General features: G+C 49.0%; 2 protein-coding genes, 3 long non-coding RNA genes and 1 pseudogene across 6 annotated transcripts; 3 read left to right on the top strand and 3 right to left on the bottom strand.

The window, feature by feature from the left end:
* Nucleotides 1-10,216: 10,216 nt before the first annotated feature.
* On the top strand, nucleotides 10,217-10,420 carry Gm51514 (annotated as a pseudogene).
* A 2,544-nt stretch (nucleotides 10,421-12,964) lies between these two features.
* Gm39024 lies at nucleotides 12,965-15,932 on the bottom strand. Its single transcript, XR_882156.1, has 3 exons — nucleotides 15,890-15,932; nucleotides 14,844-14,940; nucleotides 12,965-13,985 (listed from the first exon to the last, which is right to left on the bottom strand). It is a non-coding gene; the product is annotated as a predicted gene, 39024 (long non-coding RNA).
* Nucleotides 15,933-33,404: 17,472 nt separating this feature from the next.
* Klf13 (Kruppel-like factor 13) lies at nucleotides 33,405-85,969 on the top strand. Its single transcript, NM_021366.3, has 2 exons — nucleotides 33,405-34,353; nucleotides 80,523-85,969. The coding sequence occupies exons 1-2, from the start codon at nucleotides 33,774-33,776 to the stop codon at nucleotides 80,810-80,812; spliced, it is 870 nt and encodes a 289-aa protein (NP_067341.2). The 5' UTR covers nucleotides 33,405-33,773; the 3' UTR covers nucleotides 80,813-85,969.
* On the bottom strand, nucleotides 51,781-55,463 carry E030018B13Rik (RIKEN cDNA E030018B13 gene). The gene is made up of 3 exons (NM_001256311.1): nucleotides 55,225-55,463; nucleotides 52,892-53,080; nucleotides 51,781-52,367 (listed from the first exon to the last, which is right to left on the bottom strand). The coding sequence occupies exons 1-3, from the start codon at nucleotides 55,256-55,258 to the stop codon at nucleotides 52,249-52,251; spliced, it is 342 nt and encodes a 113-aa protein (NP_001243240.1). The 5' UTR covers nucleotides 55,259-55,463; the 3' UTR covers nucleotides 51,781-52,248.
* On the bottom strand, nucleotides 71,783-75,936 carry Gm27252 (predicted gene 27252). The gene is made up of 4 exons (NR_166574.1): nucleotides 75,761-75,936; nucleotides 74,156-74,246; nucleotides 73,715-73,887; nucleotides 71,783-73,019 (listed from the first exon to the last, which is right to left on the bottom strand). It is a non-coding gene; the product is annotated as a predicted gene 27252 (long non-coding RNA).
* Nucleotides 85,970-95,352: 9,383 nt separating the features above from the next.
* On the top strand, nucleotides 95,353-99,262 carry Gm32345. 2 transcript variants are annotated; one of them, XR_003946781.1, is made up of 2 exons: nucleotides 95,353-95,968; nucleotides 97,213-99,262. It is a non-coding gene; the product is annotated as a predicted gene, 32345 (long non-coding RNA). The 2 variants fall into 2 exon arrangements; XR_003946780.1 differs by having other exon boundaries at nucleotides 95,353-96,915.
* Nucleotides 99,263-118,379: the final 19,117 nt, after the last annotated feature.

The raw sequence follows: 118,379 nt of genomic DNA, 5'->3' as shown, positions 1-118,379 counted from the left end.
CTACACAGAGAAACCCTGTCTCGAAAAACAAAACAAAACAAAAAAGTGAAATTCAGCTTATTTCAATTGGCAATGGAAGTATTTGCCAGTTTAGTGTTATGTAGGCAAAACTCCAAGTTGCTTCTTTAAAATGTTACCTGATAAAGGAGACAGCCTCAAAATTATGTTAGATTAAGTTTTACATACTTTGATTATGTCTTCAAATTTTAATGCATCAAAGTATTGAAAGTTATACTTATTCATAACTGAATATTACCCTGGTAAATTGCCCCCAAAAAGGAATCAGACACATGGGCCCGGAGGTGGCTCAGTGGTTAAGAGCACTAACTGATCTTCCAGTGGACCTGAGTTTGATTCCCAACACCTACATAGTTATTCACAACTATCTGGAAACTCAGTTGTAACACCCTTTTCTGGCTTTTGTAGGTACCAAGAACACACATAGTCTGCAAACACACATGCACGTGCATAAATGTACACCCATAATTTCAAAAATTTTAAAATACTAATAAAATTAAAATTTTTCTTACTAAAAAAAAAAAAAAAAAAAAAAAAAAAAAGGAAGCTGGGCGGTGGTGGCACACGCCTTCAATCCCAGCACTTGGGAGGCAGAGGCAGGCAGATTTCTGAGTTCGAGGCCAGCGTGGACTACAAAGTGAGTTCCAGGACAGCCAGGGCTATACAGAGAAACCCTGCCTCGAAAAAAAACAAACAAAAACAAAAACAAAACAAAAACGAAACAAAAAACTAAATAACAAAAGAACAACAACAAAAAGGATCAGACCAGCTGTAGTCTCCATTTTTCAACAGTTATCACTCTTTTTGTTATAGCAACCAAGTATGTACTTTATTGTTCATATATCTCTATAAGTTTGAGATAATTAACCCATGGAGTGCAAATGTGATTTTGGTATCTCCCTAACAGAGAGGGTCTGCTGAGAAAAATCGAAGAAGCTTGTCAACACACACAGCGGATCGATAAGTAAATTGTTTCTTGGGCTGAGCAGAACTGGCTGTGTCTGCATCTGGATGGCTGCTGGTGAGGAAGGCATGATTTGTCTGAGAAACCACTGAGAGCTGTAGCCTCTGGTGGCTGCCCTCATTTCCCCTGGGCACACAGGGGACAAGCAGAGAATCAACCCTTGGTTACACAGGCCCCTCCCTCCCCCACTCCTATGAGGCAGGTTGGCAGAAGGGACGTTGGGGACCATCTGTCCCAGTTGTCCCTGGAATCCTTCTGGATTCACTCATTTGCAGTAAGTGTGACTCCTTTCATTAAAAAAAAAAGAAAAAGAAAAAAAGAAAAGAAAGAAAAACAAGCAAGCAAGCAAACAAACAAACAGAAAACAAGCAATGCTATAAGACAGGTTCAAATACAAGAGACCAAGTAAAGAAAACTGGGTCAAAGAGAATTCTTAAAGACAAGTTACAAAAAAGCAGGATAACAACTGTAGTAAGAACTTTTGACAAAAGCTATTTGCTGTGAATAAACTCAATTATTTAAATTCCTTCTCCTTAGCAGCCAGAACAAAACAAACAAAGAGTGTGGTTTAAAAAGAATGGTAAACAAAAAACAATACAACAACAAAAAAAACCTCTTGCTGTCCATTCTGTCACTGTAAGTGGAAGCCCCAAGGAGGGTGGGGGTACAGGGGTGTGAAGGGGCCTGTATCTGAATTTCTGAATTCAAACAGTTGAGGTCTAGGCACTCAGGATACGCACATGCTATGGACTGAATAGCTCTTCTGCAGGACTCAAGACAGCATCCTGTCACTAAGAAGATTCACATTTCTGTGGTAAAATAAGCAAATATCTGTTCAGTCTTTACACAATGTCTAACCCAGTCAGGGTTTGCCATCAAATGAATTTGCTACCGACTTAGACAGAATGTCTTGGTTTTCAGGAATACTTAGATTTTAGAATTGTGTGTTAGAGGTTACAGACCTGTAATAGAAGCTGTTAATTAACCTCTGGGGAGGGAGAAATGTTTTCCTAGTTCAGATATCTAATACCATGTGGACTTAAAGATATTGCATAAACAATATAAACAGGCTCACAACAGGGGTTTCACAAAAAGGGCATTGTTTCAACCAATTCTAATGAATGCTGCTAAATGGGCATCTGGCCTGTCTACCAGACATAGGGTCAGACAAGAGAGGGCCATTTAGGAGGGATGACCTCTGCCCTTCGGGACCCTGACTAAAGGCCAGAGCACAGAGGGTCAGAGTAGGCTTTGCAGGGGCTGGGGTAAGTAGGATGTGTAGGGCTACAAAGATGGCGAATCCAGTTTAAGCTAGACACAGCAGTCCAGATGTGCAATCTCATTACGGTGGACAGTGTAGCATCACATCCCAGGCTCTGTTGAAGCTTTCTAGTCCTGGATGTCCTCAGGGGTCAGTCTTACCATAAGCTGGTTAAAAGATGTGACATTCTGAGATGCAAAAATCAAAAGGAACATTCTAGACCATTGCTCCCTGCAGGTCGGCTTTATCAGAAAGGAAATGTCATCGGGAGACTCCCAATGTACAATGCTTATTGGTGGGATTGGGGCTCCCAGACTCCCAGTCGTGGGGATGTGGCAGGAACCAGCTAGAACTGATCCCCACTCACATGCAGGGGACATCTGTGAGAAAAGGGAGGTGTGTGTCCTGGTTAGCTTTCTGTTGCTGTGATAAACACCATGGCTAAAACTTGGGGAGACAAGGGTTTATTTCATCTTATACTTCCAAGTAACATTGAGGGAAATCAGGACAAAAACTTAAATAGAAGCCATGGAGGAATGCTGCTTACTGGCTTGTTTTCTGTCTGGCTCTTGGGTAGCTTGTTTTCTTTCTCTTCTCTCTTTCTTTCTTTCTTTCTTTCTTTCTTTCTTTCTTTCTTTCCTTCTTTCTTTCTTTCTTTCTTTCTTCCTTCTTTTTTTTTTAAACTTTTTATTGTTTGTTTGAATGTGTGTGTGTGTGTGTGTGTGTGTGTGTGTGTGAATTTCACATCATGCACCCCAATTACCCTCCCTTTGTACCCGCCCTCCACCCTTTCAACATCCCCCATAACAGAGAAAACAAAACAAAACCTCCGTGTGGAATTTTTACTGTGTATTCCATACTATACCCTTTTGTCCACACCTTGCTTGCAAATGTCCATTGCAACGAATGAGTCTCTGGTCTGGTGTGGGGCCTCTGGCTTTTGCCACACTATCAATACTGAAACTTCACTGGGTCTCCTCTTGGATATCCCATTGTCACCCTGTGTTATGGAGATCCTGTAGTTTTGGATCTGTAGATCCAGTCCCTTTACACACTCTGGCAGTTCACTGATGGGGTAGATGCTAGGGTGGGCCAACTTAAAGCCCCGGATATGTGCCTAAGCAATGTCTGAGCTGGTCAGTCTGCCAGCTCTCCTGTATCCACACCACTGAGGACAGCACTCCTGTCCTGACCCATCCAGTGCCACAGATAACAAGGGCTAGGGCCATGTCTCCTGTTCTCATGCCCTCAGGGCTGGCTCACCTGTAACCCCCTCAACCAGGGCCAGCTCTACCCTGTTGCCCAGGCACTCCCAAGTGTTGCAGCCAGTGAAGCACAGCATCAGTTCTCCACTCTCATTACCTTGGGGCCCAGCTCTCCTATCTGCCTGTGGTGAAGATTGAGGGAGAGGAAGAGGGCATCTCTCCCTTGTCCAACCACTGCACAGTAGACAATAGGCAGGGCCAGCTCCCCCAGCGCCACCACCATGCCCTCAGGCCTGGCTTTTCTATACAGCCAGGACCACCTGCCCAAGGAATAGTTCTGTCCACTCTGGTCTGATCCTACCTGTACAATCAAGATTATTTCTCACAGGTATGAAAGACTGTAGACCATTTTGACCTGGGCACACCCTAAGTTAAGACTTCCTATTTCCGGGTAACTCTTGGCTGGGTCAAGTTGAGAATAAAAGCTAACCAGGGGTGAGCTGTGGAGGAGCATGCCACCACCTGGGGAGCACGGGGTGGGGCAATGCCCACCTTCAGAAGATACCATGCCTTGGGTATGTGGGACAAGGACCTGCATAGGGGCTGGAGAGTGGGATGCTGGCCACCCAGGCTTATACTGGAACTGTCTCTTTAGCCAGGAGAAGGAGCAGGCCTAGGCACATAAAGAGGGTGAGCAGCTTGGTCTGGCTCCCCAGATCCCAGACTCCTGCAAGGCTGCCAGGCAGAGGAGACGGGAAAGCCCACTACTTAGTTAGTGTCCCTGCTCTATACACACACAGCACTGATCTCTCTCAAGTCCCCAACCCTGTAGATACTGAGCAGGTATCCCACAAACCAAGAGCATTCTGTCCCACAGGCTGAGGACTTAGTCCCATCTCATATATCAGCTATGACACCTTCCTGTCACCTGTGCTTTGGACCCATGGGCTACAAATCAGTGTGCTTCTAAGAATTCTTCCTTGGGTTCAAACATGTATTGGAAAGCTCACAGAGTTCAGAAAACAACAACAACAAAAAACCTCCAAACACACACACACACACACACACACACACACTGCTTGCACTTACTGGTTTCATTTTTTAACTTGTATTTGAATCTTATATCATTTTACTTTATTTTGTTTTATTGAAGCCAAAGCCTTACATGAGCCTGGAAACTGACTCAGGTCCTCAGGCCTGAGTAGTACTGAGGCATGCAGACGAAGGGTTGGGTAGGAGAGATGCAAAGGGCAGAGTAGATGGAAGGGACAATGAGCCTCCGCTTCTCTTCCTCGGGACATCCATCCTCCATGGGTTCAGCAGAAGTTCTCAAAACTGTCTCTGTAGCCCTTTTCAGAGGTCTCCTTGGGTAAGCATGGTGAAAGACATTGCTGACCATTAATGAGAAGTTCTGTCTTTTCATCTGCCCCTGATCCCAGGTGTACTGGATGGTTTTGTGTCAACTTGACACAAGCTGGAGTTATCACAGAGAAAGGAGCTTCAGGTGAGGAAATGCCTTCCATGAGATCCAGCTGTAAGGCATTTTCTCAATTAATGATCAAGGGGGGAAAGGCCCCTTGTGGGTGGGACCATCTCTGGGCTGGTAATCTTGGGTTCTATAAGAAAGCAAGCTGAGCCGGGCAGTGGTAGCGCATGCCTGTAATCCCAGCACTTGGGAGGCAGAGGCAGGTGGATTTCTGAGTGCGAGGCCAGCCTGGTGTACAAAGTGAGTTCCAGGACAGCCAGGGCTACACAGAGAAACCCAGTCAAAAAAAGAAAGAAAGAAAGAAAGAAAGAGAGAGAGAGAGAGAGAGAGAGAGAGAGAGAGAGAGAGAGAGAGAGAGAGAGAGAGAGGAAGGAAGGAAGGAAGGAAGGAAGAAAAGGAAAGAAGGAGAGAGAGAGAGAGAGAGAGAGAAAGAAAGAAAGAAAGAAAGAAAGAAAGAAAGAGAAGAAAGAAAGAAAGAAAGAAAGAAAGAAAGAAAGAAAGAAAGAAAGGAAGGAAGGAAGAAAGAGAAGAAAAGGAAAGGAAAGGAAAGGAAAGGAAAGGAAAGGAAAGGAAAGATGAGCAAGCCAGGGGAAGCAAGCCAGTAAGTAACATCCCTCCATGGCCTCTGCATCAGCTCCTGCTTCTTGACCTGCTTGAGTTCCAGCCCTGATTTCTTTTGGTGATGAAGAGCAGTGTGTAAGTGTAAGCTGAATAAACCCTTTCCTCCCCTTCTGGCTTCTTGGTCATGATGTTTGTGCAGGAATAGAAACCCTGACTAAGACACCAGGTCAAGGTGGGGCTAAGAACTACCAACCGTCTAGTATGGGGATCTCCATCCTGAGGCTGTCTGAGAACCTTGGCCACCAGAGCCCTCATTAGCACACAGAAACGATGCCTCATTTTGTAGCTTCCTTAGGCTTCAGGCACCATGTGGCTAGAAAGGCAAGAAGGCCAACCACAAAACTCTCAGCCAGTTCCCAGCAATTGTGACAGAACCATCTGAGATACCATACTTAAAAGTGGGAAAATCGATTCCAGAGCTCCTGTTTCTTTGAGGTGTCAACCGATGGTTACTTGGCCTTGTTAAGTCTTCAAGCCTGTGGCACAAAGAACACAAGGCAGGAAGTGTATGGGTGGAATGAAGGGGCTGTCGTCTTCATGGTGCCTGGCAAAGCAGGGACAGGAAGGGGCCTGGGCCTCAAGGATACATCTCCAGTGACCCAACTTCCTCCTAGTAGGTCCCCTTTCTTAAAGGTCCCACCACCAAGCAGAAACATCCAGCTGGGAACCAGACCTTTGAGGGAACACTCCACATCTGAGCTATAACACCCCACGTGCAATGCATGCTGTCTGGTGTCTGGAAGGGAAAGGAATGTGTCTGGGAGCTGCACACAGACTCCCCTTAGGGAAAAGCTACCATTTCTTCACTTGGTCTCAGTGGAGGGGGGCTGTCTTTGTATGGATTTGTCTCTGCCTGTGAGACCCACTCATGCCTGAAGTTCAAGGAAAGAGTCAGTGACTTGGGCAGGAGGTTCTTGCTGTTTTACTCAGATGTGAAACTGCGCTTCTGGGTAAGTTGAAACCCTGACTTTAGGGGCTTCTCTCCTCCTCCAGCCATGGTGGCCCAAACTGAGGCAGGAAGTCAGAGCCAACTGGTCAAAAAAAAGGGAGTGGGGGTGGAATGAGGGAGCTGAGGCTCCAGCCAACTCCTCAAAGCCCTGCTCTGTCCCTGTGGTCCTTCTCACAGGAAAAAATGTGACAGTCAAGCTCCTGTGGTATAAGAAGCCTGTGACAGAGACAAAGGGATAAGGTTCTGGGTAAAGCTGGGCCTGGTTGCTGAGAGCACAGAGGGACACAGAGGGAGGGAGGTCTTAGGGGTACTTTCTCATTCTGCATGGCTCCTTAACTAGCTGGGCTTCCACTGTGTGGGTCAGAAGGAAGGATGCAGAATCCAGCCCAGAGGAAGGCAGTGGGGCACACCCATCTGGCTGCCACCCACCCTCTGTGGTCACGTGCTGTGCCTGCCAGCCAAAGGTCCACAATGCAGCTTTGTGTGGCAGCTGGCTTCAAACACACATCAGTGTCTGGGTTAGCCCTGGCTGGCCAGCAGTACCAGTCCTGGAAGCCAGGGATGCCAGGCTAAAGAGGGAGAATGTACCCTGCCAACTCCTCCAGGGCCTGGGTCAGGCGCTCTCCAGGAAGCCCATGGGTGGCATCCAGGATCCTTCAGGGAACACCCAACACCCCTAGGGCCTATATATGGAAAATAGTTTGGCGACAGTGCATCAGCTAACAGGGTCTGTACGCACAAGGTCCATTTCCCTGGCCACTCAGCCACGACAGAACCATCTTGAGGATTTCTCCAGATAACCCCAGCCCAAAAGGAAGAATGAGAAATTTAAAAAGACAGTTTTGATACGTTTTCATGGTGATGCATGCTTTTATTTTTTATGAGTTTTTTTTTAATGTTAAAACACATTTTATAGATGAAATAATAAAGGCTTGATAGAGTATTTGTGAAAGATACTGAGAAAATTACATTGGTGATTCTATTTTCATCTGCTTAAAAATTTTAACTCGGCCAGGCGGTGGTGGCGCACGCCTTTAATCCCAGCACTTGGGAGGCAGAGGCAGGCGGATTTCTGAGTTCGAGGCCAGCCTGGTCTACAAAGTGAGTTCCAGGACAGCCAGGGCTACACAGAGAAACCCTTTCTCAAATTAATTAATTAATTAATTAGTTAATTAATTAATTAATTAAAAAATAAAAATTTTAACTCATGGATATATCTGGACACATGCCTTTAATCTCAGCGCTAGGGAGACAGAGGCAGAGAGATCTCTGAATTCAAGGCCAGCCTAGTCTATGGCCAGCCAGGAGTCACATAGTGAGACTCCAATTTTAAAAAAAACAAAAAACTTTTTTTTCTTCATGAAAATTGGCATTAATAATCCATAGTATGGCTGGGCTGGCTGGGTGCATTGAGAGCAGATGCTGGGTAGTCAGATAGGTAAAGGGGTTTCGTCAGCCCCCAGCAGGGAGCGCAAGGTACCTGGGCTTCCTGAACCCCGTGCACAGTGCTGGGACCATACACTCTCCCCTCTAGCTTATGGGGATGGAGATGCTGGTGACTAGCTAGTCCACCCAGTGCAGAAAGCACCTGCTTAGGTTTTCCTCAGCGGATGGAGGCACCCTGCATTCTCTCTGGCTCCGTTTGTCTGAGTGTTGTCTTCAAAGGGACGATTGGGTATGAAGGAGCAGAATTCTTGCCTGAATAACTCCAGTAAGGCCACCTGGATCTAAGAAACAACAGCCCTCCCCTGGCCTGTCCCCATCCCTACCCCACCACTCAGCCTCCTAGGGGTAGCTGTTCAGTGTACACAGGATAGCCCACCTGCCTGGATGCCCAGTGGGAAGCTTTATCACCAGTTCTGCAACTTCACATCACAGTTTTGGGTGGGTTGTTTGTTTGTTTGTTTTTCGAGATAGGGTTTCTCTGTGCAGTCCTGGCTGTCCTGGAACTCACTCTGTAGACCAGGCTGGTCTCGAACTCAGAAATCTGCCCAAGTGCTGGGATTAAAGGCGTGTGCCACCATGCCGGGCTTCACATTACACAGTTTTAATGGCCTGCACTCCCAGGAGATTTCACCAGGCTAGACAGTGGTCCCCCGAGCACCAGGGCCACCAGGGGTTCTTCCTTGATGGTGTGCTTAAGAAAGGAGTCTAGAGGAGGGGCTGTTTAGCTTCTTCTATTTGAGGGCACAGCAGCACATCACACTCCATTTAGAAATGCTCTCATATTTGTATTTCCTTTGCCTTGGGTTGTATGGAAATTCTTAAAAATGCAAAAGGCCCTTTTTACTCCAGTCTTCTGGTTTTTAACTACCTCAGTTCTATGGATAGTTTATGTCCAGACCAGTGGAGACAGATCCAGCTCTGAGTGGCTCCTTGCTTCTGAAAAGCCAGTACTGACATCCCTACTGTGGAAGCCCTGGACAGGGCACACACTCCACTCCCTGTCTCTCGGGATTGGGAGAATATAGGAACCTTGGTACACACACACTTGGTGTCAAGATCTCTGCACTAGAGCCTCCAAGAACTGCTTGGTCTATAGGAGGCTCTCAGAAGTCTCCCAGGAGTAAACAAAGCAAACAATAGTAGTTAATGGTAGCTGGGAGGTTGGATGGGATGACAATCTCCCAGAACAACAAAAAAAGGATTCCCAAGTGAGTGTGCCTGAGCAGGTATCCACTTAGACAAGGAATAACATCCTACTCATCCCACTGCAAATGTACATTGCCTGGCTACTGGGTCACTTGCTCTCTGCACAGCTTGTGAATCTAAGTCACACAGACACACTCGGCTGAAGCTACAGATCGGGGTCCCCTGGTGTTTATCTCACAGCCTTGGCTGTGGATTTGGGAGGCTGAGAGAGGCAGTGTGGAGCTGGAAGAGCAAGCCTGTTTCCTTAGCTGATGCCAGGCACCCAAGAGACAGGAAGACAAGCAGCAAGACCAGCTCTCTGTGTCAACAGAGATCAGCCACTGTATGTCTAGGCCGTGTGATCTGGGTACCTATAAGCCTCACGTCTCCTCTGAGGGTGTCCCTGCTCAGGGAAGCCCAGAAGCAATGTGTCTATTTCTGGACTTTGTTCTATTACGCTTCTAAGGCTCTGTAGTAGCAGTGACTAGGGGACCCTCCAGCTGCTTCTTCCTCCCTCCACTCTCTAGCCAGTGGCAGAATCCAGCCCAGGGGACAATGACAAGTGTACTCAAGAGAGAGAAAAGTCAAGAAGTGCACTGCGTACTCCTCTGGCTGTGCAGGGCTGTGACTGTCTAATGAGCAAGGCTCAAGCCCAATGCACCAATCTTGGTCAGGGCCACTGAGACCTGGCAAGGTCCATACATCCCGGAAGCCACCATAAGAGTCAGTGTTTAAGCTAAAAGAAACGTAATCTCAAGACTGTTCTCAGGGATTGTCTTGGCTAGCATTTTATTCTTGTGAATAGACATCACGACCAAGTCAAGTCTTGTAATGGACAACATTTAATTGGGGATGACTTACAGGTTCAGAGGTTCAGTCCATTATCATCAGAGCAGCAACATGGCAGCATCCAGGCATGCTTGGTGCAGGAGGAGCTGAGAGTTTTACATCTTCATCCGAAGGCTGCTAGCAGAATACTCCCTTCCAGGCAGCTAGTTCTAGGGTATTAAAGCCCACACCCACAGTGACACACCTACTCTAATGAGGCCACACCTAATAGTGCCACTCCCTGGTCCAAGCTTTATACAAACCATCACAGAGCTCATCTCAATAGTTCATTACTAGAGAAGTTTTTCTGTGCAGGGCACCCAAGGCTGTGAGGTGGAGTTCCCTCTTGTGTGTGAAGCTGGCTGTAGGTGCTGCTTCCTGCCGCTGCCCTGTGCCATTAACAATCCATCTTCTCTTCTTGGAGAGAGTGAGAGGAGGGGAAGGCAGTCTGAGTGGATTTTGGTCTGCCTTTTATGGTTACCAAAGCTAGATCATTTTAAGTTTTACTCAAAATCCCCAGAACATAACTGTAGTCATCTAGTGTCTCGCTTTTTTGTTGTTGTTTTTGTTCTTGGAGGGGAGATTATGGTTGTCTGTTTATCTGTTTTCATTTCTTTAAGGGTTGTTTGCAGGCTTTCTTTTTTGTTTTTTGTTTTTTCGAGACAGGGTTTCTCTGTGTAGCCCTGGCTGTCCTGGAACCCACTCTGTAGACCAGGCTGCCCTCGAACTCAGAAATCTGCCTGCCTCTGCCTCCCAAGTGCTGGGATTAAAGGCGTGCGCCACCACCGCCCGGCGTCTGCAGGCTTTTTTATACTAGAGTCTTATTTGTGAATTTTGGACAAAATTTTGTGATTAGAGTAGATTTGTTCTTCTCTGAATGAAAAAGAATCTTTTTATTACTTGTGATTATGAATTATTATTATTATATTATATATGAGCATTTTGCCTGCACGAGTGTCTGTGTATCATGAGCATACCAGCTGTCTGTGGGGGCCAGAAGAGGGCATCAGATCCCTGAAACTGGATCTACAGAGGGTTGTGAGTAGCCCAGCTATATGGATTGCTGGGAACTGAACCCAGGTATTCTGCAAAAGTAGCAAGTGCTCTTAACTGCTGGGCTTCTCTCCAGCCCCAGAAACATCCTCTTTAAACAGGCTCTATTGACTAGCACTAGATTCTAAATGGCATGTGTGTATTTCTCACAGTATTTCTGCCGTTTTCTTGGGAAGGGGTTTTAGTTTGTTCAAGAATAGTGGTGCCGGGCGTGGTGGCGCACACCTTTAATCCCAGCACTCGGGAGGCAGAGGCAGGCAGATTTCTGAGTTCGAGGCCAGCCTGGTCTACAAAGTGAGTTCCAGGACAGCCAGGGCTATACAGAGAAACCCTGTCTCAAAAAAAAAAAAAAAAAAAAGTGGAGGGAGGTATTAATTGTTGTATAGTGAAAAGGAGTCTACACCCAGGCAAGACTTGGGTAGCCTCCACCTTCTCATATCACAGAGGGAAAGATGATGCCCATAGTCCAGCACCCCAAAGTCACAGGGAGGTGACAGGAAAAGGGGCTGTCTCTGCCTGTGTGGGGAGCCATGATCTCAGGCTCCTTAGAAGCCTTGCAGCTCCCCTGGGCCCAGCCTCTGCATAGAAGACACAGATGGTCCAGAAAAGATCTGATGGCACAGGCAAGTACAAACAAATGCCCATGCTAAAGAGCAGGTGCAACAGAGGGTCCCAAACTCCACCAGCCACCTACCACTGAGTGAGCCGGAAGCTGGAAAGGGCTCTCCGTGGTGCTGTCAGAGGTCTTGTCCCCTGAGAACGCTTGAGGATTCTCTATGTATTGCCCGAGCTTTTGTCCCCGCCAGCAAGAACACACTCAGGACAACCGGAATCTTCTGCGGCAAAGCTTTTATTGCTTACTTATCAGGAGGGAAGACCCCGAACGTGAAAATGGCGCTGCTTATATAGCCCGCAGCGTGACGTTTCAGCACCTGATGTGGCGTGACAGTTCCTGATTCATTGCTCGCCCATCACCCCATTACTACCCCGCGAGATGGGCAGTGACTAGGCGTGAGTTCACTCTTGCACTTGCGCATAAGGCTTATTTACTAGTTAGGCGCAGTGGAAGCCAGCGCCATCTTATAATGGCGATTGCTCGCGGCACGGCTCTCCACATCTATGCATTTCATTCTAGCACCTGAGTATATGCTACTAACACTTTACATTTTTGAACATTTTGGAAGTACTCATGGCTATCCACACAGGGTCGTCTGCCCTTTCGGGTTACCTGGGACATAGCATGATACCTGAGCCCCAGATAAATCAGTAGCCCAGCCCCAAGCCTAGCCTTGCCAAATATTTAGCTAGTTTTAGCTTCCTAATGCTTATATGAGAGTGAGTGGGTAGACTGCACCAGGTGATAGATGACCAGGCTGGGTGTCCATGAGGCACTAAGGACAGGAAAGCTACTGTCTGATCCAGCCTGGTCTGCCTACCATTCTTTATTCTCTTCCCCTGTCTCCTCCTCCAAACTGCACCTGAGAACCTGCAGCAGGAAGAGCATGAGGGAATGTCTGTCTACAGGGGAAGAAGAGAAATACAGGCAGCACCTTCCCAGAGCTCTTGTGTTCCTTGAGGCTTAGACTGCCTTTCTCATTTCCCAAGTCTATGTTGATGTACAAGGCCAATCTCAATGAAGGAGTCTAGATTTCACCCTCAGCCCATTGGGGCAGAGAAGATACCCACTGTGGTGTCTTGTTAAAAGATAAGGAGAAAAGGACTATGTTATGTAAGAGGGAAAGGGGTGCCTCCTCGGGCCCATGCTGAGGTATCCCTTCCCCCTGAGGCACCAGCCACAGGATAGTATAGTATAGTATAGTATAGTATAGAATAGAGTTTATTCAGGGCATGGGGAGGGGAGTTGAGAGGATAGTAGAAACAGAGGGAGATGGAAAGGGAAAGGAGAGAAGTAGAGGCCAGCCATGAGCACATGGAGAGAGAGGGGGAAGGGAATGGGGAGAGAGGGGGAACGGGTGAGAGGACAGAGGGAGAGCAAGAAGGCAAGAGAGCAAAAGAAAGCCGAGGGGGCAAGCAAGCCTTTTATATGAGTCAGGCATAACCTGGCTGTTGCCAGGTAACTGTGGGGTGGGCAGAGCTTAGCTGGGATAGCTACACCCAGAGTGAGATTTCATCTGCCTTCCTTCACAGAGCCAGCCCTTATTGGTGCTGAGCACTATGACCGTTGTAACTGCTACTCATAACTACCCATCATAACTGCTCGATGGCCAACGCGATGCCAGCTCAATGCCATGGGTGAAGACCACTGCTCCCTGTTTGCTTCCAGGAGACCCTTTTTTCCCTTGCACAGATAGGGAGGCTACAGTGACTGCAGAAGCAAGCAGTTTCCAAGTCTGGAAGGTGGGGTGGGAATGGAGGGAGTGGCAGGGGATTTGGCAAGCAGGTGGGCAGCAGCCAGGCCAGCTGGGCCTCACATCTGCACTCACACACCTGTGGGAAACAGCCAAGCTGACGGTACTCCAGCCCTCCTGCCCCACATGGAGTCTACCTGCCTGTCCCCCATCTCCTGTCATTACTCACTTACCCACTAGGTGCTTTGATGGGAGAAATTCAGGGCTATAAGTGGGCAGCTCTGATGAGGGGCATTGGATTCCCATCTCCCTTGAAAAAGTGGGGGCTGAGGCAGCCACTTGGATCTGTCACAGGAGGTTGGCAGCCCTGTTTGTGTTCTTTTGTGTTCCTGGCTTTTCTGTTTCTCGCTCCAGGTAGCACTCTGCAGACCTGCCATGTTCTCATCCTGTAGGTGGGAGACTGAGGCCGAGAAGTCCCTGTGCCTCAGATACGGGGTGTGCCTACAAAGGCAGCTCTCCTAGGGGTGGTCTGCAGCCTCTTCCTGTACTCTGAGTACTCCACTGGCTGAAAATTGCAACTGCCTGTTGTTGTCATGGTGACTGGTCCTGTGATTCCATCCTGCAGTGCTATGTGCCCATGGCACCCAAGGCAACCTATTTCTGCAGGAGAGAAAGTCTACTGAGGGGAGGAGGGCTTGTACCATATCCCACCTCTTCCTAGGCCACTGCCCTCTCTGCTCCTGCAAAATAGCAAGCCTCCAAGACTCTTGAGTGTTGACTCCTGGCTTTTCACAAGATAGCTGACCTGTGCTCACCTCCCAGCTCCGCAGGAGCCCGGCCCAGTGCCAGGCTTTTGTTTGACCACTGTCTATTACATGGGTACGGGTACACAAGCGGCATCCATTTAACCCACCCTGGAAATGTGCAGTTGGGACCTTTCCAATCTCTGGCTGTTCCAAACCAATCTGCAGAGAATAACCTCAGACATATGCCACTTTGCACATGTGAGACTATTTGAAGGAGAAATTCCTAGAAGTAGCATTACTGCGAAATGAGTGTGCGCACCATGTGGCGAGTACGAGCCAAGAGACCGACTCAGTGTTTTGTCTGGATTGTTTTGTTTCATCTCACTCTAGGCCTAAAACAGGGGTCATTTCTATCATCTCTCACGTAAATGCAGGTCCAAAGCAGTTTGGGAACTTACAATTCACTGTCCAGGCCAGTGTGGTGGAACAAGGAGAGAACCTGCAACTCCCCTATGGATGCGTGGGCAGGCTGGCCCAGGCCAACAGGTACTGGCAGAGGGATCCCAGTCCTTCTCACTTCTTACTCAATCCCCTTTCAAGCTTTGCCTGCCCAGGAGCCCTAGACTAGCCCTCTTCAGAACCCCCCAGGCTCTCTGCATCCTGACACTGGCCTTCCCACCTAGTCATAGAGCAACCCCCACCCCCTCGCCACCCCTGCCTATGAGCTACAAGACAGTGCCCTTGATCTAGCCACCTGCACCGTTCACAGTACCATCTTTTGGTCTCGACTTTCTTTCCCAGGTCCTGTCAACGTCTAGTAAGACTGTGGGTTCACAGAGAGTCAGAGCGGAGCAGCATGGCAGCAGGCCCTGGGAAGGACAAAAGGAGAGGCTAAACTAGCTCTGGGACCCAGGAAAGCGGGCTGCCTTCATCTGAATCACAAAAAGGTTAGCATGCAGGCAGAGGGGGCGGCTATGCTCCGCCCTCATTTGCATGACAAAAGTGATTGCCCAACGGCTCTCCCGGGCTTTGTTGTGATCTGGCAGCCCTCATGAGCACAGCCTCGGGAATTGTTCCCTAGCACAGGTCGTTCCCTGGCTCCAAAGCCACCCCAGTGACAAAGCCACATTGTAAGGCCTGTAGCAGCTGCCAGCACCTGCTCCCAACCCGCTGTTGTCCTGGGTTCCCGCCGTGTACCCACTGCCTTCACTAACCATGGTCATGGTGTCACCCCCCCCCTCCCCAATACTGTGACGGTAGAGGAATCTTGGCTTGTCCCCAGGGGTCTGGAGAATAGGCCCTGGCTAAGTAATGTTGAGGTCTCCAAGGTCACCAGTGGGGAACAGTGATTGTAAGCTTAGGAGAGGAAAGAAACACGTACTTTAAGGTGTGCTAGGCTGTGCCAAGGCATCACATTCTCACAGTGAATGCTCCCAGGTTTTTCACACGGGGGAAATGGGCTCAGAGTGGCTCACTAACGGGCATCAGCCAGCAAACCAAGGTTCCAGGGGTTCAGACCTTAGGCAAACTGCCAAGGTCAATTGTCCCTTTCCTTTCCCAAGTATCTCAACCTGCCCTCCCCTCCTCCCCAACCATCTCCCTCAGCAGCCGAGCACATGGCCTCTCTGCCCTTGCCAAGTGCCTTGGATAGTCATTACTTCCTTCTTGGGTGCCGCCCTCCGGCTGAGCGTCCCACACCTGAGAGCACCTTATTAGTCCTAGGCTATCCTGGCCACAGCCTCCAACACACCCGAATTCCCTTAGCCTTTGTCAATACCCAAATTCTTGTTATCTGTGAGCCTCCTGCTCACATCTCACCTTCCTCAGAAGCCATCTCTGAGTGCCACCTCTCCGTGTACACTCCTCTGTCTTGGCAATGTGCACTTTTCGGTACTGATAAGACCTGGAAGCCACGTGGTAGTGCCTACAGTCAGCCAGCGCCCAGGGACCTCAGTTGCTTTAGGCTATATATTCCACAAGATAACCATGTGGCTACTCTGACTTGTAGGAGACGTATTTAACTATGTCCCGCGCTTCAGGGGCACAGGGCTGTGTTAGTCACAGTACACTGTATAATCATGGATCTCTCTTGAGGCCTTGACAAAGACATGAACTGTGCAGAGGGGTCGGATAGGTGTGTGTCCTTGTCAGGGATGGCATGGATTAGGAACAGGGAGCCGTGCTTTCAGCTTGGAAACAGCTGGATGTTATTTCTCCTCAGAGCAGAGTCCTGCTCCTACAGGAAACAGCCAGTCTTCTTAGTCCCAAGGAGAAGCCCCTCTTCTTCTCTCCATAAGATCTCCTCTTGGGAACCCCATACCTAACCCATATAACAATCCCCCTGGGGGAAGAGGCAAAGTGGAACAGAAAGGATCCTGGCAGAGCCCAAGCAAAGCTGCTGAGTGACAGCCTGCACCAAGCCTGGGTGCCACCAAGCAGGACAGGACATTGAAATGAACTGATTGTGCAGATAGGGAGGCAGGCAGAGGCCAGGCCTCCGGAGAATTAGACGTTAACCTCTACCAGGGTGGACCAGAAGAAGAAAAGTAATGTAGGAGAGACCCAAGGAGAAGCTGGAGGTGGGTGGGCTGGAGTACAAGAAAGGGAAGACCAGGTCACTGCAGGCTTCAGTGCCACACCCAGAACAGGCTTGCTGGCCTACATGTGGTCCTGGGGGAAACTCAGTATAACCAGGAAAAGATAAGAGGAGGGAAGGTCAAGGACAGTTCTTTAGGGCATCTTTCTTCCTTTCTTTTTTTTTTTTTCCTTTGGTTTTTCAAGACAGGGTTTCTCTGTATAGCCCTGGCTGTCCTGGAACTCACTTTGCAGACCAGGCTGGCCTTGAACTCAGAAATCTGCCTGCTTCTGTCTCCCGAGTGCTGGGATTAAAGGCATGTGCCGCTATGCCTGGCTCGGGCATCTTTCATCTACTCCTGTGAAGGGGTCTGTGCAGTCCAGCCCCCTCAGTCAGGCTCATAGTGAGAGACAAATAGACTGACAACACTCTCAGGAGAGCCTTGGAATCTCAGAAGCTACCAAAGGAGCCTTTAAGCCTCTGTTCTTCCTCTCCATTGCAACCTGACGGGAAGGTATCTAATCAAATCTTCAAGAGGACTCGGTACTTAAGGGAGTTCTCTAAATAGTGCAATGTCCCACAGCCTGGGTAAGGCAGTAGGGAGTGTACCAGGATGCCCTGTGGTGAGTGTTGTGGGAGATCCTATATGGACTTTCTCCCAGGCTCATGCTCCACTCTCTGATCCTGGCACTGTGGTGTAGCAAGTGCTCACCATAGCCAACAGGAAGCCAAACTCTTTGGGAAATCTGTTGCTTGGGGTTGAGGGCTGGTCATCTGCTTCGACCACATGCCTGGTTTTTGTTTCTCATTGCAGGCCCTGAGCTGGAGCCTTGGCATGTAACTCCTAAGCAGAAAGCTAGACTCTGCATGGTAGAGCAGCCATGAGAAGCATCTAGAAGCTTTCTCATGTACTTTCTAGTCCAAGGAGAGCCACTCCCAAAAATCTGATAATGGGAGATCCTGGTTCCTTAAGAGATGGTTGACCCTGTCTTGTTACTTGTAGTCCAATGGGACATCCTGGTTCTTTGAGAGACAGTAGACAGTGTCCTGTTACCTATAGCCCAAAACTCTGTGTGTGTGTGTGTGTGTGTGAGAGAGAGAGAGAGAGAGAGAGAGAGAGAGAACCCAGAGTCATGAAGCATAAAGCTAAAAGCCCTAGTCCTCAAAATGTTTGTATCTACTAAACTGGGTTTATAAACTTGGTGAGTTAGTTTTGACTATCAATTTGCCATAATTCAGAATAATCTAGGAAGAAAAATATCTCAAGAGGAATTGTCTAGATTAGGTTGGCCTGTTGTCTGCGGTTGGAAGATTTACCCTGAACATGATCAGCAAGCACTATTTCAAGGTCTGGGGCCTTTCTCTGAATGAAAGCAGAGAACAGCTGAGCACACCGGGCAAGCATCCACACAAAACTCTGTTTTGTACAGTGGATGTGGCTAACTGCTTTAAGTTCCTGACACCTTGATGCCCGTGCCTTGGTCAACAGCAACCTGGAATTGAGCCAAATACACTCTTTCCCCCTGAAGTTTGTCTTGTTAGAGTGTTTTATCACACCAACAGAACAAACTAAAACAAACTTTGAATCAGAGTAGAACTTCAGCAGAAGCCCTAGCATAGCCAGCATGTAACCCACTGGGGTCATCAAAATGGGTTTCCTCCTTGGTAGGACTATATTCCTGCTGCATGTGGGCTTAGGTGGCTGTAATAAAATGTGGCAGACCATGTGGTTCTGACAACAGATGTTTCTGTCTCACCATTCTGTAGCCTCAGACGACTGAGAAGTCCAAGGTCGAGGTGCCAGTAGACTGAAATCAGTCAGTTCTACAGAGGCTGCTCTGCTCATTCTTATGTGGAAGAGACTCATTTACGCCCCTGCACCCCTTTTCTTTGTTTCTCTCTCCTTACAAGGACACTGCTCCTATCATGATGATCATGAACATCCACCTTCTCAGTCAAAGGCCCTATTTTCCTAATACCACCACACAAGGTGGTAGGACTTCAACATTTAAGCTTAGGGGAGACTCAGTCTAGTCCATAGCCATTTGGGAGAGCACTGGTCCATTCATGAAGTCATTGTAGGGAGCAGATGGGCCCCAGAAGCCAAGTGCTTAGCATCAATCGGGCAGACACTGGGTTCCATCAGTATCCTCCAGGAACATGCCTAGTACCTGCTCTACCACCCAGTTGCACCCTCACTCGAGATGTTAGTTTCTGCCTTGAAAGAATGGCATGGTACTGGAATAAAATCTGGGGAAGAAGAGAAGCAGGTACCCTGGGAGCTGATGGGAAGGGTCAGCCTTGCTCCTGACTCTATCCCTTCCAGGTTAAATTCTACCCATACAGTGGGCTCATGGGGGAGGGTGTGTGTGTGTGTGTGTGTGTGTGTGTGTGTGTGTGTGTGTCAGTTTCAGCTTTTTCTGCTGGCCCTTCATTCTTCAAGGACAGACCCCTGGGGGGGGGGGCATTGTTCTTGCCAGTAATTCTCTCAGGAAGTCACCCTGAAGACACTACTAGGCAGGTGAGCCAGGTTGGCTGCCCAGAGAGGCTCTCAGATCCTATCTACTGGGGGTAGCCACTAGCAGGGGTCAAGAACACCCTTGGCCTTCCAAAGGAATACCCAAGGGGACCCAACCCATAGTGCAGGGTGCAGCTGGTTCTAGTTGGGTGACCTTGACCATCTGATGTCATCATCCTGAACCAGCACGTTGTCCTCTCATCTTTTGATGTCAGGAGGGACTCCTCTGCCTGTTGCAGGGCCAGCCTTTGTGGAGGGAGGTTTTCCAGTCTAAACAGACATTAGGCTACCATGGTCCCAGCCAATGTCACAACTACAGGCTCCTGAGACACTCCCCAGCTTAGCCATTTCCAAATCCACAGCCAGTAAGGAGCTAGTGATTCTTGCGATCTCAAGGCACTGGCTCCTGGGAGTTTTGTTAGGCAGCGATACAGGCATGTAATTAACAGTAGCAGTCACTGTGTGTAAGATAGCATGGGGTGGAGGAAAGAGCAGCAGATAGACAGTTCCTGTCCGAAGATAGTGGGGATTAATGACACTTCTTAACTCTCTTGAGTTTTACATGTATTTCAAATTAAATAAGGCTATGAAAAGGATGTAATTTGAGAGAGCCCTCTTATTCCCCTGACCCCAGGGAGGGCCAGTGCAGGGCTTAGCTCTTCTTCATCTCCACAGGCCAGTGGCTCTGAGACCTCAGCTTCTCTCTTCAGGTCCTTGGTACAGATAATGACTGGTTGCTTGAAGTCACTTCCTGTTGCTTACCAGTTACCTGAAAGGCAATTAAATCTGATATCTGATGGTCTCTGGCTCTCTTCCCCTTTCCTTGCTGGGGCAGCTTGTACTTTCCCTCTTAGCTTATCAATGGCCAGTGATTATGCGCCCACTGTTTTACATATGAAAGAAGCTTCATACCTCACACGGAAAGCTTGTTACCAGCTGCCAGAGAGTCAACCTCAACTAGTACTGTAGTTTGGAAATATTTTAAAGCAGCTTATTTCGTGATAAAATCAGGCCTGATAGCTGCAAAGTCCCCCAAGGCCCTGCCCCTTGCTGCACGCTTTGTGGAGGACCTGAAGGACAGAGTTGTCTAATCCCCATGCTAGCAGGTAAGATGCCTTGCCCATGCTGCAAGAGTTCAGCAGCTCACAACCATTCCATGTGCTGAGCATTCATGACACCAGATAAGGCCAGCAGCTTCTCACTTCTGCTCTAGCAAGGACAACTGCTCCCTTTGTGTCTGCCCAGCTGAACTGGTCACTAGAACCAGGTGCACAGTCCTAGGAGCCATTGCAAGGATCAAGGGACAGAGCCTGCAGCAATCCAAGGGTCCTCTAAGAATACAGTTGCTCATCAGACAGGATCTTCAAAGAGCCCCAGGCATTCTGTTCGATGATACACATTCCCATCAGGTAACCAGTTTCTTTAAGACTGGAAGCAGAGGTTCCATGATGAGGAAGGGACTCTAGATCCAGTCTAGGCTTTGGTTCTTGTGTGTGGCTTCCCAGAAGTCTCTTCTCTGGCCAGTTTTCTCACCCAGTGAGCTGAGAAGGGAGAACACTCTCCTTGTGTGTCAGAACGGCACATGTGCTGGGCTCACTATTGTTGACCTTGGGCCTGGCAAGAATTGGAGTCAAAAGCATGAAATGCAGCAATCGACCCTGGGCACCCACCCAAGGGAGAGAATTACATGTCATGAATGTCAGATGACCAAGGAGTGGGAGAGGAGGGGACACACACAAGAAGGAAGCATTGTCACTGAGACCAAGCTCCCTTAGATGGTGACTAAAAGGGTGTGTGTGGGGGTGGGTATTGATGTCAGTGCCAGGCTTGGGAGTGGGGGCCATCTGCTCATCAGCAATGGAGCCAAGTCATCTCGAATGCTCCTGTCACACTACAGCAGACACTCTCAGTGTCACCCAGTCTGAGACCGATGGCGGCTCAGTCTCAGAAGCACTTTTGGTTTTAATCTTTGTCCATGTAAACGCACACCAGATGTAAAATCAGCTTTCATCAGGAAAACCCGATGAGTTATTTTGCACTCTGCGAGGCAGAGAGACAGAACATGACGTGAGAACAGCTTTCTACCGACTCCCCAGGGAGTAACAGCTCAGCTTGGTCCCTCTTTACATGTCAACCTGTTAGCCACCATGAGTAGGTTGACTACATGGTCCTCTCCCAACAATTAGTTCTGAAAAGGATAGATTTGGGGGTGGCAACACCTTTGGAGTCCTCAGTGGGTGATTCTTTAGTATCATTGGGGGTAACTTCAATGAGAAGCAGAGGAAGGGAGATGCTCTGGGACACCCCACAGCTAATGAAGGAGCCCCAGGCACAGTGTGGTAGCTGAGGTGCCAGTCACAGGTGTTATGAAATGTCCTGGCTAGCCCAGCCACCTCTGCTCCAGGTTACTAAGTGGAAAGAGAAAAAGAGAGAGAGAGAAAGAGGGAGGGAGAGAGGGAAGGAGAGAGGAAGAGAGAGGGAGAGAGGGAGAGAGGGAGGGAGGGAGGGAGGGAGGGAGGGAAGGAGAGAGAGAGGGAGAGAGAGAGGGAGAGAAAGAGAGAGAGAGGAAGAGAGAGAGAGAAATGGTCAGTGGTGATGCACACTCAGGAGGCAGAGGCATCTTTGTGAGTTCTAGGCCAGCCTGGTCTACAGAGAGTTCTAGGACAGCCAGGATAACAGAGTGAAACCCTGTCTTGAAAACCCAAACTAGGGCATGGTGGCACATGCCTTTAATCCCAGCACTTGGGAGGCAGAGGCAGGTAGATTTCTGAGTTCAAGGCCAGCCTGGTCTGCAAAGTGAGTTCCAGGACAGCCAGGGCTATACAGAGAAACCCTGTCTTAAAAAACCAAAAAAAGAAAGAAAAAAAGAAAAAAGAAAAATCCCAAACTATACCACCACCACTCCAAATAAGAGAAATAAAAATGAATAAAAGGAGATCATGCATAAAATATGGAGAAGGTTTTTATTGTAGATATAAGGGAGAGAGTAGGCAGAGGGAAGTGTATAGGCTGAACACGGCCTGCAGATTAAACCTGACCATGAGAGGAGAGAGTAGGAGGGAGATCAGGAGAGAAGCCACAGATCAAGAGAGGTGTCCCAGGCCAAGAGACCAAAATGGTTGAGTTCCATAGGGATCAGGTTAAGGTTCAAGTAACCTAGGAGGAGCCACAGGTACTGAGGGATGCAGGGAGAGCTGGCCAGTGTTGGCTTTGATATGTTAATAAGCAAGCCAGCCATTTGTCCAGGGTTTCTGAGACCTAACAGTTACATATCATGAGCCAATGAAGATAGTTCCTGGGTACCCTGCAAAGGAGCAAAGATGGTACTGAGTGTCGGCATCTTGCATTTTGATCGAAGAACACTCTATAGAATGAAGTACAGCCCTTACTCCTGGCACCAGTCTCATTTCACACACTTTTGTTGTTTTGCTTCCTCATTCCCATTACCGTAGGCTAATTAAAGAACCCCTTCCACCCAAACTATGGATCCAACACAGTGACAGTCCAAGAGGCCCAGCTCCCCTCTAAGTCTAAGGATGGAGAGGAAGAACATGGAGCACAGAGGCCGCTAGGGTTTGCCTATTGAATCCATCCCTAAGTCATTGGGGGTTGTAAGGTTCTATCCCTAGCATGGTGGTAACAGGAAAGGGAGACCCTTTAAAATGAGTGAGGTATTTAGGCTGCTGGGAAGACCCAAGCCATGAATTTCAGAGTTGGCCTCACCATCTGCTCCTGCCCCAAAATGCCGCTTGCCACAGGCCCAAAGCTGCAGCCAAAAGACCAAATTGTGAGCCAAAAGAAGGCCTGTCCCTCTGAGAATTGCTGTGTGCTAACAGTCAATTTACACAAAGATGCTCTTTCCTCAAAGCCCCAGTGCAGAGGTGAGGCAGCTGTTCTCCTCTGTAAACAACTGGAGCTCGCTGGGCTAGGGTCCCACCTAATTGCAAAGGTACATGGACTCTGTGGTCACGGCAACTGTGGAAAGGGCTTTCCTGATTTTAGCTTTTCCCTGAATCAAGTCATAAATCATCCTCTGTCTCTATTGGGGCACTTGTATCAGGGCCCCTTGTAGATTAAAAGGTCCGAGGTGGCCAGGCCTGATGGCACACTCCTTTAATCCCAGCACTTGGGAGGCAGAGGCAGTGGATCTAATTGAGTTTGAGGCCAGCCTAGTCTACAAATTGAGTTCCAGGACAGCCAGGGCTACACAGAGAAACCTTGTCTCAAAAAAAAAAAAAAAAAGCAAAATGAAACAAACAAAAAAGTCCATTTAAGGATGGCAAGGTTGTGTCCTTGGTGTTGCTTCTAGGTGATTTTTTACACCTAGGGCAAGGGAGTGTTGAGTAATGATCAGGTGTGCTGTTTTGCTTAGGAGTAATGATAAGAAAGCCTAGATGAAAGCCAGGTGTGGTGGCAGCACTCAGGAGGCAGAGACAGGTGGATTTCTGAGTTCGAAGCCAGCCTGGTCTATAAAGTGAGTTCCAGGACAGCCAGGGCTATACAGAGAAACCCTGTCTTGAAAAAAAAAAAACAAAAAACAAAAAACAAAAGACAAACAAACAAAAAATAAACAAAAAAAGAAGCCTAGACTTGTTCAGTACAAATGCAATTTTAAAAAGTTGTTTTCAGTTGGCAGGTGGCAATGCAGGTGTGTCATTGGCCAAAATGAGGGCATGCAGTGTGCATAGGGTGTATGCTTCTTCTAGCAGAATATTCTCACAAGTCACACAGCATAGGGTAGGTATGCATTCTTGCCACCGCTTAAGGAATTGCTTAGGGTCTTCAGATGAACCATGCATTTTCCTCTCACAGTAGGGACACTGTTTTGTGCTTTGTGCTCTTGTCAACAAAGGCTAAAACCAAACTGCCTGGGTGGCTTCCTTCCGGATCGAGGTACTAGCCCAGGTGGCTATGTAGGAATCTGCTGTTTGAAGTTGTGGACTGAGGTCTCTTTTCTAGGCAGCTGTGGGCCAGGGCCACTTTTAGGAACTAGAAGGCCACCCTCATTCCCTGTTGTGAGCTATTCGACTTCTTGGCCACTTCTCCATCGCTGTCAGGCTTCTGGTCTCTTCACCTCCCAGTCTGTGACCTCCCTGACCTCTAGTCTCAAACTTGTGTCTGAACTCCATTCTGGGCTTTCAGTTTCTGACCCCTCCCCTGCAACCTTTAGTCTCTCAGGCCTCCATTTGTAACCCCCTGGACTGGTAGATTCTCTGAGGAAGACCCCCACCCCCACCCCCAGTCCTTTGACCTCAGGATCCAGACTGAATAAGCTCAGGTGACCAGCTGGTTCACATCCTCTCATGTTAGTTATCTCCTTAGCCTAACCGCAACTGATTAGGGACATCAATTACATCTCATGCCAGAAACACTGGACCAACAGCAGTGGGGTGCTGGCTTCTACCGCCTGCCGAAGCACTGCTACTTCTGATTTTCAGTTCAGGGTGTGGTCTGTTGATTTCTCCAGTTGATGTGGGTGTGGCCTTTTCCTTCTGCTTGTTCCCATGCACACACCTTACTGTCCTTGGAGAAACCGATTAGATTACGATACCTTTGCTCATTACCACCACAGTGGGGACACTTCCATGGAAGCTAATTTTTCCATCCGTTTCATTTGCTAATTATTTCAAAACTCCAATGTTTCTGACGGTGCTTGCAGTCTTCTCAAGTTAGGTCAGTGCCCCTGGAAACCGTGGGTGCTTTCCTGCTCAGGTCCATTCCTGCCTTCAGAGCCGCTTGGGACCTTTTCCCGAGGGAGAATGCTGTTCCAGCCTATCCAGGGTAGGGTTAGGAAATACCATAGCCAGGACTGGAGAGATGGATTGAGGTTAAGATTTTGCAGAGGACTAGGGTTTGGCTTCCAGCACCAATATGGTGGCTCACAACTCCAATTCCAGGGGATTGGATGGCCCCTTCTAGTCACCTCAGGTTCCAGGCACATACATGGTATTTCTAAAATAAAAATAAATAAATCTTTTACACACACACACACACACACACTACCATATTCTGTAGAGGATACAGGCAGTAGACATCTATTTCTCACACTTTCGAATTATGGGAAGTCCAAGATCCAGATACGGGAAGATTCCATGTCAGGTAAGGATCTGACTACCGTTGGCTATATTCTTGTATAATCTCACACAGTGTGTGTGAGAGCATGTGTGTTTTCTGTGCTTCCTCTGTAGTCTCTGTGTTGTTGAGTCATGACTTTGCTCTGTAGCCCATGTTGGCTATAAACTCATTTTGGTTTTGTTGTTGTTGTTGTTTTTGAGACAGGGTTTTCCCATGTAGAACTTACTCTGTAGACCAGGCTAGTCTTGAACTCAGTGATCTGCCTGCCTCTGCAATCGGAGTGTTGGAATTAAAGCTAGTTTATGCTAATATTTTAATCTGTCTCTCACCTTGTGTGTAATCCTTTGGATAAATTATTTATTAATTATTTATATGTAAATTTAATAGATTTATTAATTATTATATGTAAACACACTGTAGCTGTCTTCAGACACACCAGAAGAGGGAGTCAGATCTTGTTACGGATGGTTATGAGCCACCATGTGGTTGCTGGGATTTGAACTCAGGATCTTTGGAAGAGCAGTCCGGTGCTCTTACCTGCTGAGCCATCTCACCAGCCCCTTGTTTGTTTTTTGTTTTTTGTTTTTTTCAAGACAGGGTTTCTCTGTATAGCCCTGGTTGTCCTGGAACTCACTTTGTAGATCAGGCTGGCATGGAACTCAGAAATCCGCCTGCCGTGCCACCACGCCCGGCATTGGGTTATATTCTTGATTGACTCCTTTTTCTTCATTTCCTCACACCCGCTTTTTGTTGTTGTTTGTTTCTTTGTTTTGTTTTTCTAGACTGGGTTTCAAGGTGCATTCCTGGATGTTTTGGAATTTGCTCTGTAGACCAAGCTGGCCTCCAACTCGCAGAGATCAGCCTCCCAAGGGCTGGGATTAAAGGCATGTGCCACCAGTGCATAGCTAGCACCAAATTTTTTGTTTTGTTTTGTTTTGTGTTTTGTTTTTTCTGGGGCCAAATCTTTTAAACTAGACAATTCAGAAAGGCTAAGGTCAAACCCCAGCCAATGGGGAAAAGATGAAGTCACCATCTGAGTTAAAGTCACTTCCTATCTCAAAGTGCTCACTCCTCTAAGCACACTCTCTGGATCTATGGTAAAATTTTACCATGTCAAAACACTTTGATTGGACTGTTAGTCTCTTTTATGACACACCACCCCCAACTAGTTTTTTTCTTTCTTTTTTTTTTTTTCCCGAGACAGGGTTTCTCTGTATAGCCCTAGCTGTCCTGGAACTCATTTTGTAGACCAGGCTGGCCTCGAACTCAGAAATCCTCCTGCCTCTGCCTCCCGAATGCTGGGATTAAAGGCGTGCGCCACCACACCTGGCCCAACTAGTTTCTAATACAGCTAAGACATTCACTCCATTTTGAGTCCTTGCAAGGCTGGGACTCAAAATAACCCTTGCTTTAAGTTTATACACATAGAACGCTTATGCTCCTAGGCTTGAGGGAACCGCTGAGACCCCAGAAAGACATAGTCCCCAATGTCTACTTCATGAGATGCTGAGGAGCATAGCCACAAAGGAGAAACCTTGGGAGTAGGGCAAGAGTTACTGAAGGAAGAATTTCCTCTCATGGGGAGGGCAATATTTGCCCTGCAAACCAGCAAGGTCATTATGGATACTACAGGCTGCCTGCCTGTCCCCCAAGTTGGTCTATGTTGTGGTGTTACTCTGTCCCTATATATTGCTGTACACTGACAGTGATATACAGAGGAGTGTGAGTTCTTTCAAATACCAGAGGCTGCTCCTTCATGAAGAAAAGAGGTTTATTTACTCTAGACTTTTGAAAGTCCAAGATTGTGTGGTCCCATGAGTTTGGGCACTGGTAAAGATGCTCACTGCTCTGTGTAGTAGAAAAGAGAAGTTGGAGTCATTCTGAAATTTAGTTTTACTCTTCTTCTAACAGCCTGTTTTGTTTGTTTGTATTTCTAAAGAGATGTAATTGTTTTATTTGTATATGTGTTTCCCCTGTATATATGTTTGTGCACTAAGTGCATGCCTACAGCCCTTGGAGGTTAAAGGGGGAGGTGGGGTGGGCAGACTCCATGGAACTGGAGCTATGGATGGTGGTGAGCTACCATGTGGTTGTTGGGAAGGGAAACTGAGTCTTCTGCAGTTACTTAACCACTAAACCATCCATCTCTCTAGCCCCATCACAACCCATTTTTGTAGGCACTCACACCTTCCTAGAGACTAGCATTCATCCCTTTTGAGGTTGGGGCTCTCAATGACCTTCCTTCCCACACTTAGGCCCTACCTGCTAAAGGTTCCACCATCTCTCTCTCTCTCTCTCTCTCTTTTTTTTTTTTTTTTTCCGAGACAGGGTTTCTCTGTATAGCCCTGGCTGTCCTGGAACTCACTTTGTAGACCAGGCTGGCCTCGAACTCAGAAATCTGCCTGCCTCTGCCTCCCAAGTGCTGGGATTAAAGTCCTGTGCCACCATGCCCGGCGGTTCCACCATCTCTTAATCCTACCTAAATACAGTGAGGGCTGAGGGTACTGACAATTTACTTTTAGGTTATAAGCCTCTAGACCAAAAGGAACCATATGGGCTCAATGAGAATCAGAGCATCCTACAGAAGTTCTGAGCTTTAACTTAGATGCCACACAATGTGTTTCAATGAATTCCTTCCATTCTTTCTGCCTATAGATCCAGATTTAAAAGGCACTTGAGATTAGGTCAGGCCACCCAGAGAGTAGAAGATGTATTTTGTGCAGGGAGAGGGGATAAGTAACATTGCAAGGTTAACGTTCTCCCTTCCCCTCTGCCATGGCAACCAGCACACTGCAGAGAGAGGCTGTACCATCCACCTGCTGATTGCAGCAGGCACCTCATGATGGATGTGCAGTGTGCTAGAAACAAAGATCTGCAACACAGCCAGCCCTTTCTAACTGATGGAGGATGCTGTCACTCCAGGCTCTTGAGCAAACAGCAGGGCAGCTCTTGGCTGGAACTTCCTCTGCCCTCTATCCTGTGTTTAGTACTCTGTTTCTCATCCTCTTCAGTTTGGTGACTCATGAGCTCAGGTAGCTCCTACCATGAAAAAGATACATTTCCCCCACAAAGGGAAGGGAACTTTCGTTTTGTTTTGTCTGCTTTTGTTTTTTTAAGACAGGGTTTCTCTGTGTTGCCCTAGCTATCCTGGAACTTCATCTGTAGACCAGGCTGGCCTCAAACTCACAGAAATCTGCCTGCCTCTACTTCCTGAGTGCTGGGATTAAAGGTATGGGACACCACTCCCCGAACAAAAGACTGTTTTGGGGGGTTGAGGGTGGGTGGGTTTCAAGACAGGGTTTCTCTGTGTAACTCTGGTTGTCCTAGAACTCACTCTGTAGACCAGGCTGGCCTTGAACTCAGAAATCTGCCTGCCTCTCCTCCGTGCCCCCCCCCCCCCCAAGTGCTGGGATTAAAGGCATGCACCACCACTGCCAGGCTAGGAAGGGAACTTTTTGAAACCTCTTGCATCTAAAAATGCAGTCAGGCTGTGTAGCAAAGTTTCTGTCAGTTATAGACAACACACATCACCATGATTCCTAAAGGGAATCCCTAATAGATTCCCATCACCTCCAATACGCCAAGTATGGCAATGTTCACAGGGAAATGAATTACTTACGTAGGGTATTGGCACAAACCAGCTTACTGTTCTGCTGGACATCCAAAAGCAGATGAAGGTGCATCCGATAGCTGTTACTCTTACAGTTTGGTGTAGTTCCTACCAGGACAGCCAGGGTTATACAGAGAAACCCTGTCTCAAAAAACCAACCCCCCCCCCCAAAAAAAAAAAATCATCGTAAAATAGCGTGTTAGGTTTTTAAAAACAGGGAATGGTTACTCTGGCTCACAGTTTTAGAGATTTCAATCCTGGACCAACGGCAGCAGCGATCAAGGATGAACGTAAAAGAATGTCTAGGATCTCTATCTCCTCAAGGGCTTCACCATAACTCAATATCAATAGTATGCACAGGGTACAGTTATCCAAACTATGATGAAGAGTATTAATTCAAGCTTTCTGTGTCTCTTCACTGTAAAAACACACCATACCCCTTGGGGTTGCCAACACACAACTCTCAGTCTTGCATGGGCACACTCTGCAGTGCTCACAGCAACTTACCTGCCCAAGGAGACATTTCCTACAATGTATCCCTCCCTATTGATGGATGGTTATGTTTGGATCACTGTCTAGCTCCATGACAGCTATGGTAGTTTTCCTCTAGCATTCCCAAATCTGTTTCTTTGCTCCCAGCAGCTAGTCCAGCTGTGAGAAGCCCATTATTCTGACTCCAGTTCATAAGTGAACTACAATTAACACCAGGTCACCTTCCCTGATACTCAGAAATTTCAAGAGTGGTAAGATACAGTGTGGGGATTTTCTCTCAGGCCCTTACTCTCCATGGCTGTCCCAACACATGTTCTCTGATTGTCAAGACTTCCCTTGGACTAATTAATTCATCAGTGATTTTTTTTTCTAGCCATCATGTCAAGGTTGCTATTAACTGACCAAAGCACTTTCTGGTTGATTCATTTTTTAAAAAAAGATTTATTTATTCATTATATGTAAGTACACTGTAGCTGTCTTCAGTCACTCCACTCGAGAAGAGAGAGTCAGATCTCCTTATGGATGGTTGTGAGCCATCATGTGGTTGCTGGGATTTGAACTCAGTCCCTTTGGAAGAGCAGTCAGTGCTATTAACCGCTAAGCCATCTCTCCAGCCCCCTGGTTGATTCTCTAATTTTCTTCTCTCTTTCCATTTTATGCTTTTGTGGATTCTTTCTGGTTAATGTTCTCTCTCAGTCTTTCCACTGAAGTCTTTGTCATTTATATGCTTGCTACTTTGCTTTAATGCTTCAAGAACTCTTTCTTTTACTCCTAAATATTTCTTCACACATACATTCCCTTTGCAGACTGTGGTATCCTTTTACATTTCCCTGTTGATATTATTGGCTGTATTGTTGATGTTTACTTCTCTCTATATGGCTTGTTTCCTACAACTTAACAAAAATAAAACCAAACAAAAACCAACCCTATTGTGCCTTTGTATTTCCTGATGCAGGGTTTCCTGACATGTCAGCTCAGCTGCCCACTCTTATTTGCCTGGGAAGGACTGAGATGGATCAGAAGTCCTGTGTCAAGTGGCACCTTTCACTGTGGCCTTCTGTGTAGTGTGCTAATTGGATCCTTGAGCAGCTATGGATGTCAGACTGTTTTGATCATTCTCTGTGGCCTGGTTAGCTCAGCCCAAAAGCCTCTTTTAGGCTCCTGGCTCCCTGTGCCATGGAATCCCCGAAAGGGGTGTGTAGGTATCAGTAGGCACATGCGCACTACTGCCTCTGACGCTGGGGACTCATCTGTCTCCTTTAGATAGAGACAGTCTCTCCTCAGGAAGAGGAAGGGGAAGGAAGCTGTGAGGCTACATGGAGCTGGCAGCCGATCTAAACATCTCTCAACAGACTCTAGTACAATCATTTATCATCATTCTTAGTTCAAGTCCCTTTCCCTTCCACATCCAGTGTCACCATTTGTGAACCTTGTGGGGAAACTTTCCTTCCTAGTTCAGGCTTTCATTTTCTTAGGTCTATGGGTACATTTCAGCTTTACTGGCTGCAGCTGCTTCTTCTGCTCTTGTCCATGTTCGTGTCTTACAGTTGAGGTTTCTAGCTTATATCTGAGGTTGTTTCAGAGGTTCCAAATGGAACAACTACCACCGTCACACAAAAAACTTCACCCGTCATTAGTCCTCTTATGGTTCATTTGCTCCCACTTGGTTCACTCTGATCTGTTTTGTTTCAGTTTCTCCTTTTCTTTCCAGCTAAAAGGAAACATCCCTATCTCATTTACCCATACTATTGTTATCAAGATCCTACTAGCACAGAAACATGGACCTAGAGCTATGAGATATTTACTGGAGAGTAGAGCTGTACCCCTAGGATATTTCTATCTGGGTTTGGGACAAGAAAGGCCTCAATTTTGAGACCCCAATCATTTTGTACTTGGTGAGTGAACTGGTAAGAAACCACTCAAGGTAATGCCTCTTGTATATAATATCCAAAGGAGAAAACCCTTTGGGAGACCATCAGGAAGAAAGCTTGGATGGGGTATGTCAGAAGGGTTGATTGATGCAGTTCTATCCTAGAAACCTATAATGTAGGAGTCCAGTGAATATGTATGTCCCAGGAAGGTCCACCGTGGAGGACACCACCAAAAAGTGTTTTTGTTTGTTTGTGTTTTTGTTTTGTTTTTTTGGTTTTTCGAGACAGGGTTTCTCTGTGTAGCTCTGGCTGTCCTGGAACTCCCTTTGTAGACCAGGCTGGCCTTGAACTCAGAAATCCACCTGCCTCTGCCTCCCAAGTGCTGGGATTAAAGGCGTGCGCCACCACGCCCAACCAAAAAGTATTTTATGTACTGCAGAATGCCCCTGGCTGCAGAGGGACAGAAAGACATGCATGGACTGAAAGGCAGTGTAGGGGCCAGCTCTTTCCCAATGAGATGACTGTCTGTGGCATGTGGTGGGAACAGAGGAGCAATCTGAGTCATCACTTGGTCAGGACACAGTCTCTTAAATGCCATCAACATAATCTGCCTGGAACAAAGATGACTACTTTCTGCCAAGTGGAGACCCTCCTACAAAGCCCTGATCCAGCTTCTCCACAAAACAGCAGCCCAATGGTGTGGAAATTCAGGGTGTGTGCTCACACTCGGGGTGTTCAAACGTTAACCTAAAGTTTCACAACTGAAAATTCCAAATTGTTCAGTTTCCTCAATTATCAGAAATCAAAGTCTTTTCTATTTTAGGCTCCCATTTAACTTGGGGAAGAACTTGAAATCAGAGCCATGGTTCTTAATTTTCACCAGTAGTGAGGTGACTGACCCTTCTTTAGCTCACTGGGGTCGACCAACCGGCAGTCGGGTCTCCCTGACTTGGTGGCTGACTTATTTTAAGGTATCATCCACAATGAAAAGGAGAGGCTGCTGATCCTACCCTCACAGGTCAGAGGCCAGTTGCGGCCAAAGTCTTTTGAGTGTGTTAAGATTGGTTCAAAGGCAGTTGGAAGCTACGGGTCTCTCTGATGATGGCCTAGTGTTCAGAGAGGAAAGAACATGAATGTGTGTCTAGACTTTAGAGCAAGGTGGCCTAGTTGGAAGGCCCCGGCAGGACGCAGCGGAGCATTTCCTTCAGAGGCCCAGACAGTGGATGGGTGGGGCGCCCTGGGCGGGGTCCTCGCAGCTGGTGGTGTTTGAAGCCTCCAGGACCGCGGTGGGAGAGGGGCGGCCTGGAGAAGTTGGCAGCAGGCCTGGGGCAGGAAGGGGGAGGAAGGGGCCCCGTGTTCCCTGAACAGCCGCGACCGCAGCCCCAGCACGTAGCTCACTCCCTCAGCATTGGCAGTGGTGGGTCCTGCATCAGCCAGGTTAACATAGGCTCAAGGGCAGTTCGGCCGCGCGGGGGCGGGGCGGCCCCAGTGGTGACAAGGCTCGGGCCAAGGTTGCGTAGAGAACCGGAGCTCAATAGGAGCGGGGTGAGGAGGTGGCTGGAGATGGGCAATGCAAACCCGGCCACCAGAGAACTCCGCTGCGGTGGGGTGAGGCTCGGTAATGTCCCGCCCATAGGCGAGGTCGGCCGCTTAGGTCCCATAGGGACCGATACGCCACCTTGCCCGCACTCCCGGCGGGCGGAGCGACCACAGGGTGTCTTGCTCAGTGTTGCCATCCTCGTGCCACCCACTGCTGCCTGCTCACAAAAGCTCTGGCATGGAAAGGGCCGGCGGGGTTCCCGCTGCGGGAGGCACGCGCCCCAGCCCTGCGCCGCTACACAGCGGCCCGCCACCCTCGGACGTCATGCGTCTGCGCGCCGCGCGCCCGGCTCCGATTTCCGCCCCTCCTCTTGCAGGCCCAGGGGCACGCCCACTGGCGCGCGCAGGTCCCGCGGCCAGTAGAACCCTCTCGAGGACCGGATTGGCTGCATAAAGTACTCAAGAGCCAATGGAGTTCGCGTCTACCACTGGCCACGCCCCTCCTGAGGCGCTCCAGGCTCCCCGCCCCCTTCGTGCGCGCTGCTCCCTGCGGCCGCTGCCGCCTGTAACCTGCGCCGCCAGGATGTGGCTGGGGGCTGACGTCGGGTCCAGATGTGGCCCCGGCCCCGCCCACCCCCGGGGCCGGTCCGCCCACACCGAGCCGCGGCGCGCACGGAGGCTGTCCCGCCTGCCACAATGCACGGTGGAACTGCGACCACAACTTGCAGGGGTCGTGCCTAACGTCGCCTCCGCTCGACGTCCCTAAGACAGGCCGACTCTGACGCCGCACGCGGACCCTCCTTACTGGAGCCCCCCATGCGCTCACCCTCCAGTGCCCGGCCAGGCGGACGCGGAGCCGCGCGGGTGACGGCAGAAGCGGCTACGCGCCCAGCCTAGCCCAGCCCAGCCCAGCCGGAGAAGAGGGCGCGCCGCGCCCCCGCCCCCCGCCGCTCCCGGAGGCCGTGGGTGCGGATGCGCCGCTGACGACTCCTGCGAGAGCACCGCGCGCCCTAGCCCGCAGCATGGCAGCCGCCGCCTATGTGGACCACTTTGCCGCCGAGTGCCTCGTGTCCATGTCCAGCCGCGCAGTCGTGCACGAGCCGCGGGAAGGACCTGAACCCCGGCCCGAGGGCGCGGCCGCCGCCGCCCCCACACTGCCCCGCGTTGACGAGCGCCGCGACGGCAAGGACAGCGCCTCGCTTTTCGTGGTGGCTCGGATCCTAGCGGACCTCAACCAGCAGGCGCCGGCGCCCGCCCCCGCGGAACGCAGAGAAGGGGCCGCTGCGCGCAAGGCGAGGACCCCCTGCCGCCTGCCGCCTGCGCCCCCTGCGCCGCCACCCGGCCCAGAGCCCGCCTCCCCGGGACAAGCAGGCGCGCCGGCCGCGCCCCCCAGCCCCGCGTGGAGCGAGCCGGAGGCGGCATTGGAGCAGGAGCCCGGCCCCGCGGGGAGCGGCGAGCCTGGCCTCAGACAAAGGGGTCGGCGAGGCCGGAGCCGCGCGGACCTCGAGTCCCCGCAGAGGAAGCACAAGTGCCACTACGCGGGCTGCGAGAAAGTTTACGGGAAATCTTCGCACCTCAAGGCGCACCTGAGAACTCACACAGGTCAGTGGGGCGGCGGGGACGCCGCGAACGCGCGGACTAGGGACTGCTTGGGACCGGCCACGCCCCCAGAGCTTCGGGCCCAGCGCTAGAGGGGGCCGGGGCCGAGGGCGGGGAGCCATGAGCTGAGGGCGATCGCAGCCGCGCCCCTGTCCTGGCGCTCTGGCCTCGCGTGACGCTGGCCGTGGCGCTTGGAGCCGGCGCCCTCTCGGCGACCGCGCCCCCATCGGGCACGCCCCCTCCCAGGCTCTTGGGGCGGGGCCGCGGGGGTAGATGTCGTCATCCGGGCTGCGGGCGGCGCGGGCAGGTGCGCTAGAGGTGGTTGGGGGGGGGGGCAGGCGGCGCTCCCTTTTGGGGCGTAGGTGCTCGGGGAGCTGGAGTCTCGCCACCCCTCTTCCCAGGCCTCCGGGCGGGCTCTGGCGAGGGAGGGGCCGGCTGGGGCGGGCGAAGTTCACGCGGGGACAGGGCTCCCTTCAGCCACTCGGCACATTCTTCGTTCTCTTCTTCCTGTAATTTTTCCAGGGCTCTAAGGTTTAATTTGTCGCAACCCGACCCAGCGGCGGCGCTGGCCGACGCGGGGGGCGGTCCCAGTCCTCGCTCCCTACCCCACGGCTCTTTGTGGGAGCCCCAGCCCATCCGGCCGGCGGGGGCGCGCCCGGCCGCAGGGGGCTGCGCTTGCTCTAGGAAGGCGCGCTCCGTTCACTGACCTTTCTGATCCAACTCTCACTTGCTCTTGGGCTGTGTGCAGGCAGGTGGCACCTGTACCAGGGCGGCCGGCCTGAGCCTGAAACCTGGGATGGCGTGAGGTCACTCGCCTCTCTGGTTTCCGGGGACCGCTTCGCAGCTCGACTCTTGGTAGTTGATGTCGAAGTCCGACTTCCCCCCTCCATTTTTGGTGTTAACACAAACATTTAGGGTTGGTTGGGGTTTTTTTGTTGTTGTTTTTTCCTTTTTTGAGCTCACAGAAACTCTTTCGTAACAGTTAACTCTCAAGTTCACTGCAAAAAATACTTAATTCCGTTACTTTGTTACCGGGGTCTGTTCTTTTCGTTGTTGTTGTTGCTAACAGTTAAGTGACCGACCGAGAAGCTCTAGACATGCAAGTCGTGGAGACTAGAGCTCAAGGCCCGTGTGTTCATAATGGAACGAGCCGGAGCTCTAGGCCAGGGAGGTGTCAGAACTTTCTCTATAGAGGCCGGGGGTTGGGGGGGGGGTCCTCAGCCCTTATCTGTGGTCCCTCAAACCACGTGGCAGGTGATGGGATTGAGTGAAGACTGTCATCTCCCGGCATTCGGAGTCGAAATTAATGGTCTGTGAGCCCAGAAGGTGGGTGGGGTTTGTGTAGGGTTCCCAGTTCTGCTCGGGAAAGCCGCTGCTGGGGTGGGTGTGGCCATGGGGGAGGAGCAGAGAGCTTGGTTCAGAACTTGATGGACCAAGAGTGCTGAGTTGGGGCGGGGGTGTTCGGCGAACTATCGAATTGAGAAATCTTGGTGCAGAATATTTCACCGTGGTTTCCCACTTGCAGCACCCGGTAGCCGATCTGGTGAAATGCAGAGGGCTTGCCTGAGGGGAGGGGCTGGATGTCGTGGGCGGGTTGGGTCCAAGATGTTTTTCCTTTTTGGCTCGCTCCTCCTTTCAGTCTCAGTTGGCGTTTAGAAAACGTTTGGGGGCGCTGGGGACCGCATCTTCCGTAATGGAAAGGGAGCCATTCTCTTCGGAGCGCCAGGAAACTCAGAGCAGGTAGAAAGAATAGAGTCGGCCTTCTTTTTAGTGCCAATAGTGTGCTATTCGGTTTGTTTTAAGAGTAGGTAATCGGAGCCGCTCTCCATATGTGCCGAGGGAGGGAGGCTGCACCTCTGGGGTTGTAAGGTTCCAGGCCCTCTTGAGAGCGGGGTTAGGGAGGCCTGTAGATGTCTAGGCTGCATCTTATTTGGTACCCAGGTGAGTCTGATGATGAGAGTTGCCCATTTCAGATGCCTGCTCCTGGGTGGAGTCTGGTTCTGCCTCTAATCCGGGAAGCCCTGGGAAGCCATTGCTAGACCTTGAAGCGCTTAAGTAACTCATGTTCTTAAGAGACAGGGTGTTTCTTGGGCACAGAAAGGATTCAGCAAGATGGTCCCAGGGAGTGACTTAATCTTCTCAGGACTTCCGAGTAGGCTCTGGCTCTGGGGCGGTTTGGTTTGTGGATCTTACTTAGTAGGGTACTGGCTGACTGATGCCTTGCCACATCTGCTCCACCCGAATACCCCCCTCGAGAATAATAGTGGCAGGAGTGATAATTTTCACCGCTTTAGCTAAAGGTAGCCGGCAATTTTCCCAAGCCTCGCTGTGGTTTGGTGGCTTGTGCCTGGCCACTTGGAAAGCTGGGATGTTTAGTGCCTTTCGGAAGACCAAGGGTCCCTAGCAAAGGGTTTCCTCTGGTATGGATGTCCTTTGCAAAGAGCTGCCCCTCCTGCTTAGCTACAAGGTGATGACCCCTCCCTCCCTAGTAGTCTCTTGGACCATTGCCTACATTTCTGTAGTCAGTGTTAGAGCAAATGAATAGAACAAAGAAACGCAACAACCCAGGCCACTTGTTTACTTAATTGGAACCTCTCAGCCCATATTTGGGGAGTTTGGTGACCTTACTTTTGGAGGAGCACGTTGCTTTGGAGGCTGGGGGGTTCAAGGTGGGAATATGAAAATTTTCAGAAGGTCTACTTCTTTGAGCAGCAAACTCCCCTACCCCACCCCAATCTGGATATTCCTGCATGGCCGGTAGGCCTGCGGTGGAATGGTGGTGGGTCACTCAGTTTTCAGATACCCTGAATAGATTCCTCCTCTCTCCTTATTTCCATAAAGAATTGTCTTCAAAGCTGTTTTGCTCTGCTATCCTTCTAGCACCTAGAACCGAAATATTTCCTTGACTGCTGCCTGGGTCAGGCTGCATTGTGGCTCTCAGGGCACCCTGAGGAAGGTAAGCACAGTGAGGCATAGTCTCTCCCGGCAGCCAGGAGTGAGGTTTGTGGGCGCCTGCTCTTGTTTGGGACAGGGACAGGGGCTGGGAAGTAGAATGAAGAAACCTGTAGTAGAAACCTGTGGCAGTTTCCTGCATTCATTTCTGAGGGTTAGCCTGCAAATTTCTCCTTCCCCACTAAGCAGGAATTTGATTCTTCATGGGATTCATGGGCCACATATTTGAGCCTCCACTTCCCAGTGTGCACCCTGACCTCAGAGCCTCATTTCAAATACACTGCTGGCTCTGTACTCTCTGACATAGCTGCCCAGAAGGCAGTCTATCTGCAGGGAGGGGATGGCTTGGCTAGGACTTCCTTGACCCAGGGCAGAGCCAAGCTCCTTGATAAGCAGCCCAAGAGCATGCTATCCCAGTGACTTCTAGCCCTCTCTCAGCCGTACTGTGAGTGGTCTCTTCTGAACAAGGAGCACAGGAAACTGTCTCCCACATACCCATTGCTACCTGCGCTGTGCATCTCTCTCTGGATTCCTCTGTGTATTTACATGTGTGCATACTTGTACGGCCACATTGACATTTAAGATGTGCACGAGTAGGACCCTCTGCAGGGTTTGCTCCATGTGTTTATTTAAAGGAGACAGTGTTGTTTTTTTTTTTTTTTTTTTTTTTTGGTTTTTCGAGGCAGGGTTTCTCTGTATAGCTCAGGCTGTCCTGGAACTCACTTTGTAGACCAGGCTGGCCTCGAACTCAGAAATCCACCTGCCTCTGCCTCCCAAGTACTGGGATTAAAGGCGTGTGTCACCACTGCAGGGCCTGTTTCTAGCTTGTAAGTGACTGTCTCAGTGCAGAGGAGCTGATGATTCTATAGAGATCTGGTGACGTTACTCGCACTGTCTGTGAGCTGATTATAGTACATGTGGGGCCTATTGGCCTGAAAGACAAGGAATCAGCTGCACCTCTTGGTCTTCTCTGGGTGGAGGGGGAAGACCTGCTGTGTCACTGCTGTCTTTCAAAAGAGTTTTTGTCTCTAGTTCTTCTTTTACGCTGTAGAGCAACGGTTTGGACCAGGCCCCACACACTCTGGGCCTGCTCTCCTGGCTTCCTTAGCTCTGGCTTTTCCAGGCCTTTGGAAGTGCTCACTCAGTGTTCGGGCCCCTTTGACAGTCAAGTGTGCTCTGCACAGAGGCTACTTGCCTGACCAGGGGCTGGGATGTGCTGACAGGCAAGAGTAAGTCATAGACTAGAGGTCACTCCAGAAGAGCAAATGGACAAGGTGAATTTGCTGTTAAACGTGACGAAGGAAACAAGCAGCTAAGATACTCACGTGTGTATGTGTGTGCATTTAAATGTATGCCCAAAGAAACCCAAGGAGCATAATGGGACACACTTGGTGCTGTGTGTGGAGAGGTACATCATTCTTGTGGTTAGCAGTCCTGGGCCTGCATCAGACACCCTATATAATCCAAAATTCCTCACACAGAGTTTTAGATAGCAGTGCATTAAAGTGGATACAGTTTATACTTGAAGAAGGCACTTTAATTGGTTCATGAGAACATCTAGAGTAGTGGTTCTCAACCTTCCTACTGCCACAACCCTTTAATAACAGTTCCTCATGTTTGCGGTGACCCCCAGCCATAAAATGATTTCCTTGCTACTTCATAACTGTACAAGTTGCAGTGTAAATATCTGATATGTAAGATATCTGATGTGTGACCTCTGTGGGAGTCACGACCTATAGCTTGAGTCACTGATTTAGAATGATAGGGGTATGCCCTCAACCACATTCCTATCACTGCCAAACTACATGCTCGATGTTAAGCATCTCTACTTTTTCAGGAGGACCCTAGGATATAGGATTGGTTTGTGTTTGCAGTACTGGGGAATCAAACCTGAGTAGGCATGTGTCTTAGGGTTTTACTGCTATGAACAGACACCATAACAAAGGCAACTTTTTAAAAAAATATATTTATTTAACGTATATGAGTATACTGTAGCTGTCTTCAGACACACTAGAAGAGGGCATCAGATCCCATTACAGATGGTTGTGAGCCACCATGTGGTTGCTGGGACTTGAACTCAGGACCTCTGGAAGAGCAGTCAGTGCTCTGAACCATTGAGCCATCTCTCCAGCCCCCAAGGCAACTCTTTATAAGGACAACATTTAATTGGGGCTGGCTTACAGGTTCACGAGTTCAGTCCATTATCATCAAGGCGGGAGCATGGCAGCATCCAGGCAGGCATGGTGCAGAAAGAGCTGAGAGTTCTACATCTTCATCTGAGGGCTGCTACCAGAATACTCCCAGGCAGTTTAGGTCAAGGGTATAAAAGCCCACACCCAGTGACACACCTACTCCAACTAGGCCACACCTACTTGTGCTGGGCAGAGCATATACAAACCATCACGGCCTGCTAGGTAAGTATTATTCTATCACTGAGCTGTGTCCTCAGTACTTTCTTAGCTTATGTCAAGGCAAGATATTCTGATGTGGCCAAGGGTGACATTCAGCTTTTGGTCAACCACCTGGGTAGCTGGGATTTCAGGAGGAGTATGCAACCATATCTGACAGAACTAGTGAAATAATAACCCATTTCAAGTAAGGAAATTAAGGTTCAGGTTGGTTACAAAATGCACAGGCTGGAGAGATGGCTCAGTGGTTCAGAGCACTGACTGCTCTTCCCAGAGGTGCTGAGTTCAATTCTCAGCAACCACACGGTGGCTCACAACCATCTGTAATAGGAACTGATGCCCTCTTCTGGTGTGTCTGAAGACAGCTACAGTGTTCTCACATTAAAAAAAAAAAAAAAAAAAAAAAAAAAAAAAAAGCCGGGTGGTGGTGGCGCACACCTTTAATTCCAGCACTTGGGAGGCAGAGGCAGGCAGATTTCTGAGTTCCAGGCCAGCCTGGTCTACAGAGTGAGTTCCAGGACAGCCAGGGCTGCAGAGAGAAACCCTGTCTTGAAAAACCAAAAAAGGTTTGCACAGCACAAATGCTACGTACCATGTGCTCCTTGGACATTGCTCTTGGACCAGCATCAGTGTGACACAGGTGAGCAAGGCACTTATCCCCCCACGTTTGTATGATGGCTGCAAGTGCTTTGGAGTTGGGGCTGAGCAGTTGATACTGTGCTCTGCTCTGCTCCTGTACTACATCTCTTCCCTTCCCAGAGTCTTTAAATATGTGCTGTCTGTATTCAGTTTCTGTAAGAAGTCCCAAAATTCCCACCCAGGATCTATCTACCCTGTTCTTGGCTTCCTTGAGCCTAGAGCAGTGTTTCTTTTGGCCATTGGAGAAACTGACATTTAAGAGAAATTTATTTAGATATATTTAAGTGTATGAGTGTTTTGCCTGCGGGTATGTTGTGTGCCATGTGCATGCCTGGTGTCCCAGGGGGTCAGAAGAGGGTACCATATCCGTTGGAAGTAGAGTTACTAGTTGTGAGACATCATGTGTGTTCTGGGAACTGAACCCAGGTCTTCTGTAAGTGCAACAAGTGCTCTTAACCTCTCCAGGGAAAAGATGTCAACTAGTTCCCTTGCTGGATCACACAGTTAGATGGTACTTGTTGAGTCCCTATTATACAGGGACTTAATAATAATAATAAGCCTGTGGCTGATGCTGTGAGACTGGCCACCTGCCTTGTGCTCATGCCCCCGTGTTCCCCTGGTTGGTTTCTTTATCATCTTCTTTTTTTTGTTTGTTTTTGTTTTGGTTTTGGTTTTTCGAGACAGGGTTTCTCTGTATAGCCCTGGCTGTCCTGGAACTCACTTTGTAGACCAGGCTGGCCTCGAACTCAGAAATCCACCTGCCTAATCCCAAGCGCTGTGATTAAAGGCGTGCGCCACCACGGCCGGTGTCTTTATTATCTTCTAACATCCTTGACTGCACAAGTGTGGGAAGTTTGGGGTCTCCACTTTTGATGGCTTTTAAAGTCAACAGAGTATCCAGAAGGAACGTTAGGCATCCCCTCCCCACCCCCAAGCAAATACATTAGAGCATTACTCATAATGAAAGTGCTCCTGCATGCATCTGTAGCCAGCTCAAAGGGTAATTGGTATCATTCTTGGCCAGACCGCCTGCCTGTACGCTCACTTGGCTTGCCCTTGTGTCTGGATGGCGGTTACCACCAGCACCTATAAGGACCTGGTGAGACTCTGCCTACTTTCAAGAAAAAAAGAACCCTCCTGTGCCCACCGAGTCTGTGGGCTTTGTTTGCTTGCTTTTGTTTTATAGCCTTAAGTGGGATTTTTCTCAAGAAATTAGCTTCTCTTCAAAGTAGAAAGTAAAGGCTTGGTAGTTTAGAAGTTGGCTGTGCCCTATGAGCAGGATTCGGGTGATAAAGCAGCTGCCACCCAGTCCCTAGACATAGAATGTAGAAGGATGCAGCCATTGTCATAGGCCAATGTAATAGGGAGCCGAACCTCAACTGTTGGGTCTTCCTAGCAGGATTAGATTGGGTATAAAAGGTGCTTGTTGGAAGCCAGAATAATGACCATTCATTCAAAGCTCTGCCTTTATTCCTTGAATGTTTGTCTACATACATGTAAACCCACATACATGTACACATGTTGTGAAAATTTGAATGATAAATGTTCCCATACTCTCTGGCATTTGAATACTTGGTCCATAGTAGTTAGTGCCATTTGGAGAAGCTTAGGGGGTGTGGCCTTGCTAGGGAAGTATGTCACTGGGGGGAAGGCCTTGAGAGTTTAAAGACAGGCACCATTTTGAGTTTGCTTTCTCGGCTTCCTGTTTGTGGTTTGAGGTGTGAGCCCTCAGCGCTCAGCTTCTAGCTTCAGCCACCATGTCTGCTACGTTCTGTCCCCACCATTATGGAATCTAATCCTCAGGAAATAGAAACCCCCAAATTTATTCTTCTAAAAGCTGCCTTGCTTGTGGTGCTTTATCACAATAGAACCCCCAAGACCCACGTAAATGTAGTAGTATCTGTGCCAGGCATTCAGAGCTAGAGTATGCTGGCTATAGGAATACTCCGCTTTCTACTTCTGAGTTATATTTTGGGGTCCACCTACGGCCCCAACAACTGTGGATGAGATTTTTAGGAGTCTTGCTCTTGGTAGAGGTATAAGGTTGCCTTACTTGGGAATAGGGCTGTGTGGTAAGGAGGTGTCCATCTGCCCAATCTGCCCTCATTTGATTGGATATTTTTCTATTTCTTTCTAGAGCCATCCATCCATCCAAGTGGGATCTTGCTGTTTAGCTAACCTGCCTATCTGTCTGTCTGTCTGTCTGTCTGACGGTCTATCTATCTATCTATCTATCTATCTAGAAGGGGTCTTGCTAATCAGCTTGGGCTTGCCCTAAACTCAGGCTTCTCCTGCGTGCTGGTGTCTGTGCCCAGCTTTCTCTGACATGTGGCTGGCTGTTGTACCTTCTGTCCTTCCAGTATTACTCCTGAGGAAGGGCTGAGGAAGGCACTGTGTGGGTGTTTGTGCTAGTGTGGGCACGTGTGTATGTATGTTATACATGCACATTTGGTGGAACCTGGCACGGTATTATGGTCTAGACAAGCCCCTCCTTTGTAGCTTTGCTACAAACAAACCAAACCAAGAAGAACATGCTTCCAGAGAATTTTTCCCCCAGGGGTGGGGGTGGGCATCTGTTTATTGTTCTCGTTTTTTTTTTTTTTTTTTTTTTTTTTTTGAAACACAAAAACACTTGCTAACCAGGAACTTGGCTACACTCCGTGGCCATTGGCCAGTCTGTCCCAAGGTGACCTGCTTAGAAAAGCCCTGAGGCTTGAAACCCTAGATTAAATGTCCTTGTCCTTCTGACACAGAGGTGTGGGGGAGCAGCTTATCTCCTTAGAGCCAAACCCAGGGTGCATCATGGAAGAGCAAGACATGGGGACCCAAATTAAAAGACACTTATCAGGTCTCGGGTGTATGGCTCAGTATAGAACACTTGTAGAGCGAGGCTCTGTTTGATCCCCAAGTTAAAAAAGCCACTTGCCAAGGAGTCAGTGGCTCAGGGCCTTCCCTGGGTTCCTCTCTCTCTCTCTCTCTCTCTTTTTTTTTTTTAATATTTATTTATTTATTATATGTAAGTACACTGTAGCTGTCTTCAGACACTCTAGAAGAGGGCATCAGATTTCATTACGGATGGTTGTGAGCCACCATGTGGTTGCTGGGATTTGAACTCAGGACCTTTGGAAGAGCAATAGGCGCTCTTAACCGCTGAGCCATCTCACCAGCCCTGGGTTCCTCTCTCTCTCTCTCTCTCTCTCTCTCTCTCTCTCTCTCTCTCTCTCTCTCTCTCTCTCTCTCTCTCTCTCTCTCTCTCTCTCTCTCTCTCTCTCTCTCTCTCTCTCTCTCTCTCTCTCTCTCTCTCTCTCTTTTTGGTTTTTCGAGACAGGGTTTCTCTGTGTAGCCCTGGCTGTCTTGAAACTCACTTTGTAGACCAAGCTGGCCTCGAACTCAGAAATCCGCCTGCCTCTGCCTCCCGAGTGCTGGAATTAAAAGCGTGTGCCACCACGCCCAGCATCCTGGGTTCCTCTCTTGAAGGGACTTCTAAAAGTAGAGCTTTGGCACTGGTTGGTCGCCTGTGGAAGTAAGTTTGACGGCAGTTAGAGATTTCACAGAGGGTTACCTTGTCCCAACCATGTTGACAGCACACATCAAGTTGAGACCCAAAACAGGGCCCCCTATTTGCTTTTTGGAGAGCCAGTAGTTAACATTTATAGGTATGTGGGCCTTCCCCAGTCTAGCTCTTTTCTTACAGTGAGGAGAACCTTGGATACAGCAGCAATCCTCAGGTTTGTGGGCCTGATGGGTCCTTGGGTTTCACATGTGGGATCCCAAGGCAGATAAGCTCTTCTTACGGAGGCTGGCATCCTTGCTAGGGAAGGGTGCAGCCTTTGCAAGGAACAAGCCTTCTGGGAAGTTCTCTAGGTTGCAGGTAGCTTTAGGGAATCCTTAAAGTTGTTTTTCAGCCATACCAGAGTATGTATCAGGCCTGCAATAACAGCAGGAGTGTCCTACTGCTGTGAATTCCTTCTTTGACCCCTGTTGTTCTTAACTGTAAGAAAGAGAACAGGACTGGGAAATGGCTCACTTGATAGAGGTCCCACACAGAACCTGTGGGAAAAGCTGTGGAGGTAACCCCAACCCTTCCTAGCTGGGGGTGGCGTGGGGAATGGGAGTGGAGACGAGAGGACCCCTGAAGCTCATTGGCTGGCCAGCCTAGCTGAATCAATGAGAGTCTGTCCCAAAAATAAAAGTAGAGGGCTGGAGAGATGGCTCAGCGGTTAAGAGCACGGACTGCTCTTCCAGAGTCCTGAGTTCAACGTGCCTCATAACCATCTGTAACGAGACCTGATGCCCTCTTCTGGTGTGTCCGAAGAGAGCCATGATGTACTCATATACATAAAATAAATTAATTTTTTAAAATGTGGAAAGTATCAGCCAGAGTCAACAACCTTGTGTCTCCCCAGATGCCCATGTGCACTTGCACCCCATGTATGCGCATGCACGCGCGTGTGCGCGAGCACACACACACTAAACACACACATAGGACTGGGGAAGAGAGTGAACAAAGGGAGCTTGCTTGGCTTGGGAAGTAGGCAAGAGGGTTGTGAAGAAGTGCTAGGAAAGAGGACGGAGACTTGTACCCACAGACCACGCTCCTGGGTGTTGTTCGAGGGGCACTGAGGTGTGTGCTCAGAAGATTGGCACCAAGGGTGAACCTGGGCTTCTTTCCAACCACAAGCCCCAGACATGTTGTTTGAACAAGGATGGTGAGCCTAAGTTAATTACATAGTGGCCAGTCACATGAGGATGTGTTGACTGTAGTCTAGTCCTTAGCAGCTCTCCATTGTCTACCTCCCCCCACCCCCCACCCTCCCACCCCGCCCCCCAGACAGGGTTTCTCTATGTAGCCCTGGCTATCCTGGAACTCACTCTGTAGACCAGGCTGGCCTCGAACTCAAATCTGCCTCCCAAGTGCTCCACCACTGCACGGCTTAAATTTTTTTTTTTTCCTTCTCCATTGTCTTGACCCATGCCTCTCCGATCTCCTTGTTCTTGCTTCCACCCCACCTTAGTGGTGATGGTACCTACATGTTTCTCCCATGCTCCTCCCCTACCAGGTTTGCTGAGTGACCTGCAACATGTAGGTGGTCTTTAGGACCCTCGGACTGCCTTAGGTTCTCAGGAAGATTTTCTCTAATCTGCTGTTTCTGACTATCAGCCCCTGGCAGCACCTGGGACACACAGGGACTTTGAACTATCATCTTTTCCAGAGTGTCCTCCACCCCCAACCCCCTTTGCTACTTGGCCTGATACAACACACAGTGTCTTCTGTGTGAGCCCTGGGCTTTGTAGAATGTCCATATGTCAAGGCTGTGTGCCTGCCAGGCTTTGTGGAGGGATGTGGCTCTCTGAAAGAGAACAGTCAGGGTGTTACCTGCACTGGCACGGTTCTGCCATGTTAGCAATCAGAAAGCTGGTTTTCCCGAACTGCCAGGCCTGCAAGACTAGGTTCTGATGTGGCCTGTCCTGTGGATAGGCATTTTGCTTTGTCTAATTGTATCACTCTTAAGCCCACACTCTAGCTTTTGAAAAACTTCAGCCTTTATTTTCCTGTCCCCATTCTTCTACTCTGTCATAATAAGTAGTATCCCCTTACTAGAGATGGCATCCCAGGTTTTATATATGCTAGGCAAGTACTTTTTCCACTGAGCCCCAGCTATTTTCCTCTGTCAGTAATCTCGTTAAGTTTCCTGGGCTGTGCTGGAACTTAGGGTTCTCCTGCCCCAGCCTCTCGAAGAGCTAGAATTATAGCTCTTCACTCCCACATCTGGCTCATGGCCTGAATTATGATCCAGTGTTATGAACTCATTTGTTAAATTACCCGTGGAGCTCGGCTTGGAAGAAAGAGTTTATGTGGGTGTGTATGGATGCGTGCACACATACGAGCCATTCAGCCAGCACATAGGACAGTTGCTCCCTTGGATGGAAGTTAGCCATAAGCTGTCCTGTAGGTATACAGGCTGTAGCAGGAGTGTTTGTTGCTGTAGTGCCATGAGCCTTTCAGAAAGCCTGATGCCCTGCAAGAGCTGAGGAGGAGGGAGTAGTATGCTGGGCGTGACTGTGCCAACAGGGCTGTCCTCGGGATGTAGAGAGGGACCCGTAGTTAAGCACAAGGGACTCTGCCCTCCATCCCTTCAGGTCTCCTCACAGATGTGGAGCCTGGGTGGGTACTGAGTGTGGGCATGGGCTGTCCAGCTGAGGGTGCAGTCTGGGCACATCCACCCTTAATTTCCTCTTTGTACTTTGGACCCAAGCTGGTTCTAACTTGCCTTCAGTGGTTTCCAACCCCCAAGGAACCCCGGGGCACAGGGGACTGAAGGAAGGAGAATGTGGGCGCCTCTCCTTTGTGCTGTAGGTAGCTATGCAGGGGAGACGACTGCGTAGCCATGAAGGAAGCTGTGGCTTCCTCCTTCCGCTCTCTGGGGACACCCTGGCACCTATCCTCTGTGGTGTTGGGGAGGAGGTGGCTTGGTTGGCTGTTCCTGGTCCCAGCCAGGGTCCTCCTACACAGCAGAACTGGAGGTAAATACTGAGTTGCCTTGACAACCAAGCTGAGTCTGGGATCCAAGGGCTCCTTGGCTGGAGAAGCTTTCATTGTCTCAAGTTTCTAAGATGGGTTTCTATTTTGATTTTTTTTTTTTTTTTAATTAGCTAGTATGACTAAGATTGCAAAATGCCTGACCTGGTTCCCATAATTTCTTAATAAACATTTATATTCCTTTTATAGGAGGAACATTTCTGTGATTCATTGACTTTCTTTTAGGTTGGTGAGGCAGGGTGGGGGCAGCAGAGAGGGCACCCCACTGCCGACAGCTGGCACAGCGTAGGCTTCGGAGTACTGGCTGAGGGCCAGAGGCTAGGAGCGCTTACGTAAACACCACACCAGGATTTATTGGCTTTGAGGCTGATTAAGTTCCATGGAAAATTTTGGGGAGCTGTTTCTCTTCTCAGATGCCCATAAGTGGAGCTTCCAGAGCCCGGGGGCCACCTACCTTCCTGCCCAGAGCCAGTCTTCCTGGAGGAGTCTAGGGTGTGAACTGGTTTTACACCTCAGCCATGCCAGTGAGGATTATGTTTGCTGTTAAACTCTAACTGTTCTTGCAGGCAGTCTGGCAGCCTGGGTCAGCTGCACCTGGCCAGGCTCTCCTGCCCACATGCTTGGCTGTTGATGGGAGTGTCCCTGTGGGAATGGCCAGCCCATGAGTAGATTCAGCAGCAGGTTCCCATGGCCTCCTGTTTTGCCAGGGTCTCTTCTCCGACAGGTCACCTTATATATCCTTGCCCCAACAAAGAGCCTGGTGAGTAAGCTGGGAAGCGCATTCATTCACTTTTCTGGCCAGAAATGTTGGTCTAGGTCACCTGGTGGATGGTTTATCCATTGAGGCTCCCCTTACGGTTGTGTAGTGTCAGTCTCGTGGTTTATGTATGTCAAGGGGGCTGGATTGTTTTATGGGCTGTTTATTCCATTTTCAGTGTGGACCTGCCAGGAAAGCAACTCTCTGCAGTAGCCGTTAAGAGTTGTCACATGTGGCAGGCCCCCAACCCAGCACCAGAGGAATGTCCAGATTGGCTGCCCTGATTTCAGATTCAGGGCTGCCTTTGCTTCCCCTGTCTAAACATGCCAGCTCCTCCTGCTTTCACTAGGGAGCAGCAGCTGGCCTTCAGCAAGAGGCCTGGCCTAGCCCCTGAGTAGAGAGCTGCCTGGTGTCCCCATCACTGAGAGTACCTTCCCACCCCACTCTGTGTAACTTAGACATGGTCCTGCTAATATGACCAAGGGTTATCTTTTTAAGGATGTTTGCAGAATTGAGGTTTTTGGGTTTTTTTGTTTTCCAGAATTTATTTTATTGTGTTAAAAACCAACTAGAGTTTTTACCATTGCAACGAGGGGTGGTGAAGACCCTAAAGCATGGACACGAGACTTTTGTTGTGTTGTCTATAAGGCCCAGTGGTGTTGCTGTCTCTGTCCCTGGCCAGCTGTGTGAGGTTTGACTTCATAGATGGCGTGCTTTAGTGCCCTTCTTTAAAAACCTCTTGGTGTTTCATTTTTTTAAAAGTTGCTCTTACATTTACTTTTGTGTGTGTGTGCATGCACACGTGCACATCCCACAGCATACATGTACGTGGAGGTCAGAGGACATCCCGGGGGAGTGAGTTCTCTCTACCATGTGGATTCCAGAGATCAAACTCAGCTTACCAGGCTTGGTGACAGGTGTCCTTACCCATTGTGCTATTTTGCTTTGAGGAATGCATTCTGTTTGATAATACCTTATTGTGTAAACAAAGATACTATAGCTCATTAGTAAGGAGCCTTGGCCTTGAAGTACAAGCGGGCTGAACACCACCCTGAGTTTTCATCCTTAGTTCCAGTCTGTCTGGTCATGATGACCTCTGAAGAGCAGAAGAGAAAATGACTCAAATGTCCAAGAGGGTTTGTGCTTAGGCACCCTGTGGCACCTACCCACCCCTGCCTGCGTGCATGGATGTTGCCTGATAAAGCAGAATTTCATGTACTGAAGGGGTTTTTTTTTTTTTTTTCTTTTTTTTTTTGGCTTTTGGTGTTTTTGTTTGTTTTTCAAATCAGGGTTTCTGAATGTAACCAGCCATGGCTGTCCAGGACTCCCTTTGTAGACCTGGCTGGCCTTGAACACATAGAAATCTGCCTCTGTCTCCCAAGTGCTGGGAGATACCACACCCTGAATTGTCCTGGAAGTTTTTAATGTAACTCTTTTGCTTGTAAGTTCACCATGTGAGTGCAGTACATTCCAAGGCCAAAAGAGGGCTTCAGATCCCCTAGAGCTGGAGTTATAGACAGTGGTGAGCCACGATTTCAGTGTTGGGAACTGAACCTCCCTCATCTGTAAGAGCAGCATGTGCTCTGAACTACTGAGCCTTCTCTTTAATAGCCCTGCAGTTTTGCTCATGGATGCCCAGATGGTTCTGCTGCTTGTCATGCCCATAGATCCCCATAACCTTCTCTGAAGGACCTAACTACAGCAGAAAGAACTGCAAGCTTCCATGAGCATCCTTGGATTGCTATGGAGACCTCCTAGCTAGTATTAAACTGGGTTCAGATTAGGGAGTGTCAGCCCCATCTCATTTGTTGCTAGGTAACCAAGACCTCCCAAGTTCAGTTAATTGTATTCAGTTGGACTAATTTATCAGGAGCAGATAATCTGAAACCTCAAGGTGAACGGCTTGGATAAGGCTTAGTGGGCTGAAGGCCAGTAGCCCACACCAGGTCTGTAGTTTCAGACAGTTTCATAGGAGGTGGCAGCAATGCCAGCCTTGCAAAGTGTCCCCACCCAAAGAGAAACAGTCCCGAGTCCAGATGTGCTCTGGGCTATACTTTCCAGAAGTCTTGAGCAAGGGTGTTAGCCTGTTCTACAGGGAAACTAGCACCATCCAGGTGTCATGGCCGATTTTGTACCTTCATAGTCTGAAGGCTCAGACATGCTGTTTGTAGACACATACCCAGTATTTCTGTGGACTCCTGGGACAGGCCTGCTGTCAGTGCATGGACATGAGTGGCATAGGGAGCCTATTAGGACACAGAAGACCGGCTGCTCTATCTGTGACCTCCCTGGGCTGCTCTGGCTTCAGCAGGCATTCTTTTCAGAAGTGATTACTTTTGCCAGCTTTAGCCTCCTACCACCCCCATGCTCCCCTCCCCCACGCTCCGTCACCCCATGCTTAATTTTCTTTGGGGGGGGGGGAGCAACTCTATTTGCAAATGCAACAATTGTTTCCTAAAGGGAAGCCTGGAAGCATTTTTGAGGTTGGCTTCTCAGCTGTGAACCACCCTTTCTACCTCTTTCCTGTCTTCTCGGCATCTTCCCGTTAGTGTATTTGGCATGAAAATGCTTCCTGTGTGGTCTGAGGTGAGCATGTTGACTGATTATAAATAAGAACATGGCTTGCCTTTCCCCTTGTATCTGATTGCTCCCGAGGTATGATACCTAAGAATGTTGCCCCTGTGGAGAACCTATTTGTTGGGGAACATGAGGTAGCTTGACCTTCTGCCTGCGCAAGGCCCTGCTTAGACAGAGCATGCTGCTGCCATGCATTTCTGAGTTCTGTTCCTGTGGTCTTTAGAACAGTCTCTTTCCCTCCCTCCCTCCCTGACTGCTCGCGCTCTCTCTCTCTCTCTCTCTCTCTCTCTCTCTCTCTCTCTCTCTTCCCCCCCCCCTTTTTTGGGGAGTGGGTGGGTAGGGCATCTGATCCCCTTTAGGGGCTGTCCTATACCCTATACAGGATGTACTGCTTAGGCGTCTACTCAGAACCATCCTGGAAGATCCAGTGGCGAGGCGGTTTAATTGACCACATTTGGATGTCCTGAAGACCATGGAGTAAGTAGAAAGCAAAGCTTGGGGGCTGTTAGAACAGATGTATAAGAGATGTACTCTGTGTTCCAGGAAGCCTCCCATCTCTGCCCATGTACTGTGTGTACCTAGGCCATGTGCTGTTCTAGGACTTGCCTCCATCTTTGTGCCTAGCAATAAGAAGGAAAATGGGAAGACATGAAGACCAGTAGGGATTTCTGTGGAGACCCTTGGAGTCTGGTGCTAATTTGTCCCAGTAAAGACCAGATACCTACCCATGAGCCTCCACCCTGGTCTATAGAAGCTCAACCTACATCTCATTGGTAGGAGACAGTTTACAACTACAGGAAAAAAATGGCTAAGTGTTGGGCTCAGGCTCTGCTATCATACCATGTAAGACAGAATGGCTGTGCACCTTCTGGCAGAGGTACCCCTAGAAGGCCTTCCTAGAGAGGCCCAAGTGTGTAGGTAGCTTACATGTACCCTTGACTCCAGTACATAGTATTATCCAACCTAGCCTTCTTAGTAGGCTTGGGAGGTGCTGAGGCTAGTCCCCTGAACAGTCTTAGCTTGGGAATGGTCTCGTGCCCAGCCCACTCAGCCCGTGGGTTGTGTGTGGCTGGTTCCCATTTCCTTTATGTGAGGTAGCTTGCATTGCCCTCAGAGACCTGTGAGCCACATGTTGCTTTGGTCAGTGGTCAATAAATAAAGTACTATGTATAAAGAGCCTGGCTTTCAAGGATGCCTTTAGTCTGATGAATCTTCCTCAGCCTTAAGACACACACCCAACAGTACTTTCCAGCCCATGGGCACTTGGTACCTGTGAGGTAGTGGCCTTGTTTTTGCCCTATTGCTTACGGGCAGGAATTCACTTAGGAGCTGAGCCTCAGTTCCCTCTGCCTGGCTTGCTTATTTATTATTTATTTATTTATTTATTTATTTAACTATTTGGGTTTTTTAATTTATGTATTTTGATAATTGTCTTTTCCCTCCTCAACTCTTCCCTGAGCCTCCCTACTTTCCCGTCTACCAACTTGTTCCCTCTCCCTCTCCCTCTCTGTCTCTCCCTCCCTCCTCTGTCAAGAAAGAATCCAAACAATGAACTCACAGAGACTGTTAGCATGCATAAGACCTGCTGCTGGAATTCAAACCAGACAAAATCCCAGCATGGATACAAATGGATACAAAATACTCCTAATGAAGAAGCTATTGCAATTGATACTTGCTGGCAAAGGAAATTACTAGAAGGTTAGAAGGTTATCACTGGATGTATCAACCACACTCCAGGGAGGCCTCATGCTCAGGAGCAGTTGACACAAAATGGAGACCATGGATATTTTGGGGGTACTTTTTTGTTGTTGTTCTGCTTGGTTCTCTTCTCCTTATACATTACCATGGTCAAGTGGCCATGGTATTGTAAGGTATTGTAGGGTCCTCCCTGGTCTTGATGTGTAGGGGAAGGCAGCTAGCTAGGTGGAGTGAAGGTAGAGAAGCCTAGGTAACCCACCCAAGAAGAGGCTGAGGTGTCCCGGCCGAGAGCCTCTCAGTGTCCCTCTTCTTCTGCCCATGATGCTTCAGGGAAGTTCAGGATGGTTGCTGGGCTGGGTGTGAACTGTGGAGGTATGAGGCCAGTGCTTTCTAACTCCCTTCTGTTCCTTCTTAGTTTGTCCTTCATCCTGGGAGAAGCCCTGTGCTTGGGGAGAGAGGTGATGGGTAGGGTCAAGGGAGTAAAGTAGAGAGAGGGGTGGGGGCAGTTCTGACCAGTGACACTTGCTGAGCGTGACTGTAAGTAAGTGCCTTTGTGGGGTATGATTAGGAAGTGCTGGGTAAGTGACATGAGGTTCTTCTCCTTGTCCCTGAATGTTGTGAGGGCTCTGGCTTGTCTGGTTCTTCTGTCCTGAGGATTGGGATACCTGAGGGCACTTCTGGGAAGCTCATGTTCTTTCTCCGGCCCCCTTGGCCAGCCTCCTAGGGACCTCCCTCTTCCCTGAGGGAGGTGCCTGGCTAAAGTGTTGTTGGGGTGGGGCAGGTCTAGGCCCAAGTGGCTTTGGTGTGCTTGAGGGCAAGCTGTGAGCTGTGGGGGAGGGAAGTGTGTCACCAGATCATATCCTGAGACTGAAAATCCTTCAGCGAATGTGTGTTGTGGACATGGTTGAGAAAACCTGGGTGTGAGCTGCTCTGGGGCCTCCTGACCCCACACTGTGGCCCCTTTCTTACCACACTGGCTTCTGGTGTGCCCAAATGGGTAGACCTCATCTGTTGAGCATGTGCTCTGTTGGGCCTGAGAGCCATCACCACTGACCGATGTGATGCAGGACCACTCCGCTGGGTAGCCTTCTGCTTCATGTGCACCTGCACACCCTGCGTGAGTGCTGAACACACTGTCGGTCATATCAGATCCTTGCTCTATGGTCCAAAGAAGACACGTGACAACCCACAGGAGAGGATTCCAGTTGCAGTCCTGCCCACCGCTGGGTACAGTGAGCAGCTGCTGGTTGGATATGTATGCTCCTCCCTTCTTGTTCTAAAGGAGGAGAGTGGGAGTTCAGCCAGAGCACCCACTATGGGCTGGCCAGACCCCACGATGGTTCTGTATAAACACCAAGGTTTATCCAAGGAAAGATGCATCCTGGGGTTCAGGGTTGGCGGGGTGGGGGGTGGGGTGGGGTGGGGCTGCAATAGGAATAGGCTGTGCTATTAGGCAGGCAAGAGTGGGAGCTTGGTCCCTGTCCCCTGGACCTGTGACAGCACACAACGGGTAGGAGGATGTAAGGGCTTGAGGAGTGAGCTCTGTTGGGATGTGGCCACTCTCGAGGAATCAGAAAGTGTCCTCACAGAGCTCTGTCAGCAGAACTAGCCCTATGAGGAAAAGGCTTCTGTATGCACCCTGGGAACTACCTGGGCACACCAAGGCTACCTACTTCTTTTGTGAGACCCACTGGACTAGTGCACTATGGGAATTGCTGCCATCAGCATCTGTGGCTGTGGAAATGAGGGAGTTAGAAACGTTTCAGCCCCCAGAGATAGACATCCTGGGGGTACAAGGCCAGGGCAGCCATTTATAACAGGGCGTACCTCAGGAGACTGGCCACGCACAGTGCCTTGACTCTGGTGGTATGTGATCCTGGTCTGTGGATTAAGTGATAACTTCTGAGAGAGGAGAGATCTGCACCAGAGTCCCATCAGCATGAAAGGCTGAGATGGGACAGGTAGATGACAGCATGACTTGGGAGGCCAAGGGAAGAAGTGGCCACAGGCATTTGTGATCACCACCCAAGGGTATCTTGAAGGACTCAAATCTCTCTGCTCCCTCCAGGCATCTGGAACCCTGTGCAGCATGGGTGTTGTGGGGTGTTGCCACCTCTGTGTTTTCATACAGTTTAGTAGAGTATGAGTGTGTATGCTTTTCCTGGTTACCAGCCCCCAAGGATAGCATTGGTCCTCAGCACAAGAAGGAAAGGCATGGTTCTCAGTCATGCCCCGCACACTTAGAGCCTGGCCTCTGTTCCACTCTGTGGCTCTCCCTCACCCGGGAGGCTGCTTCTTGTTTTCTCTGGGCATATTAGTGTCTGGAAGCTGGGGACAAGACCCACACTGGAGCTCTCTTGCTGGTGACTCAGGAAAGGGTAATCCCTGGCTCTATTCAAGTCAAGCATGGGGCTGGGGCGGACACTTGCCTTTCTTGCCAGAATGACCTGCATGGGATAAAGTCCAAACGAAAGTTCACTGCAGAAGCACATGGAGCAGCAGGTGCCTGTACCACCCCATTTACCCCGAGGCACATTGTACATCGACTTGACAGCAGAACACAGAGGGCGTGCTGCCAGCTCAACTTGTGTGTTCCAGACAAGAGCAGCAACAGGAATAGCAAGCAAGCACACACACACACACACACACACACACACACACACACACACACACACGTTTTTACAGAAAGTGATAGGTTACTGCAGACCATTTTACTGATACAGAAATGTTCAAAGAAGAAATTCAGCAGCCCCAGAAGATGCACCCAAGGGAGGAGAGCGAGCTGCTTGGCCTTGTTCTCACTGAAGACTTAGGAATAAACGGCCCAGGGACAGGTAGCCTTTGTTATCAGCCATATCTTGGCTGGCAGTCACTGCACAGGTGTGAGTGCCTGCTCTGGCCACAGAGAACTGCATGCGTTAGAGGAGTCATGTGTCATGCTTGCTCAGCCTGTGTCTTGGTCACTGTTCTGTTGCTATGAAGAGACTCCATGACCTCGGCAACTCTTAGAAAAGGAAACATTTAATTGGGGGCTTACTTACAGTTTCAGAGGTTAGTCCATTATCACTATGGTGAGGACGGTGAAGGCAGATAGGCAGACATAGTCCTGAAGAAGTAGTTGAGAGTTCTGCATCCTGATTCCGTAAGCAGAGAGGGACTCTCTGGGCCTGACGTGGGCTTTTGAAACCTCAGATCCCACCCCCAGTTCTTGCCCGAAGGGCACACCTCTTCATCCTTTTCAAATCCTGCCACCCACTGATGACTAAGCATTCAAACACATGAGCTGTGGGGACCATACTTACTCAAATCTCCACGGTCTGCATCTCTGGCCTCCATCTCTTTATTCAGGACCCTCAGTTGACTGAGTTAGTTTTAGCATGGACCATTTCTAGACTTCATCTTTTGGGCTGCTTGTCATATGCCGTGCGTGGACCAGAAGTCTTGAGAACAGAAGGACCTTCTAGAGGCCGGAAGGCCAAGTTCATGTCAGCTTCAAGTTCAGTGTCAGAGGGTGCACTCTTCTATCCCAATTATGAAAACTAATTCACGTCAGAGGTTTCAGCCCCCTTGTGCCATCGTGTTCCATGAGAAGATTTCAACATGGATTTTGGGAGGAGACACAGTGTGTGCAGTGTTTGTCGAATCAGGTGGCATAGATGATGGGGGTAGGGTTAGATTCTGTGTCTTCTTGGGTCTGCCTGTTGCTCCTCTTCATAGGACTTTTCCTGCACTCTGCCTCTCTTCAGGACCACAGCTCTGTTACTTCATCTTGGGGAATACTAGACCCCTTGGGAAATGCTTCTGCCACCCATTTAGGGAGAGGAAGTGGAAACTGGATTTGTAATATGTTACAATATTACATCATTGTCTGGCCTGTGATGCTCTTCCCAGAACTCCAGATGGACCCACAGCCACCTTCCCCCGTGTGGAATCCTGTATCTTGTATGGTAGCAGTGGGACACAGGGAGACGCCAGAGCATCTCATGCTGTGCTCATGCTGGTCCCCTGCCAGGTCTTGGCCTTTGCTCTATATTACCTTACCCCTTATAGTCCTAGAGTTTCTGCTGCTTAAGTGTGAGGGTTGTGCTTCGTCTGGACCCCACAGCACTAGAGAGGAAACATGCTGATGGCTGGAGAAAGAGGGACCCAGGGAGCTGCTATACAAGTGGGTGTTGGCAGGCCTATGTATGCTGTTACGCGTGTGGCCTAAGTCCTTGGAACTGCTCGAAGGCTGTTTCTGCTGGGCAGACATAGTCCATTGGGAGGTGGGGTCACAGCTACCCTACCAATGTGAACTTGAGTCTAACTACTAAGTTCATCAAAAGCAGATTAATTCAATACTCCCTGGACTTCTACATGAAGGTAGATGGTAGGATGTGATCAGCCTTGTATTCCTGACTGAATCGCAAGTACTCATAGCATTCTTAAAGCTGCTGGATGGTGATAGCAGCCTTCACTGAGCTGTGACCTAGATGGTGCGCTCTTCATCCTGCGATGTCCTGGGAACAGGGGCTCTGACCTTCAGTCATCCTAGGTCTTAGAGACACTACTACATGCAGCCTCTGCTCTTTTTTGGTTTTTCCAGACAGGGTTTCTCTGTGTAGTCCTGGCACTCACTCTATAGACCAGGCTAGCCTTGAGCTCAGAAATCCACTTGCCTCTGCCTCCCAAGTGCTGGGGTTAAAGGCGTGCACCACCACTGCCCGGCTGAGTTCTTAGTTCTTAGTCCTTGCAGGCTAGAAAAAGCAGACCAGTGAGAGAACAGGCTCCAAGGTGCCCATTCAACACATAGGTCTATAGTCCATGCCATGGTAGAAGGAGAATAGCTGTCTGTTGCTGGACATCGACATCTGTGAGTGGGTCTCAGTGTGGATCTCCGAGGAGGCGAGGGTAGCTGTCGGTGAGGATGCTCCTCCCTCACATAGTTACCATTTAGGAATTATGTGTTTCCCTGAAAGAGTTTTTATCATGGTTCATGGTAAAGGGCATAAACCTGGAGTCCATTCACCAGTTTGGAGAAAGCTGTTTGGTGTATAATGTGGTCTAGGGTTCCTGCACTTATACTTGCTAGGACTTGCAACCTACACAGGGTCTGGCTCTGTCCAACCTATAAAGACCTCAAGGGAGCAGGCTGCTCAAGCCTAGAGTCAGTTCTCTTAAGAAGTATAGTTCAGGTCAGCAGGGAATGTGAAGCCCACTGAGCTCTGAGAATCCCCCAAAGTTTAGCCAAAGCCCAGGCTTGGCAGCCACTGGCCTGGATCCTTGTGGGATGGAGTGGTCTTCGTGGCCCTCCTGTGAGAACATGGTGCTGACAGTGAAAGATGCTAGAAGATAGATAGGCCATGGTTGTCCAAGTGGAGGAGTCTTCTGTCTTCAGAACAGCTCTGCAAGAACACTCCACCCCCACCATCCCAGGACCTGGAGGCAGATTCCAAATTATGTCAAGGTCTGAGAAGCCTGAGTTGACAGTTGAGTCTCATTGTTGGGGTTGTGGGGGCAGCGTAAGGTGTGTGCTGCTGTTCGGAAAGACATTACCTTGTTGAAACACTGACTTGAGCGTCTTTTCTTCACTTACTTTTCTGATTTAGGCAACAGGAAGCTGTCCAGGAAAGATTCTGCGAGGAAATGAAGCCCTTCACCTACAGTCATCGCTCTTGTTGACATTGTCAGCGGCGGTGGTGCTAGAAATTGAACCCAGAGCCTTAGCTTCCCAGTCATTTGCTCTGCCACTTGCTTGATTGTGGGAGTGTCCACAAGGCACTAGTGGTTTTCAGCCTGGGTGTGCGCTTTGCTAGAAACGACATCCAGAGCCTTGTGCTTACCCATCCCACAACCCTAGCCTGGCCTTCAGTGGGCTGCTCCCGTGCAGTCGGGTTCTCTGCCTCCTTACTCAAGCCCCAGGTCAGATAAGCATGGCCATCTCCATACTCTCCTGAGGCAGCCTTGTGACTGCTATCCTCAGTAATTCTAGTGTGAATTCCTAGGAGTCAGCTAAGGAATGTGCCTTTCAAGGGTCAGTAAGTAGTCTTTAGCAAGGCCTTAGGACTCCTGTGCTCCATACCTCAGCAAAGAAGGAAGTCGAGAGAATTTTGCAGTAAACAGAAGTCACTGTTGAAGTAGGCTTGCAACAAGAAGGGCCCAGACTCACCCTTCACCCAGGAACTGTAGCCTCTCCTTTTAAAGGGAAATAAAGCTGCTTCCAGGGAAACAGCACACCCCGTGGCTCTGCCTCACACCCTGAATGCTTTAAGATCCAGCCTTGAAAGACATCCCATAGTGTTCTCAGGTGTAGCAGTTGAAGGAAGGAGTTTCTAACAGAAGCCTGTACGGGGCCAGCCCACAGAATGCTTACAGTGGGCTACACCACCACTTTCCACTTTACCCAGCTGTCTGCAGGAAGGGCCCCATGGGCTTTACCATGTGCCTGCGCCCTTAAGGCTGTTAGAATTCTGGCTTCTGCGTGGAATGCAGACTTAGTGGCCACTGTAATAAAGTGGGCCCTGCTGGCTCCGCCTGGCCAAGTGTGGACAGCAGACTTAGTGACTGCTGAGATTGACAGCTGTGTGCAGTGTCTCTTGGTGGTGGTCTGTCTGACTCTGGCCCAGGGCACCCTAGGCAGAATCACCCTGTCCCCCACTATGCACCATCAGGAAACTCCTATTTCTTGAGAAAGAAGCGCACTCACGCCCAGGGAGGGATCTGGCTTCTTCCCTCTCGTACGGACCACTATTGTGTTTATAAAGAGAGAAAGAGAAAGGGGGGATATGTTCTATGGAGGTGTGGTAAGGTATGGTGGAAGGGGTCAACTCAGCATGTTCCCATGCTGAGGCATTCCTTCCCCCTGACGGACCAGCCACGTGACTGCATTGTATAGAATAGAGTTTATCCAAGGCCTGGGGAGGGGAGTTAGTGGGTAGTAGAGGCAGAGACAGGCAGAGTGGGGGAAGGGAGGAGTAGAGGCCGGCCATGAGCACGTGGAGCGAGGGGCGGGGAGGGAATGGGGAAAGAGGGGGGAAGGGATGAGGGGACAGCAGAAGGGAAGAGCAAGAGAAGGAGAGGCCAAGTAGCTCCCTTTTTTAGTGGGTCAGGCCTAACTGGCTGTTGCCAGGTAACTGTGGGGTGGAGTTTAGACAGAATGCTAACACCTGACCTTGGGGATGGGACCTCTTTTTCTTTTTTTTCCGTTTCTTTTTTCTTAAAGATTTCTTTGCTTATGTATTTACTTGTTTTACACCAGAAGAGGGCATCAGATCCCATGACAGATGTTTGTGAGCCACCATGTGGTTGCTGGGAATTGAACTCAGGACCTCAGTGCAGGCAATACTTTTTTTAACCACTGAGTCATCTCTCCTGCCCCCTCATATGCCTTCTGTTTGATTCATTTCTTTCAACATTCACAAATGGATTGAAAGACACTTAATAAAAGGTTGTATTCGATCTCTTTTATCACATGGCCAAAGCCAGATTCCCTAAGGAACAGGGAGGGCATCATTTCTAAGTTCCCAGTGGTGGACATCACCAGATAGAAGAAACCCAGGACACTGTGCAGTGGGTCCTCCTGGGTAGGAGCTGTTGTTGGGAAGGGAAGCTTTTCAGCACGGAGCAGGACAAGGTTAGACTGTGTCCCCCAGCCCCAGCCCCACCCCCACCCCTGCCTGTCTGCAGCCATGACACAGCTGGCCAGACTGGGCGCCACTGGCACCTCCTCTCAGCCTGTGTCCTACTCAAACACTGGGTGGGCCTTCAAGAGGAGGGGCTGCAGAGGGTAGTGACGGAGAAGCAACGCCCCGCCCTGGAACTAGGCTTAAGCAGCCTCCTGCTGAAGTGAGTCTCCTGGCACCCCTCAGATTCCCTTTTGGCTTGCTTTCTTTGTCACCAAGGCAGTTTCAGTGGGTCATGTTAAAAAGGAAAATGGCCAACAGGCCCAGATCAAGAGCCTTGCCAGCCTGGTTATAAGGTGCAGTCGTTGTAGGCTTTACAGCTATGGTGCTGGCCACCCAGCAAAAAAACGTCTCAGCTAGCTTAGCACTAGGAAGGGTTGTTGGAAGATCTCTGTAGCCAGAGTTGTAGGTGCCCTTGAGTGTGTTGCCAGGATATAGAGGATCTCCTTGCAAAGTGGGATACCATGGGAGGGGTCTGCTATGCCATCTGGCCTGGCCCACCTGGGGCCACCCTCAGCGTGTCTGATCCCAGCAGGGCTTGGGTGCCTTCCAGAACTGTTTTCATTTTCAGTTCCCTTTATTGCTAAACCACCTCAGGGCCACAGAGAACAAACTGTTGTCCTCAGCTGACCTCAGATTCCTGGCCTCAATTGTTTGCAGTTTGCTAACTTTAGCTTCTGATCGTTTCCACCCTTATCCTCCCCCCAAAGGGAGACACAGACCAAGAATAGCTGCTGGGAAGGGGGGCTGCAGTGGTGTGGCCAGAGTTCCCACAGTGAGCCATCAGCCTGTGTGAGGCAGCTTCTGCTGCCTAGCCTTGAAGGAGGGGTTTTCTGGGCATAAGCCCAGGGCCACAGTCGTAGGCCCCTGTACCCCTAGGTGCTTCCAGGCTTTGAGCACAAGATGATGCCTGCTTCCATTTCGTTCTCCTTTTATATCAAAACCAGGCTAGTGCCAGGAAAATGTCATACCCCCACAGCCCTGCCTCACCCCCTGAGAATTGCTGACCACAGCACCCAGGTTTATAGTCTGGGGTCAGATGTAGCACTTGGCTACAGTCACCCCCATCCCCCAATGGCCCCGTGCCCTAGCATGTCACATGTTTGCCAAGTGCAGCCTTAGTGTTTGCCCAGCATTGCCTTGCCAGTCATGGAACGCACACTAGACTCCAGTGAAGGGACAGTGATTGTGCAGGTCCAAGGCTTCAGGCTACAGGATGGACCCACCCAGGGAGGGGAGGATGGGCAAACCCTGGAGCAGGCCTTCCAGCTAGGGAGGAAGTGCGGCCAGTGTGTTGGGCCTGTTGCTTGGGATTGATTGCTAAACTACCATAGTGAGGAACATCCCGCAAACACCACCCCATCTCGCCCTCCCAGTTGTTTTGAAAGATTTTCTGGAACACCCCATTACTCTACCCTACGTATTTAAATGCCAGGTGTTTTGGTTTGGTTTTTTTACTTGAAAGTCCAGCATGAAGGATAGCACTCTGTGACACCTGAAGAAACCTAAAACCTGATCCCCCTCACCTCAAAGTTGGGGCCACCTGTAGAGTTGGGATGCAGCCCTGTGATTGTGTCGTGTTTGCACGCATGGGGCCCCACACTGGAAAAAGAGGAAGTTTAAAAAAGCATACCCTGACCCTCCCTCTGCTTCTGCTTCTAACTAGCTGTGAGTAAGACAGGGCGGCTTTCCTGCCACCAGGGCTGTGCTGCTCCGCTGACTTCTGAAGCCAGCAGGAGGCAATCAGAGGCAGCCTGGGGAGGCCCAGCTCCTTCAGGATGGTCCTCCACCTCTCCCAGAGCAGGGGAAGTGCTTTATCTGCACACACCTTAGGAGACCCAGCAGGGCCAGCTGTCTCCAGGGCTTAATTCTCCAAGGAACTGCTGAGATGTTGTGTCCACCCCATTTTGTTTTGCAGTAGGATTTAAAAAAACTATTATTTGAAAAAAAAAAATTGGTGAGTGTGCACATCCGGCAATCTATAAAGCTTAAGTAGCAGGTTATTGCACACATTTTATTATAATAAATGGCTCCTTTGTTGTCCCCCCCAACTGTGCCTCTCCCAAGGCAGTGCTGCCAGTTCGGTTCCATGGCTGTTTCCTTTGGCATTTGGCCTCTAAGAAGGAGTCTGGCTTTATCTCTCAACTTACGTGATGGCAGATGAGGATGCCGCCCCCCCTACCTCCCACTCATGGCACCTTTGCTCCTCTCCCATGGTAATAGGATCCATTTGTAGGTGACTGCATGTGAGTTGCAGGGGACCTGTACAACACGTGTGTGTGCCTCATTCCTACCCCCCATCGACTCAAATCTAGTTGTCTTTGGCACAGGTTTCTCTGTTACTGGTTTTCCAGATGTCTTCCTGGGCCTGGGCTCCTGCTGGTGTGTCCCTCGGAGGGTGGAAGCTCATGTGTGCTTCATCTTCAGCAGTGGGGCATGCCTCCACTGCTGCTGAGGAGGGTGTGGAGTGGGCTTAGAGGATGGGAAATGGCTCCATCTTGGTCTTGGTAGTTCAGATTTGCCTGTGAGAGTTTTCTTGGGACTATGAAACCCACATTGCTAAGGCTAGAGCCCTTCTGTTGCTGGCCATTTGTGTCTCCCCTGCTTGGCTCCTCTCTGGACTGTCTCTCTGTCTCTGTCCTGCCTCCCCTCCCCTCCCCTCCCCTCCCCCCCCTCCCTAAGACTTGTTTATTTTTGTTTTGTATCTGTGGATGTTTGCCTGCATGTATGTATGTGTGTGTACGTGCCACATGTATGCCTGATCACCTGTGGGGACCAGAAGAGGGTGTTTGATCTCCTGGAACTGAGCCATGTGAGTGCTGGGAACCTAATCCAGGTTCTCTGAAAATACTTGAAATACTGAGCCATCTTTCCAGCCCAAATACTTTTTTTTGTTAAAGATTTATCTTTATTATTTTTAATTTAGTTTTTTGAGAATTTCTTATTTTTAAGATTTATTTATTTTTTATGTATATGAGTCACTGTAGCTGTACAGATGGTTGTGAACCTTCATGTGGTTGTTGGGAATTGAATTTTAGGACCTCTGCTCGCTCTGTTTAGCCCCGCTTGCTCATTCCCTGTTCGCTCCTGCCCAAAGATTTATTTATTATACATAAGTACACCATAGCTGTATTCAGACACACCAGAAGAGGGCTTCAGATCTCATTATGTGGGTGGCTGGGAATTGAACTCAGGACCTTTGGAAGAGCAGTCAGTGCTCTTACCCACTGAGCCATCTCTCCAGTCCTTGAGAATTTCTACGTGCATACAGAATTTGCATTGTCCTCCCACTCCCTCTCATTTTCAATTATGTTCGTGTTTGTGTGGGTTTGTGTATGTGGGTGCAGATGTCTGCAGGCGGGTGTCTGATACCCTAGACCTGGAGTTACAGGTAGTTATGAGCTGCCAAGTGTGGGTGCTAGGAATCGACATCAGGTCCTGTATAAGAGCAGAGTGTGCTCTTAACCACTGAGCTATCACTCCAATTCTGGGAGGGGTAGATTTGTGAGCATGCCTGCTGTGCGCCGCTTCCCCCCCCCCCCCCCCCCCCCCCCCCCCCCCCCGTGGCTTGTGAAGGGTATCCTTACATACTTGCTTCATGAGCTATCTGGCCAGCCTGGGGTGGGGGTGGAGTTCCATTGCCAGGGACTGAAACTATTTGGATTGGCCTTCATTTCTTCTTTCCCCTCCTTATCCATTTGTCCCATATGCTGTTCTCTTTGAATTTCCTTCAGCATTTGTTCTAACGCTAACCGGGCTTTTCATTTCTGACCCACTTTCTTCCATTGCTTATTGCCTCAGGCTTCTGCGGCTCTTGTGCACTTCCTCTTCCGCTCCTGCCGTGCTCAGCCTCAGGATTGTAGTGGGAGCTTGGGAAGTGTGTTTCTCATTCCTGACTCTTTTCCCCTGCTCTCCACTGTCTTTTGACCTACAGGGCCAGGGGCTGAGTTTTCCGGTGTCTGGTGCTGCTCTGATGGTAGAGGTCTGTTAGGCCATTTTCTTCAGGCCTTTGCCTGAGGGAGGAGTCTGCTGCCCTGCGGGGTGGGGGTAGGGGTGGAGTCAGAACCAAATTGGGGAGGGGGCGGACTTTAGGGTGGCTACATCTAGCCTGTGAGCTGTTCCCCAGGCTCTGTTGAGAAAACTGCCACACCCTGAGCCAGAAGACTTGCTGTTCAAAGCCTTCCATTAGCTAGTCTCTGCTGTAGCAGGTATGGGAAGGGTGGGCAGGCAGCCATGAGGAGAGGGATCCTGTGTTTGCATTGCCTTTAATAATGTTCTCAATCCTATAGCTGCCAGAGGCTTCTGATCCCCTGGGTTGGGTACATTGTATAGGGTAAGGAGTGCCCCCTTTCACTGCCTCTGTTGTCTCAGCTCCAGCTTCTAAGTGTTACCCTTGCCCTTTATCTCTTGCTTTGTCTGTTAATTTGTGTCTGTGGAAATCAGAAATCAGCTTTACCCAGAGTTCCTGTTGGCCTTAGGTCTAACACGGGAGGTCTAGGGAGAGCTGAGAGCTAGAAAAGAGATGATGAACAAACTGTTTATTTATTGGGGGGGAGGAGGCATGCCCTTGGTAGTCAAAGGACAGTTGGGATGAATTGGTTCTCTTCTACCAGGCCCAGGTCCCAGGACTCCTTCCTTCTGGTTCTAGGTCCCTACATGGACAATCCAGGCCTGGTGTAACAGCCACAGACGGTGACCAGAGGTCTGAGCTCATTCCCACTTTTCACTGCAGTAATTTTTCAGCATTCAGATTGGGCCATTGTCACAGCATGGGACACGATGACATCTGCTCCTATTGTATTAGAAGCATTGGAACATAACCAGGGCATGAAGAAAGGGAGAGTGAAGGAAGTATACCCTGCCTTTTTCGTTTTTTAAAGGAAATGCGCCTAGAAGCAGTTCACCAAGCCAGGTCTAGGGCAGTCTGCAAAGAACAGCCAGCCTCTCAAACTGAAGTCCGTCCCTCTGAAGAATGGTTGCTGGGCTAGTGGTAGCGTTTGCAACCCACTGCAGATGGTTCGTGTGCCTACCTTCCAGGTGGGAAGCGACTCATTAGGAAAGTGTCTGCTTGATAGAAGTGACCACCGTGGGTTGCTCTTAACGTAGTTGAGGAGCCGAAGAGATTAGTTTATCCATCTTCATCTTTTTCTGTCTATTGAACCTGATTTAGCCATTTGCACTAGGTCAGCAGTAATACGTTGTTACTCCAAGTAGAGCCATGTGACCGTTGTTATGATCACTGAAGGCAAAGGACATCATTGTCTGTCATCCATTAAGTGGACTATGGTGATCATGTTTCCCTGGGTCCCCCCTGCCATCTAAGATTTGACTTGTTTTTTCATGGTTTTGGTTTTTGTTTGTTTTTGTTTTGTTTTGAGACTCCTGGGCCTGGTAGAAGAGAAGCAATTCATCCCAACTCTCCGTATAGCCCTGGCTGGAACTTGCTATGGAGACCAGCCTGGCCTGCAGCTCACTGAGGTCCACCTGCCTCTACTTCCTGGGTGCTGGGATTAAAGGCGAGCACTGCCATCATGCCCAGTGTTGCCAGGGTTTTTTTTGTTTTTGTTTTTGTTTTTGTTTTTTTGGTTTTTTTGGTTTTTCGAGACAGGGTTTCTCTGTATAGCCCTGCCTATCCTGGAACTCACTTTAGACCAGGCTGGCCTCGAACTCAGAAATCTGCCTGCCTCTGCCTCCCAAGTGCTTAAAGGTGTGCGCCACCACGCCCGGCACCATTTTTTTTTTTTAATAAACACTTTTATTTATTCTTTGACAATTTCATACACACATACCATGTGTCTATTGATTCTTGGTCCCCAACTCTCCTCTCACATTTTCCCTTACCCCTTCAGCTTGTCTTTCTTTAATCCTTATTATTCTTTAAAAAAAAAAAAAAACAAAAAAAACAAAAAAAAAAAAACAAGGCAATGAGTCCAGTTAATGCTGCCCTTCTGCAGATGGGTATGGGGCCATTCACCCACCAGAGCACATACAACTTACCAGTGGCCACAACCCTAAAAAATGGTGGTCCCACCACCACAGCAGCCAAAACCCATCAATTGCCACATAGCTTGTCAGCTGGTGGTAGGAGCTCGTGAGCCCTTCCCTGGCCCATGCTAGAATGCGCACAGGCTTGATCTTGTGCAGGTAACGTCAGAGGATGTGAGCTCATTAGTGCAGCAGCCATGCCAAGTCAAAAAGAGGTAGACCTTCAACAATTTTGAGGGGTATTGGCTATGATGTTCAATTTCACTGTCAACCAAACTGGATTTAGAATCACCCAGGAGACACTTCTCTGGGAAGACCTACCTGATGTGTGTGGGTGATACCACCTGATGATCTGGGGTCCCAGACTATATAAAAAGCAGACACACACCAGCATTAATCGTTCTGCTACCCGAGAATGCAATGTAACCAGCTGCCCGGTGCTCCTGCCTCCTGCCACGATGAACTGTTGTTCTCCAAACCCTGAGCCCAGAATAAAGTCTTCCTTACATCTCTGGTCAGGTACTTAGACACAGCAACAAGAATAGCAATTCTACACAGGCTAAGTATTCTGTAGACTGTCCCTCAGCCTGTAGCTGTCTGATCTTTCTTTCTCTCATGGTTGGACTGGGTTTGTGGCTTTCGGAGGTAAACACAGCAGAAAGGAAGAGTCTTTCCATTTCATGCCTGTGGGGAATCCAGTTCATGTGAATTTAGTGCTATTTATGTTGTTACTCAAATATCCCAGCCCTGGACAGGGACTCTTTAGGCCTGTTCCTGTGTCCTTTTGACATGCCCCTTCGTTTTTGAATTTTTGTCTGTTTCCTGACTTTCTGGCATTATATGATGCTCGGGCTTACGGACTTTTCCTGTCCCAGCCCACAGATCAAATCCAAAGGACCCTGTTTCCTCTCACTGCAGAATGGTATCAGAATCCAGGATCTGGGTGTGCTCCTTGTGACTGGGGTGTGGCTGCCACTATGCCACTCTGCGTAGAGCTGTGTGTGTGTGTGTGTGTGTGTGTGTGTGTGTGTGTGTGTAACATTTACATTGTTTAACACATTAACGAAATACACCATATCTCTCTGTCCTTCCATATCTAGCTCTTCTTATTTGTGGCCAGCCTCTGGGACTAGACTCCCAGTGGACTGCCCCTTTCTGTGACCCCTCTACATCTACCCCCCAGCAGTGGCCTTACCTGTGTCCCCTTTCCTTAGTGCACCCGGGAGGCAGGTGTAGATTGTTAGACCACGCTTAGAGTTGATGTTTTGCTGACTACAGTGCAGGTCCTTTTGCCTGCTCTTAAAGAGTTTCCAGTCACAGCACTGTGTTCCCAGTAACTTAGGTCAGCTGCTGTCCCACCCTGCACAAAGGCATGTGACTCAGTCTGTCCCAGCCTGGGATTCCCCAGCTTCCTGGTTGGTGTTTATTTGTGTAGCCTGAAATGCCTTGTTTGTGAATACAGTTCCAAGTGCTGGGGTGGTGGTGGTTGTTGTTGTTGTTATGGTGTTGGGTTGAGATGGAGACTGCACTAAGGTTACCCCCAACCCCAGAACTGACAAATGCAGTCTTTATCTACTTACTGTCCTTATACCACTATAGAAGTCACCCTGTTCATCCCCTTATAGACGCTAACCAGTCTCACATCCCTCTGTCCTTGGTGGGATTTCTGTCTATAGGTCTGTGATTTACAGAATGAAATATAAATAGAGCCATGGGAAGTGCAGCCTTTTATGTCTGGTTGTTTCACCTTAGCAAAGTTCATTCATAACTTATCCATTTTGTTGTGAGTCAGGAGCTTCTTTTTAACCATTGAATAATATTCCATTGTGTGGATACACCAAAATCTGTCTCTCCATCTGTAGAAAGTCCATGCCTCCATTTGAGATAGTTACGAATAGCTGTTTTAAGGTTTGTGTACAGGTCTTAGTATGAAATCTATTTTTAGTTCACCTTGGTGAAGGCCTATGAGTGGGGTTAGGGTGTTGTGTATAAGGTTGTATAAATTCATAAGACTCTGTGGGAGACTTTGCACAGTGGCTGTTTCTCTCTCCTAGTGTGAGAGTGAATTGGTCCAGCAGCACTCAGTGCTGGCAACTTTCTGATTCTAACATTGCCATGAACGTGTGGAGTGCTGTCCTCTCCTGTTCTCATTTGTAGTCATAAGGTCAGAAGATGCTGAGCACCCGTGAGCTGTTGACCATCCTCTTCAACATCCTTCTCAGACTATTGTTGAAGCTGGGAGCTTATTGTTGAAACTTCAGAGCAGTTTATATATGCCGGATGACTGCAAGTTCTCTCTCTCTCTCTCTCTTTCACCCGTCCCCCCCCCCCCCCACACACACACACACACACTCTGTTTCTTTCTGATTTTTTGAGACATGATTTCTCTGTGTAATACCCAGACAGAGACTGTTGATGCTGGCTTCTGAAATGGGATATGGTCCCTTCAGTTCAGGATGACAAAGCAGGCCCCCATGTGGCTCTCTGCAGCTTGGGGACGAGGAGCCAGGAAGATAGACACACTGTTGTTGTTCCTTTGGAAAGCAGTTCTGCGACCTAAGGATTGAGTGGGAAGAGATGGAAATGTCTGCTCTTTGGGTTCAGCTCACTCTCCCTCATAGCTTGATAGCCTGGAGAAGAGCTTTGACAGAGCATTCTGCATCTGAAAGCTTTTACAGTGGCTATTTCTCCCGTCGCATATATCTCCAGTAGTAATAGGGCGGAGCTCCTGAGAGAGCCTGTCTGTGATGGCTGCATATTCCCCCCACAGAAAACAAGAGTGTTGATTATTGTCGTTTTATAGGGGTTCAGAGAAACGGAAAATTTCAAATGTGTTTTGTAACCCTTAGTAAAAGGAGGGGAAACACTGTTATGAAATGTCTGGCGTGTGCTCCATTTGACCTCTCTAAGCAAGTGTGCCAACATGTGCAAACAACGTGTGCAAATTAGTGCTACTTCCTTGTCAGGTTGGGGGGATGGTTTGGGGGTGGGAGATTTTGAGAAAGAGTGTGTGTGTGTGTGTGTGTGTGTGTGTGTGTGTTTGCTTGCATGCTGGTAGGTATGTACATGGCTTTGTGTATTGTTATACTCTTTATGACTGCCTGAACCAGTTCAGTTGAAAATACAAGGGTTTCAGAAAGGACAGTCAGACACTGTATCTACCCCAGAATATTCCATGCTTCTTTGCTGTGCTTATAGAGTCATATTCTTTGGTACTCCATAGAGTATGCAGTTTGCCTGCATCCAAACATGGCTTCAGGAGTTTAGCTGTGTTTAAACCTCCCTGTCTGTTGCTTGTGAAAACATCAGACAGTTCCATGTGCTCCCCCCACCCCCTCCCACACACACACCCTCATCCTAACCTTCCTCCAGATGAATGAAGCAACTGTAGATGCCACCGATCATGGAGCGCCACCCTGAACCAGAGCTTGCTGGAGAGGGACAGGGTTTGGGACAGGGTTCCAGCTCTGGGAGTTGTCCTGTCACCAAACCTCCCTTATCACCAGCAGCATGGGATAGATGTGGGATAAAATCCCTTGCAAAGCTACAGTGGAAAGGTCTTTGTAATCCTGCATGTATAGAGTATAGCACTTGCCTTGCTCTCTTTCCTGAGTGTCTCTTGGATTAGCTCCTTGTAGCTCCCTTGGGGTCCTGCTCCAGGCCCGGTAGCAAAGGGCATAGGAAATAGGGTGGAGGCGGCAAGACAGGGTTCAAGGAGGAAGGAAGGGCCTGTGTAGAAGCAGTGGCCAGGGCTGGGTCTGGAATTAGGACTGGCCTTGTCTCCTAAATGGCTTCCTGAGCAGAATTCCCAAACTTGTGAGCAGCTGCAGGCAGAACTGAAGGGACTATACCTGTGGCTATGGAAATTTTGCAGGAAAGCCTGTTCTCAGACTAGACCTTTGAACACAATGGTTTTCCCAGAAAATGCTTGGTATAAATTGCCAGTAACTGGAGACATCTGTTGGGTCAGTGGGCCTGTGATCCTGTAAGAAATTCTCTGGCTGGCCTTGAAGGTGTGAAGCAGGGATCCCTACCGCTCTGCAGCTGTTCTAGAAATGACACCCCCCCCCCTTTTCTTTCTTTAAAATAAAAAGTCAGATAATCTGGCCCCATGGTTTAAAAAAAAAAAAAAAAAAAAAGACATTTCCAATGTGTTTGCTTTATGAAATCAACTCTGGATAAATTGTTTCATTATATCCTGCTGGCAATTTCATGGGACCTCCCTCTCCCCAGTTAATTAGAACCCTCTGAGTCAGCTGGGTGGTGGTGGCACACGCCTTTAAGCCCAGCACTTGGGAGGCAGAGGCAGGCGGATTTCTGAGTTTGAGGCCAGTCTGGTCTACAAAGTGAGTTCCAGGACAGCCAGGGCTATACAGAGAAACCCTGTCTCGAAAAACCAAAAACCACCCCCCCCCAAAAAAAAACAAAAACACAAAACCCTCTGTATCAGTTGGGGCAGGTCAGGTAATCACTGTTCAAGACTTTGAGGTAGTCCCTTTCAGCCTCCCCCAGGTGCTAGGTGTTGTGTGATGCAGCAAGAACATTGGTGACTGGCACCTGGGATTGTTCTGCAGGGGTGCTGCCTTTAGCTTGCAGGCTGACTTTGAAATCAAGTATTAGCCAACTGCTACAACCCAGTTCTGAAGTAGCTTCTCTTACAGAGCCTGAAGGGACAGGGCGCTGAGGGTTGGATCTGCCTTGGCTCAGCCCCCATCCGTGGGTCAGATGGGGGCACTGGTTTCCTCTGGATCTCTCTTTTCCCCTGTAACACCAGTGTGCAGGCATCAAGCTCTAGCAGCATCATCGACAGCACGGCTGTGGCAAGGAAGGATATGAAAATTCATTCCTAGTCAAAATCCCAGCTTTGAGGCCCAGCACTCTGATGGGCCTTGACTCCCCATCTGCGATGGGCTCCCACACTTCAGGTCTCTGGGTTGGACAAGTCAGGCAAACTGGCAAAATGTGAAGATGAAGCTGCCCCTCTCTGGTGGGCTCCTGCCGCTAGCGTGGGATAACCGAGAACGTAAGCAACTAGGAGGCACCCAGGGTGGGGGCGGGGTGGACAAGAGGAGCAGAGAGGAGGAGGGCACAGCGATTACCACAGGTGCAGAGTCTCTCTCGGCTGCTTACAGGGTCCTGGGGATGTGGGGCAGAGCTGCCAACAGTGCAGCTGGCACATCCCATCACTATGCCCCACCCAGCCCCGAGCGAGGCCTTGGTGCCACTGGAGCTTCTTTTGCACAGGAGAAACGTCCTCCATCCTCATCCCCGGGTAGGCACAGGGCCTGTGTGTACAGAGCAGCAGGTGATGCTCTGGGGATCTCCTCCACAGATCCCCGGGAGCAGCTGCTGGCTCGGTGCTGTGCCAGACATCACAGCCTAGCCCACTGTGCCAGAGGAAGTACTCAGGCTTCTTCTCTTTGTGCCTGTTGCCCTCCCATTTTGCCTTTTTCTTTTTGGTCCCGGAGTAAACTGTTTCACAGAAGTCTGCTGCATACCTGGTGCCCGACACTCTCTATCGGATACAGAGAGCTGATACCAGCTCTCCTTCCTCGATGGATCTTGGGGTGTGTGTAACGGCGGCAGGTAGGACTTGGCCTCCAGGCTGCCAGCACCTGCCCATACACACAGGCAGGTTCAGGGGAGAGTCTTGAGGGGTACAGGCAGTTCCTCCTGATGCTGCTCATATTCTCCTGTTGGGTGCTGGTCACCTGTCACCTTTTAAATCCGACCTGACCTAGATTGCCTCAAGCCCTTTATACAGGAATGCCCTTGAACAGAACTACTTCCTGGGAGATCCAGGGTCTCTAAAGCCTGGAGCCTTGCAACTTGGAGCATCTCCTGTTGTTAGGAATTGTACTTTGTTGTGCTTTGGGGTTTCTCATACAGCGCTACCCCTCCCACCCTCCTATGGCTTTAAGAGAATCTTCTGAATGACAGGCATGTTAAGAGAGCTGGCTGGGCAGGAGAGGTGGCTAGCTGGCTGGCTCAGTGGTTAAGAGTAGGGGACCTTCATTGGTTTCCCAGAACACACATTAGGCAGCATACAACCAGCATCTGAGTTTCTGGCCACCAGTGGTACCTGCACTCACAGGCATAGGCACCCACAGAGTCATGGACACAGAAACATAGACAGAAAGAGCTGGTGAGGGACAGGCGTTGGACAGACTCGAATGTAGATGAAGCTCCATGGATGGGGGCTTGGCCAGGGATGTGCAGATAAATTACTATCCTTTATTACTGATACAGTGTTTTACATGAGCCCAGCTTGGCCTGAAATCCACTAAATAATAGCCTAGGATGGCCTCAACAGAGGGCAATCTCAGCCTTCCCACCCCCACAGTGCTGGAATCCCAGACACAAGCTACAATTTCCAGCTGAAATGTGACTATTTAAGGTCTAATTTTTATTTTTCTTTTTTATCATGCTGGAAATGCAACTTGGGACTTCGTGTGCTAGGCAAGGGGCACACAGGGCTGTTCTCCTAGCCCCAATGTCTAGTTTTTAAGGTTACAACACCCATGAGTCTCATTTTCTATTTTTTTTTTTATTATTGTGTGCTGTATACGCATATACGCATGCACACAGCAGCGTTCGTGACACAGCTGGGGGTGGGGGCTGCTTCCTCTGTGCTCTCCTTTGAATGTGGGGGGTCCAAGAACCTGATTCTTGTTGTCAGGCTGGCGTGGTAAGCGCTTTTACCTGCTGTTCCATCTTGCCAAACCCTTCATGACTAGATCATTTTCTAGTTGCCGTATGGATTATTTAAGGAGTTGGGGAGCTTGGCTTGGGTTAAGTTGTTCTCCAGTCTTTTCTTCTGTCTGCTGGAGGGAGCCCATTCTCACTTCTGAACAGACAGGCAGGTGCTTGTGCAACCCATGCTGTTTATCCAAACGGTCCAAGCATTTCTTCTGGACTTGGTCTTCCTCACTTCTGTCTATAGCAGTCCACCAAGAACACCCACTTTCTGTGGTACACATGTTCCACAGTTTCCTTAACCATCTATTGAAAAAAATGCTTCTTATTTCTGGGCTTCAGCTCTGCTGATCAGTCGGGTGTGAGTGCATTTTGTAAGTGTGCAGGTGTGCACACATGTGTAGGCTAGGCACTGAAAGGTTTAGAGGGTTGAAGGATATGCAGTGTTTAAAATGCAACAGTGGGCCTGGTCTTCTCCAGTAATGGGCCAGTACTGAGCTACAGTCTCAGTGGCCACGTTTATAATCTTTCTAATGTTGCCAGTCTCCCAGAGAGGAGCTTTTCACAGTTGTCCTGAGCAGAGGGACAGAATGGCTGTGTCCCTGTAGCCTGACCATCTGGTGAATACAATTCAGTGGACTCCTTTGCCTTGACATCGTGGTAGGGGGATGTCTGGGGTTGTTTGAGAGATCCACTGTATTCTCCTTATGAACTGTGTCTGCCTGGTTTCCACTGGCTTTTCCAGTTTCCATGACCTGTGTATATATTGAAGGTAGTGAGCTTCACATATATGTTTGCTGTTTGTCACTTACCTTTTGTTTATAATGACTTCATCCATGACACTCAATGTAGTCCAGTTATCAGTCTTATCTTTCATGGCTTCTGGACTTTGATTTATATGGAAAGAACTTTTACCCAAGTATTATAAAACAGTTCTCATAGAGCATCCATTGTTTTTTCAAGTTCGAATCTGACAACTTAAACTTTCTCTTAATTTTTGAAATTTGAACCAGTATGTAAAAGTACTATCTATTTATGGAGGGCCATGTGCTGTACTGATGCCATGTAGAATTGATTTTAGTGTAATACATGAAGTGTGGTATGAACCACTATAGACACTAGTTGTTTTAATACATTTTATCCCCCCCCCCCCCCAGTTTCTGGTCACCAGTGGCACCTCACAAGCAGAGACACCCACCTAGACAGACAAATAAACATACATGTATTTAAAAAATAGAATAAATCTTAAAAATGGACAAGTGATGTCTGATGGCATTGCCACTGTGTTCGGGTCTAGCTCTGACCTCCTGCCCACCAGTTACTAGCTGCCACAGTTGTATCCTCTAACAGGGGTGGCTCCTTCACAGACAGAGCTTTTCTCACTTAATTTTCCAGACACATCGTAGTAACAAGTTACCCCATACCAAATTGCAACAGCTAAAATGCCAACCTCAGGAAATATCCTTGCATCCATTGCTGAAATTTTCAAGACACATAGCAGTCCGAAGTGGATTCTGAGGTTAAATAGCAGTCTTACTTCTGCGTCCTGATGGCTCGTGTGTGTGCGCGCTCATCACTTCTTAGCCTCTTGGCTGAGATCAGTGGCACTGGCTCCCACAGCATCTGTAGCCAGCGGTTCTCAATGTTCCATGCATTACCAGTTTGCTCAGGCATACATCTTTGTGTCCTGCAGGAGTCCCCTCACATACCCCCTTCCCCCCAATGACTGAGAAAGGTAAGATGGCATTAGCAGCAGTATGGGGTCAGAGGAGACTGCTTCCTTGATGTGTGCATCTCTCCTGATGCAGACTGAGTCAGGGATCATGCCTATGACTTTGGCTCTGCCACTAGCCTGCTTCTCCTCCTGGGGCATAGGGCATAGGTCTCTTACCTGGTCCCTGGGTGGGGGAGACAAGTCATCTGCAGATCCTCTGTCTTGGTCACTAGCATTTGTAGTGATCAAGACACCAGCCAGATGTACCCTGAAGGAATTGGGAAAGTCTATTCACCATTCAGAAACAAGTCTTTCTAACCCACTGAGGCTATCTATATACCCGAGTTTTCTTGGAGGTCTCCAGTTGATCAACCCAAATACTTAGCTGTTTGCTGAGCTATGTGTATGCTAGGAGAGCAAGCAGACCTTCCTGGAGTGGAGACTACCTCAAGGCATTCTTGAGGTTGAAGCTAGAAGTGGCCCTAAGCCAGTGACCACAGACTGAAGCTCTTTACTAATGAATGGCAGCCCACTCTGGTGTGGAGTAGCTGAGACTGGGAGCCTGCAAGGTGTAGGATCTCTTAAAGGGTTCTTACCACTCTGCCTTGCCTCCCGACTCGCACATAGATTCTTTATGCCTACAGAGGGCTGATCTTAGAGTCTGGGATACTGCATAAGATGGATGGATCTATCTGCATTTTCAGGACCTCCTAGTCAGAGCTCCAGGCCCTCTCTTCTCCCTCCACAATAAGAGAGCAGGGTAGGCTTCCAGTTGGATGCTGGACTTTGGGCAGTAAACCTAAACCAGGATTAAGCAGGTGGCTGCTCTGCCCCACCGCTATCACTGCATACAAGAAGTAGAGGTGGGAGAGCAGAAAATCCTCTAAAAACACTTGCTACTCCTGAGCGGCAGGCTCACACAGAGCAGCAAGGAAGGCACTGTGGTTTGTGCAGGTGCTGCTGGAGCCAAGAGCCGCCCACCCACCTGGGGAGGAGCTAGTGGCAGTGAGGCTTAGCTATCTGGTTAGTGCAAGTATTGGGAGAATGCCCTTTGGACCAGAGGACCCTTAGTAGCAGCCTAGGACCCAGCTCAGGCTCTGAGCTAGAACGCTCTGGGAAGCCAGCAGTACTTGTGTGTCCTTCTGCTGCGGGACAGTGCGCATTCAATCCCGGTGAGGGCTTTGGCGGCGGGGAGAGAGCCTCTGCGGTCGCTTCCCCTCCTCCGGCCGGCTTCACTGAGAACATGCTGTTCCCGCCCAAGCCTGTGGCTTGGGCAAGAGCATATGGGACGTTGTGTTCCCTGATAAGATGAGGCAATCACGCTCAGCCCGCGCCATGCACTGCTTGCTGCTACCAGCGGCCTCGCGGCGGCGCCAGGGAACATTTATGTAACCGTGTCTCTGGCGCGCCAACTGGCCGTGGCCAGTCCCACCTCCCACCAAACCCCAGGGCACACTGTACCTCCCCTCCTCCCACAAAGCTTAAATCGCCCCCTGCCTTCCCTTACCCCCTCGCCTCCCGTACCCAGCATATAGGGTCCCTCCCAGCCTTCACTTGGCCGATAGCTTGTGCCTATGTAGGCACTTCCCCCACCCTGTGCCACCAACAAACACTGCCTAGCCTTGACCCCCCCCCAACCCCACCCCCGTCCCCCAGGCCTCAACAGCAGTTGGCCTTCAATCTCCTTTCCTTTTCTTCCTTGCCCACCAGGTCATCATGCCTCAAATTCAGCTCCCCATTCCTCCCAAGAAGGCCAGTGCCTTCTTTTGAATTAGACTTCACCTTATCCTTGTGGGCTGCGCTGTCCTCGGGAGGGCAGATGCAGGCAGGATTCCAGTCCGTGGTACTGGTACTGCGGCTGTTGGTTAGCCCACCCCACACCCTCTGCTGTGATGGGAGGTGGAGTTACCAGCTGTGGTGCTGGTCTGCCTGCCCGCCCCAACCTTCCCTGCCTCTGTGGTGGGCCTCGTGCTATTTCAGTTCAGGTACACCCCACCCTGAGGCCAGTCTCCAGACCGGCACTTTCAGAGCGATGCTGGGGTATATACTTCCTGTAGGCATCTGAGACCCTTTCATAGGGCCGTGAGATAAAATTGTGTTGACTATAGTAACATTACCTACCTTACCTTTGCTCTTCATAGAGAGTTCAGTGAAAAATTCCAGAGGCCATGGGATAATTGATGGCCTCACTTCTCTGGACTGCTACTTGGGTTTTGTTTTGTATTGTGTTTTGTTTTTGTTTTTTTGTTTTTTTTTTCAAATACAATTCCTACCAGAGGCTGTTCAACTACTAGGAGCTCTGAAGTATGGAGTGTTGTGTCCCCCACCTCCATCCATCCATTCATCCGTCCATCCATCCATCCATCCTTGCTCATACTAGTTCCTGTCAATCTCCTCAGCAGCCTTGGATATTACCACTATGGATGAGCATCCAGATCGAGCTCCTGCAATTTCTGTGCACAGACTTTATTTTATTTTATCTTATTTTATTTTTGCATGTGGGCTGATGCAGGCCTAAGAGAGCAGGTGGAGGCCATCATCTCTTGGGGTGAGGACTATGTCCTGAGGGCCCTGTCTTGACCATGTACTCAGTGAGATTGGGGAAAGACCTTCTTCCCACCTTCCTCTCCCTAAGGAAGCTGTCTCCTCAGATGCTGCCCTTACCAGAAGCCCTTACAGTACTGCAACCATCTGTAACATCTCACAGGCTTCCGGGATACAAGCGGAAAGGTCCCAAGAAGGACAGGGACCCAGAGCTATTAGGAAATAGTTGAGTCTGAGTTCAGTGGATTCTGACTCCACCCTGAACCCAACTCCCATCCCTACCCCAATCTAAGCTGGGGATAGCAAATAAGAATAAGGCACTTAGAGCATGCCAGGCCCGGGCCAGAGCTGGCTGTGGACAACATCACCACGTGGGCCCTTTGGTGAGAGCAGGGCAGCATATTCACTTCTGTAGCTGCTGTACCATGCAACCACAAATGGGATGGCTAAAAGCAGCTGAAATGGACTTTTTCAGATTTCCTGAATGAAACCAGAAATCTAAGAGCAAGACACTGGCTGGCAGGAGTGGTTCTTTCTGGAGGCTCCAAGGGAGAATCCACTTTTTTCTGCTCCTCTCTCCTCCTCTCCAGTGCTGGAGCTGGCAACTCAAGAGATTATAGTAGACTGTTCCAGTCTCTTACCGCCATGTCCCCCTCACTAAACTTCCCTCTTTTATCTTGTAGTTTATCTCAAGATTTTTACCCTAATTATATCTACAAAGAGGGTTGTTTGTTTGTTTGTTTGTTTGTTTTCTCTCTCCTCTCCTTCCAAATTGGGCTACCTCAGAGGTTTGGGAGCAGTTAAGGTTTGGCTGTGTCTTTTCGTTGCTTATCCTGCTGCAAGCAGCTGGGCACTTGTCTGGTGTACCGTCCGTACAATGGGGACTGGGCCTGACTTGACACATGCAATGCCAGACCCTGCCAAGGTGCTAATGATTGATAGGCCTTGTCAATCAATGTCTGAGAATGGAATCGGCATGTGACATTTTTTCCATCTTCTTTTGACAAGAGCCCCCTCCTCTGGAGCCAGTTAGCAGTGTATTCAACATTACCATTTCTCTGACCATGGTTGGGTTAGATATTTCTTAAAATGTATTTAAGCATCCTTTTTAAAAAAAAAATTAGGATATGGTGATATACGTGAATGGCATGACACGTGTAAAGACCAGAAGGTAATTTTTAGGAACTGGTTCCCTCTCCCATGTGGGTTCTGGGGCTGGAACTCGGGGTATCAGGCTTGATGAAGCAAGTGCCTTTACCTGTTGAGCCATCTCTTGCAAGCCCTTAAAGATCATATTACTCTTTACTGTTATTTTTAAGAAGACCTGCAACACAGAAAAGCTTATAATAAAGCTGTGTTCAATTCAATACTGTTCCTCTGATCTGATTTCAGTTGTCCTGTTGGGTACTGTTTTATATATATATATATATATATATATATATATATATATATATATATATATATATATATATATAGAGAGAGAGAGAGAGAGAGAGAGAGAGAGACACACACACACACACATAATTTTTGTTTCTTAATTTCTCAAATTAATCTGTTGCTTTTGTGCAGTTACATTTAAGAACTTACCTCACTCAACCCTTCTCCTCATCTCCCCCTGAACTAATGAATATATAATTTTAATTCTACTGTGTGTCTTCCACCATTTCCTTGAAAGCCACATTTTCTGATGGGCAGTGGGATTTGTGACACTGATCCTGCGCACTATTGAAATCTAGCACTGCGTTTCTGTGACTGGAACTGTAAAGTTTCATAGACCTGCTGGGGCCTGCGCTGAGATTACAGTGCCTTCTGCATTCTCCTGGCCCTGTTGGAAAAGATAAGTAGTTTTACATACGAAAGGCACCCAGAGCTTTAGGCTCTTGGCAGGCTGCACACAACCATCTGGCATTTTAGTGTGCTTTTAATTTGATCCTTGTTGTCTTGTGTGCAGATTGGTCCTATTTTTTCTGTAGCTTGTCACCTTTTTTCTAATAAAAATAAAAGTAATAGGCCCTCCCCATGTCCTTAAGATTATCTGATATGTTGATCATGCTTTTTGCACAGAACTATTTTCTCCCTGGGATTATTGCCTCTGTGCACCTTTGGGCCCTATAGAGTCGCCTCTCCAAACCTCCATTTTGCCCTTGGCTCATGGTTTCTCTTGGTTTTGCTGGAGTTATGAGATGTGAACTCAGCTGCCCTCCAGCATGTCCAGCCTGATGTACACATGTAGTGTCTGTCTGTCCTGCCTGGTTCTGGTGGGGATAGCCTGGTGTTTGTTTCTTGCGTACTACCTATTAAGTGTTGAGGTTTCCTTTTTCACTCACTGCGGTAATTATGCAGAAATCCTCCTAATAGGATGCTATTCTGCACATGGCCTCCCTCCCTCTGCCCAGTTCCCCATCTTACTCTCCCACGCCGCTCACACTGACAAGTCTGTTTTTCATTCAGCAGTTCACCATGTTCATTGTCTTCTATTTTACCAGTCTGTACCTCTTCTTATGTATTTTTAGCCACTGTACTGATTCCTGGAGCTTTCAGCTTTTAGCCCCTCACTGTCTGTTAAAAACAAAAAGCTAGGAATATACTAGACGCACAATCCTGGAAAATGGAACCAAAAGGCATGGGCAGCCAACTAGTGGCCATGCCCCAGGTTGCTTGGTTTTGAAGGTCACCTCTCAGTATCTTCCCCTGAAAATTAACAAGGAAACCCAACACAGCACACATGGGCCTTGTCTTCAACAGTCCTAGGAGACAGAACACTGGACATTCACATATTTTGTAGAATTTTGTTTTTTATTTCAGGATAGTTCTTTCTTTGAGTATATTTCCAGCTTTTTGGAGTTATTTAATAAGGATATTTTTGGCCGGGCGTGGTGGTGCATGCTTTTAATCCCAGCATTCGGGAGGCAGAGGCAGGCGGATTTCTGAGTTCGAGGCCAGCCTGGTCTACAAAGTGAGTTCCAGGACAGCTAAGGCTACACAGAGAAACCCTGTCTCCAAAAAAAAAGAAGAAGAAGAAGAATATTTTTAATTTCTCAGTGCTGGTTTGTGTGTGTGTCCGTGTCCTCTGAACTTGCTCTTCTTTTTTAAAGGTTTATTTATTTATCTTATGTATATGAGTGCACTGTAGCTGTACAGATGGTTGTGAGCCTTTGTATGGTTGTTGGGAACTGAATTTTAGGACTTCTGCTCGCTCCAGTCAGGCCCAAAGATTTATTTATTATTATACATAAGTATACTGTAGCTGTCTTTAGATACACTAGAAGAGGGCATTGGATCTCATTAGGGATGGTTGTGAGCCACCCTAATGTGGTTGCTGGGATTTGAACTCAGGATTGCTCTTCCGGTCAGTGCTCTTACCCACTGAGCCATTTCAGCAGCCCCTGAACTTGCTTTTTATGTTTTCTGTTTGTTCTGTGCCTGGCATTGTATCTCAGGTTCTGTTGAGAGTTCTGATTAGAGGTTTTAGGTGAATTCTCCTGTTTGCCAGCTTCTCCCTTTTCCTCCACAGTTGGTGGCTCTGTTGTCCTTAACTTTCAAATTTTTCACACTAGTGATTGACTTTCTTTCTTTCTTCCTTCCTTCCTTCCTTTCTTTCTTTCTTTCTTTCTTTCTTTCTTTCTTTCTTTCTTTCTTTCTTTCTTTCTTTCTTTCTTTCTTTCTTTCTTTCTTTCTTTCTTTCTTTCTTTCTTTCTTTCTTTCTTTTTTTTTCTTAGAGACAGGGTTTCTCTGTATAGCCCTGGCTGTCCTGGAACTCACTCTGTAGACCAGGCCGGCCTCGAACTCAGAGATCCTCTGAGATCCTCTGCCTCCCAAGTGCTCAGATTAAAGGCGTGATTGATTTTCTGTGGTTGTCAGGTGACCCCGAGTGTCCGTGGATGGGTGGGTGCTGGGTCTGCGGCAAAGATAGGCCTTGGAGGATGGTGAGAGCCAGTGGCCTGGCGAGCCGGTGGGGCGTGGCCAAGACTTACCTCTGTTCTGTCCCCCTTCCCCGCAGGTGAGAGGCCTTTCGCCTGCAGCTGGCAGGAGTGCAACAAGAAGTTCGCACGCTCGGACGAGCTGGCACGGCACTATCGCACGCACACGGGCGAGAAGAAGTTCAGCTGCCCCATCTGTGAGAAGCGCTTCATGCGGAGCGACCACCTGACGAAGCACGCACGCCGCCACGCCAACTTCCACCCAGGCATGCTGCAGCGGCGCGGCGGGGGCTCGAGGACCGGCTCGCTCAGCGACTACAGCCGCTCCGATGCCAGCAGCCCCACCATCAGCCCGGCCAGCTCACCCTGAGCACCCGCGCCTGGACCGCGCCTCCTCACCCCTTTGGTAATAGGAAAGCTGAGCGAACTTGAGAAGTCCACAGCAAAACAGTTTTCTTCACCTCAGGTGTCAATTTTTAACAAAAAGAAAAAAAAAATCTCAAAAAAAAAATTAAAACAAAACAAAAACACCACCCACAAATTGCACAAATACAGCTATCCACGAAGATGAGATTCAGCGGTGTTGAACCCCCCTCTCCCCCACCCCACCCCCCCTTTCTCAGGGATGAACGCGGTCCACGAGGTCAGTGAGGGCATGCCTTTCTGCCGCCTTACTTTGTACATAGATTTGCACTCTGGAGTTTCTGTGAGGTTTAGGATTACATTGGGGCAGAACAGGACAGCTGGAGACAGTGATGTGGTGTTTTTGCAGAAGACCCCCCCCCCCCCCCCAAAGGCCTAGGACCCTCTCTTGCCTACCACTCAATTGTGGTTCTCTGCCCTTTGGCCTGGCTAAGAGACCGGCCACCTCACAGGGATGTGGTAAGCCATGACAGACCATGGGAGCACTTGCCTATGGAACTGTGAAGGACCTCTGCCTTCTAAGGCTGGTCCTGTCTGCCTGCCTGCCTGCCTGCCTACCTACCTGCTTCCAGAAATCCTTAGGAAAATGGAGGCCAGATGCAAACCCTGCCTGGATTGGCACATCATGGCTGCCAACCACCCATGGAGGCGGCTGGGCCCTGCCTGTCCTACACGAAGGCACCTGGGACCCTTCACTATCACACTATGTTCTCAGACTGGGAAATAGTACCCTGGGCACATTGTACTGGACCTGCTTCTCCCCAAAATTGATGTTGTTTTATCCGGCTTCCTAAGCTCTCGTGCCCTGGGCCACTGGACAGGACCGCCACGCCCCCTCTCTGCCTCTTCAGTCTGTGAGTGTGGCAGCGCTCACACATCCCACAGGACTGATGGTGGCAACGGCATCGTCAGTTACCGCCTCAGAGCAGCACAGCAGGTATTCCAGGAGATGCTATTGGAGAGACAAGGACTGCTGCTCTGGGGGACACCGGATGAAAATTGTGGGAATGACTTTCTCAGAACCTTGGGTACAGACTTAGCAGACCCACAGTTCCACACTGTTGCATTACCCACTCTTCTGTCCTGCTTCTGCCTGCCCTGCTTGAGAGCACCCAAACCGCACCCAGTCTGCAGTGTGGGTCAGGGCAGGGGTGGGTGGCCTGCTGCTGGTCGGGACAGCAGGAATAGAAACCAGGCCTGCTCTATTTCTCCTGGAGCCTAGACCTGGGCTACATTGGCTTCAGGTGCTGGGCCTCGTCAGCAAGACCATGTTCTGGTTGCTCCTTTGCAGATACTTGGAGTATCATCTCCTCCCACCCTGCAGAGGTTCAGGCATTCTTCCCCTTCTCCCACGAACTCTGGGGCCCAGGAACACAAAGCCCCAGGACTGGATGTGTGTGTGTGTGTGTGTGTGTGTGTGTGTGTGCGCGCGCGCGTGAGTGTGTATTGGGTGGTGGGTGGGTTTGGGATGGACATGGGTTATCTTACAGAGACCTCTCTTCATTTTGATGTGGAGAATTGGCCCTTGTGACTCAGAGGGTCATAGATGGGCTTCCTGGGCCCAGTGTGCCTTGGTTGTGGCCATTCTGCCTCCGCCCCAACCCTCACACAGTGTGGGGGTGCAGCACAGGGGAAACCCAGAGACCATGCCCAGCCAAGTCTACAGTTTCCAGCTGTTGTCATGTGGCTCCCACATGGATCTTGGGCACCCCTTTCTAACTACCTGTGTCAGTTACAAGAGGCTAACAATGGCATATGGTGGCTTCTGGTGGCACCGTAGGTGCTGAGTTAGGCTGTGGCATTGTTGCTGCCAAAAGCAGGCGTGGTGGGTGGGGGGAGGTCCCTGCCCTGGTCCAGTGTAAAGCTGGTAACAGCTCTGCTTGCATTTCACCTGGGGAAGAGAGTGGGGTACGTGGCCAGGACCTTGACTGAAGAAGGGAGCCCTGGGTGCTTGGGGTGTGGCGATCTTCATGCTGAGTTCCAAAGTGTAGTCCCTCCCAAAGTCATTTGTGTGAGGCAGAGAAAGCCACACTCTGAACACATTTCATGTCTCAGGAATTCACATTCCAGATTCAGGAATTTTATTCCAAAGTCCTTTGGTGCACCTACATCCACAGTTCTGAAGCCAGAGGCAGCAGTGTGCCCCAGAGACCAGCCACGGTCTCTCCTTGGGAGGAGCCAGGTGTCTCCTTGTGGCCTACCTCCCCATAGAGTCACAGCAGGAGGCCTTCTGACTCCGCCACTGTCTGCACACGGGAAGGATAAAAGGACTCTAAGCCCCATCATCTTGGAATAAAAGAAAGAGCTGGTTTGTTTTAGAGCGGGTTGGGGGGGAGGGGGAGGGAGAGTGGGCATAGGCTGTTTCCAAAGAGAGCACTTAATTTAATTTTTCCTCTGAATGACCCAGGGCTGTTCCATCTGATAGATGGAAGGGTAACGTTGCCTTAAAACAGAAATATGCAGGCGTTGGCTATTTTTGGCAAATGAACGTGTCTTCATTCCCAAAGTGGTTCTCCTTTAATGGCAGGGTGTGGTCCTTTGGCATGGGGCCAGGGCACCCCTCATAGACCCCCTCTATATCATCTGGGGCTTCAGTTCATGTCTTCAAGGGGTGGGAGGAAGGAAGGAACATGACTCACTAACTTCAGTTCCAGGGGCTTTTCATTAGGTTCCCATCTTGTCATAATAAACAAGGGATGCCTTCGAAGATGCAGTCTTCCCAGACCCGGGTCTGTAGTAGGATCTTTGAGTTTCTTGCGGTTTATGGCCATATTTTCTGGTTTCAGTTTGACTGAGGAACCCCTAGGGTGCCCAGGAATAATACTGAAAAGTCAAATCTTTATTTTCGGGATGGGAATCAGAGATCCCACAATGAAAGTGCCTGAGTGAAGGGAGAGTTCCTACAGCAGTGTCAGAACTCTGGACTTCAGCCATCAAGGGTCTGGAGTTTAGCTCATGTCCCAAATGAGAAAGTCCTTCTTTGCATCAGCCATATTATGGGGCCACTGTCTGTTCCCCCAGATGCCTACTGAATTCTACAGCCATACAGAAAATAGCCCTTTCCAAAGAGGGCCTTCGGTTCTCTCTTGATGGGTGCTACGTAGGGGTGGACAGTGATGCCCTCGATGGGAGTGTGGTCCTGGAGGTGCCCTACTGTGTCCTGCCATGCCCCTTACTCACAGGACATGAGATGCAAAGGCTCCCCACCTCCAGCCCACACCATGGCAACCTTGTTCTGAGTCCAGCATTGGGGCAGGTGGACAATTCACCAGAGTGCAGCCTCTGGGTGCAAAATTCTGCACCCTGGCAACCCCAGTGAGGGGTGGTTTAGATGTCGGGATGGATGAGGGGAGGTGACATTCTCTGGACCCAAGAGAAATGTGGCAGAACAGAGCGGTTACCTTTCAAGACGAATGAATGCCTCGGCCCCACTCCGTCCAGAAGACTGGCCCTTTTCTTGCCAGAAGCAGGTGCTACGATGGACTGCACAGGGTCACAGCATTTCCTAGAGGCTTCAGCTGGGATCTCCACCAAGCAGGGGTGCCGTCCATGTGAGACTAACCTGAGCAATAGCTTGGCCTCGTCTCTCAGCTCTGATTGTGGCTTTGGTTACAAGGCTACCTATTTTGACCTCTGACAGGTGTTACCCACTGTCCCTCCCCCCTCCCCTGTCCCACTTCACAAAAGGTCATTTGGTTAGAGACAGTGCTGGCAGGTCTATGTGTAGCTATGTTGTGATCGGGAAGAGATACTTTGTAGGTCACCCACTTTTGTCTTTTTTTTTTTTTTTTTTTTTTTTTTTTTTCTGTCCAAAGTTTCCATCTGTCCGTTCTGGAAGCTGTATCTTTCAAAGCTAAAATCCAGATGTTTGACTCACTGTTTTGAAATTAGGATGGCATGAGGAAGAGCCAGGTCCTGTGACTAATTTTCCTGATTCTGAGTCTTCGAAGGTTTGTCCTGGACACATTCCAGAGAATTTCGTACCCAAACATGGATGCACAGTCCAGCTTACTACTGATACAGGCCTGAGCACTGCTGAGGGAGAGGCCCTTCCTCTTGGTGGCCAGCGGTCCCAGTCCACCAGGGAAGGGAGGTTTGATTGGTTTCTTTGACCCATACAGAGTTAGTGGACTTGCTCTGGAACTCTAGCCTAGCCCAGCCCAGTCGTAGTGTCCCCTCCCCCCCCTCCCCCATCTCACACAGCTTTAAAACCGTACTACTTTTATTTAGAAACAAACAGGATGGCAGAGAGGACACCTCCCCCGCATTCCTGGGGGTGGGCAGGAAACTTAGGTCAGGCCTGAGAGCGGGTCCGGCTGTTTCCCTAGAGTACTTACTGTGGGTAGGCTGCCTGTGCTCATTTGCCCAATGCCTGTGGGCCAGGTTGCCTGTCTCAGTACTGAGACTCTAGACTTAGGAGAATCCTCTCCCAGGAGTAGCTAGTTCTACGTCCCTTGTGACTCAAGACACTGCCTGGTCATCTGCTCCAGTGGCAGACCTGACTTACAATGTCTACCCTAGTATGTGGGTAGAAGGATCTTTCTGTTCCCCCATTGCACACTGGAGAAGCCCTGGGTACCGAGTGTGGGGACCCCATGGACAGTACCATAAGGCTCCCTGCTGAGCCACTATGCATTGTGGGGTCAGAGCTCCTGTCCCTCCTTGGTGACTGGGAATCCCTGCTGTGGTTTTGTTGGACAGGCCCAGGTGACTGCTTCCCATCCAAAGCCATCGGTGGAACTTCTGGGGGATCCTTTGCCAAAACCCCAAGGCAAAATCCAAGGTCCAAGGCCATTTCCAGCAGCTTCCCAGTTCCCTTTCCCATAGGAACTTTTTTGTTGAAACCTAGCTCCCAACATGCTTCCAAAGGCCATGTTCCGTCTTTCCTGGATCACTACAGTGAAGTATTACAGTTGTACAGTTTCCCAATCTGGCCTTGGCTTGCTCGGATAAAACTTTGTTATGTATTTTGTAAGGCATAGATTCTATATTGTAATGTCCTATGCAAAAGAAAAAAAATTAATGAAATTGTAAATTTTATTGTTTTAACATGTATGCATGTTTAGTGACGTTTACATTTTGAAATAAAATTTATGATTCATTATTTTGTTTGCCTCGGTTGAGGGGTGTGGTCTACAGAGGTTCTGTTAAAGGGGCAGAAGCTAAAATCTGGAGAAACTCCAGCCACTGATCGAAATGGCTGGGGCTTTGAACAAGGGTGACTTCTCTTTTGGGTATTCTGTCTTGTCTTGTGGGGCTTCTTTGAGCCCATTAACTAAAGGTCAATGGGAGGATATGATGCCCATGTCTCCAGAGGTTATAAGCTTCCTTCAGCCTTCCTTTATGTTACATGTCACTATAACAAATAGTAAAATCAACTCAGTTTAGAAAGGGATGCACATGAGTCTTTTGGCTCATGGTGTCATAGGGTCAACCATAGCCAGTTAGTTCCTTTACTCTGATAAGGCAGCATGTCGTACCAAGAGGGAGTAGGAGGGGCAGTGCCACTTACCTTTTTCCATGAGGTAGAAGAGAGGGAGCCAGGTACCCACTGTGCCCTTGATGGGCACAGTATCATGACCCTTAGACTTAGACCCAAAGACTTCATCTACCAATATTACCACACGGACACCTGGAAGATGCTTCCAACTCAAGCTATAGCACTCTCCCTGGATACAGCTACCCTTTGTCTAGGCTTCTAGAAAATGTCTATTCCTAGCCACAGAAGTTATACGGTTGGTTGGAGGCCAAAATTCACTGCCTAGGGAAGAGGCAAGAGATCTGGTCAACACCAGAGGCCAAATTTATGTCTGTGGCTGCTCCTGGATGCCAGAAGTGGAAAACAACAGCCAGCAGGGTCAGGTGTGTGACTGGGTCTGTCCCCCACGGTCTGTATCCACGGTAGCTGGTGGACAGAGTTGGTGGCGGCAGGGAGAAGAACAGTTGTGGCCATATCCACCTTTTGATCCAAGAAGACACAGTGGTGCCCATGCTGTAAGCCGTTTCAGTCTGCGTCTGTAAGAAATTCTAAACACTAATAAAGGAAGGCATTTCAGTTGATGTTGGGATTGGCTGAAGCTACACAGACACTGTTTCCTAAGATTAGGAGAGGTGTGTGTGCTGAAAGCACCCAAACATGTTAATAGCTATAAACATATCATCCTGAGGTATGTGTTGGCACAGGATACTTGCGGCCGGTTCTCAGTTGGAGTCTTGCCCCGGGACAGTGTAGTTCACCTCCTCTGCAAATGTTCCCGTATTGTGTAGGAACTTCCGAAGACAGCAGTAACCATAGGGTGGGTCTGTTTCCATAAACAGTTGTGTAGGGAAAGGGTCCCGGAGGCTTTAAAAATACTGACAGGAAAAAGAAGGGCCTGCCACTCATGACATCACCGCTGAGAGCTCTTTTTTTTTTTTTTAAAGATTTATTTATTTTATTTTAATATATGTGAGTACACTGTAGCTGTCTTAAGTCACTCCAGAAGAGGGCATCAGATCTTGTTATGGATGGTTGTGAGCCACCATATGGTTGCTGGGATTTGAGCTCAAGACCTTCGGAAGAACAGTTGGTGCTCTTAACCGCTGAGCCATCTCACCAGCCCCCTGAGAGCTCTTTCTAAGACGGAAGCTGCATTGACTGCCCCAGAGACCTTGAGGGGGCCCCCAGTAGTGGAAAAGAAACAATACATCCTCTAAGAAGCAAGTGTCAGCTTTTACTGATACTTGGAAGTGGGATTCATTAGTATGTGTGATATCCAAACAGCACATCCTTGGGTCGCCCTGTGACAGGGTGAAGAAAGGCCCCTCTGCAGTTGGTGGCAATTTGATGGAGCACTGTATCTGGCTGTGTCCAGGCCAGGGGAGGTGTGCTGTCAAATGGGAGTGAGTGTGTCAGGCTTCCATCATCCTAGAGAGCAGAGACTGGTTCACAAGCCACATCTGCCTCTTTAAGGATGGACTTATCATGTGTCCTTGTCTGTCTGCTGCTTTCAGGGATGTGGTGTCACAGGGTTGGTTATAATGAGCAGAGGTTTCTTTTGGCTCAGTCTTTTACAGACACAAGGTCTGTTGCTCACGTCTGATTGCCTTCCTCCCAGCAGAGTAGCAAGACAGCACATAGAGAGAGGCACGGGTGTGCATTGCATGTATCACCTCTGGATTCTCTTTTTATGAATCAGTCATAGGGACTTCACTCCTAACCAAATACCTTGCTCTAAATAAACATCACAGTGGGATTAAGCTTCTGCCTCTTTTACCCCTCACAATGGTTTAACTCCCCCCATGCCTTTCTGTTGGGAAGGAACCAAATCCAAACCACAGTACCACCCTTGGAAACAGCCTACAGACTGTGAGCACCCCAATGCTTGAGACACTCAAACAAATGGTAAGACACTGCTTGGCCGGGACACCATGGAGAAAGCTTTGTGTTCTAGAAGAACCACTTACCATGCGCAGGGTGGGCTGCCTGCTTTAGGTGATTCACAGGGCATGTTCATGCAGACCCTTGGAAACACTCCTTGTAGCCTGCTAGCCATTCACCTGCTGAAGACCTTAAATGACAAGTTAGGCATGTGATTTGTGCCGAGGACACACAGAAGGGCTCAGTCTCTCCAATCAAATCTCATAAGCGCCATGATAGAACATTTACTGTGAGCAACACTCCTCGGGTCTTACATGCAAAGCAGTGTGTAAAGACCCAACTCTGAAAAGCCACATCATGTCTGTCTGTCCTGCATCAACAAGGGTGAAAGACTGACTCCATGATAGTAGGAAGGGTAGGCAGGCTTTCGCAGTACTAAACGGGCTCGTCCTGGACTCCTTCCTGTTACTGCTCTAACAAACTTCTCCAGACAGCAACTTCGGGCAACACACATTTAATTTTTTTCTCATCAAAGGTCTGAAGGTCGAAAGTCTAAACTGAGTTTTCCTGGGTTGTAGTCAGGGTGTCAGTATGTCTGGTTCCTTCTGAAAGTTATTAGAGTCCGTGTACATTTCTTGGCTTGTGGCCCCATCACCTCTTCCAAACCATCAGGGGAGTCTTCTCTAGTGTCTGCCTCTGTGATTGCATTGACCTAGTACTGCATTGACCTAGTACTGCATTGACCTAGTACTGCATTGACCTAGTACTGCAAGCCCACCAGGCTGCACTTAAAGAACAGAAGGGTTAGGAAGACCCCAGGTTCCCCGGAACTGAGGTCCTTCATAGCTTTCACTTTAGATTCCAGATTACTCCTGGAAAATGGGCACCATCAGCACCACCCATTCCCTGCCAGCATACCCAGCCTTCATCACAGTGGTGACTGTTGGAGTCCTAGACAGGGCTTGGGTCTCAATGCTGATACTCGGATGGGCTTCCCATCTTGAACACACTGAGCGTGACTTGGGCAGCTACAGTGAGCCTGAGCAGGCTTTTGTTCCCTCCTGGGAAGTAGGCTTGGCCGTGGTGTGTGGAGGTGAAGATCACAGTGAGGCAGCAGAGGCCAGGAGGCGCATCAGCAGAACAGGCCCTGGGCCAAGCCTTCAGGCCAACCATGGTCTGGCCTCTATTCCCAGACGCTTGTGGGAAACGGCATGTAGCCCTGCAGGATTGTTGTGGATGGAGACCAAGACCAGCCTGGGATGAGGGTTGTCTGGCTCATACTGCCACACCTGCCTGGATGCCTGGAGCAGCAGCCAGCTCTGCTTCTCCACTTCCACTGCTGTCTGGCACGTCTATACACCAAGGGGCAGGTGCTGCTTGGTCAGCACTATCAGCAGGAGGTATGAGCAGTTCTGATTTATAACACAGAAGAGAGGTAAAGTGGCCTTCCCAAGGTTGCACAGCTCACAGAGGTCAGAGATTCGTTGGTTTAGGCTTTGGGTTAAGCAAAAAGTTATAACCTATCTGGGGGTACTTCTGCTGCCCAGTTGTTAATGCCACAAGAGTGTTCCCCTAGTAATTTCAGTCACGCATGAATCTCCCCAACACCCCGAGTTCACGTGCAAAGGCACGTACACACAGCAGTGAGATTGCCAGCTCACAAGGGAGTTCTACTTTTAGTGTGTTCAGGCTCCTCTTTGTTGTTTCCGTAAACCACAAAGGTTTACATTCATTCCTGTTGACTATACAGATTGAGAAGGGGTCCCTTTTCACAACATCCTCACCAATACTAGTTTTGTTTGATTTTGTGGTTGTTTTGTCAGAGTGTCTGGTTAGCCCAGGTTGGCCTAGAACTCTCAATCCTCCTGCCTCAGCCTCTTGAGTGTCAGGATAACATGTGTGGTGTGTAGCACCATGCCCAGCTGGCTTGGGGTTTTTGATAATGCCAGAGTCATTCTTTATGACTGTCTGAGTCTCAATGTCCTCCATTTTCAACCTTACTAGTTAGGACATGATTTACATGTGGCCTCTCCAGAAGCATCAGGTGAGAGAGAATCTATAGTATTTGTCAACATAGCTTTGTGATCAGCTGTCCCCTTGAATCCCTGAGCACAGATACCATGGAGGCAAGGTTGTTAACTGAGTGCTGTTGGTGCTTAGGAAACTGGTCAGTACATGCTTACTCTAGTAAACAGACCAGCCCCCACCTCTTGCCTGTGTCCTGATCTTTTCTCTTAGCCACAGATGTCTGCAAGATCAGTCCCTGGACTGTAGCCCTAACACTGTCAGAGTGGGAAGATGGCCTTATTCCTCAGTTCAACCACGTCTTCCCCAGTGAGCTTCCTACCTGTGAAGACCTCTACTGTAACAGAGCAGGCGGCACGGAAGCTATGTAGTGACGGATTTAGAAACCCCAGATCCAGGCAGGTAACGAACGCCTCTGCAGTGGGGATGAAGGGCCAGGAGAGGCACACATAGCAATTGCCAGCAAGCGGGTGCTAGTGGGAGGAGTCAGTCTGAACTCACACTTCCCTCATACTTTTGCAAATGTAGCAGATATTAAATTATGAATTATGAAAGCCAAAAATATTTAAAACCTTCTTAACATCCAAGGTGAGGAGTTGTCTCAGTGAATCATACAATAGCCAGCTTATTTCTAAGGGAATCAAATTCTGTAAGAATAGGATTTGGTTGGGGCGGGGGCTGGGGTGGGACCTCAGGAGATGGCTCCAGAGTACTGTCTGTGTGAGTGCATAGGCCTGGACTTGGATCCCCAGTAGCCCTGTAAAAAGGGGGAATGGATGTGCCAACCATCCCATCTCTGGAGGAAGCAAGTAGGAAGACCCTTGGGATTTGATGACCAGCCAGATTGGCAAAGTTAGTGAGTTCTAGATTCATCTAGGGACCCTGCCTTAAGTCATAATAAGGTAGAGAGTGAGGCAGACACCCAGCATCAATGTCTTGCTCCAAATCCACACACACACACAGTTCGTGCACATGTGCAAGCATACACACACACACACACACACACACACACACACACACACGTCTACAGCTATTCAATGTTTTATTATTCATGTATAGAAGAAAGGTGTGCGGGACACGAACTCGGGCACATGTTACCCTTTGGCATCCAAAGACACAGAAGGCATTTGTCTACTTGCGTTTATTCTCTAAAATTTCAAAACTGCTCAGGTAGAGTTTATGTGAGGAAAACCTACAATAGTACTCTTCTGAGGTAAAGGCTTGCCAAAGGCCAGCTGATGACATGTGGCCTGCCCTTAGAACAGGATGGGACTCAGCCTAGATGTCCCCAACAGGAGTCCATGGGAGGACAGATGTGCTCCAGGTCTCATCTCCCTGTCCCCTAGCACAGTAGCATGAAGAAAGGACAAGAAATTAAATATCCCATCCTCCAAGTCACACCTCAAATTAGCTGTCCCAGGAAATCAAGCTACAGAATAATGGGAGCCATTCAGCCATGCCAGCCTCCCACACAGTGTTGCCTGCTGCGGGCTGAATGTCACCTGCCTCTCTTCATATGTTGCACCTGAGTCCCTAGGGAAGGAATTAAGTCACCAGGAGGTACTCATGTTTGCACAGTGCTCATGACAAGACTGGCACATTCATAAGAAGACAAGAGAGATGATCTCTCCTGGACACTTGAGGACACAGGGAAGAGGTTGGTACTCTACTGGCAAGCCCAGAAGCCTGCCCTCTCCAGACACTGGATTGGAACCACCCCAATCTTCCGTGCCACTAGATAAATAGAGCAATAAATATTACCGGTATGTGGTGGTTTGTTTTAGCAACCTAAACTGACTCTAGAATCTAAAGCAGGACTACGAAACCATATGGTGAAGATTCACTATCAATTAGATGGCTCTGAGGTGGGCGTGCTGGTGGCACATGCCTTTAATCCCAGCACTTGGGAGGCAGAGGCAGGCGGATTTCTGAGTTTGAGGCCAGCCTGGTCTACAAAGTGAGTTCCAGGACAGCCAGGGCTATATAGAGAAACCCTGTCTCGAAAAACCAAACCAAACCAACCAAACAAACAAAAACTGGCTCCAAAGGTCCAGGGGTTCATCATGTCCACATGTTACATTTAAAGTTTATTAGAGGGGCATGTGCTCCCTCTCTCTGTGCTCCATGTGTTTGAATTTACAGGATCCAGGTCCTCGTGTGCATTCTGAGCATGTCTGAGATGGGCTGAAGATCATCCCTGCAGCGTGAGGACCGCAGGGTGTGGGGATGGCCGTGGCCAGTCTGTTCTCTGCACAGAGCAGAGCAGTGTGCCTCAAAGGAGGGATGTTGCCAGGGAGTCTGGCACCCAGATCACTGTTCAGCTTGGACTCTAGCCATTCGGCGACATAGAGTAAAAATAGAATAAGCTGTCTCCAGTAGGGAGAAGGGGCCTGAAGCTTGGTGGGAAGGCTCTTAAAGGAGAGCAGGTTTTATTAGTGTGAGCCTAGAGAAGGATGCTGTGGTGTGGGTAGGGTCATAGGTACCTGAAGGTAGGTGATGGGTGCTCACTGCTCTTTCAGGCTGACATCCAGTCTTTGGGTAACCATTGGAGACGGTTTGTTTTCCTGTATGTATACTCGGGAAAAGAACAAAAATCACCATCTACATTTGGTGATGGTTGTAAAATTGATTAAGAAAAAGCCAGTGGAAATGCTTCAAAATGTCCAAGCAGCAAATATTTTATTTTAGCATGCTGTGTCAAGGCACTCAGAGACTTCGAAGGAATTTGATTATGGGCTCCAGTTTTTTTTTTTTTTTAGTGAAAAAAAATTTTTTTAATGTATTTTATGTACACTGTAGCTGTCTTCCGACACACCAGAAGAGGGCATTGGATCCCATTACAGAAGGTTGTGAGCCACCATGGGGTTGCTGGGAATTGAACTCAGGACCTGTAGAAGAGCAGTCAGTGCTCTTAACTGCTGAGCCATCTCTCCAGCCCGGGCTCCAGTTTTTAAAGCTAGTGAAAGTTACACAAAGGAACAAAACTTTTAAAAGTAAGAGCCCCTCCCCAAATCTCAAGAGTCTCTCCTTCTTGCCTGCTCCACCCTCCCTATGTACCAGTAAGATGAGTCTTCTATTGTTTCGAAACCTTGCTGCTGAGGTCCAGATCTGACATTACCAAAAAGCTCTGAGCTCTGTACAAAATGTCCGACTCCCTTGGTCAGCAGGGCCTCCTCTTCTCTCCCTGGGGGGATCTTGAACCCCTCCATCTACATGAGGAATGTCAACTAGCCCTGCACCTGAGATTCCTGGAGCACCGCCCCATGCGAATGAGGCGTCTCAGACCCTTGCCCACCCTGGATATTCTCACCCCCTCCCCCAAAACTATAGAACCCTTGGTTCACCCCAAATAAAGCAAGACATACCATCCCACCAGAATAAAGCAATATAAACAAGCTATGATTGTCTCAGAGAGCCTTGAAGATCCCTTGAAGATCGTTGGAGAGGGCCTTCACTTATAAGAACTGAGACATTAAGATCCTTGGGAAGGCCTCCTCCTCTGTCTTGATCCCGGTACTCTTTCCCAGCCGGAGGGGAGCTGGGAGTCCCTGCAGAACTCCACAGGTTCCCGTGCCTGGACACCCCGAGAGGAGGGAAGTAGGGGATGAAGAACCTCAGCTGGACCCCAAAATGCATACCCGCATCTTTGTAGCACTTAAGTATTTTGTTTGCCATTATCCTTTAAAGGCTTGTTTTTATTCTTTTTAATTATCTGTATCTGTGTGGGAGTATGCATGTAAGTGCAGGTACCCACGGAGGCCAGAGGTATCGGATCCTCCTGGTGCAGGATTACAGTGAGCTGCCATGTGGGTGCTGGAAATCTACACCGTGTCGTCAACAAATGCTCTTTGCTGAGCCATCTCTCCAATCCCGAGTCATCCTCTTAAAGAAAATGATTGTCCATTCTGATTCAAAGAATGAATATGGTAATTAATTCTCCATCTCAGCCTTCCAGTCCTAGACCTGAGGTTCACTGGGGTATCTCTGCTCCATGGCATACATTCTGAAGTTACACAGCGCCCCTCCCGCCTCCCGTTTGCTGATCACCCTTCTACTTTTCTTCCCTGCCCTCCTCAGCCACTTGCTTTTTGTAAACTAAAGGCAGATTTGTGGGTATGCGCGCGCGCGCGCGCGAGTGTGTGTGTGTGTGTGTGTAGACAGGAGGTTGACCCCAGAATGTCCTTCCTTGGAAGCTATACCTTGGCTTTTGAGACAGGGCCTTGCTCACTGGGGCCTGGGTCTGGCCACTGATACCCAGGAATCTGCTTATCTCCGCCCTTAGCCCCGCCCCTTAGCCCTTAGCCCCACCTCTTAGACGCAGCCCTGACATTCTAGGCGAACTACCATTCCCCCTTTTCTCCTGGCTCTCCTAAGGGTGGATTTCAATACTTCAGAAGGGCTTCAGGGTAACCATGTTACACATAATAATTGACACGCTGTGCAGCGAAAGGTCCAAAGGACATTCCCTTCTTTGTGAGCCTAATGTGGCACTAGCTGATACCATGTAAGGAAGATATTTCTGACATCAAGAGCAAATTGGAAGCCAAGTGTGGTGTCCAAGCTACTCGGGACTTCTCTGCTGGCTTTGGAAGTGCAGCACGACCTGTTTCTGAAGAACAAGCACACAAAGCTGAGGTTGGAGGGATAAGTGAGCTATGAAGAGCACTTGCTTCTTCAGAGGACCGGAGGTCAGATCTCAGCACTGAGCAGCTCACGACCTCCTGTAATTACACTTTAATGAATGCAACGCCATTGCGCTCTCCATGGACCAGTGCGTGCGCATATCTATCTATGTTTTAAAAAGATTAGATGGCTCCCTTTCCATTGACATTTTGTTTACTTTCAGGTTGAAGCTTGGTTTTCTTGCATATATCTTTGTCTCCATAGCTTTGAACACCCCCCCCACCCCCTTCTTTCTTCTTAGTAGCACAACAGTGCCCCTTTGCCACTATTCTTCTGCCCTATACCTCCTTCCCAGCCTTCTACCCTAATCTGACTACTCCCTGCTGGGTCTGGGACTCCCTCTTCTTTGATGGGTCACCAAAGCCCATGCCTTTTGCTTAATTTTCTTTCTTTGCTGGACTACATTCTTTAATAGTTATGGCAAGGATATGTAGGAGGTGTGATTTATTTTAGTTTTATCTTTATTGTGTCTCATACTTAACTGATAGTTTGGCCCAGTATAGAAAATGAGGTTCCACAGTGCTTCTTGACTCTTGCACATCCATTGCAACAGACAGGAAGTCGGATGCCCCGGAGTCCTTGGCCTGTGTAAAAACTGCACATTCACCTATCTTTGAAATCTGTCAAGCAGTCACTCCCTGTTGTTCTGTGCTCACACATATATCTCTATGGTCCTTCCTTCACCTGCATTCCTTGGGCAGCCCCATCTGGGGACTCTCTTCCATCCTGAGTGGTTCTTCACCTTCTCCCAGAGGAAATCCTTAGTGGAGAGCGGGCTTACTGAATTGATTCTCCTTGTCTCTGCTCAGTATTAACCTCTGTTACTCCCCACCCCCGCCCCCTTTTCCTGTTTTCCTAAAGCTGAAATAACCATTTGCTTTCAGGTCTTATTCATCTTCTGAAACCTACACCATCTGTGTGGTATGTCAGTCTGTCAGGTCCTTTTCCATCCTTTTCTCTGTCCCCAGGAAGTGCCATGGTCCCCTCTGTGTGGTACCTTGCCCCTGTTCAGTTCTTATTGGGCCACTGATACAGGTAAGAACTACCTGCCACCCTTCTCTGGAGCAGAGGCTGAGGAGGTTTCCCTGGCTGTGGGAACTTAGGGATGTAGTTGGTTGTGAGGACTAATGAGGTGAGAGTCTGTGGGGGAACTTATGGAGGACTGTAAAGCAGGATTTAGGGGGCTATGAAGGGCTGAATAGAGCTGCAAGGGCGAGTTGGGAGGTGACAGTTCTTGGGCCATAGGAGACAGAGGGAGCTGTGTATGTCAGTCTTTGGAGCCTGTGAGGGTATTTCCCTCTTCAGTCTTACAGAGGCTCTCAGGGACAGTCAGAACCAAAGAAGGGACAGAGAGACCAGGCCAGAAAGCCCTCCCAGAACTTCCCAAGGCTCTCATAAATTCCTGGAATTCTGAACTGCTTGCCCTCTGGTGTTTTCTGTGGAAACTTGGAAGGCTGTGAATCATGTCTGGGCTGATAGTGCCTGCTGGGCTGGGAGCCCCAGACTCAGGAGAAGGAGGGGGTGCTCAGGGCCTGCCACTTCCCATAACTTCCTACATCATGGCTCCTCAGGCCAGCTTTCTCATAGTTGGACCCCTTCCCCAGGACAGTGGCAGGTTCCCTAGGGCAGTGGTCCCTGGAGATCCTGAACCTGGCTCAGAGCATCCCAAGTGCTTTGGGCCCACTCTTGCCCCCCTCTCACTTGGTTCCCAAAGCCCCTCTTGGGAGTAGAGATGGGACGGTCACAGTGCCCATCTTCCTGTTTGATCTGTCTGGAGAACTACGGCCTTGCTCAAGAGCCACTCTAGACTGAAGGAGGATGTTGTTTGGATAATTATGATCGCTGGCGGCATCCTTTGCAAGCTCACAGTTGTTTCTGAGGTTGTTTTAAGTTACTGTGAGGGAGAGGGCTTGGTCAGAGGACAACAGTGCTTCTGGGAGGATGCAACGCAGAAGTTTTGGAAGAAGGAGTCTTTCCCCCTGGTGAGCCATCTCTGGAGTCCTGTACTTTGGGTGTTTAAGACCATCAGAGAGAGGGACCCTTATCATTAGGGAGAGGACTGAGGACTGAGGCTTGTTCTCCCCGCCCCTTCTCTCTTCTCTCCCTCTGGCCTGTCTTAGCTGCCCCAGACTCCGTGACTTGGCTAGCCTGTCCCTGAGCTTCACCCTACCAGCCCTTGTAACCATCCCTCCCCTCAGGGTCCTCTGCTTCCTGACCACACATCCCTCTGTCCTCCAAGTCTGCAGGTGACCTGTAATGAGTCTCTTCCTGTGTTCCAGGCTTTCCCGAGGCTACTGTAGCTCTGTCTTCTCTCTCAGGACGGATTCATGAGGATGATCTGTTCCAGGATCTCAAAGTGGAGTGATCCCAGTAGGTGACATTTCGGAAACTCTGAAGTCTGCCCTTGTTTCAGAAGCAGGGACTCCAGGACCTTGATGTAGGTGCAGTGAAGACTCACGCTGATTCCCTCAAAGGTCCCTTTCCTACTAGATACTTTCAGAAGGTCTGATTCCTGAAGCAGAGGTGGCCTGCTCCTGAGAGCTCTGAGTGGTGTGTGTGTGTGTGTGTGTGTGTGTGTGTGTGTGGTGTGTCTAGCAAGGCCTTGTTACACACTGGGAGGGACAGGTGTAAATCATCATCTCCATTTAACTGAGAGGAGGCCATACCACCTCGTGGCTGCCACTCTGGCCTCAGCTCTGGCTAGAGCAAGACCACAGCCTTCTTTCTGTCTCTGCCTGGGGCCTTGGACAGCCTCAACTGGTTGGAGACTGGTTCATGGGCTCTTTCTCTTAAAACCTTTCTCCCTGCACCCTCTTTGCTCCTGTGGAGGTCAGGGAACAGCTTTCAGGAGTTAGTTCTCCTTCATGTGGGTCTCGGGGATCAAACTCACACTTGAAGTCAGGCTTGGTAGCAGCACTTTTGTCCACTGTTTTGCTGTCTTGCCCAACAGTTCTTTTCTAATGAGAACCCTGAAGCATTTGGTACAAAAAGAGTTACTAGTTTCCTGGGACTGGGAGTTGAATGAGCACTTTCTGGTGTGGATGTTGGGGTGCGCTCCCCACTTCCTACAGGCTTTGCTTTCAATGAATTCCTAATATGGAGTTGTCACCCCAGCCCCTTTAGCATTTCTTGGCCCAAGGGACGGTTGACTTGGCTGTTCAGCCTCCTTCCACACTCTTCCCTGCTATTAGTCTGCTTATCCTTGTCCCCCAGAGCCAACTTGTGCTTGGGGGTTGCGCAGCAACTGCTTCCGCCTCTTGGACAGAAGGAGAAACTGGGAAGCAGAGACAGGCACCAGGCGGACTCCAGCTGGTGTGGCCCCCGAGGGTGATGATAAGCAGCATTCCTGCGGAAATTATGCTCAAGGTCTGCTCGGAACAGCTCCAGGTAGTAGGTGTGCTCGCAGTTCCTCCCCACAGCCCTACCCATGAGTAAACAGGCATCCGTGCGGAGAAAGAAGAGCTAGCCACGGAAGATCACATCTTGGCCTCTCGTGCCCAAGGAGAGGAATTCGGCAGCAGGAATTCTGCATAGTGAGCCCTTCCCCCAGATGCCTCTGCCAGGGGTTGGCCTTGGCGGACAGGGGCTCAACTTGACAGACAGCAAAGGCAGCAAGCAAACAAGGTTGTTCTGATGGTGGGTTTTCTAAGAAAACGTAAGAATTGAACACCAGGGGAAATCTTAAAAAAACAAGAAAAAGAAAAACAAGCGAGACCTCAGATGTACCTGGATGGAGAGAGCTAATTGGTCTGGGAGGTGGGTACCCAAGCCCCTGCCCCACAGCATGGTGCAGAGTCCGAGTTCAGCTTCTACAGCTGGGAGAGGAGATGGTGTGACGTCTCCAGACTCAGGGGTTTATTCTGGACAAACTGCTTTTCAAACCTGTGGCATGGGAGACAAGATAAATTGCGTGGTTTTGCAGCTTCTAGGCTCCAGGGCATGTGGTAGGGGTCAGCTGCTTTCCTGGAGTTCTGTGCATGGCAGGTTTCCTGGGACTTTGGTCCTGTTTTAGGGTCTTGGTGTTTTTGGTTTTTTTTTTTTTTTGTTTTTTGCTTTTTGTTTTTTGTTTGTTTGTTTATTTTGGGGGGGGGGAGGGGGACTTTTTTATTCCAGATACTTTGCAAATAAGCAATGGGGGGGTGTTATTTTTCTTTCTGGCTACTTTCTAGTGGCAGGGGACATGTACTTTGGAGCTTCTTGGGCCTAGAGAGATTCTATGAGTTTTATAGTCCATTTTGCAATTGTCCCAGGTGGTCGTAGTGGTATAGTCCAGCAGGAATGACTGTAAAAATTTCAAAACTCAGGATAAAAATGTAAGTGTGAGTACAATTAGGAGAAAGGAAAGAAGTAAGAGGGAATGGGAGGGAACCAGAGCCCAGCAGAAGAGGAGGGCTTTCCTCCTCTGGGTCTTCCCAGTTTTGAACTATAGGTGTGGAAGCATCGTTATTCCTAGGGGAGGGCACGAGCCCCTCTGTTGGAAGTGGTCATGAGGTTTGGGTCTGTTTAACAGGTAAAGAGTCAAGCGGATCTTGAATTGTGCCCCTCTGATCTTAAGTTTCTTCGGTACAGCAGGATTAACATAATTCTTGGTGCCAGGCTCCAATCCTGGGAACCTGTGGTGGTTATTGCAATGGAAAATATTGTAGCCATTATTACCATGGATCTAAAGGGGGATAGGGTCTCTTTCTCCTAATTTAGGATTGGTCAGTTTGAACAAGGACAAGATAACTAATTGGCCCACAATCGTGCTGCCCTGATCTGGCCTTAAACTTATCAGGGCATTAGAGGGGTTCCTACTGGCCAGGGGACAGAGGCAGGGAGACAGGAAGGGACCTGCTGAGCCTTTGTTTTAAGCTGCCAGACTTTTGTTTTAGGTGAGGAAGAAGTCAGCCATCTTGGAAGTTTGCCATTTTTATTTCATAGTTGTAGCCCCTCTCTCTATCTGTATATCAAGGACCTGTCTACCTACTACTTACTTTGTACCCCCTTCTTAGAGGTTAGCCTAACTACTGTTAAGGGTGTTGGAAGCACAGACCATTCCGACTGCTTCCAACCTGGAAAAGGGGTTGATGTTAAAGGGGCATCCATTAAGAGCCACCAGAAGAGGGTGGATATAGGGACCATGATAAAACTTTACAGATGACAGAGATTCGTAACATAAAACAGTCCTGTGGTGGATCCTAGGAACATGCTATGTGAACGAGGTGATATATGTAATGTGCAAATATATATATACATATATATATATATATACATAAATATATATGCATAAATATATATAAATATATACATAAATATATATATATATATTAGTAGTACTGTTGTAATTCCTACTAATGGTATAGGTCATAGTTTTGCCTTTGTTAGAGGAAAGAGCAGGTCCGAAGAACGACACCCCCCCCCCCATCACCTTTGTACACTATAAGATGTGCACCATGGAGTAGGTCGCTTGTTTGGCTCGAGAGTTTGAGAAGTGTTTTATCAGCCAGCTTAACTTCTGAGGTCAGCAACGGGCTGTCCTCTATTATAACCCTTGGGGAACATTAACAGACAGAGTTAATGAGGGAGATTTCTCAACATCATGGTTAACCCAAGTTTTGTTTAGTAAGGTGAAATGTAATCATACAGATGGCAGGACTGTGTAGCAGAGCCCTGCAGGAGGATAAAGTAACTGTGCAATCAGCCGTTTGTTATACTAGACTCTTGTATGAGCAGCGAGGACCTGGGGACTTTATAAGAGAAGTTAACTGAAGTCAGCATCTAATGGACAGTTTAAAGGACAAATCGAATCCCACTGGATCACCTTTTTTATACGATTGTCCAGCAGTGTCCCATGGATACCACCGGGGCATCCTGAATCACTTCCCCCAGCCTGTGATTTTGATGACAGGGTATCTGGTAATCTTATTTAATCGGGGAACAGGGTGGCTATGTGCAGAAGGACACATTTTCCAGAGGGGAAGTGTGTGTTATAGTTGGTGACATCTTTTGCAGGGTTGAAATGAGCCAAGGTCATGTCTTAGACCTGGGCAATTTTTTTTTTTCAAATAGAGAATCTTTAGTGATAAATAGTAATAGCAGTGCTGTCCTTTGGACTATTGTAGACACACACTGCTCATTTTAATCCTGCTTATAGTTTTCTGTGGGGTGGTTCAGACCATGTAAGTGGCCAGAGTTAATCACCCTTTCTTTCCTGGGAAGGGCAGTTGAAGATCTGCTCCTCAGAGGTCACTTGGGCTTGGGAGGAGCTGCTGCCCTACTAGACTTCCTTTTATCAGTTGTCCATCGACGTGAGGCTAAGTCAAAGGCCTTTCTTGACCATGGCTTCAGTTGAAAATGTGGATGACATTTTCCCACTGTGTTGACCCTCCTCTTTGTAGACCGGATACAGTTAGCCTGATGACTTGAATGAAAATGGTCCCCAGAAGCTCTATTGGAAGGTGTGGCCTTGTTGGAGTGGGTGTGGCCTGTTTGGAGGAAGTGTCTCACTGACGGTGGGCTTTACGGTTTTCAAGTGCTCAAGCCCCTGCTGCTGTGGGTCTAGATGTAGAACTCCCTGGTTCCTCTCCAGTGCCAAGTCTGCCTGCATGGTTTCATGATCTCTGCCATGATGACAATGGACTAAACCTCTGAACTGTAAGTCGGTCCCAGTGAAATGCTTTCTTTTATCAGAGTTCCCATGGTTATGGTGTCTCTTCATAGCAATAGAAACCTTAATTAAGTTAATTAGGGTCCACACAGTGGAGTCTTCATGACCTCCCTGAACAAGATGCTCCACAGTCACGAGACATTTTGACAGATACTCTACAGTCCTCTGGGATTTAGAAGACTATGGAAGGCAAGGGGGAAAAAGTCTTTCCTTTTAATTCTTCTGATCACATCAGTACAGGTGTCTTGAATATGGTTATTGAATACTGTAAAGAAGATACCAGCCTGATACTTTTAACTACTGTGTAATATTTCAAAACTGAGGCACTTTTAAATAAACTTTGATTAGACATACATTTTAGCTTGTCCTTCTGATTGTTGACCTTTGACTTTAAAAACTACAAAATGAATTTTACTGGATTTTTCCCTCTTATGTACAGAATAGTTTTGTGGGCTGAGAAAAAAGACTACAGTTTCTTCCTAAGCATTTGGGGGTGGGGGTGGGGATGTACCAGTTATACTGGAATTAAGCCAGTGGGGACCATGAGAAGCATATTAGTATCCTTTTAACCTCATCTGGAGGACAGATCAAGGTGAGAATCTCTGCCTTTGAAGAGATGGCCCCAGTTCTGTTCTACGGGCAAATCCAGGTGAGAGGCACCTATAACAGAAGAAAGAGAACCTTTTCTCTCTTCCCAAAACCTAAATAATGGCTTCAGGTCATGCTATATGCATTGATGTAAACTAGTGTTAGCTGTCCTGTCATGTAGAAGGGATTGGGACCCCAGTGCACCTCAGCTAATGAGAAAAGTACAAGTCTTGGCCAAACAGAAGCTTTGAAAGTTTCTGGCAGATGGAAGGGGAGAGGAAGGTACAGATTGCTCCAGGAGAAGCAGAAAGGACAATTTCTCTTCCTTAGCATCTCCATGACCTCATGAATGTTCATATTGTATGTAATGATACATGCATATGCTATATATATTTAGATCTAGATTACACCTGTGGTGACATATTCGAAGTTCACCACATCTGAAGTGGACTTAAGTACCTAAAGTCTAGAGAGCGACAAGCATAAAAAAGAAAAAGGCATAAGAGAATGGTAGTATTGAACTATTTTTTCTTCAATATCTCTCTGGTGTAACTGAAAGGTAAATTCAAAAACTATTATACCAGGCTAGAGAGATGGCTCAGAGGTTAAGAGCACTGACTGTTCTTCCAGAGGTCCTGAGTTCAATTCCCAGCGACCACATGGTAGCTCACAACCATCTGTAATACCACCTTACTAAAAATGAATCCAAACTGCATATATAACATAATGTAGCATTAGCATAACCTGTGTGCATGTTGTGAAAGCATGAGGCTTCATAAGTACCCCGTTCAACCTTACAGAAAACACAAGACAGTCTTTGTACAGCACACAAAATCATCAGCCAGAACTATGCTTTTAAACTAGTGTATGTAGCAGATACAAGCAGCATCATTTTGGCTATTAATATAAAGATGGCCTTGTATGTAGTGACACACCTACAGCCTCCTCTAGAAAGTGGCTAAGGAAGCCCTGTCAGAACTCTCAAATTGGAGTTATTGATAAAAAGTCCTGCCTGTCCTTTCCAGAACCCATTAGATGCTTTTACTACAGACGTCTCCATATCATGAGATAACTAGTAACCTATGCTGGAGATGGTTTGCACATTAGCTGTCCTTTACTATTGGGCTGTTGTTGCTCTCTTTTCCTTGTCACAGAATCAGTGCCTAGCCTGATTGAGAGCAGGGTTTGGGGGATATTTTGAGATAACCGTGTTTGGGTTTCAAATGGGAGGGCCAAATCCCATTTTCAGAGCCGGCTTCTGCATGAGTAGTACTCACAGTTTGCTAACAGAACCTATGTTCTGCTCCTCCCCTCACCGTTTCTGCTTCAGCATGTTCCTCAAGCCTCGGGCTGGTTCTGGCCTATCAGAGACCATATTGTAGATGGTTGCTCAGGAAGGAAGAAATCCCAGATCTCAGTGGGGCCTTTTGTGGCACAGGAAAAGGGATTGATGAGCCAGCATTTGCTCATGGGGCACAGAGAGGGCCTCCGAGGTCAAGGAGGATAGATTGTGGGGACAGAGGGATGGAGGAAGGAGGCCATGTATATATAGAGAGATGGGGTGGTTGTGGCGCAGCTGATAAAGTTAGACAGAGAGGGAGCTTATCTGACAGATAAGCTCTAGGGGATTAGGTTTAGGAATTAGATCTAGTACCACCCCCCCACCCCCCCACCCCTGCTGTGGAGCAGGAGGGGAGCAGACATCAAAGGAGGCTTAGAGATAAGGAACTCTATTTACTATTCCATTGGAGGGAGGAGTTGAGGTCCTGCAAGATGGTGCGGTCCAACATAACAAATTTAGGCCAGCACTTTCAGTTATCAAGGGGAGATCTTGATTCAGATGAAGATCCAAAATTGAAATGCAGTTGTTTGAATATATATGATGATAGGCCAAAGGCCTCTCTTTGGGTATAGAGAGACTGTTACTCACGATATAGGTCTGAACAATGGGAGCTAGTTTCTTGCTTGAGGCATCCTTCAAATCTGGAAATATCACAGAACAAAGTTTCCAAGAGTTTCTCAGATATTCCCAAGGGAATATTTGGGAAGAAACCTGTCTCCTCCCAGGACCCCCTCCCCCAAAACTAAGTTGAAGTCCTCAGGCACTGTGGGGATCATGAAGCCCCTACTTGTGTGCTCACGAGGGAGAATGGCGGTGGTATGTGTGGCCGGAAGTGGGGCTAGAGGACAATTGAGAGAGTGGGTTTACCACAGAGTAACAGAGGACACAGTGGCTTTCAGAAGATTAAGAAGAAAGGAAATGGGAGATTGTAGAGGGAGTTTAATCCAGCATTATGGCTACAGACACTCTTAGCACACACCTTTAATCCCAAACAATGAAGTTAAAGTTAGTTTGTAGAAGGAAGCACCCATGTTTGAAAGTGATGCCAAATTGAAAGGAAGACAAAGTGACAAGTCAGAGGAAGATTTGACCGAATAGGATCTGCCCCACTCTCACGAGAACAGAAACGAGAGGCTACTGAAGAGAGCAGTGCAGAGGGAGGAGAGAGGGCAGTTTTTACCAGGACAACTATTCAGAAACAGGTTGCAGAGAAAGAACAAGCTAGACCCAGGAGAAGACAGAACAAGCCAGAGAACCAGAAGGAGCCAGAAGGTTGGAACAGACTGCCCAAGGTAGTATGAGGCCAAAGGGAGAATTCAGGAGAAGCTGAAAGAAGCCAGTTTGAATCAGTTGGTATGGGGAATTTTGAGACAGAACAGCTTAGATGGCCAGCCAGCCAGACTTCAGAAAGAACTAGAAAGGGTGAACTTATTCAACAGCAAGTCTCAGAGGCTGAAAAAAAAAATCTAGGCCTAGATAAAATTGTACAGAAGCTAGAAGCTTCCAGGACTAGGCCTGGGTTAGCAGACAGAGGCAGCAAGCCTTGGAAATGACAATTAGAGGATAGTGAAAGTGACTTTTATAAAAAGAGGTGGAGAAAAGAACCTGGTGGAGCAAGGGTCCTGGTTTCGTTGGATCCATAAGGAAGTCCTTCCTGGGTTTCTACACCGAAGTATAAGAAATAAACAGTCTGGGGGAATGAAAGGATGAGAACTTGGATCCACCTCTGCAGAGAGTGGACTCTTTCTGGTCTGAGAGGTGTCGTCGCCTCAAGATCCTGCCTAGGGTATGGGAGAACTTCTCCATTATGAAATACTGTGTGTCATCAAAGGGGTAACAACAGCTGTGGATATAGCTCATTGGTAGAGCTTTGTCAAGCATGAAGGCCCTGGTTCAAGCCTCAGATAACAATAAAAAACACAACAGTGAAGATTTGGCACATCTGAGGATATATTAAGTTAAAGGAAAGGGAAGAGAATGGAAGGTCAAGATTAAGATCAAGCCAGGCAACATTCTCCAATGCGCATGCGTGCGTGCATGCGTGCGTGCGTGTGCGTGTGCGTGTGCGTGTGCGTGTGCGTGTGCGTGTGTGTGTGTGTTGGGAGGCACTCAAGGCTCCACCCCTAGCTGGAGAGCTATGGGCAGCTGATGGCCGCTGGGAAGGAAAGTTCTTCTGGTGATGTAGCACTATTCCAGCCGACTCCTTACATGCACATAGGGGCTTGTCAGGTGGGCTTGGGCTATAGAATAAAGATAACTGAGCAAGCCGCTGGAAAGCAAACTGGGAGGCAGTGTTCCTTTCCTTCAAGGTCTCTGCTTAAGTTCCTGCCTTGGCTTCCCTTGATAATGGACTGTGACAAGGAACTGTAAGCCAAATAAACCCTTTTCTCCCCAAGACGCTTCTGGTCAGAAGGTTCTGTCACAGCAATAGAGAGTAAACTAAAAGAGCATGGTAATAATTCAACCATCTTATGTATGTATCTCTGTGCATTTCAGCATTTTCACAGACACAACCATCACTATAGAACACACGCAGAAGAAAACCATGCATGCTTCAGTTAGCACCCTGTGTACCTCCCTGGATTTGCCTCTCTGAGTATTACAGTGGAATCCTAGAATGTGTCCTTGAGTGTCTGGCTGCTGCTGAGTAACACATTGCCAGGGTCATCCAGTGGTAGCACATTAGAACCTCATCCTTCTTTATGGCCCAATGATCATGTTTGCGTGGTCATACAGTTAAAAAGAATACACAGAGTAACTGGTGGGTGTTGGGTTGTTTTCTGCTGGGGCTGTTAGGAGTGGAATTGTGAGAAAGTTCCTGGCGCACGTTTGTGTGGGCACAGTTCACTCCCTATGTACATACCTGGGCATGGACTTACTGGGTCATGTGGTAACTCTGTGTGAAGAGTTCCCAGACAGTTTCTACCTGATCCGTTCCCACCCCATGAACAGTGTCTGTGGGGTCCTGCCCTCCTCATGCTACCCAGCACCTTCTGTGGCCCACTCTTTTGAAGTGTCACCCTAGTGGATAGAAAATGATCCTTACTGTGGCTTTGATCTATTTTTTTCCCCCTGAATGTGGAGGCCTGCACTTTATCTACAGTTTTAATATCAAGTTGTACTTAGTAATATATATAAAAAAATAGCCTAATAAGATTAATTGAAAACTGGGTGAGAGTCCTGCACGTTATGTTTCTGGATGGCAGTAGATCCAGCATCCTAATCTCAGGGTCATTGTTGAGGGACCCCCTCACCTTCCTTTTGACACTTAAGAGCCATTGCTGCATGTCTGCCTAGTTGCTGGGGTGCCTGAACACCACCAGCAAGCCACTCAGGGGAGACAAGTCTGAGGATCTGTGGCTCAGAACAAACCGTTCCAGTGGGCTTTGGTCTGGCCAGAATAGCCAAGATGGTACAGCTCTCCAAAGGGAATCTCATGAGGGCAGATGGCCACAGATTTTCCCCGCTACTGTCACAGCATCTCTGCTAATGGCAGCAGTAGCAGGTGAGCTGCGGTGGGCACAGCTGCAGGCAGAGGGCGAAAACCCAGCCTCCTGTGTGGATCTGAGGTCCAGCAATGAATGCTTCAGGAGAGAAAACTCCTCCCCAGAATGTTACAGCTCAATAAAACATCTACTCTCAGTCAATCCTCGGTGAAACAACTCCTGCCCTTTATTTCACGTGGATAGGGACCTTATAAATATTTTGGGGGTAGGATGGGATCCAAGGGTAAATTCTTCCCATTGGTTCAGCCTGAGATGTTAGGGGTGCTCTATTGCATGGGGAAGGACTTCAGGTGTTGTCCCTATGTCACTGATTGTCATGGCCCTCTCAATGGGGGTGTCCTAGTTATGTGTTTTAGCACAGGTAGAGCTTAGCAGGGAGCTGGTTCCATGCCTACTGTTCTCAAGTGTGAGATTCCCTCTGGTTTTGAACCTGCTTCAACCTTACCAGCTCTCCTGTCTTGCGGCATGGTCTACTGGCCCTGGGCATCTGTCTTGGGAACCAACCATCATGTCTCTCCATCCTGTGCCCAGCCTTGGAGGACAGCCTCTGCTCTCCTATCCCACAGCTCCTGTTCTGCATGCATGAATGTCCTTCCCCACACTCTCACCTGCCTGGGTATGCAGAATACTCCACTGATCCCCAAGCCTCACAATAGACTGGAGTGGAAGAGATACCATTCAGGCCTCCAGCCTAACATGCAGAAGTGTGGGAGTGGATGCAGGGTGATTTTCAAAGCACTGGATCCTGTAGTTTCACTAGAATGTGTCTCCAAGAGGACTGGTGAGCAGGACTTGAACCCAGAGCTATGTATTAGGGACCCACAGAGACTCTGGAGCATCTTGCCATCCTGTCCCTGCTGCTGTTCATCTGCCCTGAGTATTCTCAGATACCCAGATACTCGTGACGATGCTGCCTGTTAGGAACAAATGACCAGAACTCAGACTAGCACTGTAAAGCAGCTGCAGACAGTGTCCCTAGGAGGGAAAGAGCCATCCAGAGGACGTTAACCACCTGCTGTCTCAGCTGACAGGAGGGTTGGGAGATGGTCCAGGGACTTTTAAGTAGAGTTGCAAACTTCTGTAGTGGACTGCCAGGGTGACTTGTAACCCCTCTCCTGCCATATAGGATAGGAAGAACAACAGAACAATTGAGATGGCTCAGCCTCTGGCTAGAGGCTGGATGGGTTGCTAGAGTTTTAGGCACTATGTCAGCTGAGAATGTTGTCAAAGTCATAGAATGGTTCTCCAGCAATGAGCAAAAAGCCTCCATTTAACTGTGCTAAACGTAACATGTGTGTCTTGCTTAAGACAGTCTGGCTCATAGCCGGGCATGGTAGAACACGCCTTTAATCCCAGCACTCAGGAGGCAGAGGCAGGCAGATTTCTGAGTTCGAGGCCAGCCTGGTCTACAGAGTGAGTTCCAGGACAGCCAAGGCTTCATAGAGAAACCCTGTCTTGAAAAACCAAAAAAAGGTTTGCACAGCACAAATGCTACGTACCATGCGCTCCTTGGACATTGCTCTTGGACCAGCATCAGTGTGACACAGGTGAGCAAGGCTTTATAAAGCAAAAACATTTGGTAGGTTGAGTTTAAAAGATTAAGGAAGAACTTAGCCTTTATGGTTATAATTTTAATGACTGATATATTCACAAAATCTTTGATGCTAAATACAATCAGGTCAGAATCGTGCGCACATATCCCTCTGAAGATACCAAAGTGGAATAAACATGTTGGAGTGAGGTGTCAGGGATTTGGGCTGGGACTCAGGCTCCTGGGCTAGGGAGACCCCAGGCTGACTTGGTCACAGCAGCCTGTCTGTTTTTGTTTTGGGCCTTTTGAAACAGAGGCTCAGGTGGCCCTGGCTGGCCTCTACCCTCCAAGTGCCAGGATTACAGGTATGTACCACCACAGCTGCTCTAGCTGGGCCTTAAGTCTGATGGTAGGACAGATGAAGGGATCATTTATAAATGTCACCCATAGCCTATTCCCACAGCTCAGAATGACACCCATCCCTCACGTCCTGAGCACACAGGTACAAGACCCTCTGAGGACAGGTTTGTCTGTCTCCTTTCTTACTCCCACCCAGCCTCCTGGCTTGTGGTAGAGACTGCACTAGGAAGCAGCTTCCTCCCTCAGAACACTCCCCCACCTTGCTGACTGCTCTTCACCTTTCCCCTGCTCAGCAGAGGCCTTTGACCTCATAGGTGAGCCTGGGGCTTCTTCCCTTCCTTTCCTATCAGTCAACAGCTTTCTGTGGCTGTTGGTTTGTTTAACTGGTTGGGCTAGTTACGATTCTTGTCATCGCTGGGACTGTAACCGGACTTTTGGCTACTTTGTGAGTTCTTTTTTTCTTCTATCCTTCTCCACCTCTCTTCTTCCACCCTTTCAACCCCCTAACACTAGGTAGGAGAGAAACAAGGGTAGAGGGGAAAGTGGGTCGCAATATCGTTTGACTACTTCCTGCAGATTAGGGAGTCAAGTTTCTTGGAGCAAGTTTGAACTTTGCAGACAGGAAATCTAATTTCTTCTCATCCCTTTGCGCAGGACTACAGCAAACAACAGCAATCAACTACCAACTGGCCAACCTTCTTTCGAAGCCCCAGAATTCCAGACATCATAGAAACTATCTGTAGCTAGCAAAACCATGCCTCTGCTAAAAGCATTAGTCAAATCATAGTCACCTGCTGTGAAACAGCCCCATATCCCCACACCTGAATTAAAACAAAAACATATACCCATAATATTTGTGTTTTTTAAAAAAGATTTATTTATTTATTTATTTATTTAACGCATATGAGTATACTGTAGTTGTCTTCAGACACACCAGAAGAGGGCATCAGATCCCATGACAGATGGTTGTGAGCCACCATGTGTTGCTGGGAATTGAACTCAGGACCTCTGGAAGAGCAGTCATCAGTGCACTAACTCTGAGCCATCTCTCCAGCCCTTGTTTTTGTTTTGTTTTTTAAGAAGTCAAAATTCTCACTACATTGGACCAAACCCTCAACATAAGCAACTTAAAGAAGCATGTGTTTGCTGGGCGTGGTGGCACACGCCTTTAATCCCAGCACTCGGGAGGCAGAGACGGGCGGATTTCTGAGTTCGAGGCCAGCCTGTCTACATAGTGAGTTCCAGGACAGCCAGGGCTATACAGAGAAACCCTGTCTCAAAACAAAACAAAACAAAACAAAACACAACAAAAAGAAACATGTGTTTTTGTTCACAGTTTTGAGCCGGTTGGTCATGGGGAAATGGAGCAGGAGGTGGCTGGTCACAGTGCATCTGCAATCACAATGCAGAGAGTGATGCTTGTGCCCAGCTCCCGTTCTCCTTTTTATGCAGTCCAAGCCCCCAGACCACCACATTCAAAGTGGCTCTTCAAGCTTTAACCAAGCCCTGGAAAGTACCTCCAGACGCTAACCTAACAAAGCCAGTCCCCCACAGGCTTGCCTCCAAGCTGGTTCTAGACCCTGTTAAGCTGCTAATATTCATTAACCATCACACTATTTTTTGCTTTTGAGACAGGATCTCCTGTAGCACAGCCTAGCTTGTAACTCTATGTAGTTAAGGATGATCTTCGATTCCTCATCGTTCTACCTCTGAATCCTGAGTGCTGGGACTTAAGGCCTGTGCCCTAAATGCCTAGTTGGCTGCCATGCATTTATCTTCTCGCGGCGAGAGTTTCCTCTTACATCTGTGTACCCTACTGCCTCCCATGTGGAAGTTTTCTGCTACCTTTGTAGGTGATCAGGACACACTCATGGAACACACGGGTCGTGTGGGAATCACTGGCCTCTAGTGAGAATACCTAGGCTCACTAACTTACCTGGATAACACAGCTTATCAGAAGGAAAGCTGGGGCCCATGACTCATGAAACCTCAGCCTAGACCCGTGGCCATGGCTGGGAGGGTAGGTAAAGAAGGTGCATTGTCAGCGAGTGTGGGATCAGTCCTTGCCATGGTCCAAAGGGCTGTCTCCAGGACAGATCAGGTGGAAAAATTCCTGCCAGGGTTGTTTGGAGGTGGGCTCTCTGGAAGGTAACGAGGGCGAGATGAAGTCATGAGGGTGTGGCCCCCATTAGTGGCCTTACAAAGAGAGGAAGAGAGAACCAAGCTAGTCGCTCTTCTCTCATGAGGATGCCCTACCATGCGATGGTGCAGCAAGCTAGCCTTCACCAAATGCTAACGCCATGCTCCGGTACTTTCTAGCCTTGAGAACTGAAAGGTGGATGTAATGGCTATTCCTGGTTGTCAAATTATATGATATCTGGAATGAACTATAATCCAGAATTGGAGGGCTCACCTGTGATCCAGATCTTGAGGCTACAAGATACAAGCTTCTGATCTGGATCTTGGCATGGACATCCTGAGTGAGGCACAGTGGCCATGAAAAGCTTAGGCCCAGGATACTGAGGCAAGGAGATCTCTGAGTTCAAGGTGAGCCTGGGACAAAGCAAGTGCCAGATCCAGGCGTGGTAGTACACACCTTTACTCTGGGCCACACCTTCTACAGGAGACCTACATAAGGACTTTGGAAGACTCACTCTTCTTTGCTTGCGTTTACTTGACAGCACATCTGGTGGAATATACTTCTACAGAAGACCAGCTGAAACAACTAGCTTCATGGGCTTGAGCAACTTCCCAACTGATTATTGTTGGGTTAGTTGGACTATAGACTATAAATTATCACAATAAATTCCCTTAATATAGAGAAACATTCCATAAGTCCTGTGACTCTAGAGAACCCTGACTAATACAGTGGATAACCCTCAATTTTTTTAAAATATTTATTTATTTTATTTATGAGTACACTGTCGCTGTCTTCAGACACACCAGAAGAGGGCATCAGATCCCATTACAGATGGTTGTAAGCCATTATGTGGTTCCTGGGAATTGAACTCCGGACCTTTGGAAAAGCAAGCAGCCAGTGCTTTTAATGGATGAGCCATCTTTCCAGCACCCCCCCCCCCCCAATTATTTATCATCTATCCAGTTTCAGTTATTTTGTTATAGTGGCAAAAATAGAGTAAGTAGCCCTCAGGGTGACTCAGGGACAGTAAGTATTATTCCAAGGGAGGAGGCACAAAGATACAGGAGCCCAATAGAGGGCTCAGGGGAAGGGAAGGGGAAGCAGAGGGAAAGGACCAAGGTCTGTGGGTTTCAGAAGCAAAGGGGAGATCTATCAGGGGACACTGGACACAGAGAGGGTCAGGGACTTCAGGAAAGCGGGCACCTCGATGGCTTGGTTCACACTGAAGCATGCTGGTGGGAGCGGGCCTGGGGGTCCTGCCCACATAGGTATTAAAGGTGAAACTGGAAAGAAGGTCATGGCTCCCAGGCAGTGGCTTGTGAAGGCAGATCTGGGTCTGCACTATAGAAGCTGCCTGGCATTCTGGGTCTGGTGGGCCAGGGTGGCAGTCTCCTGGTCTGCTTCATCTCAGAGCTTCTGCCACCTTTGAACGTTAAGGAATGGAGGCAGGGAGACTAATCTGAGACACAGCCTGATTGTGAGCCCGCTTTAGAAGGGGTCTGAGCCTGTATTCCTGCATACCTAAGACCCTATACTCTGGAGGGGAACATTTAGACAGGACATTCAAGGTTAGCTGGTGTGTACAGGCAAAAGAGTTACTGGGAACCATTGTAGCAGTTCTTGGTGGGAGAAGCCCTTGGGTTGCAGGGCTCAGGAGGAAAAGAAGACAGGCCTCGGGGATGGAGATGGAATTCAGGAGCCAGGGGGTCCCATACATGGCTGCATCAGCATCCTTTGGGCAGCTTGCTGAACACACATTCTGATTTTACAAACCCAGGAAGGAGCTACAGTGTTTCCTGGGTGCTGGGTGCTGCTTCTGACACTTAATGTTATAAACTAACTCTATGCCTTTTCCCTTTCTTTCAGGAAGAAAGAAAGGAGCGTGGGCAAGGCCAGTTGAGCCTGTTGGGTGTAGTTTGGGGTGGGGTGACCTTGACATGCCTCCTCCTAAAAAAAAAAAAAAAAACCAACAACAAAACAAAAAACAACCTCAGAACTGTTTTTGTTTGTTTGTTTGTTTGTTTTTGTTTGTCTGTTTTGTTTTAAGTACCCAGAGTGCCTATGGGCCTCTGACAAGGCTCTTTGTCCTGGACACCCCTTTGGCCTTGTTACAGTCTAATGGGCCTTCCTGGAAGTGGAGCTGGGTCCTTAGTCCTGTCCAGATGTCCCTGTCCTGGAGAGTGCCGGGCCAGGAGAGGGCAGGGTGAGGTGATTGCTAGGAAAGGAAGTACACCGGGTCACAGTCAGCCTCTTCAAGCCGATTTAGGAATGTCAGGAGGGGAGGGGAGGCAGGTACAGTGGAGGGGTTTCTGTTAGAGACTTTGGACCTCACGTGGAGGGCAGAGTGACCCAGGGGTTCCTCCCGGTCCCCACACGTGCGGTAGACGGCCCCTGTGGTCTTGCTGTATGGTTGTGGCAGGTAGTGTACCGAGCCCGAAAGCAGTTAGGGACAGGTGTTCAAGCCTACAGAGGCGTGCTGTGCCCTTCTTAGCCCGAGAGCGTAGGAGATGGGTACCGGATCTCAGAAGCAGAGGAACCCAACCCTTCTCCCTACAACAACCAAAGGGACTCAGCGGCTTTAAAACGGGCGGGGCCCCGTGACGTCATCTCTTGAGGGAGGAGCGAGCTGTTTCCCGGAGCCACTTCCCACCAGCTCTTCGGTGGTGGGTGGTTCCTGGGCCTGCTGCTAGTTTAGGGCAAAGTCTTGATTTTCTAGCTCCAAGAGCTACTAACAAATCACTTAACATCGTCAGGCACTCTTCTCTCATTTATGAAATAAATGCATTTGTTTATAACTCTAGAGGAGCTAACGTATGTGCAGTACAAGGCTGACCTTTGTGCACCTTTGACACCGTTTTAATTTTTAAAATTAAAATATTCTCCGTGTATGGGTGTTTTGCCCGCAAGCGTGTCTGTTGCCAACTAAGGGTACTTGATCTTTCCGAACCGGAGTGACAGACGGTTTTGAGCCATCTTTTCTGGGATACGACTAATGTTCTCTGGAAGCAATCAGTGCCCTTAATTGGCATCTCTCCAGTCCTATCACCATTTTTTTATGGACCGTATCTAGTGGCCAGCATCTCCTGGCAATCCTGAATGCCGACGGATGAGGGTTGCAGATGGAGTAGAAGGACGCAGAGCACATGAGCAGGTGTGGAGTCTGTCGACTTCTAAAGTGACGAGGTCTCATCCCCTCCATTTCTCCCATCTTTCTGGGGTGGACCTCAGCCTGAGGAGCTAGGGCAAACTAGCCTTCTGAGGAAAGCATCACCTTGGTGCTGTTCTCTTGGCTGACCTCAAGTTTTCCTCCATCTGCGTAGTACCAGTGGGCCCGGGAGCCCATAATTAGACTAATGAGGTGTCTGTTGCACACACGTCTGTGCCTAGGCTCCACTCTGATGGCTACCCAGTAATTTGCCTGATCTCTCGGATAAGTCCTTTGCCTGGACAGGTTCCCACCACAAAGTGCCCCATCTCAGGGTGGAGCCTGTAATTGCTGCTGCTTTGCACGCTCTCTATTTTCCCACCTGCCTATGGCCCTGAGAGTCCTCAGGGGCCCGCCATCACATCAGGGGAACCCACTAAGCCAAGGGACGGGGCTGTGCAGGAGATGTAATAGACCATATGAACTGTCTGCTGTTTGAAGGCATGGTGGAAGAGGCAGCCAAACCTAGCCAGCTGTTGACCTTTTGGTACTGTGAAAGGAGTGGTGGGTATCTGGGAGATGCTCTGTCTGTGGGTCTGTCCCTCAGTGTTCATCCATGCTCATTTACAGTACCTTGTTCCAGGGCTTTGGGGCCTTTGTCGCTTCTAGATCTCTCTAAACACCTTGGTTTTTGAGCCGCAGCACCACAACCACAGCCTGCGAAGAGTGTGTGTTGGTGTTAGAACAGGACCATTGGCCCTGGAGAGTCTAAGTAGGAGGCTAAGGCTGCCTGTGGCTTACAAATAAGAGGCGGTGGGCAGGCAGGTACCATTTCCAGTTTTCCTATCCAGGCAGCCCCAGGCATTCCTGGGCTGGAAGAGCTGGCAGCCCTGGCAGCTGGGTGCCATCCATATGGTTCCCTTTGATCTACTCCAAGGACTGGTGATGTCACCAGGTGGCTTTTCATTGAAGATGGCACCAACAGCTCATCCTTGCCTGGGTAGTCAACCCTGGCTATGGAGGTCCTCACCCTGTTTTTCTTTAGAGAGTGCCACTAGTCACCTCAGGCGATCAGGAACAGATGCAACTATAAGAAGCCCCAGCTAGGCTGTGTGTGTGTGTGTCCACCCCCTTCGGAACTGAACTCACCTGAAAACAAGGGCTCCTCTGCTCCAAAGGATTTAGTGGGCGTGGAGTCTGCCTTTCAACATTGCCAAACCACCGCATAATCCCCTCAGATTCCCACAGCCATCAGGCCCACGCAGGGGCCCGGTGATACCTTGACACCCACTGCTCCAGGCCCAGGCCTGTTTCTTTCATTCCTAGAGGAGGTCCGGGGGCGCTGGAACCTGTGCTGCCTTCCAGCGCTGGGTGTGCCCTGAGTCAGAGCTGGCTCACACTGGGTGGGTAGAAGCACCAGAATGCTGTCCTTGGAGGGGCACAGGAGCACTAGCCACTGGGAGGCAGGTTCTGTAACTCAGGGGCTTTGTGTCCACAGGGACCACGAGGAGGGGCTGAGAGCCTGTCACACTGGGCTTCACATCTCCCTGCCTTATGCTCTCACAGGCCCTTCGACTCTATGCAGTCAAGCCTCTGTAGTCTCCTTTGAACTGAGACTATGTCCTTCATTCAGGGGATCTACAGTGAGCTGCCTAAGGTGGGGGTGAATCAGATCTCCAGGATAGCATCCTTGATGCTGGGGGAATCACAGAAGCAGACATCAAGAGGTTCAGGACCAAGAGGGAACCCAGAACCCTTAATTTTAGAGCCTGCCAGACATGGGTCCTACTCTCTCCTTCCAACCCCTCCTCCTCCTCTCTGCTTGAGCCTTCATGAGGCTCAGCCTTTGGGCTTTGCTACTTCCAAGGACTTCAGGAATCCAGGGAGTGCAGGCATCCAGGCTGGGGGTGGGGGATGGGAAAAAGGCCCACCTTCACTTTCAGGCCTGCATTTTACCTGGGGATGGCTGAGAAGTGCATGCACATGTGTGTTCACGTGTGTATGTAAGACAGGAGACATTGCCTTCTACCTTGTTTGAAGCAGGATCTCTGTTGTTCGCTCTCCATACAGCATACCAGGCTAGTCTGCCCAGGGACTGCTTGAGAGTCTGCCTGTCATCTCTCTGGGGGGCGGGGCTTGAGGATTGCAGATGCGGTCTGGGGTCCTCTTGTATGAATGGGAACATTCTACCCACAGAGACATCTCCCAGCATTCCCCTCTGTTTTAGACAAGATGGCCTGACACGATCTTCCTATCTCATCTAGTTCTGCAGTAAGGAATCATACAAATGTGTACCGTCGTGACTAGCTTTGATTTTAGCCCATTGTGGATTTGGGGTCTTCTGATTCGGGATGCTCACCGTGAACTTTCTAGTCCGATAGAACCATGGTGAATGGTGCTAAAGATGCATCGCATCTTCTTCTGCTATAGCAGAGGGGGGGGATGAATGGCCGACCCAGACTCCCTGCCTAGCACCTACAGGGCAGTGTGACATGGCCATCATTTAAGTGACACCATTAGGTGACTTGTCCAAAGGAGATACTGTGCCAGCTCCCAAGGGCAATTAAACCCCACCTCTTCTGACCTGCAGAGTTTTGCTCTTTTCACTATTGTCCACTGGGTCTGTCTGCTGCCCCCTGCTGGGTGGCACAGTCATGTTGGTGAGGAGCACAAACCTTCTAGCCAGTTGATGCATCCAGATCAAAAAATCTTTCCACACAACAAAAAAATTTAAAAATTGGGCCTGCTTGCCTTGAAGCAGGGATCCCGTGGCGGCTCTGCAGGAACTACCTGCAAGAAGGCGGAGCCAGGCACAGAGGCTCAGAGATGGAGGGCTCACCATGCTAATGGATGCCCTTGCTCTGGGTAGCCCTAGCCTTCCACATGGTAAGGTTGAGCCTCCTCACACCTAGGAGCTGCAGTCAATGGGAATGTCCCAGCAGCTCCAGGCAGAAGCAGTTTCACCCACAGGCAGCTGGTGTCAGGATTGCCTACCCGAGGATGGCAGCTGCCTAATTCCAGAGGCAGGGCCCTGGTCCACCTCTCAGCAGAATGTTCAGACCCATGTGGGGACGGGGATTTCTAGAAGACTCCAAGGGTTCTTCGGGCTCTGGGAAATGTGGTCTGCCTAGAGGTAGGTGTGTTCCTCTTTTTATTTTATTTTATTTTATTTTATTTTATTTTTTCACTTTATATCCCACTCACTGCCACCTCTCCTGGTTCCTCCCTCCTACAGTCTTTTCCTCTATCCCTCCCCTTCTCTGATAGGAGTCCCCCCACCCCAAAGTCTCTGCAGTGCTAGGTTCATCCTCTCCCACTGAGCATCATCCTCTCCCACTGAGGCCAGACAAGGCAGCCTGTGTAGAAGAACATATTCCACAGACAGGCAACGGTTTTTGGCATATCCCCCCCACCCCCCGCTCCTGTTGTTCGTGTCCCTCATGAAGACCAAGCAAGCTGCACATCTGGTACATATGTACAGGGAGGTCTAGGTCCAGCTCCTCTATGCTCTTTGGTTGGTGGTTCAATCTATGAGAGCTCCAAGGGTCCAGAGCTGTTGGACTCTGTTGCACTCTTCCTGAAGAGTTCCTGTCCCCTTCGGGACACTCAATCCTTCCCCCTACTCTCCCATAATAGTTCTCAAGCTCCAGCCACTGTTTAGCTGTGTGTGGAGCATCTGTCTGAGTCAGCTGCTGAGTGGAACCTCTCAGAGAACAGCCATGCTAGATTCCTGTCTTTGAGCATAACAGAGTATCATTAGTAGTGTCAGGGATTGGTGCTTGCCCATGGAATGGGTCTGGAGTTGAGCCAGTAACTTGTACAACCACTTTGGACATCAATTTGGTGTTTTCTCAGAAAATTAGGAATACCTCAAGACCCAGCTATACCACTCCTGGGCATATACCCAGAAGATGCTCCAACATCTCACAAAGAAACTTGCTCTATAGCAGCTTTACTTAAAATAGCCAGCAACTAGAAACAACCTAGATGCCCCTCAATGGAAGAATGGTAGAGAAAATGTGGTACATCTACATAATGCAATACTATTCAGCTATTAAAAAACAAAGACATCATGCATTTCACAGGCAAATGATGGAACATCTTCCTTTGGAGAGATAGCTCAGGGGTTAAGAACACCTGGTCTTCTGCTTATTGCTTTTGGGGGTACTAAGCACACGTGTGGTC

The sequence above is a fragment of the Mus musculus genome, chromosome 7 (genome assembly GCF_000001635.26).
Source record: "Mus musculus strain C57BL/6J chromosome 7, GRCm38.p6 C57BL/6J".
NCBI lineage: Eukaryota > Metazoa > Chordata > Mammalia > Rodentia > Muridae > Mus > Mus musculus.
Note: the sequence above shows the minus strand (reverse complement) of the source record. Positions and strands in the feature narration are given on the sequence as shown.

Coding starts and splice junctions, on each gene's coding strand:
- Klf13 (NM_021366.3), top strand. CDS start 33,774: ATGGCAGCCGCCGCCTATGTGGACCACTTTGCCGCCGAGTGCCTCGTG. Junction 34,354..80,522: donor GCACCTGAGAACTCACACAG/GTCAGTGGGGCG, acceptor CCTTCCCCGCAG/GTGAGAGGCCTTTCGCCTGC.
- E030018B13Rik (NM_001256311.1), bottom strand. CDS start 55,258: ATGGAGGCCAGAGATGCAGACCGTGGAGATTTGA. Junction 53,081..55,224: donor TGCAGACCGTGGAGATTTGA/GTAAGTATGGTC, acceptor TTTGGACCATAG/AGCAAGGATCTGATATGACC. Junction 52,368..52,891: donor GCACACCAGAAGCCAGTGTG/GTAAGAAAGGGG, acceptor TCTCTCCCCAAG/CACAGGGCTTCTCCCAGGAT.